Source organism: Lepidochelys kempii, chromosome 9 (genome assembly GCF_965140265.1).
Source record: "Lepidochelys kempii isolate rLepKem1 chromosome 9, rLepKem1.hap2, whole genome shotgun sequence".
NCBI classification, from domain to species: Eukaryota; Metazoa; Chordata; order Testudines; family Cheloniidae; genus Lepidochelys; species Lepidochelys kempii.
Window position 1 is genome coordinate 63,305,893 of NC_133264.1, and position 144,179 is coordinate 63,450,071.

A 144,179-nucleotide genomic window follows, 5' to 3' on the forward strand; every position below is an offset into this window, starting at 1 on the left:
CGCTGAGACATGACACCACAGAAGTGGTAGTGGCAATATCAGCAGATTGCTGAACTTCTACCCTCTCCCCAGGGAAAAGACTCCAGCGTCCACGTAGCAACCACCTGAGAACTCAGAGCGTTAACAAACAGGGAAGCAATCAGCCCAACTCCCCTGATGAGAAGCGCATCTCTTTGCATCAGCTGTGGCCTGTAGATGAAAAAACAGGCATTTGAATTGGAGTCAGTATTTACTGAGGTACAGGCAGTGAGAATTCATGATGGGATGTGTGTGTGTTTCCAGGTGAGGATCATAGTGCTACACCATTGGATCTACACCAATTTATGTCTGCTCTGGATCTGCCCCATTGTTAACATGGTTTGGGGTGGCTGAAAAGCACACGAATACACTAGTTTGTTATGCAGGTCATCCTAAAACAGGGCCAGTGAATGCTTTGCTCCGACCATCATGTGTTCTGTTCACCCTTATTGGGATCCAGGAAATGGGTGGGTTTTGCCCGCCCACTGCTAAAGGATCCCCCCCCAGCCTAAGGGGGGGTGTCCACAGGACCTGGAAAGCCAAATAATTACGGGAGACAACTAATGAACAACAGGGATGGACGTGCAGTCAAAGGGTCAAACGAAGGGTACCGGACAGGGACACCGAGCAGAGAACCCTGGATAGCGCCCACTGCTCCTCAAAGGCGTCAAGGGAGTCAGTGGATGCCACCCAGAGGAACTCTGCCAGGAGGCGTGAACGGACAGAGGATCGGAAATAGGCCCCACAGTCACAGGAGACTCCATCGGCCAACCTCCTCACCCTGGTTTTGTAGATGGCCACTTTAGCCAGGCCCAGGAGGAGGTTGACCAGGAGGTCCCACGACTTCGTGGGGCCATGGACAGGGAGTGCATAGATAAGGAGGTGAGGGGAAAAGTGCAAAAAAATCTTAACAAAATATTCGCGAGGAGCCAGAATAGGGGCTGCAGCCTGGCGCACTCCAGGTAGATGTGTGCCATGGTTTCCCTCATGCTGCAAAAGGGGCAGGTGTCCGGGATTGGGGTGAACCGCACCAAGTACATGCCTGTGCTCACGGCCCCGTGAAGGAGCTGCCAACTGATATCCCTGGCGGGCCTCTGGACCAAGGTGGAATATAGGCCGGCCCATCGGGGCTCCTCACCCTCTAGAGGTGGCAGGAGGTCCCGCCACTATGTGTCAGGGTGGGACGCGAGGGTGAGGATGTGAAGGGTGTGGAGCATGAGCATCTTTAGATGTTTCCTTGGCCCGGTCTGAAAACGGACTGGCTGCAGCTCGTGTAGCTGGCTCACGGTGAAGGGGCGGAGGGGTCGGTTGGGTCCACGGGGCAGGGGCCCAATGAAAAGGTCCAGAGGGCCTGGGGTGGAGGGTGGGTGGGGCACGCCCTCCCTTAAGACCCAGTCGAGGTAGACCTGAGCAGCGGGCGGCAAAGCGGCCCTCACCTCCTGAAGTACACGCAGGAGACTATGAGGTCTGGAGAGCCCCATGTGCTGAGCGAGTGTCAGGGGATCCAGCCAGTCTCCCCGGTCGTAGTCCAGGAGGTCTCTGACTTTGGTGACTTCTGCCAGGACCAACCTCTGGCGCACCGAGGGGGACTCTGCCACCTGCACATGGAGCTGGGGGTTGTGTAGCAGGGGCTCCACAAGGAGATCTTCTCCCACGGAGGCCGCCACGGACCTGGTCGCTGTGAACAGTTTCCAGGTCCAGAGGAGGTCCTGGTAGAAGACCGGCAGCCCTGAGAGGTCTCGCGGAAGACCTCTCGGATGGAGGTAAAGGAGCTGCCGGTCATATCGGAGCCCTCGGAAGCGGCGCAGGAAGGCATGCGCCAGTGCGCTCCACGCTGGACTACCTGCACCATAAAGGAGCCTCTGCAGGGCCTGGAGGTGGAAGACATGGATCTGAGTGCGGAGACACTTCAGGCCCTGCCCTCCCTCCTCCAGGGGTGAATGGAGAACCCCTGCAGAGACCCAGTGCAGTCCTGACCAGAAGAACTCCAGAATCAACATCTGGAGGTTGGCCAGGAAATCCGGGGCTGGGACCAGGGTGTTGAGCCGGTACCAGAGCATGGACAGGACTAGTTGATTAAGCACCAGTGCCCTCCTCGAAGGGAGAGACACTGGAGTAGTCCTGTCCATCTCTGGAGACGCTCTACCACCCTGCCCTCTAAACTGTGCCAGTTCTCCGGCGGAGACAGATGCGTGGCAGAAAGGTAAACGCCTAGGTAGAGCAGTGGACCCACGCTCCACCGGATGGCCTGAAGCGCAGGTGGGAGGGAGCTTGCCTGCCGCCAGTCCCCTACCACCAAGCCAGAGCTCTTGACCCAGTTGACCCGGGCGGAGGAGGCTGCCGAGTAAACGGCCTGGCAAGCCTCCACCCACTCCAAGTCGCCCGGGTCCTGAACCACGAGGAGCACATCGAGACAGAGGAAGGGCTCGATCGCCAGAGCATACAGCTGGCCCGAGACAGAGCACCCCTGCCGTACTCCTCACCCGAAGCTGACCAGTTTGGTCAGGGTCCAGTTGAGCCTGACAAGACACTTTGTGGAGACGTATAGCACCTGGAGAAAACCCACAAACTGGGGTCTGAAGCCAAACGCTCACAGAGTGCTCAGGAGATACCCGTGATTCACCCTGTCGAACGCCTTCTCCTGATCCAGGAACAGGAGGGCGAATGACAGACCGTCCCTACACCCGAATGTGTTCTGTTCACACTGGGCTTCTAAACTCTTTTGGGCAGGGATCATTTTTCCCAAGTAGTTGTACAGCACTGAGCACACTGACACCTCACCCTGCCTTGGGCCTTTGAGCACTACTGCCCTGTAAATTATAACAATTTTATACTTAAACATTAGTTTTAATGGCCAGAGGGCAGCAGGAGAGTGGTTTTTTTTTTTGAAGCAGAAAAGTGCCACGCCCAGTGTCACCAATTATTCCTCTCCTGAGAGTGCCCGACAAGATGGGCACGGCTGCGGGGTGGCGGTTTAGGGGTGGGGGTGGGGACGTACACCCATGTGTGATAGGGCCCCTCCTAGGTGACAGTGATGATGGTATCCACAGCAGCAACGGCTGGGGCTGGGGTCTCTCGCTCTTCCCCTCAATCAAAGGGTCAGATGGAGGGGGTCACCGAGCAGAGAACCTCGGACAGCGCCCACCACTCCTTGAAGGCGTCAAGGGAGTCGGTAGATGCTGCCCAGAGGAACTCCGCCCGGATACGTGAATGTACTGAGGATCGGAAAACAGCCCTACAATCGCAGGATGCTTCAATAGTCAACCTCCCCTCTCTGGTTTTATAAATGGCTGTTTTAGCTAGGGCTAGGAGGAGGTTAACCAGGAGATCTTGCGATTTTGTGGGGCCACGGATGGGGAGTGTGTAGATAAAAAGGTGAGGGGAAAAGTGTAGCCAAAAGCGTAATAAAATATTCGTGAGGAGCTGAAAAAGGGGCTGCAGCCTGGCACACTCTAACTATATGTGCGCCAGGGTTTCCCTCACGTTGCAAAAAGGGCAAGTATCCGGGATGGGGGTGAACCGTGTCAAAAACACGCCCGTGCTCACAGCTCCGTGAAGGAGTCACCAACTAATGTCCCCGACGGGCCTCAGAACCAAGGTGGAATACAGGCTGGAGGTCCAGCCACTTTGTATCGGGGTGGGACACCAGGGTGTGGGAGTGAAGGGTGTGAAGCATGAGTGTGTATAGATATTTCCGTGGTGCGATTTGCAAGCTGACCAGCTGCAGTTCATGCAGCCAGCTCGCAGTGAAAGAGTGAGGGGTTTGTTGGGATCTACGGGGTAGGGGCCCAATGGAAAGGTCTGGCGGGCCTGGGGTAGAGGGTGGGCGGGGTGTGCCCTCGCGCAAGGCTCGGTTGAGATAAGCCCGAGCAGTGGGCGTCAAGGCGGCCTTCACCTCCTGAAGTACGCGCCGGGGGTAAGAGGTCTGGAAAGCCCCATGCACCGAGCGAGCATCAGGGGATCCAGCCAGTCTCCCCAGTCGTAGTCCAGGAGGTCTCCCACTCTTGTGACTTCCGCCAGGACCAAACTCTGGCGCACCGAGCAGGACTCTGCCGCCTGCACATGCAGCTGGGGGTCGTGTAGCAGGGGCTCCGCGAGGAGATCTGCTCCCATGGTGACCGCCATGGACCTGGTTGTTGAAAACAGTTTCCAGGTCTGGAGGAGGTCCTGGTAGAAGACCGGCAGCCCGGAGAAGTCTTGCAGAAATCCTCTCGGACAGAGATAAAAGAGCTGCCGGTCGTATCGGAGCCCTTGGAAGCGGCGCAGGAAGGCGTGCACCAGTATGCTCCACGTCAAACTACCTGTGCTATAAAGGAGCCTCTGCAGGGCCTGGAGGCGGAAGACACGGACCTGAGTGTGCAGACACTTCAGGCTCTGCCCTCCTTCCTTCAGGGGTAGATGAAGAAACGCAACAGGGGCCCAGTGCATTCCTGACCAAAAGAACTCTAGAATCGATGTCCGGAGGTTGGTCAGGAAACCCGGGGCCGGGACCAGGGTGTTGAGCCAGGACCAGAGCATGGACAGGACTAGTTGATTAAGCACCAGTGCTCTCCCTCAGAGGGAGAGACATCGGAGTAGCCTCGTCCATTTCCGGAGCTGCTCTATCACCCCGCCTTCTAAATTTTGCCAGTTCTCCAGTGGAGAAGGGTGCGTGGCAGAAAGGTAAACGCCTAGGTAGAGCAGTGGACCCACGCTCCACCAGATGGTCTGAAGCGCGGGTGGGAGGGACCTCACCTGCTGCCAGTCCCCCACCGCCAAGCCAGAGCTCTTGACCCAGTTGACTCGGGCGGAGGAGGCTGCCGAATAGATGGCCTGGCAAGCCTCCACCCACACCAAGTCCCGCGGGTCCTGGACCACGAGGAGCACATCATCGGCATATGCCAACAGGACCAGTCGCAGCTCCGGCTCCCGCAGCACCAACCCTGTCAACCTCCTCCTGCGGAGGAGACAGAGGAAGGGCTCAATTGCCAGAGCTTACAGCTGGCCCGAGAGGGAGCACCCCTGCCGTACTCCTCGCCCGAAGCTGACCGGTTCAGTCAGGGTCCAGTTGAGCCTGACAAGACACTCTGCGGAGGCGTACAGCACCTGGAGAAAACCCACAAACTGGGGTCTGAAGCCAAACACTCGCAGAGTGCTCAAGAGATACCCGTGATCCACCCTGTCGAACGCCTTCTCCTGATCCAGGGACAGGAGGGCGAACGACAGACGGTCCCTACACCCAAATGTGTTCTGTTCACACCGGGCTTCTAAACTCTTATGGGCAGGGATCATTTTTCCCAAGTAGTTGTACAGCACTGAGCACAGTGACACCTCACCCTGCTTGGGGCCTTTGAGCACTACTGCCCTGTAAATTATAACAGTTTTATACTTAAACATTAGTTTTGGAGTGTGTGATACAGCATGGCCAGAGGGCAGCAGGAGAGTGTTAGAAGGGAGCCTTATTCCCTGTAGAGGGAAGAAGGTTATAGCTATAGATTAATTAAAGCACCTGAAGCCAATTAAAGCACCTGAAGCCAATTACAGCACCCAAAGCCAGTTACCTGATAAAAACCCCCTGCTTCAATCAGACAAGGGAGGGAGTTGAAACAGAGTGGATTGGTGTTGGAGCAGAGAGCAGTTTGGAGGGAAGCAGAGGAGAGTTTGGAGAAGTGCTGCAGTGGGCTAAGAAGACCAAGACCCTAGGTAAAGGGACACCTGGTTTGTGCAGAGGGAGGGCAGGAAGCTGAAGCTTCCTCAAGCTGAAGGGCAGGAGAGGGAAGTAGCCCAGGGGAAGGAACGGCTAGTTCAAGTGGTTTACCGCTAGCCCTAGGGCCCCTGGGGTGGGACGTAGAGTATAGGGCGGGTCCGGGTCCCTCCCTCTCCACTCCCCTCCTCTTGGACACTAGTGGGGCAGTTAATACCCCAGTTCAGGGGTGAGAAATGGTGCCCTGAACCCTCCCCAAGAAGAGAAAGCGTGAGACCTATCAAAGAAGTGCTGGCAATTTGCCACAAGTGTTTAGATGTTATTGGTTTTGTTATTGGTATTTAGTTTCACAAAGCTCCGGATGGACTTCCAAATGAGAGGACAAGAAAACAAGGCAAGAAAAGTTTTGGACCAAGCTATAAACCAGAATGGACTGATTGGTTTCACTGAGCTGGTTGTGTCTGTAAATTCCCGGTGGAGGTGTCCAGGCACAAGGAACTTGGTCTTCAGTCCACGCTAATTCATGCAATCGGTGGTTAATAAAGTGTTAGCCCTCCAATCTGATCAGGAATATATGTATTTCTGAAACCTGCTGGGTGACACTGATGAACCAGTCTGGCCTCTGTTGGCTTCAGCCAGGCATTCAGTACAGTATAAAACAAAGGGGTACTAGCAGGTGTGTGTGAGAGTATGCATAATAATTCTAAATAAATAATTTGGGGGGAGGGATAGCTCAGTGGTTTGAGCATTGGCCTGCTAAACCCGGGGTTGTGAGTTCAATCCTTGAGGAGGCCATTGATGGATCTGGGGCAAAAATTGGGGATTGGTCCTGCTTTGAGCAGGGGGTTGGATTAGATGACCTCCTGAGGTCCCTTCCAACCCGAATATTCTATGATTCTATTATTGATTCTATGTGAATCCATCCTCAAATGTAGGAGGTTGCCCCCCACCCCAAAACTAGACTGAATTCAGCATGTCCGTCATTTATCAGAGTCTAAGGATGGAGTTAGGATGAGACTAGTGTTAGCATGCCGATTGCACCACTGCACTGCAGAATCCCTGCATGATCTAGGTGGGGCACTGAATGCACCAAGGCAGACAGTGCGTGGTGACTTTAATATCTACACCGATTACAATTCTTCTGAGACAGTGCTGGGTATCAAGGCCATCATGATGGCTGTGGTTTATCCTAGGTGGTTGCTGGTGAACTTCATACAGATCTATTGTGTGGGTTGGGATTGGTGTTGGGGCTACTGGAAATTTTCCCCATGGATGGTCTTTTGCGGTGTTTGATAGAGACTGGGCCTGGCTAACAGCTAGCTGGCTGAAACTCAGTCTGGAGAACATTGAGATGATGCAGTGGACATGACCAGAAGACAAGGCAGCCGTTTAACTGAGGGTGTTGTTCCACCAATTGAGTTTGCAGCCAGGGAGTAGTGTTCGATCCGCAGCTGCAGTTAGAGGATCATAAAGCAGCAGTGGCAAGGAAGGCTTTTTGTCTCTGTCTGGTTCGGAGACTGCAACCGTTTCTTTTGGATGTGGGCTTTGCAGCCATGATTCATGCCTTTGTCACTGTAATGTGCTTAACGTGGAGCTACACCTTAAATCAAACCAGAAACCAAAGCTGGCGCAGAAGATGGGAGCCTGCTCGGTGAGCGGTAAATGTTTCTGAGAATATGTGACCCCGTTATTCTGGGATCTGCACTGGGGCCTAGATCCTCAAAGGTATTTTGGTGTTTGACTCCTATTGATTTCAAGAGTAGGTGCCTAAATACCTTTGAAGATCTCGGCTTGGTTGCCTATTAGTCGAGTTATGAAGCTGTAAAGAGCCTGGCATCTGGCTATTTAGGAGATGCCTCTGTCTTGTGCCTACTTCTGCAGAAGTGGTCAGCAGAGATACCTGAGTTGAAGCTTTGTGGTATAAAAAACAATCAACCATCATAGGCGTTTTTGTCGATGGGTCCTCGACTGGAATTCATTCTTCTCTTTGCCTGAAATAGCCCAGACATGCTGGCTTTCAGGGCATACTGCCTGGTATGATTTCAGGGAAGGAGGGGCGAGATAAGGACCGGCATTGTGTGTGTTGGGGCGGGGGGAGGGGTTGTCTTTGGGCTATTGTTGATTGAATGGCTCTGCTTGGGAGTAGAAGACCAGGCATGAGACTGGAAGTTGATTCCCTGGTCTGATAGTGCTAATCCCACAGGCTGGTCACAGCACATGAATGTTCAATATTTAAACTGCTGTTTGTTGTTGACACAGTGGCCGATTTAGACAGCTGCCTCACGTTCACCCTCTTTCAGACAGCTGCAGAGTCTGAGGTGGCTGAGTGATCCTAAATATCCAGCATGAAATATCGAGGTTCCCTCAAACCACAAGCTTGGAGCCCCCCTGTAACCTTCCCAGAGAGAGAAACTGAGACTCAAGCACCTTTCTGCATGAGAGTCTATTGGATGAGACTTTCAAATTAAGCTGCTGTCTGCTCTGTGTGAATCTCATTACTCTTTACTTTCAGTTGGGGACAGATCATGTGGCCACAGTCAAAATTTTCCCTTCTGGTGCAGTGTGCAGGGCTCTGCATGGCTGCTACCCTTCACCCTGGAGGTGGCTGAATTTCAGTGGTGCTTCACACATACAGAGCAGTTTGGGCTAGAAGGTGCTATAGTAATATAATACACTTTTAGTGCTAGTCATCCTGGAGGGATGTGTTTGTACCATAGCAATGACATGTCATATACAAATAATTCTATACGTGGTGATGGTATTTTACACATATAGGGCAAATTTTGAAAAAGTCTGTGTGATTAGGAACCTAAGTCCATAGCAAGTCAGTGGAATTTAGACACTTGAATCACATAGGTGCTTTTGAAAATTTTATCCATTAGCTAATCCTTGTTGGGGACTTCAGGTGCTACCATAATATAAATACTTCCTAATACCCCCACTACCACTAAACTACTGCTAATCATCATGATAATCCTCACAGCACGCTGTAAGGTAAGTGGACAGGTTAATCTGTACTGAAGGGGCCTTGTGGTTGCTGCTAATGGTAATGTAGACCAATCTAGCCAGCTTTCAAGAGGGTTTTGGTATATAGTAGTGCCAATTACAAAGTAAGCATAATGCATACAGCTGGTAAATATGGTACAGAGAGTGAAATTCTAAACTGGGCAAAACTCTTAATAATTGGTAACAGAGAGCAGTGAGAAATTGGAACAGATCCAGTAAGCAGGACATGATGACTGGGAGTGATACAGGTATTGATGTTGGACCTGCTTTGCTCTCACGATCCACTAGTGGCCTGGAAGATGGAATATACTTGCAGTTGTGCAGATAAGTAGATGGCATGACAAGAGGTATATCTAATGTGTCTATCTATCTTCACATCATTGTAGTATCTAAGTGTCACATATAAAGTTAAGGGTCGTGTTCGGCAGTCCAATAATTGATCTAAATCTCTTCCCCATTTCAAGATGCCTTCTGAAGTGGGATCATTTGTGGTGGTTGTTCTTCCAGGAGAAAATGTGGATGGTCTGTAGCGCTAGTCAATTACTAGGGAAAGTCCTGCTCAAACAGAGGAGTCTTGCAATGAGTAAAAAAAGTTTGGCTTTTAAATGGACACACTGCAAAAGGCAGCAGTGAATAGGGAAGCAAATAAGATGATGATATGAAGTCTAGACCACCATGCAGAAGAGTTTGATAAGCAACCATACACAATCTAGCAAGATCACATTTAGAATACTGTGTAGAATTTGAGACACCAAGGATGTGAAGGAACTGGAAGCAGGACAGAAGAAGGAGACTAATTGGAGAAAGAGTCTCACTTATAGCCATGAGAAGAGGCTAGATTTATGTTCACCAGTAGACAGGGGAGCAAGAGGGGACATGGCTGTGGTGTGTACAGTTCTCAGGGATCTTAAAAGACCAATGTTACAAAATAGTGTGAGAAGGTAACAGGCTTGGAAACACATGAGCATGGTGTGAAGCTAAGGAAGTAGCTTGGGGGGGCTTCTTTATGGAGAGGGTGATTGTTGTACAGAACAGTCTTCCAAGGGAAGTGATAAGCTTGTGCATCATCATCATCATCATGGCAAATCCCAGAGGGACCTCCTTGCAGATCAAGAGCCACCCAGACAAAAAATCCATGCCTCAGCACCACTATTAATGGATTTTATGAAGTGTTAGACACTTAATAAAAAGAAACATATCTAGGAATTAACATCAGCCAGGTTCCTTCCCATCCAGAATGTAGGTTCTTCAGCTTAGCCAATAAAGTAAGATTTATCCCAGACGCTTTCCAAGAAGTGTGGGTCATAAACTTCTTTACTTGTGTGCCAACTTCTCCACTTCAGTGCTGCTCTTCCAACCACCATTCGGGGAATGAGAAGGGTGACAGTTTGCAGGACTTTGCCTGTTGCAGCCACAAAGAAGGAAGAGAAAGAAGTAGCAGCCTGAATTGTCCACGCCAATCCCTCATGCTTGCATGCAAATTGACTTGTGTGTGCACAAATCAGGCAATAGCTTGTCTCTCTGTGTGTAAATGCAGGATGTAGATGCACAATTTAGGCAGCAACTTCTAAAAAATTGAAGTTGTCTGTGCAATTCTTTTGTTCCTCCTTGAAGAACAAAGGGATGCTGTGAGAATGAGGTGTTGATTGATGGCGAAATCTTTGTGTGGGTCTGGCATAATCTATCATGCTTTGCCTGATAAGCTCCCACTGACTCACCACCTACTGAGGGAGAGCCAGCGGCTAGCCTTCCCTCCTGGTGAAGAACTAAGTCAAATAAATAATAATAACATAGATAGTGAAGGGTCCCAAAGCACTTTACAAATGAAAAATAGATATAGATATAGAGGAGCATGTGAAAGGCTGCAAAGGGTAGTAATGTGCCTGGTTCCCAGTGAAAATCAGTGGACATCAGGTGCCGAAGTCTGATTTCTACCTTTGAAAATCTCCCCTGTAAAGTATACATAGAAGAGTCATTTCATCTGCCACTGAAATGCACTAACATCTGGGAGGGGAATGAAATAGCTGTTAACGCAATGTACAGCAAGTTTATGCTACAGTTTAAGACCAAAAATGAAGACAAATCCTATATCCACGAGAATGTGAAAGGTGATGAGAGGTTAGCACTAGAGCTGGTCAAAGATTTTTAGGTAGAACAGTTTTCCACTGGAAAATGCAGTTATATCAAAATCAAAATGTTTCACAGGAAGGTGTCAATTTCATTAACGTTTTCAACTGGGAAGTATTGAAACGAATCATTTTGACTTTCTCATTTCATTTCAGTAATGTCAAAATGCTTTGTTTTGATGAGGTAAAACCATTTTGTTTCAACTTCACCATTTCCATTAATTGCATTTCAACTTTTTATCATATTAAAATATTAATTATATTTAATATTACATATCTTATTTGTAACATTTTATATGATGTTTTGACATTATCAAAATAAAACCATTTGACATTATCAGCATGAAATATTTTGATGTTTCTGAATGTAATTTAATTTATTTATTTATTATTTCAATTCTGTGATACATTTTGAAATTTTGTCTTTTTCATTCTGATTCAGAATGAGAAAAAATTCTGAAACATCAGAAGTTCCCACAGGATGAAATTTCCGTTTTACAACCACTTCTAGACTAGTTAGCAGGTTTAGCTGCAACAGGCCCAGAACACTGGAGCTAATCCCTCTACTCTTCCAAAAAGTGTCATTAATGATTGTAGTTTATTGGAACACTGGTTTTATATTCCATCCAAAACCTTAACCATCCTCTTCCCTTTTAAATTGAAATGAAGATTCGTTCCTTTCCTCTCTCCCCCTCCTCATTTTTCTCATCTCTCTAATCCATTGGTCCCAAACTTTTCCACATCATGACCTCATGTTATACCAGAGAAATCCTATGGGAGCCCCCTCGCCTTTGTCATAAGTAAGGGGATGATGATGGTAACCCCTTGAAATCTATTTGAAGCCCCTTCAGTGTCAACCTCTCAAGCTGAGAAGCCATGGATCAAAATCTGTCTAATCTATACATCTATCTAATATTCATTACAATTACATCAAAGGCTCCAATCCTTCAATGAGCTCTGCACTTTTGTGGAGTTCCAATGAAGTCTCCCATGTGGAGCTCATTACAAGACCAGGGCCTACACGGTCCATGAAATGTGACCATCAGACTTGGGTGTTGGTGTGAATTTTCAACCATTTGGCATCCAGAATTGACCCAGCACCAGTAGATAATGAACTTTGAGGTGTCGGAGGTTGCCAAAGGGCTACAGAGACCATGGTGTTTCCTTTGAAAAACTGTCAGTCGGAGCTAGGTCACCATTGACTTCCCTGTGTAGATACTCCACACCTCCCAGTCTCCCCCTGCTACTGATCGTCCCGAGTTTGAGGGCAACCCAGTGATATGTGATGAGTACATCACACAGCAAGTGGGAAAGAATGAATTTGAATACTGAGCAGTGGAGAGAGTTGAAGGAAGAGGGAGGTCTGTTAGCAGTTAAATTCACACCAATTTGTCCCTCTAAAATCATCTGAATGCAGGAGGAGAAACTAGAAGAGGGGTGGCCAACCTGAGCCTGAGAAGGAGCCAGAATTTACCAATGTACATTGCCAAAGAGCCACTCCCCCACCCTGCTCCCAGTGCCTACCACCCACCGACAGCCCCGCCATCAGCACCTCCTCCTCCCTCCCGACAGCTCCTGATCACCTGTTTGGTGGGGGGGAGGGGGAGGAGCGAGGGCACGTCAGGCTCAGGCGAGGGGGTGGGAAGGGGTGGAGTGGGGGCAGGGCTTGTGGCAGAGCCAGGGGTTGAGCAGTGAGCACCTCCCAGCACATTGGAAAGTTGGCACCTGTAGCTCCAGCCCTGGAGTCGGTGCCTCTACAAGGAGCCGCATATTAAGTTCTGAAGAGCCGCATGTGGCTCCGGAGCCACAGGTTGGCCACACCTGAACTAGAGCATCACCAAAGCATCCCAGGGGCTCTAACAAGTGACTGTTTAGCAGGAATCATAGCTGAAAGTCAAAGCAACAAGGGACTTTATGGCTGCAGTTTTCCTCTCCTTGTTCTCCTCCACTGCAAGAAATGAAACCATCTTTCACATCATGCTTCTGGCAGATACTATGCAGTTGCCATATTTTAAGGCAACCAAATATTGCCTTATTTTTCTGATCCTCCACAGGTTGCAAATATCTCTTTAGCTTGAATCATCCTTCTAGGGCATGCACCAGATGGTCTTGTGGGGATGAGATTTTCAATGCTGCCTAAAATGTTTGGAGGACAATTTCCCAGTAAATTTAATGGGAATTGGACATCTAAGCCCCCTGGATGGCTTTGAAAAATCTCAACCTTACGCAATAAGATTATGGGAGTGTCAGGGTGTTTGCGTGTGCAAGAGGCAGAGAAAAAGAGAGAGGGAGGCACATAAAGAGACAGACAGACAGACAGAAGGAAAGCACATGCATGGCCACTTTGTCAGACAGATCTCAGCATAGTAGCTGGTGTTCCCTTTCAGCCCCAAATTATTCTCCCAATAAAGAGCAGGATTTTGATGCCTTTAAATATGCGGATTTTCTAGCAGCTCATGAAGAAATGCAAAAGTTTAATTGTCACATTTGAAAAAAATAAGGTAATGACTATATTACAGAATTTGTACTCAGTGAAAAATCCAACCAAAGGGTGGGGGGAACAAACCCCAAAACCTTCCCCAAAAGAATTATACACACCATTTGCTGAATGAAAAAGCATTTCCAAGTATTAGTCAGTGCTTAATAGAAGAGCAAGAACTGTATTTTACATTGTGTGTTTTGAATGTAACTTCTAGTGTGATTCTTTCCCAGCTTTTTATCTGTGCTGATAACTGGGCCCGGTCAGAGCATGACTGAGGGCAGGATCCCCACCCACCTGGTGTCTCCCTGAATCAGAAGCGTGCTGTGTATAGTAAACACTTCTGCTCTGCCAGTCTAGCCTGTAATATGTGGCCTTGCAATCTCCTAAACTCTCAAGAAGCAAGGACTGTATCTCCAGCTAGAGGAGAACTTTAATCACCCAAGTGCACTGTCAGCCTCTTTCCAGACCTCTAGTCACTGGTGAGACCTGCTTTCCTGATTGCGCTGTTTCTGGTGCTTTATAATTGTCACTCAAGGCTGACGTTATGATTTGTAGTGCCCCAAGCTGCCGATAGGGCAGAGGAAGAAATCAGACTGTAAGAGCCAGACCCATGGCTACCAGAAGTGAGGGATTTGAGGGGCAATCCTGGTAGTCCGAGTCACTTAGAACCTCTAGAGAAATTGGACCCTGAATACCTAAGATTTCACCACTGATCCCAAAGGCCCAGGTGTAGTCACTTGTCTTAGTAGTGTGGTTGGCCATGAATCACATCTTGCAGGCAACTTACAGAGAGAAGCAACCCTCTCTGTCTCCCCATCACTGTTCTCTAAGTTATGCTGCAATACCATTTCCTCCCCCACCACAGCTGTTCTCTCTGCAGCTACCTCTCTTTGCTATACTGGGGCCTGAGGGTAAAATTTTCAAAAAACTCCTAAGTGACTTAGGAACCATCAGCCCCATTGACTTTCAGTGGGAATTAGCCACCTGAATACCTTTGAAAATCTGGGCCTTAGTGTCAGTCACTTTTGAAAATAGGATTTAGGCGCTTTTGAAAATTGTATCGCTAACAGCCTGCCCCAAAAGTCAATGCTACTTACTCGCAACCTCTAGAAGAATTGGGCCCCAGATTTTACTTTAAACACATCTCTCCTCCATGCTAGGGCAATTTAGAAATATTATGTTTTCCCAATCCCCAGTTTCCAGTTCTGGACTCTGGCTCCATTTCAGCAAGGCAGTTAATCATGTGTATAACTTTAAGAATGTGTTTAAGTCCCAGGGAGTCAGTAGGACTTAAACACCTGTTTAAAGTTGAGTTAATGGGACGTGCTTAAAGTTAAGCATGTGCTTAAGAGCTTTGCTGAATAGAGGTGGTTTGCTGAATTGAGGCTTCTATTGCAAATCTGGCCTAAAGACAAAGCCTGCAAAGTGAAACCTGCATTCAAACCAAAAATGGAACATTTCTCCTTTCAAGGCTATATTTTAAAAGTGTTATTTCTGGTCTGGGTAAGAAAAAAAGAACCCAAGAAAGATTCCTAACCAATTAATAATTAACAACTTTCAAGTACAGTTATGTCCACATACATTGTCATTTGTTAAAAAAAGAATATTTTTTTTAGTGTTTTAACACTTTTTTTCAAAAAAAGAGAAGAAATTAATGTACACATTACATAATTTTGGCACTGTCATCATTTTTAAAAACATTTTTGTTAATATTTATTATGGTTTGTACAAAACTGTAAACTATTTTCAAGTTTGTTTTTTTTAACTTTTGCTCATGGTCGTCTTTCAAAAACTGTCACTTTAGAAAAAAAAAACTAGAACAAAGCAAAAACCAAACACAACCCATCCACCCTGGGGAAAAAAAACGGAGACAGTTTTTGAAAGGACGCACAGGAAGTGATTGGTGAGCATGCCCTTCCTGACAAAGTCGTTTCATTCTGCAGAACATGGATTTTCAATGGCAGTCCAACACAGGAAATGCCTGCCTGAAGACAGGGAGTGCCCGCCCACCAATCGTGCTGTCACACCTGTAGAGTAGACAAAGATGGCTCTTTAGGTCATTTTATTTTATTTCTTTGTTCTTGTTGTTTCCCTTTTTTTCCTCCTTTTTTCCCCTTTTTTTACAAAAATTTCTACATCTAAATCACTTTCCTAGAAACATTATTTTCCTTTTTCCCTTTTGTTACATTTGTTAAAGCAGAATTCACTTTTGTGAAAAAAAGACAAGGATCAAGGTCTCATTTCATGCAGAAAATGCAAATTAAAGATAAAAATGGGTGTTGAGTTTCCTTTTTAGTTGTTTTGTTAGGGGTTTTTTGTTTTTTTTTGGTTTTTTAGTATTTTTAATTTTTTTTAGGTTTTTTTTCAACACTGTACAGGATGCAACGCAGCCACGCAGAGTAGGTATCGATGGTCCATAGCAGTCCCTGCGGTAATATATACTGATATGTCATGACTACACCATTGGTCTCCCTGTCTTTTTGTTGGTGGTGGTGTTAGGTTGTTTGCCTGAATTTCTGACCACACAGGATGTCCCCCAGTTACACATAATGTTGCCTCTTCTCTAGCTTTGAGAGGAAGATGGATGGGTGGAGTCTGAGAGGTTGACACATTGGCATGTGAGGCCTATAGATTCTTTCGAAGGATGTCCCGGCCTCATACAGTCCGAAGAACAACTGGTGCCACCACTGTGGCAAACCTTTCCGTATTCTGTTTGTACATCCTGGAGGAAGGTATCTCCACATAGCGAGCACAGCCCCGACTGGACATTTGTCCTTGTTTAGAAGCGGAGGGCAGCATGGGCCAGTGGGAGTGGTGACCCATTTTAACTTCTGCAAAATGGTGTGATTTTACACAATGATACAATATCATGACATGCCAGGCAATGGAAAGTTGTTACCATGAAGTGTGCAATGGCCTCCAATATCCACACCAGGAGAGTCACACATACTTGCCAACTGGTCTGATTTTCCTGGCATACTCCTGAACCTACCCTTTGTCCTGAGTCACTCAGACAGCAGGGCTTAATGTATTTGATTACATTTTTTTCTTCCGGCATATCTCTTGGTCTATCTGTGCATTTACACTGCACCCAACACCGTCACATCCGCTGAACCCCTGTAGGGGGCGTTGTTGTGATGGCTTCTGGGGTTGCTCATAATTGCCTCTCTTGGGGCTTGAACTGCAATATGCTGAGAATTCCGGCTCCAATCCAGCAAACGCTTTAGCCCATGCTTAATTTTAAGCGTGCGAGTAGCCCAGTCGAAAACAGTGGCACTGCCCCTGTGCTTGAAGCTAAGCATGCGCTTACGTGGTTTGCCAGATCAGGGACTGAGTGCTCTGCACCTTGCAGGGTGCAGTGCTTATTGCTTTCAGGCTCCCCCATCAGCTCCCCGTGCTGAGTGCTTTCCTGCTGCAGTATGGGGCAGGGATCAGCCTGAGGAGGGAGGGAAGCTGGGGAAGCTGGGAGGAAGAAGAGACAACCACCATCACACCAGCCACCTCATTGTCCCTCATCCCCCACCATCCCTCACCATCATCAATGGTGGCAGATTTCCCTGGAAGGTGCGGGTGGGGGGGGAGAGAGAGAGAGAGAGAGTGTAAGGAAGCATCTAGGGAAATAGGGGGAAGGAAAGGAAGGGGAAATGCCACAGAGTGGGGGTAGCATTGGGAGGAGATGTCGCACATCCTGTGGGGCAGAAGAAGCAGAGACACCCCAGCGGGGAGGGAGGGAGAAGGTGTGGTGAAAAATGGCGGAAAGGGTAGAAGGAAGGTCCCACGCAGGGACTGAGGGGAGGAAGGGGGAAGAGGGAGAAGTGACTCATGAAGTTATTGGGGTGGGGTCTAAGCCTGCAATCTGCCCTGCGAGGATGCCAACAGGAGGGAGCAGTGTCCTGGACATTCCCCAACACACCCAACAGGGCTGGTTTGCCATTAGGGCTTGACCCAGTACAACAGGGACAGGCAGGGAGAAGCCTGCTGGAGAAGGTCCCAGGACCTGCTGTGAGACTCTCGGTTCAGAGAATCACTCAGGATGAAATCCCAACCCCATTCACGTCAATGTTAAAACTGGGTTTCACCCTTAGACTCATCCTAAATCTGAAGCCCAAGGTCTCTCCCTCTGCTGGTTGTCCACCTACTCCTGCTACCCTGGCAGTGGCGCTGCTTGTGGCTTGGCAGCATCGTGCTGGGGTGAATATATATCACTGTGCTAATGCAATGATGTAACAGCTGACAGGGGTTGAAGTAGGTTGAAAGAGAAAAGGGGAGAGGTCCCTCTTCTTCTGGCAGAAGAGGGGCAGCTAGAGTGTCTCCTCACTTCTTACTTCAACCCCTGTATTCAGGGCATCCCTGCCATGGGGATTCTTGATGGCTTAGGAGATGCTGTCTGTTTTCAGGCCCTGATGAGGAAGATATTCCTGTAAAAAATAACTAGGATCCATACAAGTATCCTGTGGAGGGTGACCCAAGGCTCTCCAGAACTCCAGCTCTTCCAGACTGTTGTCCCAGAAAAAATGCTCTAAATGTTGGCAACTGTGTCAGAGCCTCAGCTCTTGACCAGGTGCATCTCATTACAACAGCCACGCAGCTCCTGCGTGATGTCATGATATGGCGTGAGGCTCTCAGTGAGGCGGTCAGAAGTTAACATGTCACTAGGGCTGGTCATTGTTACAACAAGGGGCTTTTCATTTGCACCCCACCCTCAGCGCATTAGCACTGGAGATTACCCTCCTTAGGAACAGCCATTCTCTCAGCAACATTCAGCTCTTCACATGCAAGGACTTCACAGCTCTGCTGACAGCAAGAGGAGGACAAGGATGGCAAATAGACACTTGACAAAATCCACGGCTCCCCAATGGTCCATTCACGCCTAGGGCATTGCAACATGGGGCGTGCTGGCAGGGCCTTGCAAGGTGGGCACAGAGAGTGGCAGCAGTGAAATAAAAAGGACCATATCTGGATGTGAGAAGGACAGAGCCAGCCCTTCTCAGTGTGGGGCAGAGGAGACCCTAGAGATCAAAGAGAGGAACGTCTCTTCTAATGGAAGAAGGAGTTAGTGAATTCCTCTAGCAAAAACCCCTGAGAATGGATGAGTCCCCCTCTCAAATGCCCAAGCAATGTCTGCACGTTAGCAAGTGAAGCCATGTTTTCTTTTCGCCTTTATTAATAGCTGCCCAGGCTCCAGTGCCAAGCACAAGCTATGTTTACTCTGCTTCTCACACCCTTTTGGTCTCCCAAGAGCCCAAAAGGAGAGCCAGCTCTTGGCTCGTTCTCTGCCTAACCACAGCCAACGCTAGCAAAACACACCTGAGCACAACAGCCAACTCGATGGAGCAGCCAGCTGACCTGGTCCAGCTAACGATGGATCTTGCCAGGGCACTTGGGACAGGGAAGCCCCACCAGTCCTACCTCTTGGGTGGGCTGTCCCCTGGACAGGGCCACCAAATAGAATCTGGAAACAGAATGTGACTGAGTATAGTATTTAGTCCTTGGCCTGCCGCACATCATCCAGCTGGCCGGCTGGAATGGCCTAGCTAAGAGAGAGGAGCCTCAGTAGAGGGTAACTGCTGAAGCTGCAGCAAAATGAGGGCAATAAGGGTATTGTGAAGAGAACACCCATAACATATATTGATATTGGAGGGCGGAAACAATTGCCCTCCTGGTTACACAGTGATAATCAGAAGGCAACATCACACTGTCAGGAACTTTTTCAATAACACTTTCCAGGACTGTGGCTTGCCCAGTATAAACTCCATCTCCCATGCAGGCTTTGAAATATGAATGTATTCAATGGGTGTGTCTACCCAGTGATGAGCTGCCAAAATCTTAACAACGGGTTCCCTCCTCACCCCACGAGGGGGTCGTTGCCCACCCTGCCCTCCGGGACTCCTGCCCCATCCAACCCCCCCCGCTTTCCTTGGCGCCCCCCCCAGGACCCCTACCCCATCCACCGCCCTCCCCTGTCTCCTGACTGCCCCCAGAACTGGGCAGGAGGGTCTCATGGGAAAACCGTAGTGGGAGCCCCACCCCTAAGAGCCAGAGGCACCTGCCGGGGGGCGACGTCGGGAGCCCCGGCAGTGCTTACCTGGGGCAGCTCCCAGGAAGCATCCGGCAGGTCCCTCTGGCTCCTAGGGATGGGGGAGCATAGCTAGGGGGGAGCAGGGGGAGCAGCAGCTCCCCCCACTGATCACATCAAAAGTGGCACCTTAGGCGCCGACTCCCTGGGTGCTCCGGGGCTGGAGCACCCATGGGGAAAATTGGTGGGTGCAGAGCACCCACCGGCAGCTCCCCAACCCGTGCCCGGTCCCAGCTCACCTCCGCTCCGCCTCCGCCTCCTCCCCTGAACGCACCGCCCGCTCTGCTTCTCTGTGACCCCCACCACCGCCGGCTTCCTGCGAATCAGCTGTTCAGGGGGAAGCTGGGGAGGGCTGAGAAGCAGGCTGCAGCTTCCCGCTCAGGCCGAGGGTGGCGGAGGTAAGCTGGGGCGGGGAGCGGAGCCCTCCTCACACCCCCCCACACCCGCCCGAGCTCATCTCCGCCTCCCTCTCAGCCTGCCCCGGCTTCCCGTGTGAACAGCTGATTCGTGGGAAGCCTGGGGGGGCGGAGAAGCAGAGCAGGGCAGCGCATTCAGGGGAGGAGGCGGAGGCGGAGCGGAGGTGAGGTGAGCTGGGGCTGGGGAGAAGCACGGGGGGCGGCGCGTTCAGGGGAGGAGGCGGAGGTGAGCTGGGGCTGGGGGTGGGGCGGGGAGCTGCCAGTGGGTGCTCTGCACCCACCAAATTTTCCCCTTGGGTGCTCCAGGGCTGGAGCACCCGTGGAGTTGGCGCCTAAGGCCCCACTTTTGACCAGTTAAATTTAGAAGCTCTTTTAGAACCGGTTGTCCCTTGCGGAACAACCGGTTCTAAAAGGGCTTCTAAATTTAACAACCGGTTCTAGCGAACCGGTGCGAACTGGCTCCAGCTCACCCCTGTGTCTACCATATATTTCTCTCTGTCTCCCTGTACACACACTCAATATCACACGAGAAGCACCTTCTACTCAAGCACCTTTTATACAAGGTTATGCAACCAGCTTGCCCATATCTTACAGAGGGCAGGCAGCCAATCACTCTCCTGCTACAAGAGTGGGAGGGGGAAGTATGCAAATTTGACACACTTGGGTTGGGACTTCCAAAAGTACCTAGCTGGTTTAGATTGTAATATCTTTGGAGCACAGCCTGTCTTTTGGGTCTGGGATGGTTACAGCACCTAGCACAATGAAGCTCTAGTCCAGGACTAGGGCTTGTAGGTTCTGTCACAATACAAATAGTTAATACTAACCACAACAATGCAGGTGCAAAGGTCTTGTTGACTTTCAATAGAATGTGTGCTCCTAAATCACCTAGATGCTTTTGAAAATACTACCAACAGGTTCTGATGTGGGACAGGCAGCAGCATCTACAGATGGGTGGACGTAAACTTCTCTTAAGCCGTGCTGCTAATGCACCTCCCTGCTATTCAGAACAACTCCTCCTAGTTCAGTTTTGCAAATGACTGGTAACGGACCATCCTTTCCTCTCTGCTATTCAATTTTGGGACTCTCATGAGCAGAGTCCAACACCTGTTTCATATAGTTTGAGGGCCGTGTGATATGGGCAAATATGGGTACACCCTAGGCTGAGTAGATGCCATTGTCACTGCAGTGGAGAGAGATTTTGCTGTTTAAGAATGACCGTTCCTAAGAGCCTAGGATCAAGATCCCGCCCCCTTTTCAAATTTTTCATACACACATAATACAACATTCACTGACCAACTGTTGAGCCCACCTTTCCACAGGTTCTCTGCCAGCTCTCCATGCCCAGCTACACTGCCCACTACTAACCGAAAGCAATTTAAAGATGAGATAGACAAGCAATACCTTAGCAATGCCAGGACTTTGCAGTTTTCACCCACCAAATCTCCCACACACAAAGAAAGATGTGACTGTCACTTGATGGGTGGTTGCATTTATCCCTACATCGGCCATTCTCCTCCCACTTGATGCAGAAAAATACCAAGGTTCTTATGCCCTCTTCCACCACCCTAGTCCACAACCCATCATCTCTGCCTTCAACAGCGCTGAGCCAGGATAGAAGCCAGCACAGAAATTAGGTCCCCATCTGTCTGAATGCTGACAATTCCCTGCACTTGAACCCATTTGCCCACACTACTGACCTAGACAGCCCCTGAAAACCAAGGATGCAGCTTTGCATGAGGTTTTACAAGCAGTTCGGCAATGCTAACAGCCACTAAAAGAGGCAACTAACTCTAGTGTTAGGTACCTGCTCTTTCCCCCATCCCCATAAGAAACAAACCTACAGATGAAGGTGAATTAAATTGGAGAGGGTCTTAAAATGTCTTTTCAGCTCGAAGGTTTTCTCAATAATTCTGCTGAGTGCCTGGGCATCTCCTAGACCTCATCACTTCCTGCATCCTCAAAACACTATGAGGAAGAGCTCAGCAGCAGCAGCTGCTTCCCTTCAGAGAGGGCTCAGACTGACACTGCTTTCATATCATCTGAATCATTGCTCAAGGTTTCTGCAGGTGGTTCCTCCCTTATGATGCTCCTTGCCCCTCAATCCTACATCCTAAGATATGGTAAGGCAGACTTTCCGCCAGTGGAATCAATGATGGTGGAATCCTGCTTTGAAAAGCCACCCATGCACCATCATCTCACTTCTCTTCCTCCCACCTCTAATTTACTCTGGCTCAGAGGAATCAGCCAGTGCCAGCCACTCAGCTCATCACCACAGGCAGCTGTGTCTCTGCACGCACACCCGGCTCCCCCCCTTGGAAAGGTTTTGGGAAAGGGTGTCAGAAGGCTGAGCCATAGAACATTTATCACATTTGTCACCTTTCAGTTGTTTCACTTCTCTTCTGAATGTACGGAACCACTTTTATTTGGTTTACAACAAGACATTATAAATCAAACAATTTTTTTTAAAAAACCCACTATGTACAACCCATCTCCCCACCCCTCCCCACCCACACAGTCTCTGCAATAGGACCTGTTTTCAACACATCTGCTGGAATTCTCTCCTTCTGCCCACACCCCATCTTTCCAGACTCCTAAATGCTCCCACCCCTTGATAGCCCCCACCCCCATCTTCACAGAAGCATTTGGCAACTATGTGTTTGGCTTTGACATCTGGAACTAGGGTTGAGCTCATCCTTTGATCTTGGCTTTGGGTGACCTCCCCTCCAGTCACTTATCCAAACCCAGCTCCTGCAAATTGTCAGGATGCAAATGATTGTCCCAGTCTAAAGGAACTGAGCTAGCACAGGGGCCAGATCACCTCTGAGGCTCCGTCTACATTTGAGCTGGGAAGCGTGATTCCCAGCTCCCACAGACATACCCATTTTAGCTGTGCTGCAGCTAACATGCTAAAAGTAGCTGTGTGGCTGGGGTAACAGGGGCAGCGGCTCAGGATAATGGCTGGAACCCTCCCCCAGGGAATCTGGATGGGTATGCACTCAGGCAGCTAGCCCAAGCTGCCATCCATGCCACCCTGGCTACCCAGCTAGAGTGCATATGTCTACGTGAGCTGAGAATCACACCTCCCAGCTCTAATGTATAGATAGGGGAGGGAATGGACTAAGGCTATCTCCTGACCCCATTGTCTTCCAGAGACGGTGGTCTCTGCAGGTTAGGGTTAAGAGTCATGAGGCCAGGTTCATTTATGGCTGCCTGCAGCTGTACCCAGTCTGTTTGGATCAACAGAGGTCTTCAGTGTCCAGCGCCCCCAATCCCTTCAAGCCCATTAAAATTGCACATCTTCCTCATGCCATAACCATCTCTAGCTCATCACTAACTTTTCAGCAGCCGCCTTCCCTCTGACTAGTGACCTTTGGCCTGCAGCTCCAGAGGTTTCTACTGTTTTGCCTGATAATGACTATACGAGACAAAATCTCTTTTCTCCCCACTCCACAACCCCAAGGCCTCTGGAGGAAACCTAGCTGAATAGACCAGCTTGATCAGTGACCCAGATGATTCTGTTTCTGGGAAGTATATGGCACTGTCCCTTGGTAGAGGACATGACAAGCTTTGGCAGGTTCCCCACTTATTTGCAAGACATAAGCTGCTGGTGCGGTGTCAGATGTGCATGCGTTAGCAAGAAAGCTGGATGCCACTTAAGACCTACAGTCCTGTTTGTTTCATGCACTGTGAACTTATCCTATATACACTACGGGTAGGGTTATGGTTGAAAACATGAATACAAAGGCATATATTTTCCTGTTTTCTTAGTAATCAAGGCTTCAGTCTCCCATGGAATAGCAGGGCCTTGCTACATGGACTCTCATTTTTCCTCTCTGTCTCCCAACCCTCAATTCTTATGTCTCTAGGTTGAAGGAAAGGGATGGGAAGGGGACAGGTAGGATATAGTCCCAAGGTCCGAGTTCCTAAAGGTCCCTGAGTGACAGCCCTACACTAGTGTCAGAAAATGAAACAATTGGGGTAAATTGGCCATGTTTATCCTGAGAGAATTTCCAATTCTATTTCTCTTCCTTTTCCTCCTCCTCTTTCCCCTTCTTGGACTTTCTGGGAAAGAACAAGCACTTGTCTCCCCCACCCCCATTTTGATGACCACATGCAACATGGGGCTTCTCTCCTGGATGTGAAGGAAATCACTACCAGGTAATTAATGCAACGGACAGTAATCCTGTCCCAATCTGAGATTAAAGCACCCCATACAGGGGCCTGGATCACCTTCACCACTGAAGCAAAGAGGCAACCTCAGAGATAAAACCAGAAGCTTTGATAAAGAGGTGTAAGGTCCATTCCTTTCTTTCCCACTGCCATAGCTTCACAAAAACAAAATGGATGGTTGGAGCTGTGACCAATATTTCTACCCCAAGTAGTACCTTTGGGGTACACTGTTTTAAATTAAAGGTTTATGTATGGTTGTGTTCTACACAGTGCGGGAGGGCTACCACAGCTCCTCCAGGAACTAAAAAGAGTGGGTGGTGATAGTAAGGCAAATCAGCCAAGCTGAACCCCTGACCGAGAGAGATACCACCTGTGGGGGAGGCTTACATCTACTAGTTCAGACTGGATTCTCCAGAGGCCAACAGACAAAGAAAGGACTTTTGAATAAATAGCCTGAGTTTAAACTGACTCAGGGCTTTTGTTGTGGATCTAACACTGATGAATTTGTAACCAAATAGAAAACCCAGTTGTGGGTTCTGAAGGACCAAGATCCACCAGAGCCCTAGGTCAGAGTTTGGATGAAGATTTTTAGCATATGTGCAGGTTCTTTTATTGTTTCTAATGTGTTCTCTCTGTAATGCTTTCACCATAAGAATAACTATGCTTGCTTAAAAGGAGCTGGGTGGTAACTTGTGCCTGTGAGCCATGTCCTGCACATAGCCCTTGGAGAGAAGGCAAAATGCAGGTGCTGGCAGATAGTCTGGTTTACCAGAAATATCACTGTGTAAATTAAGAAGCTGTGCAGCCTTAAAACCCCCAGTGAGGGAGTGAGACTCTGCCCAGAAGAGATGAAGACTGGGAGCCTGAAGCCTAAAGTGGGTGCTCTTGGTGCACCAAGGAGGGGAATACAGGTGCAGTCACCCTGAAACTGTGACATGGGTGGGGGCAGCGTGTGTGGGATCTATGCCAGTGTGAATTGCCATAAGGGCCAACAGCACTGAAAGCAAGCACTAGAGAGGGGAAACGCTCACTATCTTTTTGGGAAAAGAATAGCAAAAAGAGAGATGGGGGAAATGAGATATGAGCTGCTGAAGAAACAGTAGCTGTTGAATGTGTATGAGCAGTGAGATTTGTCTGCTGATCTGAAGACAGCGGAGGCAAGATTGGGACAGCAGCTATGAAAAGTGAGTGTTGCTTTCCCCCCATACCTCCAATGGAACTTGCCTTGAATTTACTTTTCTATAGGCACATGTCACCCTTTTTCTGCACTCTTATGGGAGCGTCAAACCTGTGCGTTGTAAGAGCATTGTTTGCAGATTTAAGGTCCTTTCCCCTATCTGCAGCCTCCTTCAAAAGATCTTTCTGGAATCACTGGTCCCCCATAGTAACACTGTGATTCATCTCCTTTGCTAAACAGCTGTGGAGTGGAAAGAGTCCAGCTTTTGCCCTGGAGGGAGGTGTTTTGAGGGTCCTCCTGCATTTATCCCCTCTCCCCCATACAATAAAATAAGAGATTGATTTACAGGGCTCTTTTGTTCCCCAGCAGTCTATCCTGTCACCAGAAATTAGAAGGCTGTCCCTGGCTGGTGTGAAAAGTCCTGACCACACACACTTTAGCAAGATGATAGTGTAGAACCAAGTAATCAGGATGTCTGGAAATACTGAGACTGATTCTATCAAGCAAACCTGACCTAGTAATGACAGGTCAGAAACATTCAAAGAAAGAAAGTAGGACAACTCCTGAAAAGAAAGAGAACCCAGCTGACAGAGAACCAAGACAATAACAAAGGAGGCTGAATCAAACTCCCAGATGGCTGCATCACCAGTGGACCATGGCTTAATCCCTGACTGCTGGAGCCTCTGAATGGAACTATGGCACTCTGGGCTCAATCCCTGATTGAAGCCTTAAATAGAAAGTACAGGACTTTGCATTCACTCTCCAGCTGCAAAAGGCTCTGGAGAGTAATTATGGGGCCTGGGTTCAGTCAGTGGCTGGTAGAGGCCCCGGTGCTCAGATGGCAAATAACTTTGATGATAGTTCCATCCTCCAAGTATCTCTATCACTGCCAGGCATCAGTACTGGCTGAAATTCAAAACATTTAGTCCCTGAGGCCTGGGCTCTCCCAGCCAATAAGGATTAGCCAGGGTTTCCCCATCCTTGCAAAGCTAATGACTGTAGCTCCTGAACAATATTCCACAGCATCATCTCCTCTATAACTTGGCCCTTTGCTTTTGTTTCTTATCTACCATTTGAAGGCGTCATGTGCTATAGCTGCCTTTTATTTATTTTGGCTACACTTCATAGTAAAGATCCATTTAGATGGAATTAATAAACAGCAATTGGCTGTTTTAATAAACAGCCAATTAATTGTTATTGACACTTATGAAAATCCAGCATGTCAATAGGTAGCATATAACCATGGCTTATAACCACTAACAACATTTTCTGATGTGTTTATAATTTTCTATAACACATGCCACTCGTGTCTGGAACATGCTATTCTTCTACTAAATGTTTGTAACCCTTTTTAAACCATTGATAAATGGAAACTTAGTATAAAGTGCAATTTACTTTCTTGCCTGCCACATTAGTGTGACCCCGTAGTGTACCATATGGGCATGGTTCACCAGTGCAGTTCTAATGCTATGCTCATGCTGCACTCAAACTTCTCTCATGCTCTGCCATATGGGAAAGTGGTTACACTAAAATCCCATCTGCACCACAAGTGCAACAGCGTTGGGGAAACCCGCTTACTACAGCATTGTCCTCTGATATGAATAAAACATGAATCTTGTTTTGCAGCGTAGTTGGAAACATGAGCACGATTTAAGAATTGCGGAGGCAGGGTGGGTATGTGTCCATGTGCAAGTATATTAGTGCAAGAGAAATACATAGGTGATGGCTGAGATGGATGTATCCTCTATTTGTGTGTCTAGGGTCCTATTAGTAGAAAATGTATAAGACACATTGCTCATATGAAAATAACAATACTTATTACTCATATAGGACCAGATCCTGCACCCACCCATGTCAATGGTAAAAATTCTCCTTGCCTTCAGCAGTGCCAGATCAAGTCTACCGTGCTTTACATTTTCAAAGCACCATACAGACACAAATTAATGAATAAATCAATATACAATAGGTGCATGTGTCACTGGGGATATGGAGCATCCACTGGTGTCAGAAGCTCTGAGCTTTCTTAGCCAATGGGGACCAATGATGGAGCGGGAGAAAGGAAGAGAATGCTAGAGAGCAATAAAAGGGACATTTACACTAACAGCAATATGTGCCTATTGCACTTATAACCTTGAATGTACACAGGCAAGGTTCTCCATGACTGCTCCATGTCTGGAAGGCATAATGGAGAATGATCCTAGGGTTAAAGTTTTGCACTTGTGAATTTATTTTTTTCATGGCTTTTATTGGCATACAATTGTATGGGAAATATTCTAAGCCAACATTTTCTGAATTGGCCTGTGATTTTGGGGGCCAACAATGGAGGAACCTGAAATCACTGGCTGATTTGGAAAATGTTGGCTTTAACATCCCAGGACAAGTTACTTTTGTGTACCATTAACAAGTGCTAATGGTTGGAGGCCACCAAGAACCTAGGGCTTCCACAAGCACCAAAGGGATCAGTGTTTCCATTTCAACCTCCTGCCTACTCAGCCTTTGGAGATCATAGCCTTTCAGAATGATGTTTCTCTAGCTCAGTGGAACTCTGACATATAGTTAATACACCTTCTGCAAGAAGGGAAGTGGTGTGTTCCCTTCTACACTCTAGCTGCATTAATGGATCTGCAACAAGGCCTGGCTTAAGAAGTATGCGTCAGAGTGCCCCAGCCTGCCCCTTGCTTCTACTGCTTTTATGAAAGCCCAATTGCCACTCACAGATTTCTCTACCCAGAAGTCTAGAAAGACAAAAACCACACTGGAGTGGTCAGAAGTCATCTAGTGGTTTGGAGTCCAGAAAGTTGTACACAGAGAGCAGGTGGAGGAGGAAAAGGGTTAGGTTTTAGACTCCTGTGACTGGTTCTCTCCCAAAACTCAGCATGCTGGGATGGAAGGTGGGAAATGTTTGGAACACTGATCTCTGTCCCTCTCATTACTGGGCTGACTCAAGGTTAGTCAACAAGAGATCAAATGCCGACTCCGGACAGTGGCACACGTTTCCTGGCCAATCTTAGACCTCCCCTCTCCTTAATATTTGTGTACCTCACCGTGTGACCATTCCAAGCTGGGACCCCCTCCCCAACGTTTCCTGCAGTTGTAATACGCACACAAAACCCTGCTATTCCCCTGGAAACACCAACGGTTAAACGTGACCTGTGTCCTCCTTCTACAAAAAAAATTACAAAACCCCCCTCCCCACCCCAGAAAACATGCACGCGCGCACACACGCACACACGCTCGCATGCTCACACTGGAAAAACAGCTTGCAAACTCCTGAAGGTGGAAAAAGGCAACTTGCAAATGTGCCTTTGTTTTTGATATGCACCCTCCCACCCCACCCCGCCTCCTTACATCTCCCCTTCCCAAGTAATTCCCAATGCCCTCCCCCAGCTGTTCCAAAATAAATATTCTTTTTGTTTGTTTAAAAGATTCTTTTACACCTGTAAGCAAGAGAAAGAGATAGAAAGAAAAGAAAGACCATGCAGTGTGAGAATGGATGTCCCCGATCTCAGTGACTCCAGGTGGGAATAAATGAGAAGGGGCTAAGAGTGAAAATGGGTGAAAGATTAAAAAACTAATAATATCAAGAAGAACAAAGAGATGAGACTTCAGTGGTAAAATGGAGGTGTGGGCAGCGCATCAGTGAGCACATTTAAAGATAGCTTATTCCTCCATCCCTGTTTTCGACTCAGTTTCATTAAAATTTTCTTCTTCTTTTTTTTTTAAACTTTTCTGTGTTTTTGATTTTGGGTTTTTTTTTTTACAATGGTGAAGTTCTTCGGCACAAAACCGAAATCAAGACGAGGCCAACCCTCCTGAAACCTGAGACCCCGACCCGACCCCCCTGTCCCACCTCCCCATGCTCCGTGTTTCTAATGTGCTGAAAAGAGAAAGTAAGCTTAGAATAAACCTACCAACCAAAGGAGGAAATGATAATAAGAGAAAAGAGTAAACCCAAACCCAAAAGACCACAGCGCTCCTGTGTTGTCATTGTCTGAGTGTCTGTCCCTATCGCTCCTGGAGGCCGCAGGCATCAATTTACATAGTACAACCAGTAAATGAGGTTGAAGAATCCAAAGGTGATTGGAAATATGATCCGTGACCACTTGTCAATGGTGCTGACATCTGCCAGGTCCGGGATTTTGAGCTTCAGCTTAGAGGATCGCCGGCGGAGGCGGCAGTTGGCACGGTTGCGGACAGCAGCATGGTGGGTCAGTGGGACATGGCGGTCTAAGGTCGGGTGGTGGCCAAAGCCATCCCGAGAGGCCAGCTGCTTGCGGAACTGGATTCCTGAGCCTTCAAAGGACAGGACAGAGTTTCGAGAGTCGCCGACGCTGCTCATCATGTCCGTGGCCAGCAGCTCGTTGTTCATCTCCAGGGTGCTGAGGAGGATGTTGCCATAAGGGTCAACCTGAAATGGGGAAGAGAGAGAAACTGCAGTGATAGTCTGAGCAGAGCATACTCAGGGCCAGATTTATCTCTTGCATCATTCCACTGGCCTCAGGGATGGTTTTGGACTATTGTCTGGGTAACAACAATGCCCCAGGCTGGGTCATCTATAGACTGAACAATGGCCTTCTGATCTAAAAGCAAGGGATGCTATCGCTGTAGCTGAAGAACATGCTCCATCATCTTAAAGGAGGGGGTTGACTCTTTAAAGGGCTGTACGTGATTCCACCAGGAGAGGGGGACAAAGTCCCACTCTGTTAGCGCTCAATACACCTGTATCACATCCTCGTCCTCGCAGAAGAGGATGGCCCTAATGGAGCAGGGTGAAGGGTGAGGACTCTAACCTCAGGAGTATTTGGTCCTCGTGGGCATCCATTTGTGGAGGGTGTATGCTTTAGCCTAGTGTATAGTGAACACAGGGACTGTCACAAAGGGGGGAACAGCCCCTCCAGGGCGCCCCTGGACTGAACGAAGGTGATGTATCTGAATTCTCCTGCTAGAAGGTAGAAAGGGGACAAACCTGCTCCCTCATCCTCTTCTCCTCGTATCGTTGACGCTCATTGTTGGCCTTGCTGAGCCGCTCACTCTGCTTCTTCTGCTGGCGAGGGCCCCGCCCAAAGAAAATGTAATTGACAAAGGCATATTCCAGGAGCGCCAGGAACACAAAGACGAAGCAGCCCATGAGATAGACGTCGATGGCCTTGACGTATGGGATCTTTGGGAGGGTCTCCCGCAGGTGGGTGTTGATAGTGGTCATTGTGAGCACCGTGGTGACCCCTGCAATGAGAGTGCGCATGCTCCGTTACCGAGACAAGGCGATGCCACAGCACGGCACTCACTCATTCTCCCCTCTGTCTGAGCAATGCAAGGAAGGGGATAGATCAGTGTAGGGAATGAAAGGAGGCCAGGGCTCTTAGACACGCCCAGCCCCATTCTCTCCCAGCAGTTGTGGCTGCAGAGAGGGATAAGCAGGATGCTGAGAGAGACAATACCTGTTCTGATCCCCACCTCCCAACAGGAGTCACTGTAGGGAATAGCCAGGAGGCATAGTGCAAGAGGAGGGTATAAACTGTGCTTTAGCAAGATGATCTGTATCAACCCCCTCTGGCTCTGCTCCACCTCTTCGTCCCCTTCCTCCTCTACTCAGGATGATAGAGAACACCCAGCTCTGCTCTCTTCTCCTCCCCCTCCCTCTCTTCTCTGACTCCAACGTCTCCCTTCTCATCTCTGTCCTTCTTCCATCTGACTCCATTCCTTCCTCTCTGCTTGACTCGCTAATTCCCTCCCTTTCCTTTCCCACTCACTCTCTCCCCAGTTCATTTCCCTCCCCATCCAGCCCACTCGTGTTCCACCCATCTGGAAGTAAACGTCCTCAGACCTTGTCTTCCTCACCCACTCTTTCCCCGGAATCCTGAAGTGTCTTGTTCATTCTCGTGGCTTTGATTACCTCTCCTCCAGCTCCTTCCACCGCCTCTGCCACTTTGTCTTCCCCACGCTCCAGTCTCTTGGCACTGCCTTGCACAAGGTTGCTGACAGCCTTCTCACAGCTATAAGGCTCTCCTTGACCACTCTGCTGCCTTTGAGGCAGGGAAGCACTCTGCCCCCCTTAGCTTTCACAGCTCAGCTCTTCATGTACCTTGTTGATCACCCTGTCAGTGTCTCTTCTAATGATCCTCAACCTCCTCTCCTGGCTGTTGGCAATCCCCACGATTCTGTCCTCTGCTCTCTCATTCTCCTTTTCTCTGTGACCTTAACTGTGCCTGTGGTTTCAACTACAATCTCTACAACAATGGCTCTCAGTCCCAAGCCCCTCTCTCTATCTATGATGCTCTGTACCTCAGGGGAACACCCTATATCCCTATGTTCATCTTTATAAAATAATTGTGTGGTATCCAATGCCAAGTTTGTCATGTTGGGTGTCTTCGGAAGGCTCATGATGCACTGAGCATGGTTGTTATAGTGATCTTATAGTAATTGTTACAGTAATGCTATAGTGAGATTATAGGTTATAATTTCATGTATTTAGTTATGAGGCTGAAAATGTATCCTCCAAGAACAGAGAGGCAGTTTACACCTCATCAGGGCAGGTATGGGACAAACCCAGCCCAGCCTCACAGCAGCAGAAGAATCTGTTAGACTCTCGATGGAGTCACCCTCTTCCTTTGGTCACTTTGGAACTGTAATGAGGTAATGCTCACCTGACTTTGAAGGCAGAGGTGGGGCAAAGCCAAGAGGGAAGAAAGGACATGATAAAAGGGAGAGGCATTTTGCCATGCTTTTTCTCTCTCTTCCACTTACATCTACAGACACCACACCAAGCAACTGAAGCACTGATCAAAGGGGAGAGCTTGGCTGAAGGGCAACCAGCCAGCCTGCGGTGAGAAACATCTAAGTTTGTAAGGGCATTGAAAGTGTTAAGATCAGCTTAGAATTCATTTTGCTTTTATTTCATTTGACCAAATCTCACTTGTTATGTTTTGACTTATAATCACTTAAAATCTATCTTTATAGTTAATAAATTTGTTTATTCTACCTGAAGCAGTGCATTTAGTTTGCAGTGTGTCAGAGCCTCCCCTTGGGATAACAAGCCTGGTGCATATCAATTTCTTTATTAAATTGATGAACTCATATAAGCTTGCAGTGTCCAGTGGGTATAACTGGACACTGCAAGATGGGGGTTCCTAGGATTGTCTCTGGGACCAGCGGAATTGGCTAGTGTCATTCAGTTGCACAGTCCAAGGAGCAGCTTACATGCCAGAGGCTGTGCGTGAACAGTGGGGGTTCTCACAGCAGAGCAGAGTAAGGCTGGCTCCCAGAGTCAAGGATTAGAGTGACCTAGCAGATCACCGGTCCAGACAACACCAGAGGGGAACGTCACACTATCCCTGACCTCTGACCCTCTCTCTGATCTCAGATCTTTATCCCCTCTCTGATGTTTCCTCCTGGGTGTCCAGCTGCCACCCCAACCTCAATATTTCTATAAATGAATCCTTTCTCTAACACCACTCCATTGTCCTTCCTCTCACTGACCCGGTCACCCTGGACACTTTTCTCTCCTTCTCCTCCAATATCCAGTCTCTCACTTTACCCTGTATAACATCCACATCCACCCTTTCCTTGCTGCTAAAGCTCCTGTCTGTGCACTGGTTACCTCTTACTTTTATTACAGCAACCTTCTTCCTTCTGGCCTCCCAACTCCACCCCCAAAGTCTGCCTGAATCACCACTGCTGAAGTCATCTTCCTCTCCAATTGCTCTGTCTGCACCATCCCTCTTTTGAATCTCCCTATTGGCTCCCTGTCTTCTACTGTAGCAAATTCAAGCACTTTGTTATCATCCAGCCTACATCTCAGCTCTGCTAAACCTCTAGCCCTCCTCTTACTCCCTACACTGATCTCAGTTCCCTCACCTTACTGTCCCTTCTGTATCCTTCCCTCCATTGAACCGTCTATCAGGCTGCACACGCCTGTTCTGGTGTTCCAGTCACCCTCCCCTCCTTCAACTCCTTCTTCCAAACCCACCTTTTCAATCAGCTCCACCTCCTGTCTCCTGATTAAGGTTCCCTCACCCAGGCTCTGATTCAGGAACACATCCTGATTCGGGACAGCCCTTCAGCCTGTGCTTAAGTGCTTTCCTAAACTGAAGGGCCTAAATTTATTCTCCTGGATTTGTCTTGTATTTACTTAAGAGTCTGAGCTCTTCAGGGCAGGAAATGTGTCTTTACTAGAGTTTGTAAAGTACCATGGAAATTTGTAACACTGCAAACATTCCCCTTGTGCCCATAGTCATTCATTCATCATCTGTCTGTCCATCCATCCATCCACCCACAGTGCCTATCTATCCACCTAACCTGTTTGTTTTATCTGCCTCCCAGTCAATCAACAGACAGACAGACAGACACATACACACACCAGCGCGAGCGTGCGCACATACACACACTCAGTGAAAGAAATGCCATCTAAGTGATAACATGGTTATGTCAGAGGAGGCATGTTCATTTAACCCCCCATTTTAGAGTCTCATTTTGATGCTGCTGAAGTTCATGGCAAAGCTCATGATGTGGGATCAGACTCTTAAGACATAGACCTATCTGAGGGGACAAATGCCTCTTTGAGCTGAAAACTCTCTAGCTTGTTCTTAGAAAAACTGTGAGTTTATCTTGCAAAGTCTGCCAGAGTCTGTTTGTGTTGTTTTGTGTGTTACCTGAGTAGAGAACAGGTGGTTTTCACACATTAAAAGATATCCAGGTGCTTTTATATACTGGGGTAACTCCTCAAGAGCTGAATCCTGAAACTAAGTCGCCATGAACTTAGTCCTCTGGCAACAAATCTCTGACAGATCTGAAAAAATGACTTCAATGGATGAGCAGGATACAGGTGTTTTGCAAACGGCATAATGAACATGTGCACTGCTCATGCTTCCGATAACGGCTCCCTAAAAGTCCTCCTTCCTTCCCTGCACAGGTTACCTGCACTGCTCAACCATACAAAGGAGGGGAGCAGCTGCAACTGGGCAGACAGGCAGGGACTGGGCATGCTGGGGTGGGGAGTGGATGAAGATTTGGCTCTATCCTCCATAATGTTCTGATCAGCACAGCTGAGCCTGCCTGACAGGGGAAATAAGCTGCACCAGGGAAAGTGCTGGCAGAGTTTACTTCTGCCCCGCAGTGAGAGAGTAGTAGGCCCTGATTTATGATTCAGAGACTCACTATTTTCAAAACACCTACAACCTCTGCTTTTGGGACAGCATAGCGAAGCACTGCCCCTGACTAGGGGTGGCTGAAGGTGCCACTTCACCCTTAGTATGTTTCAAAGCAGAACACCTGTATGCTTGAATGTGGAGCCTCGTGGAAATACAAGCCGGTGCATTGATTCCAGCGATTAGATGTGTCACCTGTGCATTTGTTTGCATGTCTGTTTGATTGCTACATCGCACACAGCTGATAACTACAATAACTGCACAGAGGTCTGTATACCTGGATCTCTGCATATTTGAACTGCATCTCACTAGATGTGTTGTGATATCTTCAAGTTTGACCCTCTTGGGAGATAACAAAAGGTGCAATGTGTATTTACTTTGCCATGGGATCTCTATCACTCTTTTAACCACTGTGTTCCCCTTTTCTTTTTCAAACAATCTCAGCCCACTCCCCTCCCCAAAGGAAGCCCTTATGGAGTGTAAAGTGAAAAAGGACCTACCCAATGCCACCCGGGCAGCAGAAGCATCATAATTGATCCAGAAGGAGACCCAGGACAGGATGGTGATGAGGATGGAAGGCATGTAAGTCTGGAGGATGAAGTAACCAATGTTCCTCTTGATCCGGAAACTCAGGGATAAGCGGAGATAAGAGCCTGTCAATCAGATACCAAAAGGAGCTGTCATTTGCGGAAGGGCCAGGGTTGCAGGTATGATAAGGGGGCAGGAACAGGAATGGGAATCACCTGGGAATCACTCATATCTCTCCCTTTTTAGAAGTAACGCTGGGGAAGGTCAGGGGAGGTAATCCCGCTATTCTGCGTTTCCATTGATGGCATAAATTTATCACCTTCAGGAAGAGCCTCTTTGGAGCCTGGTCAATTGGGCCCACTGCCTTGAATCTTTAACCACCTTGAGTGGTTAGGAGCCCAGGCTTTCTGAACATTAAATGGGAACAGATTCTCCCATAAGCAGTTGCAGTTGGAGAAGACAGAGGATCTCTTCTGCTAGATACCATGTGCTCACTCACAAAAATAAGAAGAAAATTTACTTCTAAATAGCTGAAGGCAGTGTGTTAGGCAGCTGCTGAGAAAACTCGGGACTGTCCCAACCACAAGGTTCCTGTTCAGCCTCACTGCTCAGATGAAACTTCCAGTTTCATGCACAATCTCTTCCGTAAAATGCATGTGCCACTGTGAATCTTATTTTCCCCATGCAGGTACCATAAAGGTGTGTGCAAACTGGGCAAATGCAAATAGTTTAACTGTGCAAGTCTGTAGAGGACTCCGGTAAGAACTCACCCTTCTGTAACTCTCCCCTTTGCTATGAAGCTGAAAATACAAGAGGTCACCCTGTTTCAACTGCTATCTTAACAGCTGAGGAAGGGGATCATAGAATATCAGGGCTGGAAAGGACCTCAGGAGGTCATCTAGTCCAACCCCCTGCTCAAAGCAGGACCAATCCACAACTAAATCATCCCAGCCAGGGCTTTGTCAAGCCTGACCTTGAAAACCTCTAAGGAAGGAGATTCCACCACTTCCCTAAGTAACCCATCCCAGTGCTTCACCACCCTCCTAGTGAAAAAGTTTTCCTAATATCCAACCTAAACCTCCCCCACTGCAACTTGAGATCATTACTCCTTGTTCTGTCATCTGCTACCCCTGAGAACAGTCTAGATCCATCTTCTTTGGAACCCCTTTCAGGTAGTTGAAAGCAGCTATCAAATCCCCCCTCATTCTTCTCTTCTGCAGACTAAATAATCCCAGTTCCCTTAGCCTCTCCTCATAAGTCATGTGTTCCAGTCCCCTAATCATTTTTGTTGCCCTCCACTGGACTCTTTCCAATTTTTCCACATCTTTCTTGTAGTGAGGGATGATGTGTTATGACAAAGGGACCCTCAAGGCTGGCAACCAGCTTAACTGGGCAGGCAGTCTAGTTTAATGGTTAGGGCACTAGACTAGGAAGAAAGAGACCTAGGGTCTGCTCTCAGCAATCGTCTTTTGTCTCCTTGGACAAGTCACTTCACCTCTCAGTACCTTTGTTCCCCTCCCACTTTTTGTCTGTCTGATATTGTAGGCTCTTGGGGGCAGAGACTGTCTTTCACTATGTGATTGCCCAGTTCCCAAGCCAATGGGGCACCCAGCTTGGTTAGAGCCTCCAGGCAATACTGTAATAACAACTGATGATCTTGGCAGTGGTCTCATGTAATTTAGAAGGTCTTAAGAGCCAATGTTTGTGGTTTGTTTTTCGGCAGTGCACATATTCTAGATAAAATGAAGTCTGTCACCAATCACAGCAAATTTTCCAGCTGGCAACAAATAAACCATCAGATGTCCAGTCTTACCAGCTCCTTTCCCCATGACACACAGGCAGGTTTGCTTCTCGTTCATAGGTTGCACACTTGTTTTTATGGAAATGTTTTTCTTCGTATTGTTATTTTTATTGGAGCTTCAAGAGCCACTTGGAAATCACATGGAAAGAGTGGTAAAGGTGGGAACCTACCAATGAAGCCCTGTTTGAGGGAAGTCAGCATTTTGGCCTGGCAATCTTGAGGGTATCTGCAAAAAATTGCACCATTAACCTCTTGCTGTCTGAGGGCATGGATCTGAAAAAGCAGGGTTGGTAGGATTGGAAGAGAGACCAATTTTCCAAAGTGGCACTGCAAGATTAGAACCCAGGTCCTCAAACATCCTAGACAAGTGCTTCCGCATCTAAGTTAGAGAAGCAGCTTCACTGACTTGCAAAGAGAATCCTTTATATGTTCCCCAAACCCCTTTGCATGGAGCCCCACCTGTGGTGAAGACCACTTCTCTGGTGACCAGTCTCTGCTCAATGATGGTGAACTGGGGCAGCTCCAGCATCTCCATCCCCGTGACGGCCGAGTTATTTCCTTGCCAGAAAAACACAATGTCATCGACTGTGTAGCCATCTGTGAGGTGAGGAAGCACAGTACACTCAGAGTTAACAAGTCCTGGAAATCAGCACCTCCATCTCCATGAAGACTTTTCCCATGGGACTCAAATGGTGTCCATTTATCAGGGCATAGCAGCCATTCCCCACCTCTTGATGAACCTTCACTCCTTAGCCCAATTTGATAGAACAGCTACCTGGAGAAAGAAACAAATGGCCAAGACTCCTTATGAAGACTATGAAGTGGAAGGTGAAGGTGGGAGCTGACCCCTAAGACAGCCACACAATTCTTGGTTTGCTTAGACGGGATTTGTACACCAGAAGCCTCTCTCACAAGCAATATGCACATCTTTTCCTTGGTGAACTATTTCTGCATGCCAGCAGGGGGAGATCACACAATGCTTTTTTGATGTGGCCCATGAAAATGGTGCCTATCTGTTTACAAAATACAAGAGCAACAAGGTGGTGGATTATGAACAGCAGCACTAACAAAAAAACCTCCAAAAAACATTTGGTCCTTTCCCCTCCAGACTCTCAACAATTTCACCTAGGTCAAAATGTGAGCCTCTTTGATAGGCAAATGCCTTCATTAAGCAGCCATTTAGAAGAGCTTTAGTGGGAGAGAGGGCTGGATGGCTCTGGAAGATAATAATGAGCTATCAAGTCTTTCATTTCAGCATAACTGGTTGAAATGCAAGCCTGGTCCATCATTACCTAATGCAAATCCCCCTTTGGGTTTGGTCCTGCACTGTACGCATGTGGGAAACTGCACGTATCATCACAAGGTAACAAATGCTGGGCAGGACTGGGTGTGCAGGGGAGCCCAATTAATGGGAGCACTGCTGAGCAACTGCCAAACTACTCCTGTCCAGTAGCAGGAGTGAGGCCAACAAAGGACGCATGCAGCTAAGTGTCTCACTGGCATAATGATCACACACCCATTCCCTGGCCTGTTTTTACCTCACACCCTGAGAGTAAGTGTGCAAGGGGTTTATTATTTCTCATTGCAGAAGACTCCTCCCAGTGGTTCAACCTAACTTGCATCTGAGAATAGCCTCTGTTCATGACCATCACACTGCAGCACAACAGCCCTGCAGAGCATGCAGGTACTTGCAGCATCAAGGCATTTTGCTAGTTAGTGTGGAAGGGACTGGCCGTTCTTAGTGGGAAGGTGTCCACAACATATAGCCAAAATCACAGCTGGTACCAATTGTCAGTAATGTCCACAGAGAGGCCAAGAATTAAATGGACTATAGAGACCTATAGGGCCCTAGAGGTGTATAGTCCTTCCAGAACAGAGTTGAGGCAAAGTATGGTGGCAAAGCTTGCACTGTCTCCGTACCTGCCCTGTAGATAAACAGTGAGACACTTAACCTTAGACATCATTGCATTTATTCAAAGCTGCTTTAAAAAACATCCACAAATATTGGACCAGATCCACAGCTGGTTAAAACAGCATAGCTCCATTGACTTCAATAGAGCAAACCTAAGTTCCATCAGCTGAGGATCTAGCCCATGAAAGCTCACTGCTTCTGTGCATTGGGTTGGAGGCTCCAGCTGAGCCCATTCTTCCCTCTTTTGGGAGGAGAAGATCTGCACGACACTTGACTACAGTCACTGGTAAAACTGCCATCGGCTAAAGGACAGAGACAAGTCATAAGTCCACACAGACTCATAGTGTTTAAGGCCAAAAGGGACCATTAGATCATCTGGTCCAAGCTCCTGTATATCACAGGCCATTAAATTCCATCCTTTGACCCCTGTATTGAGCCCAGGACCTTGTGTTTGTTTGGCTAAAGCATCTCTGTCAGAAAGGTAGCCAGTCTTGATTTGAAGGCATCAAGAAATGGAGAATCCACTACTTCCCTTGGGAGTTTCTTCCAATGGTGAATCCCCCTTGATATTAAAAAATTGGGCTTAATTTCTAAATTGAATTTGTCTGGCTTCACCTTCCAGCCATTGGCTCTTGTCCTGCATTTCTCCATTAGGTTAAAGAGGCCAGTATTTTCTCCTCACCAAGATACTTATATACCGTAATCAAGTCAGCTCTTAATCTTCTTTTTGATAAGCCAAACAGATCAAGCTCTTTAAGTCTCTCTCTGTAAGGCATTTTCTCCAACTCTTGAATCATTTCTGTGACTCTTTTCTGCGTCCACTCCACTTTAACTGTGGACACCAGACCCGGATACAGCATTGTAATATCAGTGTCACCAACACCGTGTATAGGTAAAAATCCCTTCCCTATTCACTCGCTATCCCCGTGTTCAGACATCCCAAGATCACATTAGCCCTTTTTGCCTCAGCATTGCACTGGGAGCTGGTGTTCAGTTGCTTTCCCACTATGACCCTTCAAACCTTTTCAGAGTCACTGCTCTCCAGGGTACAGTCCCCCATTCTGTAGGTCTGGCCTACATTTCTTGTTCCTAGATGCATATCTATGCATTTGGCGGGATTAATACACGTGTTGTTTGTAGGGGCACAGTTTACCAAGTGATCTGCATTGCTTTGTCCTTATCATTATTTACCATCCTGACACTCTTTGTGTCACCCACAAATTTTATCAGCAGCGATTTTATATTTCCTCGAAGATCATTGAATCGTTGAATACTGTTGGGCCTAGTGCTAATCCCTGAGGAACTCTACTAGAAATCCCCTCATTCAGTGATGATTACCCATCGACAATGACTTTTTGAGATCTGTCAGTTAGCCAGTTTTTATCTATTTAACGTGTGCTCTGTGGATACCGTATAGTGCTATTTCTTTTTAATCAGAATGTCAAGTGGTACTGAGTCAAATGCCTTACAAAAGTCTAAGCATATTACATCTAACCACCAAACTTGTAATCTGTCAAAGAATGAAATCAGGTTGGTTTGACTATTTTCCATGAAACCACGTTAACTGTATTAGTTATATTCCTATTCTTTATTGGTTGAATCCCAGATCAGCTTTTCCATTACTTTGCCCAGGATTGATGCCAGGCTAACTGGCTAATAGTTACAAATGTCATCCCTCTTGCCCTTCTTGAATATTGGCACAGCAGTCAGGAGGGGCACGTGAAGAAGAAGCTACCTTTCAGGATGCAAGCACTCAGCTCACAAGGTTATGAAAATGTAGCCTCACCTCTTTATGACAAACTCTACTGTGAGTCTTATATGACATCCCTCCCCTCATCCAGCTTGATCTTCCCACACCATTTGGGTACTAATCATCTAGGTATACCTCACTCGGGGCTTGCCTAGACATGCAGCAAGCTGGGGGAAAATCTACCATGCACTAATTGTCTGTGTGGTCCCTGGTGCCGTGCTCTGAAAGTTCCATAGTGGATTTTGATCTACTCCCATTTCAAAGGGGGATAGGTCAGTGCGTATTAGGGAACTTCTAGTGCACGGCATCAGGATCCCCATGGACAGTTAGCACATTGTAGGCTACTGCAGGGTAGATTTCCATCCCAGCCTGCCGCAGACTAACTATTCATCTAGACAAGCCCTTACTCAATTCCCTGCCATTGCAGAGGCCTCAGGCATTGGTGCACCTCGGTCCCTCCCTTCTCTGCCTGTGGTACACAACACTTTAGTCCCCTCAGGGCTGTAATGCTTTGGCCTAATTCTGGTTGTTATTTGGCGTGGAGATGGTTGGTGGTGTTCAGTGGTCTGTGATATGCCAGAGGTCAGACTACATGATCTAGGGTTCTCTTCTGGCTTTAAACCTCATGACTCTGCAACCAGCCTATACTATCATAGCCCTCGTTGTTTGGAGCAGAAGAGAGGAGCTAAGGGGGCTACAGTTGCTGATGGGATTCAGGGCAGAACTATCGATCTGGCCCCCATGCCCAATAGAATCATCAGAGCAATACACTGCAGAGATGTCCCCTCACACCGCTGCTCCATGCAATTAGTCCAAGCCTCCTTAATCCCTTGTATCCGAGAACTGGCTCACTGTTGGATTCACACAAACATCATCACACTATTCGTGTCCCAAATTTGATCTATCTTGCAATTGCCATAAGCTGATGTGCCGGAGAAGAACGTCTTCTGGATTCTAACTGTCCACTGCTGGCAACGCTGGCGCACAAATGAGAAAGGAAACAAAATGGAGCTGTGCTAGTTTCCGACGCGGCAAATACGTAAAAGACAAAAGAATTAAAGAAATAAATCCTCGTCTGCATTGGTCTTTTACATACTGCAAGGAAACATAACTCTGATGCTAACAAATTAGCTTGAGCGTATCCCACTAAAACCACAATCACAAGATGGGGAACTGTGGGCAATTCTCTGCCTTCTGTTTCCTTGGTTCTACTTTAAACTATGCTCAATATACTAAGAGACACCAGCTACGACATGTCATTACTGCCTCCATCAGGACTTAATTTACATTCCATTATGCACCATGCTAAGGACTGCAATTTGCAGTTTGCCCTAACCAAATCAAAACTATTGCTGGAACTTAGGCTGCCCGGCGCAGGAAGCATTATGATGGCAACATGGACATTGCAGACTGTGGACATAGTGGGGACATTCCTTATGAAAAAGGAAAAACTCCAGACACTTCATCTTCACTCTTGTGAGATCTGTGGCTTTGGGCCGGTCCTGTAGGATACTGCATTTTCATCTTTCCCCTCCTGCAAATATTCAGTAGGCTAGAAAATGCTGCTGGTGCTAATGGCAGCTTCTAAAACCCTTGCCACAGTGAGTAAGATTTTCAATCTCACCCCGATGCTGGTGCCCTGGTATCCTCTTTCCTGACTCTCCATTGCTGGAGGTTCACCTGAGTGGCTCCCACCCTTCTAAAGGGAGACCGAGAGGCCAGGCCAGACTCCTCCATATGCCCCAACCAAGCCAGAATAGAGACAAATGAGTGTGGAAGTCACAGCACTCAGTCAGGGGGAGAGGGCATGCACTGCACCAGTGGGGAGAGAGCGAGAAGAAGGCAGATCCCCAGCAGCAATCAGTGGAAAACAATACAGACTGGAAGGGGAAATAACATGCAGGGACCCCCTGCTTTCCCTCCTCTTATGACATGTGCAATGCTAGTCCTAGGGGAGGCAGGGGAAGGCACGAGGCATACGCACAGCTCTCAATTTCTAGCGTGCAGTTCTGCTGGTCCAGAGGGTATCTCCTCAGATCCATCATGCAAGCAGCTGTGGTGGTGATTCTGAAAAGGAAAAAAAATATTAAAGGAAGACATGAAAGTCAGGCAGCATGAGGAGCCGCTGTTTCTATGGTAACCAGGGAGCGCCATGGTGGGGAGGGAAGTATGTGGGGAGGGGGAACTGAATGAAGCTCACCCTCAACTGCATGGCTTAAGTCTTTCGTGACTCACGTCATCCAGGCTGCCTCTTTATTAAAGAAGGGGGAGGCGCGGGGGGGCTGTGTTCCCTCTATATATACATGAGAGAGAGACAGACACTGAGAGGGGCAGGGATTTTGAAATGAGGGAGGAAGAGAGACATTTCTGTCTGTGAAAGAGAGAGAGCGAGGACAACCATGCCTATAAAAGAGAAAACGTGTGTTGATTAAATTGCTCTGCATTGGGGCATAAGGAAGAATAATTTATCTGATTATCTGTCTATTCAGCCAGCCAGCCAGCCAGCCTCTCCCAGTCACCATGACATTTGTCTATCACCACCCGTACCCTTCCATCTAATCTTTCTATCACTGAATCTGATTATCCAAATCCCACTTCTTTGAACCTCCCTTTCTAATGAATTGTATGTCCCCTTGTCTATCAACTCTCAATGATGTTAACGTATGGGGCATAGCACAAACGGGTTGCGTTGCGAAAGATATGCATGTGTGTGTTCGCACACAGTATCTCACACAGCTCCGATGTGGGGGTGTGAGAGTGTGTGGATGGGGCTGTGCACGTTTGTACGCGATGTGCTGTGTGCGTCGGGGAGGGTGAATGTGAAGATATGTGCCTTTATGTTTGTGGGGAGTCGGACTGCGTGTGTCACATGTGTGAGAGGGGGAGCAGCAGGTGAAAGAAAGATGGGGGGAGGTGTTCTCTCTGCTGCACTCTTTTTGCATGTGGCCTTCATGCACTTCGGATGGCAGGGGGGCAGCTGAGGGGGGACAGAGCAAATCAGTGTCTAGTTAACCAGCCTGGCAACATAGCACTGTCCTCAGAGTGCGCTGCCCCTCAGACATGCCGGCTTTGCTCCCCCTCACCTGACTGCCCAATCTCCTTTGAATGCAATCTCCTTTCTGTGCAGTGTGTGTGTGTGTGTGTAGCTGGAGGTGAGGGGGAAGGGTTGGTCCCCCAGCACCCCTTTCAATTAACCATCTGGAAGGCATTAATCAAGCAACACATATTTTAGGATGCAGGCATAACCAGTGAACTGTTAACAGGGAAGCTTTGTTATCTTCTGAGCCCTGTGGCCTGGGAGGTGGAGAGAGGAAGGGAGAGAAAAAAAGGGTGATAAAGAATGAGGAGATAGAGAGCCAGAGAGAATGAGACTCAGATCAAGCAAAAGAATCAATAAGGAAGGAAGAGATAGAAAGCCAGGGTGTGGGTGGGGGGGTATATAGAGATAAAGGCGGGGGGACAGAAAAAAGAAATGGAGAGCACTCAGCTGAGCCAGAGATGCACTCAGCGAGAGAGCGCATCACTGAGCAGCTGTCTCTTTAAGAAATCTTGCGTGCTAAATTTATCTCTCTGCTGTCTGTGAAGACTGTTTGTAGGAGATGAAGCCTTGAGGAGAGCCTTTGCCACTGCCTGCCATGCTATAAATAGATCTGGAGAGACTGAGGGAATTTATATATATCCTCACGGGGTCTAGATACAACATTGCAACTGCCCTTTGTCAGAGGAAAGGGCCAGGGTGGGAAGGGAAAATTAACCTGTTAATCTGAATGCTGGACACAGCAGAGGGGGAAAATGAGCTGCCTAAAACTGATCACAAATGACTGTGTATTTCATTTATTGCTTTAGCAGCTGTCAAACTTTGCACCTCCAACTGGAAAGCTGGAAAGGCAGTGCCTGTCCCGTCTCTTCTCAGCAGTCTCGCTGTGGTCAGGAAACATCTCAGAGGGGCAGAGATGAGGTTTCCATGGGGCATCCATCCCTACTCGAGACAGACCTCGGAGTCGGCACAGCAGCAAATGCAGGCGTGCGCCAGGACCGATGAGTTGCAAATGTGCATGACTCATCCACTATACCGCACACGGCATATACTGTATATATTATGCCACACCTGTGGGAAATAGCATCTACAAATGCATTCTCTGATTTTCCCTAAAGTGCAAGATGCAAAAATGTATTAAATGAACATTTTCCACCCCATTTGTGGGACCCTGTGGGCTAAAACCTTCCCAGAGCCTCTGTCCTAACTATGCCGAACCAAGGACAATTAGGGGAGGGCTGCCCTGATTTTCAAGTGACCCTCTGGCCTCCCAGCAGGACTCTGCCATCACCTGCAGTGCTGGCTTCAGATCCAGAGCACGACATGGCATGCTATGGATACAACACTCCAAAGGCCAATTCCATTCTAGGTGTAAATCTGGCTTTCAGTGGGTTTACTACAATTTACAGTGGCGTAACTAAGAGCAGGATATGGCTCCATGCATTTTGGAGCAAATACAGCCACCAGTTAGGGATGATCATTCTTGTGCAATAAACAGGATTGAGATTATATTGGCCCCAAAGAATCAGATAAATTGCCCCCTTCCCCTCCAAATTAAACTACAGCCCACTGGCTGGCCAGCAGCATGTGCCATGCATGCCTGATTACATGCCCTCCTCCCTTTGCATGTTGTGATGTTACCCACGGGATCGAACAGGGGCATGGAGGGATGAACCTGCCCCAGAAGTTGGTGGTGAGCCTGCTGCTTTTTCAACATTCATGTGCTGGGATCCCCTCTATCTGTATCACCTGGACTCCAAGAATTCTGCCTTACTCCTCTCCTGGATTAAAGTCAGTAATGGCACGGAGAAAGGTAAGCGTCTGCACCAGCTGCCTTCATGCCTCAGATATGGCACGGATAAGACTGGCCATATGCCCTCTGCTGCCCAAAGACAATGCAGGCATGTGGTTGAACTCCACCCCTGGAAGTGTGTTTATGCTGTTAGGGCCTGATCCAAGGCTTTGGCAGCCCATGGTCTCTGCCTAGGTGGTTACATAGGTAGCCCATTTGGCTAAACCTTCCATTTTGCCTGCTCTATTGTGTGGCACATTCAAGGAACTGTAGGTCTGACATGGCTCATTTGGCAGTGACTGAAAGCCATGACTATCAACCAGCTTGTCGGTGGCCTACGCGACAGGAGCTGGTAGGACTCAGTCTCACTGGTGCCTACATCACAAAAACCAGAGCTGCCAAGATGGTCCAGAGCAATGCTGGGGCACGTCAGTGAAGGGTTTGCTCTGCCACTGACCATGCTGTACCTGCTCTGTGCATAAAGCCTATTAGTCTCCAGCATCTATCACATGCACTATGGTGACTATTAAAATGATATATCCACTGGGCACATGTAACAAATCCACATGGGAGGATAGATAGATCTGTTCATTATATAATATGGACTGTTGGACAATGGGAAGAGGGGCAGGAGAGATGAGAGAGCGAGGAATGACAGGGGAGGATGGAGGAGAGGTGAGATAACAGAGCAGGTGGTAAAGCACAGGAGGCAAATGGGGGAGAGAAGACAGAAACCGATGGGGATCCAGAGAGATAGTGAGGGGAAGGAGACAGGAAAGGGATGGCAGGAGAAGAATGAGAGGTTAAAAGACAGAAAGCAGAGGAGGAGTGGAGTCTCCCCCTGTGAGAAGGGAGGTGAAGAGACAGAGAACAAACTATGCCATGGTAAACAGTTACCGACAGAGCGCACTGCCTCCAGGGGGAAAGACAAAAGAGAAAGGGAGAGAATGGCGGGCGGCGGGGACAAAAGGGAAGGATGTCACATTCTCTTTGACATTAGAATTAGACATTGGAATACCGCCAGATTATATAATTTATTTATTTTTTAATTCAAAATTTGTGTGGTGTGAAATTTTGCCTGCTTTGATGGGAATTCGTAGAGATGGTACCCATCCGAGGGATAGACTCACCAGCCTCTTGCATGCAGTATTCAGTGCAATGGCCTGATTTCATGGCCTGCCACTGACCACAAATGCTGGCTAGCCTTCTGCGGCTTAGACACAATCACCCCTACTACTCTAGCCCCACCCCCACTTTCCTTGAAATCACAATCTCCTCCCCCCACATCCGTCCCCAAGAGGATTCTGCCCTTCCATGTGACTCATTTCTGCTCAGCTCGGACAGGCAAAAGAAGTCACACAGAGATGCTATTTCTCTGCATTGCTGGTGAACAAGACAGCTTTCATTTGGTGGGAGATGGAGGCTAGGACAACTCTGGAAATCTTTTTAAAGGAGGAATCTAGCCCAGGGATACACAAAGCACGTTGGATAAAAATCTGTGGCTGATGCATGTGTCCCCACTGCCCTCTAGGGGACGGAAACAGAGCTGACTGTGTGTCATAGACACCATAATGCTAGCAGCTAATGGAGATTCTCCTTCAGCACAAGTAGTAGTGGCATGTGCCTTGGCAGTTGCCACCATGAAGCTCTGAGTAGTTGTGAAATGCCAGGATGAAACAGCTGCAAAGTTCTAAGTTGGCTCTCGATTTGTTACAAGATGAATGGATCCCAAGCTGCAACTGGAGCGTGAACCAAACCTTACAGGAATACCCACTTAACATAATCTTCTCATTGTCACGTCTGGGCAGCAGCAGCAGGAGGCTGTTCTCTCTCTATGAGCTGCCAGGCACCCTGATCTCCCACTGAATTCAGAGAAACTTGTCAAACTATTCCTGGCAATGGTAAAGGGGACACTGTTCTCATGAGATGTGCAGCCTGATCAGAGGTCTGGACACAGTTGTGAGAAGCATCTTAACTACTGGGACACATCAGATGGAACCGTTGGGGTTTTCCCATCGCTGATGTAGGCAGAGAGTTATTAGGCTGTGTGTATGTGAAGGGGTGTGAAGAGTCAATTTAACCTCCTAATACTTCCGCTTATCATCATGAGTTGAGAGGGATCAGGGGGCTTTATCCTGCCTCATCTCACCGTAGCTCTGGCAGCACTCCTGAATCTTAACATGTCTCATGCTAGGGGCTCCCCTCTCCAAGAGAATCTGTCTTTTCCCCCTGCCTAAGTGTTCCAGCTCAGACAGACACAATACCAGCCATTTTGTTTCCTTCTCTGATCCTCCTCATTGCTGTTTGTTTATTAATGGCTTCTTCTGTCTTATGTAGAGTGATTACATCAGATCGCAGACAAGGAGGGAAAGAGCTCAGAGCTGCTATTAAAAACCTGCCATATTCAAGTCTCTGCCCATGCTGCGAAGCCTGTAGATCAGTTCCAGCATTCTTGAGCACCTGGTCCTGACAATGGCCCTGGCTGGACCTGCTTTTGGATTTGGATTTCCCTTCACCCTGCTTTTTCCCAGTTGTCTGTCTCACTTGTTATCCCTGTGCCTTGTGCTCCTCCCTTGATGAAAGCAGCTCCCTCTGTCAAACTTCTCCATTCAGTTCATTCAAGCCCTTTTTGGCCTCTCACCATCCATTTGCCCTCAGTCCCTTCATCAAAGGGGGCAGGGGAAGAACAACTCATCAGCTGGCACAGTAAAGCAGCAAGCACTTCATCAAAACTTCCATTGCCTTCAAAAGAAGCAGGAGCAGATTCTTAATGTGGTGTGTGTGTGTGTTTGCACATGCATGAGCATAGGAGGGAATTTTCTTCCTTTGAGGTCTTCCCAAGTAGAAGAGGTACCTCTCCTCCTCAGTGTTCCTCATCACTGCAAAGCCTGACACTGTGACACTATGAACTCTGCCTTATCTTCAGAAAGTCCGTCCATGGTTGTGAATGAGAGAGAGGAACACAGCACACAATTGCCAGTTCCTGCAAGTGAGTGGAGATGGAGCCAGCTCTTGGTTTGCTCATTTATTTCAGTGTATGAAGTAGGTAAGTACTGGTACAAACCCTAAAACACACACAGTTGATATCAAGAAAAAAAAATCATGTTTTGTCTCGTTACCTCTTGACAGCAACTTCTCAGCTGCTGCCTGAGCCACAATGTCCACACTGCTGTTTTTAGCACACTAGCCCGAGTCCCGCTAGCATGACTCTGTCTGTCCAGGCTGGCAAACTCACTTCCTGTTGCAGTGAAGACATGCCCATTTGGACTCCTACTGACTTTAATGGGACTTATAGAGGCAAAATTATTAATTGCTCAATGAGAAAAATCTCAAACCTTTAACCTTTCAAACTCTCTCAGAAAAATATGCTGGCAAATGTTGCTTTTTGCCTGGCAGTGAACACAACTTCTGAAGCCCCTGAGTGGTTTACAAATCCCTGGTGAATCCCTATTCTTCCCTTACTATGGTGGTGCAGCAAGTTAACACAAGCTGCTATTCATGGCTGGAATGCACAGCCTCAAACGTCTCCAGCCACAAAGCTGAAAGAGTTTGTTTTCTACTCAGCCTCTTTGTTCCATTACAAAGTCGCCACATGATTGGCAACCACTTCTCAGGATTGAGGGACATTGCCCAGGTCTGGAAATGGAATAGCAAGGGGGTGGTGCAGATCAGGATTGAGGTGAGTTGCAAAATTGTGGGGGAGAAGGCAAGTTTTAAATCCTGGGGGTGCAACAGATCTAGACTGAAGTACACTGACAGCACTGTGCGGTACCTGGGACTGGGACTGGAATAGCCCAAGGTCAAATGTAGGGACTAAGGAGCATTGTGAGAGCTACTGTGTATGGTGGAAAGTAGCTTATATAGTACTGGCCTTCACAATGCCCAGCAAGAAGATGCAGTTGCTTATTCAGCACTTTTGGCTTGATTAAACTTCTGTTTTGCTTATGATATCTTCCTGGCATCTCTCCCTTTTTCATTGGGAGAACCAAAGTTTACCCAATGGCTCTTGAACCCCAAGAGCAAGGACCTTTTTCACAGTAGCTCATAAAGGGTCTGACATTTGCAGAACATTTGCCCCAGGTTCCAGCCAAGCTATTTTGGCTTTTTCCTTTTTCATGGGACCATGGGCATTAGAGATGTCACCCCCATGTCTCTTCCCACACCACAACTTCCCAGACTCCTCGCCCCGGAGCTTTGGGTTACCTTCCCTACATATTTGCATTTTTTCCTCTAAATTGAATCAGGTCTGGTTATTTCCTGCCCTGGTGTATGACTCCTCCGGGATTCCTGGCATTACAGATTAGAGGTCCCATTTGTTTATGGCCCTCCAACTAGCTCTCAGTCCAAGCCAATACGAATTAGTTGTGGAATAAGCTTTCATCAGACGTTGCGTATCCAACACATCCCCAAGACAAAGCAATATTACATCTGCTGCATTCCTTTCGTCCACTTATCTGCTAATTCTATCAGAAACAAGCATATGTGCTTCTCCCCAGCAGAGGGACTGTCACAATAGAGCAAAGGGGAAGAAGAAAAAGGCCTCATTTGTCCATGAAAACAAATTATTCAGAGTTCGATCTTGTTCTCATTGACGTTAACAGCAAAGCTCCCATTGACTTCAGTGGGGCCTAACTGGACCCTGGGGGCTCTATCCTGCAAGATGCTGAGCTTCTGGCCCTGGTACAGCAAAGCACTTAAGTGTGTGCTTAAAGCCCTTGGTTGGTAACTTTCTGAATGCCTCTGCATTTCCGACATCACAGTCTGTTGCAAAGAAAATGACTGAGATGCCACAGCAAGAGGGAATAACTTCACTGCAAGATCAACTTGAAGGAAAGGCTGGGACTGGAAGGAAGGTGGCACGTGAAGAAACAAACATAGCTACGGTACCTAGTAAAAAAGGGCAAGAAAACTATGAAAAACACAAGACAGAAACAAAATCACCTTGGTTAGCACTGTGTGTCAATTTTCTGCACTCTGGAAGCTCTGTTTGAAAGACTGCCCTTTCAGCAAAACCCCCACATGCCACAGAACCCAACAGATCTGGCACCAAAATACAGAAAGGACCTGATGTTCAGAAGAACCCTGAGATTTTGCTCCCATGTTTTTGCAGATGCATATAACTGAGGGTGCAGTTTTGTGGATCTAAATAACTGCAAGCATAACACTTCAGTATTCACAAAAAGAAAAGGAGTACTTGTGGCACCTTAGAGACTAACAAATTTATTTGAGCATAAGCTTTCGTGAGCTACAGCTCACTTCATCGGATGCAGCTTCAGTATTTAGCTACCCAATTGCACCTGGCGGTCAGGTATCTACATGCTACTGAATGTGCTAGAAATTATTTGTGGCTGCAAAATTGCACCTTGCCGCTATTGGTGTCAGCAAAAATGCAGGTGCAAAATGAAAGGCCCCCGAAGAAAAAGTTGCCTCAAACCTCTATGCACATGATGGATGGACTTTTTACAGTGTCCCTCAGAAGACTGCAGTTGCATCACATTAAGAGGTGCTACTCCATGCAAGACTTCTGACCTGCGATGAACATCGGGAACTCCCACTGAACGCAACAGGACTTGAGGACTCTGAACCTCTCATGATTTTTGTGGTGGGTTTCATTGTGCTCTGCCATATCAAGGGAGCAGCCTCCAGGCAACCAAACAGCCAGTGTTTTATTTAAACACAGATCTTAACGGGAGCCTGTAGGTAACAGGGGCAAATACCTCAGTCATCCTCTTCCTCCTTAGCCCAAATACCAGGCCCCTTGTCTCACCCCTGAAGATGGCCTGTCCAGGTTAATTCTGAGCACTTTCTAGCTGCAGCCCCAGCAGTTAAGTAGGAAGGAATCATTACAGGATGTACGAGATGGAAATTCCCCCAAAACATGCAGCATCAAAGGGGCTGGTGCTGTGTATGGTCAAGACCGGTGCAGTCCATTCCAAATGGAGATGTCTCCTTCCCCTTTGCTGGGCTGGGAAGTAAGCACAGTGTGGCTCTCTTATTTATCTGTGACTGTTGGAGGCAGGTCTAAGAGCTTGGTGTAAACTTGGGCACTATTTCCCTGCTAAATATCAAACTTTCTATCCCCAACCACTCTGGCACCAGTGCCAGACAGAAAAGAAAAAGCTGCAAGAAATTATTTATTTTATACTGTGGAAAGTACATATTTATACTGTCTCATATTAAGAAACAGCTGATCTGATTTGCCTCAAACTTTCCACAAAATTTTCACCCTTGGGCAGAGAGCAGACCTGGAAAATTTCATCTCTATTACCCAAACTTGCAGAAAGTTATCGTTAATGTATTATTAAAGCATTAAGCTGTTAGATCATACTTTTTATCAGTAGAGCTCAAAGAACTTTGCAGAGGAGGTGGGTATCATTATCCCCATTTGACAGATGGGGAAACTGAGGCACGGGGCAGGGAAATGACTTGCCCCTGGTCACCCATCAGGCCAACGGCAGAGCTGGGAATAGGACCCTGCTCTCCTGAGTCCCATCCCACTGGTCTATCTTCTAGGCCACACTAGGCACTTTTGAAAGGGGCATTTGAAATGGAAACATGCAACTTGAACTATAGCAACCTGAAACAGTATGCAACCTCAATTACTCCTCTGCCCCAATACTAGTCTACCCCAGTTCAGGGATCATTTTGCCCACCACTGAAATGCAACCACTTCTGGGGGTGGAATGCGATATTAGACCACTTAGAAGTGAGCAACTTTTGAGCAAATCTTTCTTGGCCTGGCTGTGCTTTCTTTAAAGATGGATTTTGAGGGCTGCTCTGTGTATGGCCAGAGAGTTGGATGATGGGACAGCAATGTCATTCATGAACATACAAGCAATGAAAACTCCTCCCACACTTACCTCAAGCCATACAGCACGGTCCCATCTGGATGGAGCCGAATCATGCGATTCTTCACTGTCACCCCATGCAGGAAGGACTTCTTGTCATTCAGGAAATAGGTGTCAGGAAGCCACAACTGGTCAGCCACCCGGTTGTCCAGGGTCAGGTTAAGAGGAAGGTCACTGTACGCTAGGCGTTTGTCCCGCCAACTCTGCTGGAAATACATTGTGATGGTGTAGTCCTGGGAAAGAAAACACACAACCGTCAGGCTGTCCCATGGGAGACATCCTGGACCCTTGTCTTACTTCTGCTGCCACTGAGATGCCTGACATGTCTCCAAAGCTTTTTCACCCAGGGTATTCATTCCCCACATGGTGTGTTATAGGAACTGTGACTTTTTTTGGAAGGGTAAAGCTACAGGGCACTGGACTGAGCTTTCTAAGGGGAGGAATTGGCTTGACTTGTCACTGATTCAACACTCAAAGGAGAGAACTTTTTGCAGTTCAGCCACCTCTTCCCTGCTCCGCATTCTGCCCACTGCTCCTTAATGCCAGAGTCACAGTGTGGTGGCGTGCGTCTGAGATCAGGGAGACAACAGTATACATGCAAAGTTGGCTAAATTTTTTTGAATGGCAGTGGCCCCATCAGTCGAACTGGCTGGTAGGGTCCCATGGGAGGAAAATCTAAGTGATAAAGGAGTTCAGGAAAACTGGCAGTTTCTCAAAGAGACAAGATTAAAGGCACAACTGCAAACTATTCTGATGAGAAGGAAAGATAGGAAGAATACTAAGAGGCCAATATGGCTCCATCAGGAGCTCTTTAATGACCTGAACATCCAAAAGGAATTCTACGAAAAGTAGAAACATGGAAGAATTGCTGAGGAGGAGATCAAAAGAACAGCACAAGCATATAGGGACAAAATCAGAAAGGCTCAGGCATAAAATGAGTTACACCTGGCAATGGACACAAAAGGCAATAAGAAGAGATTCTTTAAATATATTAGAAGCAAGAGAAAGATGAAGGTAAGTGTAGTGGGAAAGGAGAGATAATAATTGATGACATCAAGAAGAATGAGGTATTTAATGCCTGTTTTGATTCAGCCTTCACTGAAAAGGTTAATAGTGACCAGATACTCAACATAACTGATATTAACAGCAAGGGGGAAGGAATGCAAGCCAAAATAGGGAAAGAATCAGTTAAAGAATATTTAGATAAATTAGATATATTCAAGTCAGCAGGGCTTGTTGAAATTCAGCCTAGGGCAGTGGTTCTCAAACTGGGGTCCACGAGGGTATTCCGGAGGGTCTGCAAGTCATGTCCAGGGCTGCCGGCCCCACTGATCAACTCCTCCCTCCCAGTGCCTCCTACACGCCGCGGAACAGCTGTTCAGCAGTGTGCAGGAGGCACTGGGAGGGCGGGGGAGGAGCGGGGATAGGGTTACTGGAGTAGTGAATGGGAGGAAAGCAGTAGATGTGATATGTCTTGATTTTAGTAAGGCTTTTCAGACAGTCCCACATGACAGTCTCATAAACAAACTATGGAAATGTGGTCCAGATGAAATTACTATAAGGTGATGCACTTGTTGAAAGTCCATACTCAAAGAGTGGTTATGAATGGTTCGTTGTCAAACTGGAAGGATGTATCAAGCGGGATCTGACTGGGGTCAGTCCTGGGTCTGGCATTATTCAATATTTTCGTTAATGACTTTTATAATGGAGTGGAGAGTATGCTTGTGAAATTTGCAGATGATACCAAGATGGGAGGGGTTGCAAACACTTTGGAGTACAGGATTAGAATCCAAAACAATCTTGATAAATTAGAGAATTGGTCTGAAACCAAACAGATGAAATTCAATACAGACAAGAGCAAAGTACTTCACTTAAGAAGGAAAACTCAAATGCACAACTATAAAATGGGGAATAACTGGCAAGGTGGTAGTACTGCTGAAAAGGATCTGGCGGTTCGAGTAGATCACAAACTCAATGAGTCAGCAAGTGACAGCAGTTGAGAAAAAGGCTAATATCAGTCTGGGGTATATTAACAGGAGTGTTGTAGGACATGGAAGGTAATTGTCCTGTTCTATTCAGCATTCATGAGGCCTCAGCTGGAGTACTGTGTCCAGTTGTGGGCGCTACACATTGGGAAAGAGGTGGACAACTTGGAGAGAGTCCAGAGGACAGCAACAGAAATTATCATAGTTTTAGAAAACCTGACCTATGGGGATAAGTTTAAACAAAATTGGGCATATTTAGTCTTGAAAAAAGAAGACTGAGGGGAGACCTGGCAACAGTCTTCAAATAAGTTAAGGGCTGTTATAAAGAGGATGGTGATTAATTGTTGTCCATGTCCACTGAAGGTAGGACAAGAAGTAATGGGCTTAATTGGCAGCTAGGGAGATTTACGTTAGATATTAGGAAAACTTTCTAATTATAAGGTTAGTTAAGTTCTGAAATAGGCTTCCAAAGTGAGGTTGTGGAATCTCTGTCATTGGAGATTTTTAAGAACAGGTTGGACAAACACCTGTCAGGGCTGGTCTAGATTTATTTTGTCCAGGCTCAGCACAGGGGGATGGACTTGATGACTTCCCGAGGTCCCTTCCAGGCCTGCATTTCTGTAATTCTATGAAGACCCCAAAACTGTTGGGGGATCAGGCTGGGGTTTGTGTTTATCCCAGATTCATTCATCAGTCATATTAATGGTCATGTCTATGGCTCTCATCACCACAGTGTTGATGGAGTGCTGGCACATCAAGCTTCACTCACCACCTCTAGCAGCTGGACCTGTAGAAGGGAATCTGTTCCAGGCACACTTATTATTACATGTCTTGCATGTATTACGTATTACGTAATAATAAGGGCCCCAACCATGATCAGGGACCCATTGTGCTGGATGCTGCACAAACAAGTAGTAAAAGACAGTCCTTGCAGAGCTTACAATCGAAATAGACAAGATACACATCGGGTAGAAAGGGAAACAGAGGCATAGATAGAAGTGACTTCCCCAAGCTCACCTGGTGGCTCAGTGGCAGAGCTAGGAATAGATGACAGGTCTCCTGACTCTCCCTGCCTACTGGATCATAATTCTCTCTCTTATACAGCACTGCCTTTTAGCCACCAAAAAGAGGAAATTATATATATCGATATATACATAAATATGAAGAAAATATATCCCAGGAATCTGTGAGGGCATGAGGCAGGGAGGGGATTTCTGACTGGCTCAGCCAATGTTTGTTGCAAAGAGGCAGGCAGTGGCAGCCACTTTCCCTTCATTTATTCTTTTAAAAAGCAGAGGGAAGATGACAACTTTCACCTCTAGGCCAGGGGTTCAAAGTCAGGCTAGCTCAGCAATGACCGAAAGCCATTACCTCTAGATTCACTATATGAAGTGAATTGGGGGCCTTCATTGAAGTTCTAAGTAGGCAAGGAAGCATGTCTTGAAAACCACAGTCAGAAGGGGACATTAATAGTCCTATGGCTTAGCAGAGAGGCTGACTATGTAATGAGGCAGGGAGGCTGAGATCTTGTTTCCCATGGAGCTGACCTGTCTATGTCAGGGTTGGGGCACGTTGACAGGATGGCAGGGAGCAGTTTGCACTGCCATCGCCCATGCTGCACTTGTTCTGGGGATTAGCAGAGGACTTCGCTCTCTAGGGCTGTCAGTCTAGCACTAAATCCAGCTAAAAGCCCAAAATAATAAACGATCCTGCATGTGTAGCAAGCCCTCCCTGAGTGTCTGAAAATAGGCCAAACCTCAGCCAAGTGAATGGAGCTTGAATTTCCATGAGAAAACATTAAGACAAGGCAAATGGGTGGGGGAGGGGGGCTTGATTACTGTGCAAATAATTGCTGCTAAATCCCTCAGCCCATTCCACCATGACTCTGTCACCTTATAAGAATAGTCCTAGATGGTAGGCATAGTAACTACACAATGCCTATACAGAGCGGCTGCTTGCCATTCCCAACTATCCTGCTTCAGCTTCAGAGCAGCCTGGAATGAGCGTTGTGATCTCGTGACCCTGTGTGTGAGCAACCTCCTCTCATCGTCTTGTGACACGCTGATGGGGCTGGAGGAGGCAGGGTTTGGCTCATTCCATCTTGTTCTCAATTCCGGATTTTTTGCATCCTGCAATTCAGCTGCCCTTATCAGGATACAAGATGGGTTTGTGAAAATTGGTTCTTTCTCCTGAAGCTTATATGCATGGTCAATTTACGTGCAATGGTGCCATATTTAGGAAGCAAGGAGATTATGGTAGCCCAAGTTACCGTAACACTGATGATGGAGTCCTGGCACACCATTGCTTTCTGTTTACATGGAGAATACAAATAGTCTTGATTCCTAATCTAGTGTACTGCTAATCCCAAGACCATTTTCCTCTCTCCAAATAATTGCTCTAATTATTTTTCTCTCCTTCATCTGCTTACCCTGGATACCTGGGGTAACTTCTTCCCCCTCTCTCCCCCCCACAAACCTATCTACACTGCCTTTAAAGTCAAGTACCACATTAGAGGGCAAATGATCAGTACAGACCACAATGAGAGAATATAAATCTCATGGCTTTTGTGATCTGATCCAGGCTGGAATGGAAGGATCTGGGGGTTAAAACCTAAGGTATTAACCTTCTGAATCAGCATGCTATTTCCCTACTTGTTTTATAAACCAGCCATCTAGCTGGCAGCACTGGTGAGCTACGGAGAGCTTTCTGGGAAGTGGAAGAGCAAATATTCCTTTGCCTCTGGGTCCAGTTCTTTCCCAGGTTCCCTGGCTGCTCCTGTGTGCTTCCTTTCCCTCCAACTCAAAGCCGGACATTTCTGTGCCATGCCATGAATCTGCATTTCCAGATAACCCCCTTATCTTTTACAAAGCACTACAGTCCACCTAGTGTTTAGTGCTTCTCATGGATTCTCCCCCTTTCTGGCTCTCTTTCCCTCTCACTCCTCCTCTTTCTCTTTCTGTTCCCCCCGCCCCATCTCCTCCTTTACTTTCTCCATTTTGATTTTTCTCTCCTCCTCCTCTTTCCCATACATCTTTCTCACTCCATTTCTCAGTATCTTCCCTTCCTCTCCTAGCCCAGTGCCAATCTCTGCTGAGTGATGTGCATGATTGCTGGACAGACGTGAAAGAGCCAGGCAGACATCCAATATTCAGAGGTCAGAGTTCTCTTCAGGAGAAGAGGTGACACTGATGTATTAATGGGCTGCAGCTCCAAAGCACAGGGAGGGGAGACTTCGAGAACGGAGCGTGCTCTCTAGGAGCCACTAGCAGAGTGCAACACACATAACAAGTACCTTATCACATCTGAAGGAGAGTGCACCATCCCAGAGTCCATGCCACAGGGGATGGCACTGATAAGTTACCCTACAGCATGCAAGAGAAACTGTATCACAGAGGAAACAGGCCCCGCATGCCAATCATGTACTATGTTTGATAGATGCTGTATCCCATGGAGGAAACAGGGACCCCATGAGCTCTATCCACACGCTTTTCCAGCTCACCTGTATCTTCCTAATATTAAACTGATGATAGACAGATGAAAAAATACCCAGAGAAGGATGGATGGCTAGATCTAGAGCTATTGATCTGTTCGATGAGGGTCGCAAGGCTACAAACCAATTAGAAAATATTACAGCGGAAGCCTCCCCTTCAGACATAGATAACATCATAACTGAGGGTGACACCATCCTTTCAGAGCAGACTAACCAGACTGATGCAACGTGTGCAGTAATCCACAGTAATCCACCCTCTCTATGCTGCAGCTACCCCTTTGGGTAGCACTGGTGGAAATATGTCTGGGCAAAACTGCTTACACATTTCCTAGTCCAGACGAGGTGGGTAGAGCTCTCAGTTCAGCACCTTTTCAGCAGCTTGCATTCACTCAGGGCCAGGAGAGCCCACTGGGTTCTTACAGGAATATGCAGTGGGAGGGGAGGGTGCATGGCCCAAACAATGGCCAGGCAGAATTCCGTTCTCTGCACTAATGAGGGGGCAGACGCTGATCCCTCCCCACTTCCCTGGGGGCGCACAGCACCCCAAAGGGGACTGGAGGGGGTGGAATTGAAGTTCATGCCCACAAGCCCCACAATGCCTTAGCCAAGAGAGACGACTGGCTGCAAGGTGGCAGAGTATGCTGTGTCCCACAAGGGGAACAGGGGAGTGCATGCTGGGGAGTGAGCAGGTAAGTGCATGCTGGAGAGTCCTAAGTGGCTTGCTGGTGCTTGCTGGGGGCTGGAGGTGGCTATGAATCCCCCCTTGCTAGAGGCTTGGTGCAAGCTGCACAATGGAGTCCTGGGAAAAGAATTAAAAAGCAAACCTGACTAGGTTCAATTCCAAATAAATAACCATTGACCACAACCAAACTGGCATGATGGAGAAAATCTTCCGGCAGGGGTGGATCTGAGTGACATCAATATGCCCTGAAGAGGTACACTAACCAGGAGCCTAATTACATGTCTGGGTCCCCTGAACTATATCTTAGCACCTAGTTTCCATGAACAGTTACTCGACCTGCATGCCCAAATACTGGGATTCTGCAGGCGCAGTGGCTGGGTGTTTTTGTGAGTACTGCCACTGCATTTCTGCTTTGCCCTTTAAAACTTTGCCATCAGGGCCAAATCCAGGTCCCCCTGAAGCCGATGCCAGCTGGTAGTGGGACAGGGTGTGGGATTGCCACATGGCTTGTATTGTCTAGGATTACCCTCCTCTGGGGGCGACCCCACACCGGGCTCGTTTAACTCCCTGGGACACCGTGCTCTTGCAAAGACACACACAGTTCCATGGGCCGCCGCAGCCTAGCTCCAGCTGAACATGGCTGCTGTGGCTAGACTTGCTGTGACTCACTTGCACGGTGCTGCACGGTGCCCCAACCTCACCACGGGGAGCTGAAGTACTCCGTGGGCAACAAGCAGCTGAGGGAACAGCTCCTTCTGGCCCAAGTAGGAGCAGCTGGGTTAAGTCTTGCTCAGCCGGAAGACATTTGCACATCTATCACAATAATGGGAGGAAAAGCATGTGTCCTGGGCTCTCTCTAGATGCGGGGCTTCCCCTATCCAAATCCCCTGCCAGGTTCCTTCACATCGTTGCTGTGGGAGAGATGTGGAAAGGCCACGTTGGCTGGCTGGTCTCTGGCTCTCCAGCTACTGCTCTAGGGTTTTTTTTATTTATTGTCCCATTTTTTCATCAAACAGGCAGCCCTGGGAGCCCAGCTGCATGACAGGCCCCGCTCAGCGTTGTGCCTCCCATTCACCCCCTCCTGGAGCAGTCACGGCACCTGAGCCTGCTGGAAGGCTTTCCGAGCATCACCGTCATTTCAGGATCCCTTTGGGATCCCCCTTCGTTACTGCCATTCCCTCCGCATCACTAAGCCACTGGCTCTTTCCGAGCTGTCAGCTCCAGTTCCCCTCTCCTCCCCCACCCCCAGTCTCCGTTTTGGTGAAGGGTTTTTTTTTCCCCTCTCCCCTCCCTTCCTCCTAGCACACAAAGAAGAAAGGTAAGAACACCCCAGGGGTCAGACAGCCATTCAGATTCCAGAGCTGCCCCTCTCTGCTGAGGAATGCTTACTTAGAGGCTAGCAACAGCCTGCTGTGGCACTGAAATCAGGAGCCTGCTTGCAGGCCGCTTGTGCCTTCTCCCAGTGCTGAAGGCAGTATTAGCCTCCTCCTGCATTAGGCAGCCATATCTGGGGGAGTCTGACAGTTGGGACCCCATTAATTATCTCAGTGTCTGGTGCATCTCAGCAGGGATCCCTTTTCACACCATCTAAGGGCCCCTAAGGAAGTGATCCAGGGAGCATGGTGAAGCATTCCAGTATTAGGCTAGGATTGCACCAAGGGGAATGTGGCCCTGCAGAATGCAAGAGGGAATGGGCTTAGGTGGACAATGGATAGACTAGGATGCTCTTCAAGGTACTGGGAACCTCCAATGTCCCAGGGGGCAGGCTGGTTAAAGCTGAGGGAATAGCAGGAAAAAAAATTAATTAATTGTTGGCATGTATTAATTTGAATTTCAGAGCAAATTTTCATTGGATCATGTTCATGACACCACTTGTGTTTGCTTTCCTCAGCTGTCAGAGCCCTCAAGCTTCCCTATCCATGCACACTTGTGAGAAACAAATTCTAAGCTCGAATATCCATCAGGAGCAAACTTCAGCTTGTACATTATAAATCACAATATGTTGCTGTGTTGGTTGGTTACATAAGCCATCCAATCAGGGAAGAGAAACAATGCCACACAACTCGTGTAAGTAACCCACACAATGCAATGGGTGAACACTCAGAATGTGCTGTGGATGGAGAACTGTTCACTGAGGACATTGGTGTGTATCCCTACAGAATGAGAACCAGCTGGGTTGTGGGCAGACAGAAAGGAATTCACCAATGAAACACAAACAGTCAGGTGAGCTCTAGTGTTGGGACATGTGCATCCAGGATGCACCAAGGAGCATGCTGGAATGAAGCTAAAAGACTCCTCAGAGTGCCAGACAGAATCACAGGGCAGCCCTGGAGGTGACCTGTGGATACTCTGCAGAGCACAAGATTCTCACTGAGGCACTTGGAAAGCCAGGAGGTACCAGGACCTACAGATGAGCCAGCGAACACTTGGGGGCACTGCAGGCTGTTTACATGCCACAGAGCATGTTGAAACTCATCTAGGGGCTCCAGACCCATGGACGGGCCAAGAAGCACGGCAAGATACTCCGCAGGGAGAACTGATGCAGCAGAGTGACATGCTGAGATGTTCCTGGACCCACCAATGGACAAGGGAACAAAGCACATAGCGCTTAGGGGAAGGGAAATGTAAGATGCAAAAATGAAGATGTTTGTACCCCAGTGCGAGGAGCCTCGGTAACAAAATGGAGGAACTCGAGCTACTGGTGCAGGAAGTGAAACCAGGTATTCTAGGGAGAACAGAACCATGGTGGAGTAGTCGTCATGACTGGAGTTCAGGTGTGGAAGGGGATGTGCTGTTTAGGAAAGACAGAAATGAAGGCAAAGGTGGCGGAGTAGCACTGTATATCAATGATGAGGTAGACTGTAAAGAAATAAGAGGCGATGGAATGGATAAGACCGAGTCTATCTGGGCAAAAATCACATTGGGGAAGAAAACTACTAGAGCCTCCCCTGGGATAGTGCTTGGGGTGAGCTGTAGACCACCGGGATCTGATTTGGGTATGGATAGAGCCCTCTTTAATGTGTTTAATGAAATAAATACTAATGGGAATTGTGTGATTATGGGAGACTTTAACTTCCCAGATATAAACTGGAGGACAAGTGCTAGTAATAATAATAGGGCTCAGATTTTCCTGGATGCGATAGCTGATGGATTCCTTCACCAAGTAGTTGCTGAACTGACAAGAGTGGATGCCATTTTAGATTTGGTTTTGATGAGTAGTGAGGACCTCATAGAAGAAATGGTTGTCGGGGACAACCTTGGTTCGAGCGATCATGAGCTAATTCAGTTCAAACTAAATGGAAGGATAAACAAAAATAGATCTGTGACAAGGGTTTTTGATTTCAAAAGGGCTAACTTAAAAAAAATTAAGGAAATTAGTTAGGGAAGTGGATTGCACTGAAGAACTTGTGCATCTAAAGGCGGAGGAGGCCTGGAATTACTTCAAGTCAAAGTTGCAGAAACTATCAGAAGCCTGCATCCCTAGAAAGGGGAAAAAATTCATAGGTAGGAGCTGTAGACCAAGCTGGATGAGCAAGCATCTCAGAGAGGTGATTAAGAAAAAGCAGAAAGCCTACAAGGAGAGGAAGATGGGAGGGATTATCAAGGAAAGCTACCTTGTTGAGGTCAGAACATGTAGGGATAAAATGAGAAAGGCCAAAAGCCATGTAGAGTTGGACCTTGCAAAGGGAATTAAAACCAATAGTAAAAGGTTCTGTAGCCATATAAATAAGAAGAAAACTAAGAAAGAAGAAGTGGGACCACTAAACACTCAGGATGGAGTGGAGGTTAAGGATAATCTAGACATGGCCCAAAATCTAAACAAATAGTTTGCCTTAGTCTTTAATGAGGCTAATGAGGAGCTTAGGGATAATGGTAGCATGACAAATGGGAATGAGGATATGGAGGTAGATATTACCCCATCTGAGGTAGAAGCCAAACTTGAACAGCTTAATGGGACTAAATCGGGGGGCCCAGATAATCTTCATCCAAGAATATTAAAGGAACTGGCACATGAAATTGAAAGCCCATTAGCAAAAATTTTTAATGAATCTGTAAAGTCAGGGACTGTACCATATAACTGGAGAATTGTTAATATAGTCCCCATTTTTAAGAAAGGGAAAAAATGTGATCTGGGTAACTACAGCCCTGTTAGTTTGACATCTGTAGTATGCAAGGTCTTCAAAAAAAATGTGAAGGAGAAAGTAGTTAAGGACATTGAGGTCAATTGTAATTGGGACAAAATACAATACGGTTCTGCAAAAGGTAGATTGTGTCAAACCACCCTGATCTCCTTCTTTGAGAAGATAACAGATTTTTTAGACAAAGGAAATGGAGTGGATCTAATTTACCTCGATTTCAGTAAGGAATTTGATACGGTTCCACATGGGGAATTATTAGCTAAATTGGAAAAGATGAGGATCAATAATTGAAAATTGAAAGGTGGATAAGGAACTGGTTAAAGGGGAGACTCCAATAGGTCACACTGAAAGGTGAACTGTCAGGCTGGAAGGAGGTTACCAGTGGAGTTCCTCAGGGACTGGTTTTGGGACCAATCTTATTTAATCTTTTTATTACTGACTTTGGCACAAAAAACAGGAATGTGCTAATAAAGTTTGCGGATGACACAAAGCTGGGAGGTATTGCCAATACAGAGAAGGACCAGGATATCATACAGGAAGATCTGGATGACCTTGTAAACTGGAGTAATAGCAATAGGATGAAATTTAATAGTGAAAAGTGCAAGGTCATGCATTTAGGGATTAATAACAAGACTGGGGACACATCACTTGGAAGTAACAGAGGAGGAGATGGGCCTTGGAGTACTGGTTGATCACAGGATGACTATGAGCTGCCAATGTGATATCGCCGTGAAAAAAGCTAATGCGGTCTTGGGATGCGTCAGGCGAGGTATTTCCAGTAGACATAAGGAGGTGTTAGTACCGTTATACAAGGCACTGGTGAGACCTCATCTGGAATATTGTATGCAGTCTGGTCTCCCATGTTTAAGAAAAATGAATTCAAACTGGAATGGGTACAGAGAAGGGCTACTAGGATGATCCGAGGAATGGAAAGCCTGTCTTATGAAAGGAGACTCAAAGAGCTTGGCTTGTTTAGCCTAGCCAAAAGAAGGCTGAGAGGAGATATGATTTTTCTCTATAAATATATCATTGGGATAAATATCACGGAGGGAGAAGAATTATTTAAGCTCAGTACCAATGTGGACACAAGAACAAATGGATATAAACTGGCCATCAGGAAGTTTAGACTTAAATTAGACGAAGGTTTCTAACCATCAGAGGACTGAAGTTCTGGAACAGCCTTTCAAGGGAAGGAGTGGGGGCAAAAGACATATCTGGCTTCAAGAATAAGCTTGATAAGTTTATGGAAGGGATGATATGATGGAATAGCCTAATTTTGGCAATTAATTGATCTTTGACTATTAGCTGTAGATATGCCCAATGGCCTGGGATGGGATGTTAGATGGGGTGGGATCTGAGTTACTACAGAGAATTCTTTCCTGGATGTCTGGCTGGTGAGTCTTGCCCACATATTCAGGGTTTAGCTGATTGCCATATCTGGGGTCGGGAAGGAATTTTCCTCCAGGGTAGATTGGCAAAGGCCCTGTGGGGTTTTCGCCTTCCTCTGCAGCATGGGGCACGGATCACTTGCTGGAGGATTCTCTGCACTTTGAAGTCTTTAAACCACGATTTGAGGACTTCGGTAGCTTAGACATAGGTTAGGGGTTTGTTACAGGAGTGGGTGGGTGAGATTCTGTGGCCTGCGTTGTGCAGGAGGTCAGACTAGATGATCATAATGGTCCCTTCTGACCTTAAAGTCTATAAGTCCATAATACCGGCTGATTCTTTACCATGATGCCACAGCTGTCAGATCCCCATCCCATGCACATGAGACTAGGCTCTTAGGTGCAGCTGGTAGAAGGGGAAGGGCAGTGGAATCAGAAACACCACCGCCACCAATATACATATCAATGGATAAATATTTTCATTGTCCCAGGGAGCCTTCCCCAACACACGGGGGGAGAACACGCAGGTCCCAGTCCCTGTGCTGTAAGAACTCCTCCGCCACTCCCTCCCACCGCCGTAATCCCAGACGCCAGCAACAAGAGATTGGGCTCCATGTCCTTGTAAATTAAAGGTTGAATTAGCAATTAAATGAGCCAAATGCACAGGGCTGGGCTCCTATCTATCCACTGGGTTCTTGGTCCTTTGCTTGCTGACATGGAGCAAGTTGCGGGGGAGAGGAGAAGAAACATCTTGAACTCTAGCATGGAGCAGGCAGCTGTCCTCTGTCCCAGGAATGGGCATGGAGTAATGGGGGCAGTAAGAACAGCTTGGGATAGGGAGGGGAGAGGAGGTGGGGGAGAAAAGGGTTGTGAAGGGGCTAGTGGAAGGGAGAAGTTCAGCAAATGCTCAGAGTTCAGCCAAAACACATGGCAACTGGAGCAGGAGCTGTTAACATACCAGAGGTCAGTTTCTTCCTTACTCCTCTGAAACAGAAGCTCCCTCCTGCCACAATCCCACCTACCCAAAAGCACAACACAGCCGAAGAAGTCACTCAGTGCTGATGACTCAGGGACCCTTGGCTCCAGGTTTAGGGTCATATGCTACAGGCCTGATCCATAGCCCATTGATGGCAATGCAGCCCAGATCCTCAAAGGTATTTTGGCACCTAACTCCCATTGCTTTGTGGGAGCTGGGCATCTAAATACCTTTGAGGATCTGGGCCTGGGAGTCCATTGACTCCAATGAGCTTTGGATCAGTCCCAAAGCTCTCTAGCCTGCGGGGTTGGGAGGAGAGCTCTGGGCCTCTGCCATAGACTCACACACAGAGCTCTCTCTTACCCACCCAGGCTGCATCCTCCTAGGACCTCTAAGTAAATTCCCTGCACTTCTGTGTCATTGCCCCTGTGACATTTCCATGTGGCTCAGTTACCACCAACTGTCCCACCCCCGAGTACAATGTATTTGTTTGCACTGCAATAGAGCCCCAAGGTCGCAACTGGGATCAGGGCCCCTCTGTGTTGGGTATGGCTTCAACATAATCCCTGCCCTTAGGAGCGCATAGGCCAGGATGCTACCTTGTGTCTGTGGCAATTTCTGTGTATGTGACATGTTGCTACCCTGTACAGGATTAGGATGGCCAGGGATACATTCCCATGATAAAAGAACACCACATCCATTTCTGCTCACTGTGAACAAATGGGGAGAGCCCCTCCAGTCTGTGTGTGCTTCTCCCACTTTTTCTTGCTGCCCATCTCAACCCCCCTGAAATCTCACTTTGCCCTCATGTCTGACACACCCAAAACAGCTCATTCCCCACCTGCATGTCGCATCCAAAATACATCATGTGCCCAAGGGAGGAGAGCTGTTGCATGGGGTGAGTTTGCTTAAATACAGAGTCCAGGTTAATTCTAGTGACTGCAGTTTCCCATCTGCTCTTTTCAGAGGGTCGTCACTGGGGAACTGATTCAAACCAGATGAATGGCAATACTTTTTCACTCAGTGTCCAATGAGCCTGTGGAACTCACTGCCACAAGATGTCATTGAGACCAATAGCTTATCAGGACTGAAAAAGAACTGGGCATTTACATGGAGAATAAGAACATTCAGAGTTAGAATAGGTAATATTAAAACAGTAAATAAGAATTTCAGGAGCGATATAAACCCTCCTGCTTCAGGGCACAAGTCCCAATCTTTAACTAAGGGGTTTAGGAGGAAACATTCCTTCTGGGCAGGCTATTCCAGACGTGCCTACTGCAGGCTTCCTTGTACCTTCCCCTGAATTAACAGGTACTGGCTATTGTGCATGACAGGATATTGGACGAGATGGACTATTGGTCTGATACAGTCTGCCAATTCCTGTTTCCTATCATTACGTGACCTCCAGCACAATGCTTAACCATTGAGCTAAAGGAGTATCTGTATTAGCAGGGACCTGTAGTAGGCTCTTATCTTCTGAGGACCAGCCACAGGAGGGGGATAAGTAGCACATGTTGAATCAGTGGATCAGATCTCCACTCAGAATATATTTCTGGTGATGTGGATCTCTACTGAGTCCATTTTTATCCTCAAAATGACTCAGAGATCATTGCTTCTTCTCGTTCCCTCTGGAGAGACAGTTATTCTCGGCCCCCTGTAGATGTTATATTTCACAGAGCACGTGGAAGCTACTGGGAGTGATAACTTTTTGGCAGGGAGAGAGAGAGAAAGAGAGAGAGAGAGAGAGAGCGAGAGAGAGCGCTCTTGCTGCTGCACTGCTTGCGACATAAGGACAAAGGACATTTTACAGCTTACCTGCCACACCAGCTGTTCCACCTGATTCTATAGACTTTGCTAAAGCACCTCTCTTTTGAGAGGAAAGGGACTGAATAAAAATCCCATCCCATGTAAGCAAAGAACATTGCAGTGCTTTGAACCTGTGGTCATAAAGAACATCAAGGAAACTGCTACTTTGGAAGACGTGAGAGAGAATGGAACGTCTCCTAGCTGGTGGGAATTCAGCTGCCAATGAATGAGACTAATGAATGGCTTGTTGGCTTCAATAATGAGACACCAGCTTTTATTCCTGTCATTTCTGAGAGAGAACCTAAAGGACAAAATATTCCTCAGTTGGATGTAGTGTTAATTCTTGTTTTTAAGGGAAGAGATGGGTTATGTCTACAGCCAGCTGACTAGAGCAGGAACGAGTGATATTTATGAGAGGACACGGGGGACAGAGGGAAAGTAAGACGGTGGCAGTTTTTATGTGAGTTTGCTAAACAAGGAATCCAGTTTAGCCCCCCTGAGGGGTTATTTGCTTCATTCTGGATACAATGAAGAAGAGGTTCTGGACTAGCCAAGTGCTTTATGCCAGTGCTTACAGTGGTCTGAAAAAGGTGGGCCTGGGAGTTGGGGGGAGCTGTCATGATCTGGGAGCAGCATCTTTGCTAGGACAGTAATCTAAGTGCACCCCACAGTTACCTGGCTCAATTTTTATTTCTTTTCGCCGAGCCTGTGGCCTTCCTGGCCCACTTTAAGCACTTCTTTGTTCTGAAATCCAGGAACAGCATTGGTTACTCTGACATAGCAGAGGCAGGACGGGGTTTTTTTCAGCTCTCCATGGCCTACAGAATTACTCATCAGCTTCAGTTAGGGCAGAAGGAGGCAGTACTTCTCAGAGAGATTTTCTCACATCTGTGTAGACTGCACTGACTTCTAATTTTTTTCCTGGTGCAAGTCTGGGAGTTGATTATGACCTATAAAGTCCTGCATGGTTCAGGCACTGCTACTTTAGAGACTGCTCCTCGCCCTCAGCTTAGCCCAACAGCTGAGATGAGCTTGGCCACTCTGTCTCTCGCTCATTTTGAATGCTGGGGTGAGGGCCAGTCTCGGTGCAAGCCCCTTGGACTCTGGAATCCATTTCCAACATTGTTCCAAGGGGATGGGAATTGACCAATCTCCAGGCCATGCCGTGAGGCCTCTCTGTGCAGCAGGGCTTTGCTTTGAGGGGCTTGAGTTTCTCAGGTCGCCTGGGGAGTAGTTTTCCTGGAGAACTTCCCTCATTGATTTGTCGTCAGTCTAGGTTCATTTTAATCTGCAGGTTTGTAATTGCTGTACATGTGTCCAGTGCATGGGACAGATAAATCAGCCATATCCCGCACTGGGGCTTTGAGTATAAAAATTCATTGTGTCTCACCCTCCTCCCCACTACTACCCCAGCACCCAGGGGTGCTATACCAACAGGACTGGCATGAACCAAGAGAAGGTGCCCTAATGGAACTAACTTTCTATCCCCTGCCCTCTCTTGGCTCAGCTCTTGGAGGATACATCTGACCAGAAGGCAGCACCGTGGGCTCCTGCTTTAGCCCCCTGTCAAACTAGAAACTCACAAGGCGAAAGGAGAAGCAGCCAGCACTGGGGTGGGAATGGGAGAGGAACAGCCTATGTAATGCAAATCTGTACGTAATGGTAGCCTCGCCCACAGAGCGTGCTTCCCAGAACCATCACTTGTGGTACATGATCTACCTGAAGCCCAACCACGCAAACCTGTTTCTGTGTGATTCCCCTCAGCACTGGCTCACAGAGCTGGCTGAATGCAAAGAGCAGGGTATGCTGAGCCACCTGACGGGATGGTTCAATGTGATCCTAACCCACCACCTGCAAGGCTGAAGGCACAGTCCTTCCCAGCGCTGCTGCTGGGGCAGCGTAGCTCTGAACTGCCTCCACAGTCAGGGCCATAAAAAAGCCCTGGGTGACTCACCAGTAGGCCGCGCGGTGAGAGAGTTCTCCCACCCTATCAGTGTGGGGATCTTATTTCCACAGATCTCCCAGGAGGCTTTGAGTGCATCTTATGCTTGTAAAGGGCCTTACCCAACTCTTTAGACCCAACAGACCAACCCCTACCATGTTTGCATGGGAGAACCTTGATTAAACCATTTCATTTCTCTCCCCCCACCTCTGTCTTAGTTTCCCCTAACAGAGCCATACCAAGCCGATATCCAATGCAGCTGCTGACCTAGCCTATGGTATCTCTGTCCACTATACACTTGCTGCCATGGATATGAACACATCTTGGTGTTTACACCCCAGCCCATTCTCCAGAGCTTTCCTCTCCAGGTTTACAGCACACCAGAACCCCTCTATTTTTCTCTAATTCGCAGTTGCCAATGGCCTGCTGTATACGTAACAGACACGTCTCTTATTACACAGCTGTTAAACCTCAAAAAATATGTTTTTAATAATCACTTTGTATTTAATTAACATGCAACAACTCTCCTGTTAAATCTCAATTAACTCTGAATATGAGACACTTAAAGTGTGACCGGCACAGCTACGGGTTCTCTACAGCCTCTCTTATGATGATGGGGGAGGAGAGAACGCGGGATCCTACCAGGGCACAGGATAACTTTGGGGTTTTCCTACATGGCCCCATCCAAAGAGCAAACATCAGTGCCTCTTGTGAGGCATGCAGTCATCAATGGAATTTTGCCTCGCAGTCACTTTCTTGAAATGAGCCAGCAGCAGCAGTAGCAGCAAGCAAGAAGCAAATGTCCTGATTTTATAGCAGGAGGATTCTGAACAAGGCTACCTCCTCCTGGCCCATCACTGTGCTGCTGTGCCCAGCAATATGGCAGGGAAGGAAAATGTCTTTTCTGAATGGACATTCCTGGTGCATTTTTCCCCCTAGCATGTTTGCTATAGGGTATAAAGCTCCCCCTAGAGATCTTTTCAAGGATCTTAAATACATAAATCCAGTCGCACCACGCCATTGCAGAGGAAATGTTGTGGAGTTGTCTCTGTATGCATGGCCCAATGGAAAGAACACGGAACTAAAACCCAAGAGTTTTGGAGTAAAATATTCAGAAGCATGATACTTATGACATAGGACCCAGATCCTCATAGGTATTAAGGCGCCTACCTTCCACTGAAATCAATGGGCATTAGGCACCTAACTTCCTTTGGGGATCTGGGCCTCGGCTTAAGTCACACAGGGTAAGTCGACACTGCAACAAGTCCCAGAGCCCAAGTCTACAGCCTCGGGCTCGCAGGGCTCATGCTAGAGTGCTAAAAATAGCCCTGCAGACATGCCGGCTTGGGCTCGGAGATCCATGCCCCTCCCCAGGCTATAGTGTGAGCCTGAGTCTGTAAGAGTCACTGCGAAGGGGTTTCTTTGTTTTGCAGTGTAGACATACTCTGAGATGTTTTTGAAAAGTTTATCCCTGAAATTTATTCCAAGCTCATCCACTGCTAACTCGCTGGGTGTCCTGGGGCACCTTACATATGCCTCATTGCCTCCCGCCCCTGCTCTATAACATGGAGATAAAGATATCAACTCACCTTCATAAAGCACTTTGATGCCCTTGGATCTATAGGCAAGTGGTAAGAGTATATAATACACATTGGAGGCTATTTTTTTACTCCTTGGCAGAAAATTAAATAGAGCTTGTAATTCACTGTGGCAGTCCAAAAGGACGATGCAGTTTGGGGCTGCATAGGTAGTGGTATCATGACACACATCAGGGCGGTGATAGTACTTCTCTGCTTGGGGTGTAGAGTGGAATCCTGCACATACAGTTCTGCACACCAAAACCATTAGAATTTCTACAGCAATAGGAATGTTCCTGGTGCTCTACAGATAATGTCCCTCTCGTGTGTTTTCAGGAGAGATTTAAAGGAGGGGAGAGGAACAGGATGATGAGACAATTCAGGAAGATACGAGAAGGACATTAATAAACAGGAGGGTCCAAGGGAAAAAACAACGAAACTGATTAATGGGGTGAAGGGACTGGTGTACAGTACACAGGATAATTAAAATAACTAGCTATGCACAGCATAGTTTTACTAAATGAATACCAAGGAAGGTTGTAAGAGTGTGTAAGGATCTGTTGGGTTTGAACATAGAGAGGGACTATTTAGGATGGCTTGGGATGCAAGGGTATAATGGGATAAAATTAAGGACAGGAAAACATTGGGTGAATAGCAGGACATACTCCCAATGGTAACATCCATTGGAACATGGAAGAGTCTCCCAAGAGAAGTGATGGAAACCCTGTTGCTTGAGAAATTTAGGGCCTGGTTTTCTTCGGCAAGCCTAAGCAATTGTGTGTGCCCAGTTTGCACTTACAAATATAATGAGCTGCATGTGCAAACAACTCCAGTTATGCATCTAACTGGCCCCCTGTACGTACAAACACCTTGCATACCCACAAAGTCAGCAAACTCAGTAGTATATGCTTATTTTTGAGAATCAAGCCTCTTAAAGCTAGACTGGACTCTGCACTGCAGAATATATTCTAGAGAACATTCTGCATTGTCAGAAGGATTGGTAAGATAGTGGCATGACGTCATAGGTATAGTTTATCTCAGGTTCTAATTGTGGACCAGATTCTGCTCTCAGTTGCACCAGAGTCAACCCTGAGAATCTCTATTAAAGCCAATGGAGCCACTCCAGATTTACCTGAGCATAAATGAGTGCAAAATATGACCTGTGGTACCCTCCTCCCAGCTGAGCAATTCAAGTTTCAGCTTCATAGGTAACAATGAGCCCGGTGTCACCTTAAAGACTAACAGATTTATTTGGGCATAAGCTTTTGTGGGTAAAAAAACTCTTCTTCAGATGCACCATAAGCTTCATAAGTATCACTGACAGGTGTAAGGTGAATGACTGACAATAGCACTTAGGTTAGATCCATATGAGGGTCTCCCTGATTCTCCTGGCTTAGTACATTATGTATGCAAAAAAATGGAGATTTCAGCAAGCCCAGAAAGTCCACAGGCAGGTGTCAAATGCTTTGAATTTATGGGCAACTGAATGCAACTCCAAGCTGAAGGAAGAGATACCGATCTGCAGTGCCCGTCCGTGGTGAGCAAGTGCTATCTGCAGTGCTCAGGACCAACAATCCCAGAGCCAGGGAATTATATTTGCAGTGTTGGCTGAAAGTTATTGGCAAAGAGCCCATGTGAGCTCGGTAAATAAAGTATCCAGATAATAAAAATACCCAAAGGCGCTGTGTAATTTTTTCAAGGTCTTTGATACAACTGACAATACTGAGAGGGGACAAAAGCCTGTGGAGGGATAGGAGCAGGAGCTGCCAATGGGCACAGTGCTGCAATTAAAGGAGGGGTTGTCACAGAAGCATGCTATGCCCCGTTGCTCCCAGATTGGCCCACTTCACGCAGGTCCACCATTGTGATCATGCAGACAGACGGACAAGAGGGAGAATGGCCTTTGTGGTTAAAGTATGGGCCTGGGACTGAGAAGATCTGGGTTTAATTCCCTGTTCTGACACAGTGCAAACCTCTATACCTCAGTTCTCCATCTGTAAAATAGTAAAAAGGATCATTCTCTACCTCCAGAAGGTACGGTGAGGGTAAAACATCAATGTGTGTGCACTGAAGGAGGCCAAATATGTTCCTAGACAGGCTCTAAACAAGAGTAGGAGTAGGGGAAACCAGGACACAACACATGTCCCCTTCCAGTCCTGCTACAGGGAGCCCAAGGTGGTGGCAAATTGTTTTCTCCCCTGCAGCTAGAAGAGGAGACGGGGTCAAGCCTGCGAATTGCTGAGCCTGCATGAGCCATGTGTTCCGACTCCTATGCAACTGGGACCCATAATGGCTGCTCTGAGTGGGGCAGTTTCTGGACACTGGCTCAAATGCAACATATCCCTGATGGGGGGAGAATACAAGAGGGGAACTCTCTTGCCCAGCTGTCCCCCAATGCCAGTGATAAGCAGTACAGGGCAGCCCTACCCCTGTTAAAGATTCTCCTCTTTTGCTGCCTCAAGGGGACTTGGGAGGGACTGAGAATCTGGCCTGTTAGCCGAGGGTCTCCCCTTTAATCTGTGGGAGTTTCCTGGGATCACTGCTCAGAGCAGAGCAGCAGGGTTTGCCTAATCCCTGTTCGGCACACAGACACACAGGCATGCTATCCCGCAACCCATTTTGTCACGACCCCTTTTATCTGACCGGAGGGCCTGTCTGGACCTCCAACATCTCATTAGTCCTCTCCCTTTCCTACCATTCTTCTGACTTGAACAGTCATTCTTCTCTGTTGCCTAGCAAGACGGCACAGACACAGAATATTAACTATGCCCCCTCCTCCAGAGGCCTGCAAATGTGATAACAGAAGGGAGGGGGTCCAGGAATCGTGGGAATATACAGGGAGCCTTGTTCCAGCCTTCGGAAGAAGCAAGGTTTTTATCTGCCATCATCGCTTAGCATGTACATAATGTATAGAGCTATATATATCCTTATTTATTTACATATTCAAATTGCAACCCCCCCTCCCCCCCGCCCCACACAGACATTTGGATTCAGATCTGGTTTCTATATTGAGAAGCTCGTGCACATACCCACACCCACACTCCATAGCTGCATGCTTTCAATGTATATATCCTGGGATGTCTATAGGCCAGAGCCTGGAAATCTCAATCAATTTTCAGACAGTCCATATCCAGATGAAGCTTTCACCAAAGTCACGAAAATATTTGAGCATTCTACAGTATTCCTCCAATACACTGCAGCACTGTTGTTGAAAGAGGTAGAGATGTGGAGCACTGCTTTAGAATATAGGAGTTTTTTCAATAAAAAGGCATTCAGAGTTTTGCCTGTCTAAGGACTGAGAACAAACTGAGAAGCTACTATAAGCTTTTGACCCAGGTACGTACAGTACTCTGCAACGTTTCCAAATACTGTAGGAATATGCTATTGTGAACTGCAGTAGTTTGTACTGTTACTATAAAATACTGCTGTATGTGCTGATCTAAAGATAAGCCATTTTGTACCGAAGCAGATAGAGAATTGTAATATTTTATATAGCAACATTCATCCCAAAGCATTTATCTCTACACTATAGCACTCCCAAAATGCAGCTGGCTTCAGCACATAGTGTGGGGAAGGAAAATCTTGGCTAAGGAATCCTAGGTAAACTCTCACTCTGAGGATCAGGGGATAGTTTAATGTGAACTCAGGATGCTCTCACTTGGGAGGCCACCATACTAGGAAGATGCATGGAACTCCTGGTTATCAGCACTGGAATGAACAAGGGCTGAGTCATTCCTACCAGGGGTTGGACTTGTGGTTCCAGGCGACCTGGGGGTTTTCAAAGCTAGTGCTTAATGCTAAGAGCTCCAGGCAAAGAGATGGACGGAGGACGCCAGTTGAAGTGAGCAACATTTTAGTGGGCCTACACAACTTGGGAACGGTGCTACAAGTTCTTGAGGACCTTCTCCATTAACTATTTACATATATACAGACAGAGCTTTCTTGTAACATGAGCATTAAGACATTAAGACACCCCGTTGGGGCTAGAGAATCTTTGGCCACATTCACTCCCAGGGCTGTGGGCGGATGGAAACAGCTTCACAGGAGGGTGTGAGCCCCCACCCCAGGGGAAGGCATTGGTGGGACTTCTGTAACTCTCCTCTGGTGGGAGGTCAGCCAGGTCTCCTAGTGCCTGGCGGGAGGTGTCTGCCTGGTAGGGGTGCTGAAACAGTGCCCCTTTCCCAGACCAATCCTACCCATTTTGGTACTGTACCAGCTGTCTTTGGGATTCCATGTCTCTTGTACAGCTGCAGCCCTACTCCAGGCAGACATGCCTGAGTCTTGGTGGCCCAGGTGGTGAAGCTGGCATTGTTGCTATAGGAATTTCAGTTCTATGCGATGGAATGAAATCATCTGATATGCTCCATAGCTAACTAAGTCCTGTACCAGGCTTCTCCTCTACCAGGTATCCAGGGGTTGGTAGGTATCCCTGGCTATTTCTGGGTGTTAGAACTAGGAGCAGGGCACAGAGGCTACATTCTCATACCAGAGTTATCGGTGTTTCCAATGTGGAGGTGGTGGTAGGCAGATGTTTACTCTGAGTCTAATACAAAACTGTTCCTTGCTCAGCCCTATAGAGGCACGTGGAGCTCACCCACAGGAAAGGGGGCAAGGAGCCAGATTTGTGCATCTTCCATAGGGGTCTCCCCTTTGATTAAACTTGGATCAAAGGAGGCACAGCTAGTCAAAGAGCAATGGAAACCCTGATTTAAAGCTCCGGATACTCGGCTGCTCGCAGAGAGAAGCTGCATGGTTTTCTATTGGGAATAAGGCAATACCACCCCTAACTTGGTGTGCTCAGTCTCTCGAGGACCCTTTGAAATCCAGCTGCTACTGTAAAAGTACTGATCCTTTCCTCCAGTTCTCAGATCACCCTCCAAGGGGGGATGCTGCAGAAAGTCAGGATGGTAGTGGCTGACGATGCATTTTTTGTCCCTTCCTCACCAACAGCCCTTGGTCACCATGTCCCACTCTTGGCTTAGTGCATCCATTCAAGCAGCTTCTTATACTTAGACCAGTACCTGACTTCTTGTCTCCCTCTCCTCTTCCAAGCCCAGTTCTTCTTCCAGGCATATTTCCTATTTCCTACCACGGTCTCTTTACCATTGATTCATACTCTCATTCACTCAAATTGTTGTACTGTGCTTTCTCTGGTTTATATTTTAAGATTGTTGGGCCATATCCTTCTCTGTGTTCATGCACATGTATAACTCTATAATCATATACTAATCCCAATACCAATCTTTGCTTTTTGCAATAAATTCCTGCAGGAAGTGGAGAAGCAAAAGGTGTGATGAATTTCCAATTCAGAGAAATATAAAGGGCCACATGTTTTTTTCTTTGAAATGTCTCCTGTGATCCACTAAGGACTGAACATGGGGAGATGTCTCATTTGTGACTCATGATATAGAGGATATAAGTCATTTTGAGTAAAATATGATTCTCCCCTGAAGTCTTGTCCAGAATCTGAACCAACTTATTAAGGACTTCAGAAAAGTTCCGGTAACTTTCAGCCCTGTTGCTTTACATTTTCCCATACGTTTGCTTTTCCTGGTTCTAGCTGGGATCACATGCATAAGGAACAAAATATTGCACTGCCCATGACAGAATTCCAGTGTAAGAGCCTGACCATGAGATCATGAGAAATATGGACCACCTGCAACTCCCGATGACATTAAAGCCAAACCCTTAATTTTGCATACCCACGATGTTCAGATAAAGCATCCAAACTTTGTGGGTGCTTCCTTTAGCCAAACCAAAATGTTCGACATTTGGAGTAATCTGAAGAGACACAGGAGGACAATATCTGAGCAGTATTACATAGGTACTATGGTGATGGGTATTGTGTAAGAACCTGGGGATTAGACAGACAAGTAGATGAACAATAATTAAAGAAATGAAAGAGAAGAAAACAGAAATACAGAAGGAAAAAGACTCTTGGCATGGGTCTGGAAATTGAGTTGATTTACTCTGAAAATCTGTTACAGATAACAAACTCTTTTTCTGCCTTTTTCAAATGGTCAGGAATATGGAAATGCCAACTTGGTCTCTCTAATCATTCAGTAACACTGACCTTTTTCCAATTTCTAAACCAGGGGCGTCTCTATGTAATCAACATTTGTGTGTGATAATCAATTTCAGACCAGTGAATTAGGAGCACTACAGAATGCCGCACAACTGTTTGCTTTATTAATAATGAGAGGACTATCACCCTGCTCCATCCACACAAGACTCTAACTCTAGTACAGAAGGATCACCCGTCCCAGAGTGGAGAAGGCAATTTAGTCACCATGCTTGTTCAAACCTGAGCTTCCTCCACATTGCTCCAACAATGGACTTACGTTGCATTCATTGGGCCAGATTCTTTACTCACATTGTGTAGTACCTTACTCCATGAGAAGGCCCATTGAAATCATTGTTAGTAGAGTAAGGCACTATTCAATGCAGGGGTGCTGGAACAATTTGTATAGTGGGGATGCTGAGAGCCACTGAACCAAACTGTAAACCCTGTATATGATGGAATCCACTTCAAACCAGGGAGTGCGGCAGCTACCCCCTCCCCACACCCCTAGTTCCAGCACCTATGATTGGATGTGATTAAAGATTTCAGCATCTAGCCCTTAGCTTTTAAGACTGCACTCATGCTGAAGAAAGATGCTCTGATCCCTGGCAGACTGCACTAAGATGCTCTGTCTAGAAATCAGTTGAATGTTTTCCCCACCTACTATTTCTCCAACCTTCCTTTTGGTTTGGGGAAAAACATATAGATCCCATTTCTCCTAGTAGTCAGGTGGCCCTGTTGATGTTATCCACCAGGCACCGGCTGCTCCCTACTGCTGGGGAAGATAAAATGTTTAATTAGTCATCATAGTACAGAAGAAGTAAAATAAACTGAGATGCGAGAATGATGGCAGGAGTGTAAGCATGCTGGGCTCGTGATGGTGTAGCATGCAGGATTGACAACTGTGTAAGGAAGCAAGCTTTGTTCAGAATCAGCCTTTTCATTCTCTGTCAGCCCCCTCTTTTGGGAGAGGTATGGCTACATGTATGCAAAATAGCCGCTGTTTGGCTTCACAAGTAAACATCCACAAGCAAACAGTAAATTACAGCACTGCACCCAAGAACTTGAACCAGTGAAAATAACTACGTGACCTAAGCTGTACTACAGTGAGCTCTTTGGCAGTAGAAAGCAAAGAGAAATACCAGCTGTGATGCATTATATTATAGCACAGTGTCAGGAAACCCCCAGCACTGAGATATGTCTGCAATATCCCATTAAATCTCAGCATCAGGGAACCCCCAGAACTGAGACAGGACTGCACTACTTCTGCTGTAGCACAGCACAGCACCTGGGAATTCCCCAGAGACATATCCGCATCACCTCTGTTATGTCACAAGCCAGCTACCTTGAACCCCTCCCCAGCACCAAGACAGGGCAGCATATTGCATCTGCTATATTGGAACACTACCATATTCAGGAACCTGCAGCAGTGTGACATGACTGCATCACCTGCAGTATATTACAGCTCATAACTTCTAGCATATGACTGCATTATACTACAGCAGAATGCTTAATATTCTGGGCAAGAAATTCCCAGATGCTGTGCTGTAATATATTGCAGGTAATGCAGTCGTGTCACAGTGCTAGAAATTCCTGAATGCTATGAGAACACTTGTATCCTGGAATAAGATAGTAGACCACTAAGAAATTCCATCACCAAGACATAAATGCTTCATCTCCTCTATGTTCTAAAACCTTTGGGCATCAAGAAGCAGTGAACAGAGAGACTAACCCACATTACTTCTAGTAAATTATTGCATGTAATTTCCCTAGTTGGGCTTTTCTGGAGGAAAACCTATTTTAAGAGTTAAAGATAACTATATCTTTGAAAAGGACAGAGGGAACAGTAGACTCTCAATCTTCGTTAGGTCATCACTACCTTTGGTGAATCCTTGTAGCAATGACGGTGTTTTCCGTCACTGGTAACTTTAAATATAGAAGATGAAATCCTGGCTCCAGTGAGGTGAAAGTCAAAACTCTCGTAGGGACCAAGATTTAATCCAGAAAGTTTGCCTACTAAGAAGACAGGTTTGTGAAGGAATTGAAGTTGGGGGATCATATATATACACTGAGGTGCCCACTCTGCTTTCCTTCTCATACAGATTCATTCTTCCTTCCTCCCTCCCTCCCTCAATCCTGCAAGGAGCTCTGCATGGCCACAGGACTGAGCCCATGCAATTGGCTTTTTGTGCATGGATCAAATACCTCTCAGCTATGGAGTCTAATAGCTCCACTCCTTATAGCGTCCACATCTCCCCAGGCTCATCCGCCACATCAGCAGTAACCCACACACAAAGGTTAAAGTGAAAATAATAATAAATAATAATAATAAAAAAACAAAGAGCAAGTGTATATGCACATTCCAGTGAGAATACAAAATACTGCCAAGCTTAATGTGGGCAGATGCTACCACAAAGAAAGGCATATTTGAAATAGAGATAGACAGATAACTCAAACTAAAGATATAGAATTATCCCTGTTTGTGAAGGATCAAGAAACTGTAGGCCTGGACCTTCAAGGTCCTGAGAACCCTCATGTTCCGTGTGCACCCTCATCTCCCACGTTAAAATAAGGCTCAGTATTGTGCACTCAGCTAGCTCAAAAGCAGCTCTGTTTATAACTTGCACTGGGCACACGCTGCATACCGCCTGCATAGAGACTGTTGCCTTTGCCTCGTAGGAAGAAATTTGGCTTTCAAATAAGTTTCTACAGGTTGGAAAATAGCAGGCACAATACGTTAACTTCCTTAATTCAGACCGACATAGCGCAGTGTGCCTTCCGCGATGCAGTCGCTCTCACGAACATGCACACAGATAGTGGAGTGTAGCATTGAGCAGTTATAAGAGAAGGCGGCCAGACCATATTCCCAGCCTTCAGGTTCAGTCCTGCATGGCACCTTGCCCCCTCCTACATTCTAACTGATTTTACTGCACACCTTCATCAAGCAGATGTACTACAAATATCCTATACATCGCACCATCTTCATGCACATCACTGGGAAATTTTTCCACAGGGAAGCTCCATCCTGACCCTTTCCCCTGCAACAATAACCCTCCCATAACTTTTCAACTTGTCACCTGCACCAAGGTTTATAAAATTTTAAAGCTAATGATATTACAAAAACTCAAACAATGATTTTGCAGATGTAGGAGTGCATCCTGGGATGAATAAATTATGGGAGCCACAAGAAGTTGCAATACAGGGAGAGCAGCTGAATACGTAAACGGTGCTGTCCATGGTGCTTATATATTGCTTTTTGGGTTTGTTATATTATTAAGCTTCACATTTTTGTATACTTCAGAGCAGGAGATCCAGTAGAAAAGTCACAGAGGGTAACAGTATTTTCTTTTTTCAAGCACAGATAGCTGGTTTGGGGTTCCCATCCTTACTGACTCCCATGCTCAGATAACATATGAATGGCTAAAGGGATTTTTATTAACTTCCTGATTATCTGAACTGCAGCATGAGAACAAGTCGGAGGAATTTCATCTCCAAAAGTAACCTTCAGAGAAAGAGTTAGCGCCAGCCTCTAACTGATGGGAGTTAGGAGAGAAATTCTACCATAGATAGATTATTCCATAACTGTTGACTCAGAGTTTTTCCAACTCCCTCTGAAGCAACTGGTACTGGCCACTGTCAGATGATAGCAAAGTAAATGGACTCATGGGCTGATCCAGTCTGGCAATTTCTAGGTTTCCTAATGCCATATTACACTTCTGCCATACTCTACAAAATGACTCCACAGAAATGGCATTATGGAGCTCCACGTTCATCGTCTCCTAGTCACAGCTGGTTGGATAACATTTGGCAGAGAATTTATACAGCAAATTTCCTTTACCAATATTCACAGGCACTGGGTTTCCATTATTTGCCCAGCTCTGTTTTCAATGATTTCTAGATCAAGTGTGGTAATTTTATACGATTTTATTTTTCAGCCTTGCAAATCCATCTGGAGATCTGAGAGGGGTCAAACTAGACTCTTTCCTTTGCATTGTCACCTGTAATGAAGGCTGCATTTGGCTGGCAGAACCTTAATCAATACCTGCCTGGTTCAGCACATGGAATCCAGGACCGGTGTTCACATCAGTGTAAATGGTTGGAACTTAGCAAACAATCCTGTTAAACAAAGAAGAAGGCAGAATAAGCTCCTGCTCAGTCTTAGCAGAGTTGGCTCTGCAAGGCTAGGGGGAGTATGTAAGAATAAAACATTACTTTGGTGAGTAAAGTCAGAGGATAGGAGTCTGAATACATGCAGGGAGCAGCTCTGGTGAGCAGGAAGGGGTTATTTTTTCCACAGCCATTTTTCAGAGAAGTGCACTTTAATTATAATGTCACTGAGAAGATATTACAATTCCAGCAGTACAGCCAAGCATCTCTTGCACTAAGGCATGACTCCATCACTTCTGCTATAATATAGCACAGCATCTGGGAACCTCCAGCACCAACACACAACTTCATCTGCTCTAGCAAATCGACACCTGGGAGCCTCCAACCCTGAGACACAACTGCATTGCCTCTGCAACATTAGATAGCACAGCATCTGGGAACCTCCAGCACTAACTAACACACAACTGAATCTGCTCTACCAAATCGGCACCGGGAAGCCTCCAATCCTGAGACACAACTGCATTGCCTCTGCTACATTAGAGCACATAGGAAACTCCACCCCCCGCCCTCCACCCCCATTCTGAGATATTACTGCATCATCTCCTCTGTATTACAACACTCAGAAAACTACTGTATCGCTGTAGGACAGACCTGCATTACCTTGCAGCATTGTATCTGGCTGGAATCTCAATGAAAACTAACTTCTTGTGTAATACAGCACAGCATCCAGTAACCTCCAGTATTTACCACCATTCTCTCTGTGCCCGGTCTGCTGCAACCTGCAGCCCCAAGAGAGGGTAAACACAGCAAAGGGACCTGGCAGGTGAGGGGGCACTCTGATCACAGCAGCAGCACCCATTGTGCCAGAAGGGGATATTTGGGGATTAATTAATTATCCTACAAGGGGCAGTAATGAACAGCGCTCGTTGTGTAACAATAGAAGCTATCTGGTTTCCATGGCAACCGAGTCCCGCTTGTGCACTTTTAATTTATTCCTTGAACGGTTATTTCCTGATCTCAATGTCCTGAGAAATGCCTTGTTTTTCTTGCAGATATCCTTGTGCCCGGACCCAGGGCGAGACACTGATCTTTCCCCAGGGGGATTTGCTACCCAGCGCGGAGAACAAGAAGTCAAAACCTGCTCAGTGCAGAAACTCACATCACACAGGGAATAAAACTACCCCTGGCTCCCTTAATGTCTTCTTGTTAAGATGGCTCCAGTCTTCAACCCCTTTCAGAGCTGCCTCTCCTCTTCTCATTCTTTAAGTTACAGTGGCACTTCAAGGTCCTCATGTCAATTAGGATCCCATCATGCCAGACCCTTTACAGATATGTATCTAAGAGGTGCTGCTCACCCCACTTATAGTCCGAATTGACAAGCCGAAGTGTGGGAGGGGAAAACAGCAGCTCAGGAAAGTGACTTGACTGAGGTTTCCCTGCCGGTGAGTGGCAGAGACAGGCGTAACACCCAGGACTTCTGGTGCCCTGCCCACTGGACCAGACCATCTCCTTACTGGGTATACTTAGTGTGTCCATCAAGGGTACCACACTAAACCCAGTAAGAACCTGAGCCCCCAGCATAGCCAGGGAGAAAGCTCCCACATTAAGAACGTGACATAATAGTCACAGCTTGGAAGAACGTCAGTCCAGTGAGTCTCGTAGAGCCAGCACAGGGGGGAAGAAATCTCTGCCAATGAGCTTCCCCAGCAGAACCAGGCATCCCCAGCATGGGCAGACACAACACTTCTCAGCAAAGGTTCCCCTCCTCCATACACACATGTGGAGAAATCACAGGAGAAAGCCACACTCTCAGAGCGAGAGTCTGAGTGGTTCATCAGGCACAGGTAGGAGACTAGTCCTGCAGAATATCATGTACAGGCAGGCAGGACACACTCCTAGGAGACAGCACATGAGGTTCGCGGAATAGGCAGGAGCCAAATCTTGTCATACCCTGCATGGGAGAGAGAAATGCCCCTCCAGTGAGGACACGACAGACCCAACAAGGCAGGTAGGACAGTTCTCCTAAGAAGGGCTCATTGTACCCAAGGTGGGAAGCAGAGAGCCCCCATCTATCCTGGTATGGACCGGCCATAGCCAGCGTAGATAGGTGGAGAACCCTCTCATGTAGACTCAGCACAGATGCGATCAGCACCAGTCTGCCAGTGGAGACGCTACAGACATGGCACAGAGGTGGAAGGCCTGCTCTCCAGGAGCGGGCTGAGCTGACTGCATTTGGCAGGATGACTGCATCAGGTTGAGGGGTGGTGTTAGCACAGTGGGAGGAAGAATGGTCCAGTGATCCAGATGCAGAAGGCCTAGATTCAATTTCCTGCCATGGATGTAGGGCAAATCATGCAGGCTCAGATTCTCAAAGGCACTTTGGCACCTAACTTTCAGTGCCTCCATTCCCCACCTAACAGGGGGTGATAGCACCATCCTATCTCACAAGAGAGTTGTGAGGAGACATACATTAAAGATTGTGAGGTGTACAGTATTGGGGGTCAGAAACCTATACTGGAATGTGAGTTTGTCCCACAAGACAAGCTGTTAGAAGTGCAATGAAAAGTGTATGTGCCACTTGGAAGGCTGAGGGTTGAACTGCAGGGAAATCTAACCTGTCCTGGACAGATCCATGGCAAACCCAGGCCTCAATGCAGCACTCCAAGGCTTTACTGTGCAAGAACTTGCAATGCAAATGGTTTCATCTGAGAACATGGACACACCATGAGCTAAATTCAGCCCTGATGCAGATGAGTGCAATTCCCACTCAACTCAACAGAGCTGAATTTGGCCCAAGCTGTTCCAAGCGTAGAGAAGATTTGAAACAGCAGTGTCCCCCCTCTACTCCTAAACATCCCACTTCCCACACACAAACCAAGAGCAGGAGCACTGGTGGGCACTGAAATCAGACAGGGGTGTCCGACACAGAGAAACAGGGCAGGAGCATTGGGACACAAAGGTTTTAATTCTCTTCACTGGCCAGGGAGCTCTAGGTAAGGCTGGGGTTCTTCTACATAGTTCAGAACCGAGAGAACAAAAGAACAACCTCCAGTGAATGTCTCCTTCACCCTTCCACCAAACACAGCCTTTCAAAAGCAGCAGGTCCAGAAGAAAAGCTTCCTGGGGGTGACCTCAGGGCAGATAGAGGGGCCTTTTTCCTCATAACTCAGCAATTAGTTGTCCTTTGTTGAATGCCCACAGGGCTGGATGCTCAGCGATCCCATTGCTAAACAGTCACCAGGCCCAACTTCCAGCATGTGGGGAAGAAAACATGGGGGAGATACACGCCTCCCACACTCAGTCCATTGACCCCCCTGGATCAGCTCATCTGGGGTCAGGAATCTCTTTCCTGACCAGGGAGAGACGCACCAACCCATTAGTCTGACGTTAAACCCACCCAGCCCATCTCAGCACAGGCATCTCCATCTCTGGCAGCATATTCTTGTTTCCAGACAGTCTCTGAAACACCATAAGGCAAGTTTCAGAGTAGCAGCCGTGTTAGTTTGTATCTGCAAAAAGAAAAGGAGGACTTGTGGCATTTGTTAGTCTCTAAGGTGCCACAAGTACTCCTTTTTTTTTTTTTTTTTTTTTTTTTTTACTGTAAGGCAAGTGTTCGAAGCAGCAGTCATTGGACACATGCTGACTTGTAATGCCACCGCTGGCCCTGTGATGCTGGAAAAGAGCAGCAAACAAACACATCTGCTCTTTGGAGGTCTAACCACTAAAGGCTAGCAGAAATGTCTATGATGCCCAGGAAAGGTCCCCCGCCATGCTCTTGATGGAGCATTTGATACAGTTAAACCAGCAGCCATTCTCTTAGAGATGCTCATCTAAGAGCCCTAAAAGACAGTAGCAAAGAACTCACAGCGTTTTAGCAAGTCTACACTATAAAATTAAGTCAACCTAAGTTATGCCAATGCACAGTCATCAAAATAATGGAATCGGTTTTGCACGTCCACACTACGCTCCTTGTGTCAGCGGTGCCTGGCTTCACCAGGAGCGCCTGCATCAATTTATCTGCCAGCGTGGGGACACTGTGGCACGGCTTCTGAAAGGCAGCAACAGCTGATGTCAAAACGCAGTGTCTATACTGACACTGCACTGACCTAACTACATCAACCCATGCACTATGCCTCTTGGTCGGTGTAGTGGGCAAGTTACATCGGTGGGAGCTACATTTTAGTGTAGAAGTTTGCAGCTTATGTTGACCTAACTCTGCTTTATATCGATCTAACTCTGTAGCGTAATCAGGGCTCAGTGCTGCACAGATATCCAGCCAGAATAGAGGTGCTCATATAGGTAGTAGATCTTTAGCAGAAACCTAGCAGCTTTACCTGCATTCACCCAATGATCTGAGACACTACAGAGGCAAAATCTACTATCAAGAATGGGGTGTACATACATGCCAGAGATCCCTCACATGCTGGAATATAGGGTTTATTTCAGCATCATCTTGCAATCTGGCTGAAGCTGGACAGCAAATGTCATGTACATTCTCAGTGGCGCAGGTCTGCTGGAATCATGAATCATGGGGAACGAGGAGTGAGGCACACAGAACCAAACCATTACATGTGTCATACTGAGAGAGGAACACGTTCCTTTGGAGAGTAGGAAGGGATGTTAGATATCCTTACCCTTGCCTGCCCCCCTCCCACTCCACCCCCCATTCTTTGTTTTGGTCCTGCTACATATACAGCAATGGCACATGAACACTTTACATTTTATCCAGGAAGAACCTTAATCACTTTACTCTGCATATCCCACACCTGCCACAGAAATGCAACTACCTCTGGAGTGGAACATGAAAGACATTCTGCACCACCAATAATGCAACACCATTTTGGGAGGAGAAATGAAGAATAACTGCAGAAGGAATGCAGGGAAGCCAAACTTAATTACACACACTGGAATTTAGCCACCCTTCCTATGTTAGCCCCCAAAGTCTTGCAAAAAAATAAAATTACTCCTGTCGCTCTAATGACTCTGAGTAGTCACGGCTTTCGATTTCTCTCTCACCAAAAGATAGGTAAAGTTTGTGGGCTTTTTGCTTCTTTTTGGACTTACCATGTTGACTTCTGAAATCTGGTCAATGCTGGAGATATGGATGCTCATTCCCACTGTAACAGGGTTACCTGAAACACAAAGGGCCCGGGTTAGAACAGTACAGAGCTCCAGTCGCACTACCCCTACGCCGCAGTGCAGCTTACTGGGCAATGAAGTTACCAATGGAAAGTGAACGTACACGCTCCACTGGGTTGAAAGGCTTTCCACATCAACAATACCCAATTTACTAGAGAAAAGGTGGATTTTTCTAACTGCCTCCCCCCTGCCAACTCACCCTGGGAACTGAGAGAGAAGCTGGATTCTTTCCTTCATCACTACTAATTCACTTCTACAGACCAAATGATGCCCTCACTGACACCTGTGTAGCCCCACTGCCTTCCAGTGCTGCCCCCAGTGATACCTGTAGGATCCCACACCCAGCCACGGACTTGCATAGGTGTAACTGATTGGCCATGTAACTGGAATGTAGCAAACAAGCCGGCCGCTGCGGCACCAGAGGGACTAGACTCTAGCTCATTCCCTCTTCACGGAGTCGGCTCCGCAATGCTAACCATTTTTAAACCGTATGTTAGTGCAGATAGCAGACAGGCCTCTGGACACACAGGGAGCAGATCTGTGGAGGAAGCTGATGCCGTTTTTCACAGTCACATCTCCGGGCAGAACTGCCCTTCAGTTCATCGTCAAACTTAATCTGCTTGACAACAAGGTACCGTCTTGCTCTGCCCCCATGGCCAATGAGCTGTGTGGACACCTTCTGGTGTGTTTTTGCTGACTAAGTGGTTAATTGGGATATCCCCTTCCCCAGGAGGCTTCAGTGGCCAAGCCACCCTCACCTGTGGATAAAGAGCCAAAGCCTGACTGGAAAGTATGGAATGGGGGTGTGACAAAGAGCCTAACTTTCCCAGGGTTGCAGAAATGTCCCTTCCCCTGGCACATAACCCCTTGTTACCATATACAAAATAAAAGTCCTACTATATTCTACACTGCTAACCCCATATGGCAGGATTTCAAACTGCAGTGCTTTAACCCAATTCCTTAGTGCTCTCTGTAAGGACAATGCTTCTAACACTGGATTTGTGCCTATAATCTGATGAGGTTCAATAAGGATAAGTGCAGGGTCCTGCACTTAGGATGGAAGAATCCAATGCACCGCTACAGACTAGGGACCGAATGGCTAGGCAGCAGTTCTGAGGAAAAGGACCTAGGGGTGACAGTGGACGAGAAGCTGGATATGAGTCAGCAGTGTGCCCTTGTTGCCAAGAAGGCCAATGGCATTTTGGGATGTATAAGTAGGGGCATAGCGAGCAGATCGAGGGACGTGATCGTTCCCTTCTATTCGACATTGGTGAGGCCTCATCTGGAGTACTGTGTCCAGTTTTGGGCCCCACACTACAAGAAGGATGTGGATAAATTGGAGAGAGTCCAGCGAAGGGCAACAAAAATGATTAGGGGTCTAGAACACATGACTTATGAGGAGAGGCTGAGGGAGCTGGGATTGTTTAGCCTGCAGAAAAGAAGAATGAGGGGGGATTTGATAGCTGCTTTCAACTACCTGAAAGGGGGTTCCAAAGAGGATGGCTCTAGACTGTTCTCAATGGTAGCAGATGACAGAACGAGGAGTAATGGTCTCAAGTTGCAGTGGGGGAGGTTTAGATTGGATATTAGGAAAAACTTTTTCACTAGGAGGGTGGTGAAACACTGGAATGTGTTACCTAGGGAGGTGGTAGAATCTCCTTCCTTAGAGGTTTTTAAGGCCAGGCTTGACAAAGCCCTGGCTGGGATGATTTAACTGGGAATTGGTCCTGCTTCGAGCAGGGGGTTGGACTAGATGACCTTCAGGGGTCCCTTCCAACCCTGATATTCTATGATTCTATGATGATTCTATAGGTGAGTAAATGTGATGTTGCTGGCTATCAGCTAGGCCCACAGAGAGAAAAAAGAACCTGCTACTCTAACTGTGGCCAGCTAGAGGAGACCCTCTGTCTGTTAGGTGATCAAAGTCTTAGTGGGTTCTAGTCTCCACCTCCATCCAAACCCTCTGAGTGGGCACCATCCCCAAGAAATCAATCCCCTCTTCTTGTGTGTGTTTTACTGAGTGATTTGTTGCACGATTCCAGAAGAGGAGGGGAAGGAAATTTTGCCACACACCATGTTGACTTTTCCTTCAAGTCATTAGCAGCTCCAAGTGCTGAAATATTTACAGATAATCACAAAATGACTAAAAAAATAATTAGCAAATGGGGGGGGCCCATCTAAACTGGAAATGAAAAGATGTATTAATTGTGTGTTACCAGAAATAGGAAAGTAGTGTCATTAAGGCTTCCTTGTGATTGGGTGTACTGTTACTGAGACCCTATGCCTGTAAATTAGACATTATCCTTTAATGGGATATGAATAACACTTAAAACATCAGAATCAATAACTACTGTAGTTAGGACCTCCTATGCAAATCTCCTTAAAGAGACAGCGCAGTATTTTTTTCCTCACTGACTCAGAGAGCTTGTTGGACATTCTGCAGCAGGGAGCAGCCATTCACGCTGCAGTGCTGGACTTTAAAATATACAGACAGCAGACTGATGGCCGTTTGTCTGAAATGAGTGGGTGGGTTCTCAGTCTGATGTCTTCCCAACTCAGAAAACCAACACCACAGGGGGGCACTAACTGGCCAGCCCGTGGTTGGCAAGCACAGAGCTGACCTGCCAGCCTCACCTTTCAAGCTGAGTGAAGTGTGAAAGGTGTAGCCGGCCTCAGCAGAGACAAGCCATGTGAATTTTTAAAACCCTTTCAGTCTTAATCACACAGGTGCTATTAGGAGCACAAGGAAAGGCTTTATAAGAAAAAAAATCATTCTCTTATCAGTTTCCTGATACTATTTTTTATTATGAGAGCACCAGTTAAAATCAGGGCCTTACTGTCCAAGTGGTTATATATTTGCATAGCAAGACATAGTCCCTGCCCCTAGAGCTTACCATATAAATAGACAAAGGGTGGGAGAGAACCCAGAGAGTAGCCCAAGGTCACACAGCAGGTGTGTGACAAAGCCAGGAATAGAAGGCCAGGTTTTCTGAGTCCCTAGTCTTATGTGCCATCCAATGGATTATGCTGCTTAAATCTAGCAGAGAAAGGTCTAACACAATCCAAAGGCTGGAAGATAAAGCTAGACAAATTCAGATTGGAAATAAGGTGTAAATTTTTAACGATGAGAGTAATTAACCACTGGAACAATTTACCAAGGGTCGTGGTGGATTCTCCATCAGTGGTAATTTTTAAATCAAGCTTGGATGTTTTTCTAAAAGATCTGCTCTGGGAATTATTGTGGGCAGCTCTCTGGCCTGTGTTATACAGGAGGTCAGACTAGATGATCGCAATGGTCCCTTCTGGCCATGGAATCTATGAGTCTATGCTTCTTCTCCCTCCAAAGGTCCTACCACTGCCACCAAGAACCCCGTCTTCCTTCCCCTTCCCCTCCTGCCCCCACATACACACTGACAATTTTTGTGGTTTTACAACCAAGTTTTTGCCATCTAAATATATATATGTTTCTCTCTCATGTTGCCACATGAAAGACCCACAGAAACAACAAAGGAAATTGACTGACTATAAGGGGAAACTGACAATGACGCTACACAAAGAGCTGTCAAACGCACAAAGTCTATCTAATCTAATCTAGCTGTCTAGGCATTTATGCCACGCTCATCACCATGGTATCTGAGAGCCTGAGGTCACGCAGTGACTCAGTGTCAAAGCCATGAATAGAATCCAGGATTCCTGACTCCCAAATCCCTGCTCTAAGAAAGACAAGTGATGGATTTAAGATCCACAAAGCGCCACTTCCAACTGAGCTGAGCTTAGCACAGCTTCTATTTGCTCAGTCAGAGAGAGATCTCCGGCTCACACCGGTGTGAGTGGCTGCAGAGACCATCCGGCCTGGTCACTGGAATGCCAAGTGGGAGATGTCACTAATTGCTTGAGGCCACCAGCTTGCAGACCCAACAGTTTAAGAAGCCTGCGTCCTCCTTTGAAAATACAAGATGAAGGTTTATGGGGTCTGTCTCCTAGGGGGTTTGGGAAGCAAGTGTGAAGTCTATGCACAGAGAGTATGCCTGAGTCATATCAGAGCGGGCAAGGGATGGAGGGGAGCTGCCAGAAGCAGGGGGTTACAAAGTGGCTAAAGATCTGATCCTGATACCCTTGCTTTGGTTCAGTAGTACTTTAACCCACATGACAAGCCATTGGCTATTCGTACACCAAGATATTATTCAACATCAGAATTTGCCCCTATGGGCTTACTCAGGTGTTTATTGTGAAGTGGATGACACACCCAGGCAGGGGAATGAGAATCCTTCTCACATCCCTGAACGAGCTACCTGCACCTTAAGGCTAGCACACAGCGCTAAGCGCCCACTCACTCCAGCCCCTCATGAGGGAGTGGCAGGGGTGGGGTGGGGAATGAATGCAGCCTTGCCTTGCCCCCCTCCCAGTGCACCATCCAGCACAACTGAGCTCGTATGGGGGTAATGGGCTATTGGTAAAGTCTGGCAACAAATTACTCCCCTCAACACTAGGGCATGGAAGAAGCCAGGAGAGGCTGGTGTGTCAGTGACGTAGCAAAGGACGGTGAGGTCCAGTCGGCAGGGCAGCGGTCTGTTACTCAGGAGAGCTGTGGTCAATCCCTGGTGTGGCCATGGTGAAGTCATTTCACTTTCTCTGTTCCTGGGGTTCCTGTCCTGGCCTTTGCAGGACTTACCTATTTAGGTTTCAATTTTGTCAGGGCAGGTACTATTTCTCACTATATATTTGTGCTGCACCAAGCACAATGGGGACCGGTCTCTGCTAGGGCCACTAGATGTGACTGTAAATTGGCTCATTTCATCTTCTATCTACCATCAATGCCCAAGCTTTGAGTGAAGTGTAAATAAACAAAAATAAACAAAGGACATCCATTGTGGACAATAAATACAGCTCCGCCAATGTTCATAATCTCAGGTGTGATTAATACAAAGGTAAAGGATTTTAAAAAAACATTATCTGTGTCACTTTTTGGCTAATAGGGAGGTCCCTGGGCTACTTTATTTGAGTTTGGGTGGTGGAAGCAGACCCAATATTCATGGCGTTTGTGGATGTTATGATGCTCTCTGACCTGTGCCATCTTTAATAAGGGGAAATGTTTCTACGTGAAAAAGGATTCCATCCACGTGGTAGAAATTGAGGTGATGCCACTTTCACCAGTGAGTAGCATCTTTTCCATGATGAAGGATAATTGCAAATTTCCCCACAATTGCTCCCAGGGGAAAAATTCCCCACTTCCCATCATCAGTGGAGAAATTTCAGCTGTTTTGCAGCAAAAGCAGCTTATTGCCTGTGACAACTATATTGGGGGGAAGGGAGAAAAAGACTCTGAAAAACTAAAATTCAAGGCAAAACCAGAACAAATGAAACCGGCAAAAAAGGGATTTTATAGTGACAGAATATTGTTACTCTATGACAGCTGTCCAGTGACTTATGTGATAGCAAATTAGTAGCATTGCCAAAACTCACAGTTATAGTGTGACTCTCACAATATTTTGTTTTTTTAAAGCCTCAGCTCCTGGAGTCTTATATGATTATATGAGAATCTGATATTTCGTTAAAAAAAAAGCTTCTAGACCTTACTGTTGTGGAGAAAAGCTTGAACATGTGTCCCTGAAAGATTCAGGAACGAGAAGGCAAATGAAAAAGAACTCATTTGTTGGATTATTTATTGAAATCTCATGATTTTTTAAAGTCAATTTTGTGATTTTGGGGGGCCTGGCTCAGGCTTTACAAACATGTGCGGTTGGCAATACTGCGTTTAGTTGGTTTCTACATTTCCTAGAGGATGTGTGTCTCCCTCACAAAACCCACACTGAGGGATGCACAGCGAAGAACCTCATGGGACTGATCACCCCCTGGCTCCTCAAGCTTCTCCCTTCAGTCAGGAAGTAGCACATGTTGATAGGGCAGCACAGGCCTTCTAGTGCTGTAACTGGCCTGCAGATGAATGAAGGATTTTGCCCTCTGGGCTGTCTTGCACAGCATTAGAGCCATGCACAGAAAAGAAAGGAGACAATGTGATTTTGTGCTTCTTTACCTGGTGTTTAGGATTTTTCAGCACAGTTCTAAACTGAACCAAGACATTTTCTGCTCAGGGATCCTGCCTATGGAACATCCTCCATGCACAAGTCTGGCAGAGTCCCTCAGTAGCTGCATCAAAGGCTAGCTTTCTAATCAGACCAGTTTGGCTTTGACCATGATGGGCTCCCACTCTCATGGGTAGGTTTACCTCTCTTTGCCATCCCCTCCTTTTCTCAGGCAGAGTGTTCAGCCTGTCTGGGGCCACTGGACCTATATATAGGAGAAGACTGTGCCTAGCCCTGAAGGGACATAGGCACAAGTAGTTTCTCCCCAGGTTCCTCAGGGTAACTATCCAGAATAACAATCTTTGTTCCAAGTGCTCAGGATTCAAGGAGCCTGACACAGGGCTCCAGAAACAGGCTGGGGCCAGATCAGGATCATGTTCCACTCCCAAATGGCTGGCAGAGCTGTACCAGTGGAATGCAGGCTGCACCTTGTGAAAGGTCATACCAGTTGGTGCTACTCTTTGCATTTCTCTTCTGGCCCCAAACACCTTGTGTTGCATGCAGCTATGATACTGAGATGCCCTTTTTCTTTGCACTTGCACCTTTACATTTATAAGGACCCTGCCTCTGTTCAGAGACAGCTGCTATTTTGGTCTTGGAGTTTCTGCAGCCTGTTGCAGAGGAGATGCACACACTGCGCTCTCTCTCGCTCTCTCTCTCTCTCTCATGGAGGCTTTACTTTGGTTCTTTCTCGTCATTGTTTTCCATAATCGTACATAACTGTTATGTTAGATGGATGGTGTATGCTTTGCTCTTTATGTGTGGAAATAGAAAAATTTCGCTGAGCCATTCTGACTGTGTGCGGACAGGTATCAGTATATTAGAGACAATATCCCACAGGTAATCATAGATTACAGAGCATGGCTCACATTCCGCACTATATTATGAATGAATGAAGTGTCACTAGTGCTGATCTCCATTAGGGTCCAATGACCATAACACTCACCACTATTACACAACCTGGCTGAAAAGGTCATGGGCTGAGCGCACCTTATAACAAAGGAATGCTATACTACCAGCCTAATAATGGGCACCCTGGAGTGTCTTTTTGCTTTTATAATATGGGATGGCTGTAATAAAGGGGATTGTTAATTAATGCCATTTATCTGTATCATGGTGGTGCCTAGCGGCCCCAATCCAGATCGGGGCTCCCTCATGCTAGGTGCAGGACAAACATTTATTAAAAGACAGGTCCCTGCCCCACAGACAAACCAGCAGTAACAGACAGACAACATAGAGTTAGTTCAGAAATGCTTGACATGCCCCCAAAATAGTTTTATGGCTTAGCATTTGGGGCAGAGGTGCCTGAGCATCAGAAGGGGTTATTATTGGTTGTGGAGCAGGATAGCTGACCATGTGCCAGGAAAACAGAAGCAAAGTGTTTTGGGAACTGATTTCATCCGGTGTCTTTCTGATTTGTGGTGACGTTTAGAAGCAATGAGTTCAGCTGGGTCACTTAAGCACCTGCTTAAACCTTGCCAACACAATCAAACTTTAAATACACATTAAACATCCCCAACCCCTTTTCACCTGTTTTTATTCCCTCTGCATTTGTGTGACTCACAGCCGACCTCGCCACCATCCCCCCAGCCTATCGCAAAGCACACAGTTAGCTTGTCGTACCAGCGCAACAGCCAGAAACATCAAACATCTACAGAGGTTGATATCAAAGCACTCCCTCCAGCATTCCTGTCAGAGTCTGCCCCTGTTCCTAGCAGGCCAGGCCTTACCCCACACTACACTGGTCTGGGCACGGGGCAAAAAATACCTGTGAATCAGCACATGAGGGCTAGATTGCAGGTTTAGATTGCACATTGCCAGGTGGGGGATGAGAAGGCCCAGAGCAGGGAGATGGGGTGGGCGGGAAAGGAAGATTGCCCCATTCTTGTCTTGCTGTGATGTCCTGGCTTTGTGTGTGTAGGAGTGAATGTAGTGTTGCCTTCAAGTGGCTGGGGGCAGAGACAGGATAAGGGACTTACTATTGCAACTACCTAAGAAAATTCTCTTTTAGCTCAAGTGCTAAAAACATGCTTTTTTGGAGCTGAAAGAGTATCCTGGCCCACATGAAGAGTTTGCCATGGTCATATTTCCATGCCGAAGTCAATACCAGAGGTCAGATCTTGGGTCGGGGTTCTAAGCAAAGGGTCAGAATCCAAGTCAGAGCCACAGTCTTTGTGGTCATGTGCCAAACAACAGAACTCCAGTGTTGACAGTGGGGTAGAAACCCCACGGATTTGGGGAAGGGCAGGGTAATGAATCCACATGTTGCAGAAAAGCCCATCCAATTACTATCTAAAATCACACCTCTTCCTGGGGAGCCAGGGCCAGGTGCCTGTTCCTTCAGCTCCAAAAACACAGGGTTATAGCTACTGCAGTGTGGCAGTATCTACTGCCTGATGGCTCTGCTGACCTGCGTTTGAGTCCTGCTGATCCTTATTGGGATGGGGGACGGAATGTCTCCTTGCACCCACTCCCATCTAGTCACACCTCTGTCAGACTAAGCACAGTATAGCCCTGAGTGATGAGGCTAATGATGAGTTCCAACTGGTGCTGTTCTACTCTCTTAACAGCATGGCTTTTGGCCAGTAGCCAATCAGATTGCTCAATTTGCACAACTCATTTAATAAGGAGGAATATTAGAGATGTCCCATGGGAAATGGAAAGTTAGAGTGCGCCGTTTCCAAGATACAGTGGAGTATTGCATGGGGTTTGAGGGAGTAATTAGGAATCACATAACAAAACGGCATCTTCTGTATATAATCGTGCCATGTTTTAGCTGCAGTCCTCTCAGGTCTCACAAGCTAAGAGAGGCTTGGGCTAGCTGGGTACTCATACAGAAGAAGATTTCTCTGGAAAACCTGAGTGTACATGCATTGAACCAATTGCTCAGCATGGAGATAGGAGGCACTGCATGGCTGGCTGTGCCACCTTTGAGCTGAGACATAAAACTGACCACTCATACTCATTAATATCCCCTTGCATTCTTTCCAAGTGGACAAGTGTTAACCTTGTTGTGATGGCCAAATTCCAACAAGCTGTTGACCTAAATTTCCCCTGCAGATTTGAATGGATACACTATTTTTCATTTCCTGTCCTCAAGTGTTGCTGTGCACTGTTGAACAGCTGATATGTTTCACCCCAGAGAGGGTAGCATTGCAGTTGTGGGTGAAGTGAACCCTATATTAGTTTGCAAGGCTCTGCTGTGGGATCCTTCTGAAGGCGAGGTGCCATGCTGGTATAAATCTAACAATCATTATTTTGTTAATGTTCCAGGGAAAGCCGGAAACTAGAGAATGCCATCCGTGAGGCGCAGTGGATTACAGAGGCTATCCCATGGGCATTTTTAATGGATTAGTGGGGATTAAAGTGGGATATTGTGACTATCCCATGGAAATTTGGAAGTTAGAAAGAACAATCAATTGGCTGCAATAGACTACAAAAGCCATCCCGTGGGTATTGACGGATTATAGAGGAAGCTAGATCAAGGTTGATTTTAAAAGATGGTGTTAGGCAAATACCTGAGCTGAATAAAAACAAGATATCAATTGTGCAGGCTTAAAACAGAGAATGAAAAGCAGCAGAAAGCAAATTAACTCTGGGGAATTCCTTTGCAAGCCCCCAGGTCATCCAGGCACTCATTCAGCAAGGTACCTAAGCACATGCCTCATTGCAACATGCCATCCCATTGATTTCACTGGGCCTATTAACATGCTTAAAGTTAGACATGTGCCTAAGTACCTTGGGCCAGGTGTTCAAAGGTGTTTGGACACCTAAAGATGTGGCGAGGCACCTAGCAGGATTTTCAAAAGGGCGTAAGCAGTTTACACACCTACCTCCCATTGAAGGTCATGCTGTGTATACTGAGAAAGGTTGTTGTCCCTCAGATTTTCAATAAGGTCCCAGGGCTTCACCCTCCGTGCAGATAAAATACAGGCAAATATACCACTGTTCTAGCACATTTCCTAGGGCTCGATTAAATTATAAGCATTATGGGAGTATGTCATTCCAGCATCCAGAGGACTGGAGAAGTTTTCCTTTGGATCACAGGGTGCTGTTGATCAATTGGATCACTATCGTCCGTCTGTTACGTAATGCACCCTTTGCTGTGCTCTTTGGGTGCCACTGGCTGAGCCAAGAGGCATTGGGCGTCAGATTTCCAGCACAGCTCAGCTCTCATTTCAGCACCTAAATAAGGGCCAGATTTTCCAAAGAGCTCAGCCCATTGGGCACAAGTAGGTAGGTGCCTATATGGGAGCCAATCTCTTCTATCAATCTGGCCCCAGCTGCAGGTGCTGAGCTGAGTTCCTTTGGAAACCTGGCCCTCGTTTCCTATGGGAGGCTCTGCCACACTCCCAAGGAGGGGCAGAACAGTAAACATTTCACAAGGGCAGCTATCCCGCCATGCTGTTCCCTCCTCCTTTATGTCACTCATCCATCACAATACAGGGGACCGTGTGACTCCTTCGACAGATGAAGATCGCGGATGCTGGCACAACAATTCAAACCCAGATGATGGGATAAGGGAAAGAAGACGACGACAGGGAACTGTGTTACCCCACCTACCCCATCTCCACCTCAGGTCAGCAGGGGGAAGACAGCAATGGGAGCAGCCTTGAACCTGGGTCTCCATCATGGATTTGCAAGTCATCTCACAGTTGAAAGCTGGGTTTATTTTCAGGCTCTTGTGTCCCTTATTATAATTATTTATACAACTGCAGTGCCTAGCTATCCAGAAGGAGAGAATGTCACCAATTGGCAAGATGGCAGCTGCATTCACCAGCTGAAACAAGGTTTAGATTTAGAAAATCTTCAATTTAAAGACCAAACAATGAATGTTCCACTCCAATGTTATTTCCGTCTTCCCATGTGGGTGTGAAAACTGGAAAGCCAGCCAAGGGACAGACGGACGTCTAAATGTCTTCGAAAGCAAATGCCTCAGAAAAATACTCGGTATTAGATAGAATCTAACAAACACTAAAAGCCATCAACAACCCCATTCTCTCCAAAGTTATTCAGAAAAAAAGGTGGAAATGTCTGGGACGCATGTTAAGAATGAAGCCAGAGCATGTGCCATAACAGGCGTGCCACTGGGCAGCTGGAGGGACACACAAAAGTGGCTGACCAAAAGAATCTCTGTTGAACAGTGCCCAGATAGGGAAAACTTAAGGAACTTAACATAGAGGACATGCAAACAGCAGCCCAGGACAGACAGGATGGCAGGGCTTTGCTTGTGCCCTAAGTGACATCTGACCACACAGGAAGGATGCAGAGTGCTTAGATCAAAGCCTTATTGTGCTAGGTGCTGTACAAACATATGAGGCAGTCCCTGACCTCAAGAATTTACAGTTTAAATAGACAAGAAAGATAATGGGTGAGAGGAAGGCAGGGTGGCTGTCCCCACATTACACACAGGGTACACAGGCATAAGGAGATTCACGCCCTGATCCAACCTTTTGAAATCAGTCAGGCCCTCTGTGACTTGCCCACAGTCACACAAGAAGTCTGGGGCAGCAGCAGCAGAAAGTGAAACCCACAAGACCATTCTTGCTCCATCTGGCTCCTGTGCGAGCAGGGCTCTTGTGGATTTCACTACCCTGCTGGCTCACAAGAATGAAATTGCAGATGAGGGAAATGTGTCTGATGAAAAGCACATGTACTCATGTGACATGCATGTCCAAGTCTGCAAAGCAAACCAAGGCCGATGGGTCTACTTATCAGCCCTGACTAAGTCCTCACATATTTTCATGCAAGCATGTAGAATCATTCCTTGACGTTTAATCCAACATAAAAAGTATTTATTTTTTAAAAAATTCACAGAGAAACTTTATTTTAAGATAATTTAGTGCTGGATGAAGAGCCCTAGAGACTGAATTCATCTATTTAGCCACAGAATGGACAGCAGCTGTGAAATCTGCCCCCATATTGCCCCGTCAACATGCCTTAGTCTTATGATTACCTTTAAAGGTCATAGGGGAAGTTGGTCTATGTGATTGATTCATTCCTTAACTTATTTCCTTCAGATTGTCAACACAGGAGCCAATCGATACCAAACATGAGCCAATTGATACCTGATATCAACCAGCAACTATTAATCAATTAACCATTGTCATTCACTGTTAGATCAGGACTGGATTTGAACCCAAGACCTATTGGTGGGAAAACATTTGTGCATATTACCAAGCCCTGAGCCATCCAATCCCTTAATGCAAAGTGAGCTGAACCAAATTAATTGAAATAGGTTAATGCAAACACTTTGGTTGATATCAAATCCATTACCCCATTATGAAACACTGCAAATATTTGTAACAAGAAAATCTGTTGACTTGTCATATTTATCAAAGGGGCAATGGGAAGGTATTTTTTCCTTTTTTAAATTTTTAATGAAGAAATCACACTTCCTATTCATTGTTCACTCACTCTTCTCTTTTACAGGATACCACTAGCTCCAGCTCCTACATTTATTCCAATCCAGCACACGCAGAATGGAACAGTAGCACAACTTGACGGCTGAGAACCTGCCAGTTTTCTACAAATACAGACATGTGGGCCTGGGTTCTCAGGAATTGGTTGGTGATTTGGGGGGCTTCAACTGCGGTGTTTGCCAAACTGAGATACCGTCAAGAGGGCTGATTTTCAGAAAGTGTTAAACCCCAACTCCTGAAAGTCAGTGTAAGCCAATGAGCCAACTCACTGTCAGATAAAGCTCCCAAGAGTGGCAGAATTTCAGTCCCTTTCTTCAGGGTTGTCATTATTTAACATTATGAACTCAGCTAAATCATCCACGGATTCTATAGCTCCTTCCTGAAACCCAGCACCTGCTCCTGGCCTTTCCCCATTACACCTGCTCTCTACAGGTATCTCCTACCAGACCGTCTACCTGTCTGAGACAGGGAACCCTTTGTAGGTCCTTCCGCTAACCCCGCATTTTCCTTTCTAACTGAGCAGGCTCCCACTTATAGGGTGCACTGCCTCTGAGCTATCACATGATCATTGGTCACTTGACTCACCAGTTGGCCAGAGACCTGAAATAGGGCGCTGGATCGTGTGTGTGTCTGCACCTCAGAACTGTCAGGCCCCTGTACGATGCAGCATTGCCAACCCCGAACATTCAAAAATCATGAGCCAGGCCTGAAAAAATCATGAAACTGGTTTAAAAATCATGAGATTATCTTAGAAATCATCAGATTTTTTAAAAAGAATAATAAATTTGGAATTATTTTTCTTCGCCTTCTGATGTCTGAACCTTTAGGGTACACTCAGCTCATATTTTCCACCTTTTCTCTACAATCTATAAACTTTTTATTTTAATGAAAGTGGCAGTTCACCCCTAATCACTTGACTCCAGGACCTGGGGCATTAAGAAAAACACCAAAGATTATGTGACTTGTGCTAAAATCACAAGAGTAAGTAACAGTGAAGGGGATTCAAGATGGACACCCAGAATCTCTAGTCGCTTTTGAAAGCATCCACCCCCAGGGTGCTGGTATTAGGGTCGTTTCAGCAGAGATTTGCCTTACATAAATGTCCTGAAAATTGAACAGCCTTTTCACAAAATCCACTTGCCCAGCCTTTGCCACCACAACTGAGGATAACAAAAGCAACTAACAGTATGTCACTTGCCCATCAAAAGAATTACTTGCCTGGGGTGCATGGGTGATTAGGGTTTTGTAAGGCAGATATATGTAGCCATCTTCTACAGTTCATCAAAGTGATTAGCACACACTATTAATCCAGGTGCCTTTCAAATTCTGCTCCAACTTCAAAAAATGGCACTGAGTTAACAGTGTGCAAAAACCAGAAACACATATGTAAAACTCCTGTTTTACGTCCTACTTCTGTCATCAAATCTCCCCCAATCCCCAAAACTTCCTTCCCAGGCTGAGACAATTCTGCCGAGCTCCTCTCATTTCTGGTAAACACCAAAGGAGCTGTTCACTTCAGTGATTAATTGTATTCCCCTTTTAATATTTCTGCTGACATCAGACTCTGGAATTAAAGGAACTCCGGCTCAGATTCTGGATGGCAACAGGCAGTATTAGTCCTCCCCTTCCCCCCTTTGTTCTCGCCAAAGATTCAGAGCTCACTGTAGTCAACAGGAGACTTTCCATTTACTTCTATGGGCTTCTAGTCTCCAGCTAACTGGAAGTGCCTATTGTGTGCCTTTCTCCAAACCACTATCAACACTTTTCTAGCACAAGGAACACAGGTAATATGAGACCCTGTTCTGCCAAGCCTTGGGCAAGCAGGTCTTATTCACATGAGCGGAGCCACTGGTGTCAATGAGTGTGGGCTACTCATGTGTGTGAGGCTTTGCAGGACTGATCCCATATAGGGTGAGGTCATTCAAAGCATTACGCATTGGCCTAACTCTGCTGCCACTGAAGCCAATGGGAATTTTACCCTTGACTCCAATGGGATCAGAGTTAAGTTAATGTTGAATGCTTTTGAAAATCCCTTCTGGAGCCATCTCCAGTCTGGGGTCTACAGGTGATGTGACTCACTCTCTGGGCACCACAAGGGGGACCACTCTCCCCAGTAGGAAGAGGGGAATTCAGTCTCCATGTTCATTCAGTCCTGAGCCTCACTGAGCACTGCCTCATCATGGACTCCCAGCCATAACCGTGAGGGCTCACCCGCTTCTGGGGAATTCAAAGCTCAAATGGACACCCAGAACTGTAATGAACTTGCAGGACTGAGACTGCAATCTCCATGTTTCATTTATTGCTGAGGATCCCCTCACACTATCTTACCAGTGAACTCCCTGACATGGTCTGGTGCAAGAGGGGAATCCATTCTCCTTTGAGTCCTGGCCTTCCCCCTTGCACTGCCTCATTAATGGACCCCTCAGTATGACCTGGAGCAATCACCTTTCCCTGGATTTAGTGAGGAATCAGCCTAACCAACACCCAGCAAACCTCGTTGAAGAAGGAGATTTAAAGGATTTTCTCACTGGAGCAAATTTATAAACAAAGACACCATTTAAACAACAGCAATGAATGGGCCAGTAATTCTCTTTGCTATTACTGGAGAGATGTGCATTTCCTTCACAGACCTGCTCTGACCTGGGCCCATGGCATAGCTGCAGTTGTGACATCATAGTCTGCTCCAATGGAAATTAAAATGACAATTCAGCATGATCATTTCTCAGCTGGGTAAGACAGACTGGCCATGACAGGAAACCTTCCTTTAAATCCAAGTGCTTTTGATAATAATGTATCATGGAAAGAACATGTCACATACTAGCTAAATGTCATTTCTCCCTCTAGTGGCTGCTCCACATAGTGGATAAAAGTCTAATACTGCTACTGGCTGTTGAAGTTACTCTGTTAGCTCAAGTAGTAGAGGCCTGTGCTTTGGTGCTGAAGGACCTAAAGTCAGTAGTTACTGACAGCTTATGGTGGGATTTGTTATAGAAAGTTATGAAATGTAAAGGTCAAAGTTGGTGGAGAATTACATCCTGCTCATTTTTCTTACTACATTATTTACATATATAGTTTTTCATTATTCAATCAGCTCTGGGATAGTCAAATAATATTTGTGAATTAAATTATTAGCAATTCCCCTCTCCCCCCCCCATCAATCAAAAAATAAATTATCAGTGAATAAACTGTGTACTTTAAAGCTATGTCAGAAAGGCTCCTATCTGCTCCCCTTGCTGAGTTCACTGACTAACCCTAACTAGAGAAGGAGTATGGTTTAGTGGCCTGGAAACCTGGGCACTCCTGCATTCTACTCTTACAGTTAAGGGAGGCAGAACTTCTTGGGTCTAATCCTGGCTCTGCCACTGGCCTATTGCCTGATCTTGAACAAATCTCTTAATCTCTGTGCACCCCAGCTTCCCGAAGTGTAAAATAGGGTTGGGAATACTCCCGCACCTCATAGGGCAGTTGAGAGGATCCATTAGTCAATGTTTGCACAGCATACCATCTTTACTCCTCTCTGTCACACAGAGCCAATAATGCTACAGAAGAGCAAATTACATTCACACAATCAAAAGATCATATCCAGTTAAGCCCTGATTCCAGAATCTTTTTGCTTGGTGATGATGTCCAAAGCAGAGAGAACACAGCTTGATTTCCAGATCCCAGGCTGAGCTTGCTGCGCTGGCAGGTAGAAATATCTTGTTTTGACTGGTAAACTGAGCAAATTTGACATGGAAGTCGCTGAGGGAGAATAAATATGGAACAAGAATATGCCTTTTTTCAGAGGCTCTTTTCCAACCATAACCACACTTCAAGCCATCCCAGACTTGAACTAAGGGGTCCTGAGGTCTGAAACCAAAGCCACACAAGGTCCTCTGCGTCTTGCCCCTGCCACAAGCACAGATATCTGTGATTGCACAATCAGTTAACAGGAATATTCTAGTGTCAGTGGAAGGGGAAAGGGACAGAGTATGAAAAAAAAGGTGAAAGAAAGAGATTTCTCATCTCCTACACACAAGGGAAGGGAAAAATGCTGAACACAGAAGAATAACCCTTTTGTATCTGAATAACACTGTAGTGACATCTGAACCACCATGAAATGTATAGCCTGCTTACAGCAAACTCTGATTCTCTTGCAGACCTGTAAAGAGGACTGCCTTGAAGAGTTCTGCTGTCTTATGTGCAATGGGAACAGGAACAGTGGGTTTGAGCTATGGAATACCAATTCACAGAACAGCTCTATGCTGGCTACTGGGCTCTGCTTTCTAATGTATTTCAACTTTTACGCACATGGAGTTAATTCCTTTAATGGGTTTTATGCCATTGTCGAGTGCAGCATTTGTTTAAAAGCACTCAGCCGTTTTCATATACAGTTTTTGACAGGTGCATGCAAATATACAAGTTTTCATATGAACTGTCTATATGTGTGTACATAGCTAATTACACCCCCTCTCGTGGGTTATCAGCAAAGATTGAACCTCTGACTTCCTGCATCAAGCTTTAGCCCTTGACCTAAAGGAACTACATTACATTACATTAGTAGTCTCTGATTCACTATGTGAACCAGCCTCTAGAAAGAGAAATGACCTACTTAGCCAATGTGTTACATATATAAATAAAGCCTCTGTACCTCAGTTTCCCCAGCAGCAGAATGGAGGTAAAAATATTGATTTACCTCATAGGTGGATTGTGAGGTTTTAGTAGCTTAAGGATTGCAAAGTGCTTTGAGAAACTCGGATAAAGAGGCGGGTGAATATTTTTCGTTAACACTTTTCAATTTTTAAATGAATTCTCTTTAGCTGGTTTTTTGCACTCCTTCTGCATTAGCTTTCTGGGAATATTCTGGTAGGTGAGCTTGCTGGCAGGAATGTGCATGGAAACAGTGATTTTAAAGCAGATATTAGAGAATATTCGTGGAAAGTGAATTTAAAATTCGTAATTGGTAGCATTCAAACCAGAAATCTGAGTCTAAGAATGTCACTCACCCCGTCAGGGAACAGAACAAAACCATCTGACCCATGAGGCCACTCAAAACAGCTCATATTTTGCATACTGAATAATCACAACAAATTGCTTATGACCAATCTACAGACCAAGAATCTTTCAGCCAAAAACCTTTAGTAATGAATAAATGTTATTAAATCACAAATTGTTCATAAATAGCTTGTGAACAGAAAAAAAAAGGCAAAATTCATGGAAGAAATGCTATGTTAAAAATTATTCACCTCCCTCTGAACGGAACTATATATTCAGTATAGACAAAGGCTTATGTTTCAAATTTTTGAGTCAGGTGATACTAATAATAGTAATTATCATAATGTCTTTCCCATTTATAGACAGCCATCTAGCCAAAAGGATCCCAAGGCACTTTATAAACTACAGCACAGGTAAACAAGAATCAATTAAACCACCACTGAAATGCAGCCACCCAGGATTGGATGAAGTAGCAATAGAACAGAATAAAGCCATGGTACCCAACTGTTTCAGTCAGGAAGTGAAGAGGAAAGCATCAGGCAAGTTTAGGGAGGTGGAATGCAATTACTCAAAATAGAATTTGGCCAGAGCTAGAAAACAAACATCCTTTCCTACTGCCGTAAAAAGGGTATTGGGCTAATTGTTCCACAAGCATCCAGGACCTCAGTGTTATGTCTAATCCAGAAGATGGCACCTCTCACATGCCCCCTAGCTACATAGTAGGGAAGTGCCACCTATTGAATCATCAACCCAACTTCCTCAATCACCAGGGTTTTCCTTGCACATAACTCACCGTGTTCCCCACAATGGCTTGGCATGTGAGACTCCAGCATAGGCCTGGCTGCAGCCCACAAGGGTGTAATAGCACATACATGTGAGACCTGAAAACACCATTCCCCTGGCCAAGGCCTAGTAGTACAAGAGCTAGGCTGGGAGGCAGAAGAGCAGGGCTCTGCCTGGGTGTAAGCCACCTAAAATTCCTTTAACCTTTCGATGCCCAAGCTTCTCCCCTGTGAAATGGAGATAACAATATTTGCCTTCTAAGGGGACTGAATCCATGAACACCTACACCATGCTAGAGAAGTCCCAAGCATTATCCCAGGATGGACAAAGGGAGCGGTCTCAGGTACCTTGGCATTAACGTATAACAATATGCCTAACTCCTTACACTACAACACCACTACAGTGAAACATTTTCCAGCAGTCAAACTCTGGGCAGTGAGGGCTAGATCTGCTGTCTCCTCCCTGCTCCTGCTCCTGCTGCGTTCCCTTCAGCCAACATGGTGGCTCAGCCTTCCAGCACAGTCACTTCAGGAGTCCTGGACTACTGATGATGCTTCACTGCAACACTTTGTGCATCAGCAATAATTTATGTTTATTATTTGGGATTGCAGGTGTCGATGTTGCACAGTTGCTAATTCCACTGAACTCCATCCTTCCCGCTCATCACCTGAGGAGAAAGTATGAGCATGTGTGTGTTACACAGAGGGGAGTTTGGGGTTGTAATAAGGGGCAGGTGAGAGGGAGGATGGAGTGGCGGTGAGGGACATGGTTGCAGGGGCCCACTGGCAGGTGAGAAGGAGCAGCAAGGGGTAGATATATGAAATGGAGGAGAATGAGTATCTGTACTGAGCGGCAGGAGAGAAGAAGAATAGAGAAGTGCGTGTGTGAGGGAGGGGAATTTGTGTCTGTACTGGGAGTGGGTGAGGACAAGTGTAGGAGGCTGTAAGGGGGAGGGAGGGGAATTTGGGTTTGTAATGAGACGGGGAGGCTAGGTGTGCGTGTGTTTGATCGTGCATGTCTGTGAAGGGAATCTGGATCTGTGAGGAGAGGGGTGGAGACAGTTGAGCCTATCTGAGGAAGGGGAAGAAGGATCTGTGAGCAGAGAGGTGGAGACAGGCATGTAAAACTGAGACATGGGAATGGGGGATCTATAAGCAGAGAATTGAAGACAGGTGTGTGAGGGAGGGGAACGGGGGTTTTGTGATGAGAAGGGATAGGACAGGTGTGTGTATCTGAAGGAGGGAATGGGGGATCTGTGATGAGAGAGGTGAGAACAGGTGTGGGTATCTGAGGTAGGGGAGCAGGGTTCTGTGATGAGAGGGGTGATGACAGGTGTGTATCATGGAATGTGGGAGAGGACAGGTGTGTGTATCTGAGGGAAGGGAGCAGGGATCTGTGATGAGACGAAAGGGGACAGGTGTGTGCATCTGATGGGGGAGCAACGGGATCTGTGATGAGAGGGTTGAAAACAGCTGTGTCTGTGTGAGGAAGGGGATCTGTGATGAGAGAGGTGAGGACAGGTGTGTGTGTCTGAGGGAGGAGAGCAGGGACCTGTGATGAAAGGGGTGAGGACAGGTGTGTGTGTCTCAGGGAGGGGCAACGGGACACGTGATGAGAGGCTTGAAAACAGGTGTGTCTGTGTGAGGAAGAGCAATGGGGGCATGTGATGAGAGATGTGAGGACAGATGTGTGTATCTGAGGGAGGGAAGTGGGGATCTGTGATGAGAGGGGAGGGGACAGGTGTGTGTGTATGAGGGAAGGAGAATGGGGATCTCTGATGAGACGGGTGAGGACAGGTGTGCATATATGAGGGAGGGGGAATGGGGATCTGTGATGAGAGGAGCGAGAACAAGTATGTGCATTGGAGGGAAGGGAGTGGGGATCTGTGATAAGAGGAAAGGGGACAGGTGTGTGTATCTGAGGGAGGTGAGCGGGGGATCTGTGATTAGAGGGGAGAGGACAGGTGTGTATATCTGAGGGAGGGGCAAAGGGAATCTGTGATGAGAGGGGTGAGTGTATATGAGGGAAGAGAGCGGGGATCTCTGCTGAGAAGGGTGAGGACAGGTGTATGCATTGGAGGGAAGGGAATAGGGATCTGTGATGAGAGGAAAGGGGACAGGTGTGTGTCTGTGAAGGAGGGGCAACGGGATCTGTGATGAGAGGGTTGAAAACAGGTTTGTCTGTGTGAGGAAAGGGAAGGGGGAATTGGGATGAGAGGCATGAGGACAGGTGTGGGTATCTCAGGGAGGGGATTATGGATCTCTGATGAGAGGGTGAGGACACGTGTGTGTATCTGAGGGAAGGGAGTGAGGATCTGTGAGGAGAGGAAAGTGGATGGGGGTGTGTATCTGAGGAAGGGACAATGGGATCTGTGATGAGAGGGTTGAAAACAGGTGTGTCTGTGTGAGGAAGGGGAGCAGGGATCTGTGATGAGGGGCAAGAATAGGTGTGTATATCTGAGGGAGGGGCAATGGGAATCGGTAATGAGAGGGATGAGGACAGGTGTGTGTATTTGAGGAGGGGAGCAGGGAACCTCTGATGAGAGGAAAGGGACAGGTGTGTGTATCTGAGGGAGGGGAATGGGGATCTGTAATGAGAGGGGCGAGGACAGGTGTGTGTATCTGAGGGAGTGGGGAACAAGCATCTCTGATGAGAGGGGTGAGGACAGGTGTGTGTAAGTGTGTGCTGGGGGGCAGTTTGCGTTTGTAATGAGGGGAATGTGAAAGGGAGCATAGATGGGCATTCTGACATCTTTGAAAACCAGGACCCCATAAACTGTAACTAATTCTCCCTAAGGAAGTGTGAAGACAGATCAGAGCAGGAGAGGCTGCTGGATCTCCATGCTTTGCAGTGTAGGAATTTGTATTTGTTCCTTAAGGAAACCCAGTCATTCCCTCTTCACCTGATATTTCCAAACACAGTACATAAATTCCCTGGAGTGGAAAACCCAAGAGCCCCTGGCTTTGTGGGTGGAAGGGGGACATGGTAAAGATCTTGCTGCCCCTGGCTTCCGCTAGCAAAATGTAGCTGGTGCTGGGAAAGCCAAGGAGGGCTCCCCCTTCCTCTGTTCTCTGGAAGCAGGGCCATCTCCTTGAAACTCTTGTGAAGTTTTGGGCATCGATGCACCAACTGAGAGCAGCTGAGTCACTGCGCTTAACAGGGTTCCTCGCACCATTTCCTGCATCTCCTTCTCTGACCTGGGGCAATACCTTCTTAATTTGCTTTCTTTTGCTTTGTAGTTAATGCTTCCAAAAGTGAGAGGCTAAGAGCACTAACTAGAGCCAGGCACTGTGCAGGATGCTGCTGTGAAAGCTTCCTGCCCTCCCTTCCCCCCACCACCCTGTCACACCTTCTCTTCTAAGAAACAAGGCCTGTGCACCGCTCTATCAGTGTGCCCCAGACATAGCCTGCTGGATCCCACAAAACTGAATTCCTGATGCACGCTTCCCCTGCTGGTCCAGTGCTGGGAACTTGCCCTCCCCCTCAGCTCAGCCAAAGCACCCTACTCCTGCCCTCTCCCCTACCCTGTTCTTGCTATTTCAGTACTGAGATCTCCCCTCCCCACAGACTGACGTCTCTGCCAATATATCTTACTTCTCCCCTGTAGCACCCCCTTCTATTCCAGTGTGGGGACTCCCCCAGTTATGACAAGGCCTCTCAGGCTGCTCTGCAACAGTGCCTTGCTATTCTAGTCGTAGGCCATCTCCTAGTGCTGTCAAGCCATCTTGGACACCCCAAGCTATCCCAGCTATTCCCACAAGGATTCCCCCCCCCCCCGAGCTCAATGCCCCTTTGCTATCCCAGACTACCCCCTGAGCAGATATGCTAGCACCCATTCCCAGAAGAAGCCAGGTGCCAGCTAAGAACTAGACAGCGACCATCCAACTCAATGAATCTGTCACTCAAGCTAGTGAGATTTAGCACCTGAGCTCCTAAGATGTGATGCCACTGATGAATCCACTGAGTCACCCTCCACACTCCCCCACCACCCAAGCTCCATCTCCACAGCTAGCAACCTCTGGACAGCATGATCCGAGTCTGGCTGTGTGGCTGGGTAAGATGGGCCAAGATTTGCCAGGAGCCCCTCTCCACCCCATTCACGGTTCAGCTTAACTGATGAACATGACACTCCCTCTGCCACAGTGCCACCCCTGAGAGCCAACCTGCTCATCGGTCAAATGGGCTTCAAAGGGGGGAGTGAGTGGCTGATGCTTCTCAGCCACTCAGCTCGGCCTGGAGCTAACGAGGCATCTCGAAATTAAAAAGTGAACTGCAATCCCCAGCAGGCTTGTCCTCCTTTTGGCATTAGTTGGAGTTCTCTTTCTATCTCAGGGAGCTGGGGAGCAGTGAACGGCATTCAGATTTGTTGCGGCACTGTGTCCTGGGTAGTGCACAGGGATACTGGGATAGGGAGGACCTGTGTCTTAGGAAAGGTGTGTGTGTGGGGGGGTCCTTTCAGTGAAGTCAGGGCCCCAGGAGAGATTCCCTTTGGAGAGTGTTTTCACTTGTGGGGGCGCAGAAGGGAACTATCACTGACTGGCTGGTTTCTAACCTCTCTGGCCACCCATTTACCTTACATCAATAGAGCAGCGTGGAGGGGATGCAGAGAAGATAAAACATGGGATGCAGAGAGAGAGAGAGATTGTGTGTGTGTGTGTGAGGGAGAGAAAGAGGGAGGGAGATTTGGGGCTTTTAGTGAGAGAGGGTGAGCAAGTGTGTGTGGGAGGGAGGGAGAGGAATTTGGGTCTGTAACTTGGGGCTCGTGAGGGCAGAGGATGTGAACAGGAGCAGCTCTATCATCCCTGAGATGGATAGGGATACAGAGATCTGTTGAGAGGAATTTGGGTCTGTGACTTGGGGCTCGTGAGGGCAGAGGGTGTGAACAGGAGCAGCTCTATCATCCCTGAGATGGATAGGGATACAGAGATCTGTTTGGAGTACTATGCCATGGAAAGTGAGATAAAATTGTGCGTATGAGAAAGAGAGGGAGCAGGAGCTGGGAGAACTGGACTGTAATAAGGGGAGGGCAGGATGCTACTGGGCCAGAGAAAAGCACCGGGACTGTTTGGAAAGTCTGAGGGGTGCTCTGGCAGCTCCCTATTGCCAGGTCAAAGTGAAGCAATGGTGCATGGGAGCATAGTGGGGGTGGACACACACTAACAGATAATACCGCAGGGATGACAAACTGGTATCACTGACAACTCTTGAGTGCGGCTTGGCCAGCCACAGCAGCTCTGTGCATGAGACCTGCCAGGAGAGCCCTGGTTGTGAGGAGGAACTGTACTTAGGCCCGGATCCTCTAAGGTATTTAGACACCTAGTTCAGTGGTTGTGAGGTACCTAAATATTGCTGAGGTTCTAGGCCTTTGTGCCTCCCTGATCTTTGGCGTGAGGGTGCGGCATGGAGTCAGAGCAAGCACAGATGCCCGTAGGTCCCTGCTGGGAGCCAGCCTAACCCTCTGGTTGCTTGTGGGCCTGAGTTCTGAGGTACTTTCCTGGCTCCTACATATCCCTGGGAGAAGGGAGCCTTGCTCCCAGAAAGCTTCCTGGGTCTTACCCAAGATTTTCTAGCTTCATCGACTATTTACGGGATAGGGTGGAAACCTCAACCCCTCCATGGCAGGGATATGAATGAGGTAGTCAACACAGTGAGCCACATTCATCCCCTGGTGTGACAGCACTGGCCTCAGTAGAATTGCCTCAGGGACAGATTTGGCTCAATGTCTCGGGGACCCAGAAAACTGTGGTGACTGATACTGTTACTTGTAGACTTTCACCTCCAGCTCACTAGGTTAACGATGACCGAGATGTGTCGCCATCTCCTGACTGTTGGGGGACCCTTACATGGTCCTGGGGCTCAGTCCAATTCCTACCGCTACAATCAGTTCTCTTATTTCAGGCTGTGCAGGGACAGAGGCAGAGGATCGAACCATCCAGAGAGGCTGAACGCCCCTTTCAATCCGAGAGTGTCAATGGCACCACATGGGAGAAGCTTGCACTGCCTGCTCAGACTCAGAGCCCTGTGGGGCTAGTAGTCTCTTGTGCTATTGATCCCTTCAAAATAGGGGAAAGAAAGGAACTGAGCCTTTTTTAATAAAGTTGGGAAAGCAACAATTAAACACGGGGGTCGGGGGCTCTCTCTCTGCTTTTATTATGGAGATCCAATGAGCACTTTGCAAATGTAGGTGGAAAATCAGAGATCTTCTCATAGGTTTTAAGGTCAGAAGGGGCTGTTATGAGCTATTGTTCTGACCACCTTCATTGCACTAGTCACAGAACGTCATCCAGAAATTCCTGCATCAACCCCAGGTCTATTCTTTCAAACCAGCTAAAGAGGGACAGTGTGCTTCATGGGGCTGCTCTGCTGGATGGGCACCCAAGTGGGATAAAGCACTTTCAACTGATCATGCATGACTCCCTGCCCACTCTGGACTCCTGAGCCATGATCCATGGGGAGACAGGATAGCCAATCCCCCACAATCACCACTGCCCTCACCCTCCGTCAGTTCATGTTGCCCCTGCACAGAGCTGGATCACCTACTGTGTTTTACTGTATCCTAATAATCCCAAAGGCTTACTAGGCGGTTTTCTTGCCATTTTTATGGCATCTCTGAAGTTCTCCACCCATAAAATGTAACTGCACCAACTTCTGTGACTGGGGCCAGCCAGCTTTGTGTTTCCCTAATAAACCCTTTTCATCAAGCCTTCCTGTATTCCAGATTCAAAGAGGTTCCATTACCTCCTGCTCACTTGCTGAGCACTGCTACCCTCCCGAAGCTGTGTCCATTGAAGCGAATTCCAGGATGTACCACTTTGCACCATGGAGGAGTCATTTTACATGGGAGAGTCTCTCCCCACCTCAAGCCCTCCTTAGAGTCTGCATTTCAGCAGCTGATTATATTGCTCCTGCCCTTCTGAAAATCCCATTCCACCAGCAGTGATGGGAGACAAACATGAGAGTGGGGTGGAAAGAGGGTGGGGAAAGAGCCTTCACCGTGGGTGAATATAGGCAGGTTTGTGTGCAGTGGAGGGAAGTCTGAGATGATGGATAAATAGAGAGATCATAGCTAGTTCATGGAGCAGAGAGAAACTGGGATGCTTAAGGACTGATTCAAAGCTCCTGGAACCCAGTGGGAATCTTCCCATCAACTTCAGTGGGCTTTGGATCAGGCCTGTAATGGGAGACCTCTGTCCCACACCATCGTTGGCACATTTTCCCCTTGAAACCAAGGACATCAATCTGCTTTTCAGCAGTTGTCTCCAGAAGGGCCACTCAGTCCTCTGCAACTCCCAGAACTTCTGAGATAAACTCCTACCTACAGACAAAGGGAAAGCACCACGCAACTAAGGCCAAAAATACCAAATCAAGGTAAGCCCAAGCAAAAGTGCCCCGACACTCACATCATAGTCTAGTTCCTACTATTAAGTGGGTGCCAATAAATACCCACCAATGGGGCTTCACGGCCCGGTAATTATTTCCCCACCCCACCCAAAAAAGAAAAGAAGCTCCCTTTCTCTCTTCTTTTTCTTTGATGCCTGGGGGGGCTATAAAGCCCTGCCCGTGGGGATCAGCAGACAGGAATGTCCCCTTCCAAATAGCAGTGAGATTGCCATCTCTAGAAGGAATATTTCATTCTGCATCTGTAGCAGGAGGCACGGAGCATTCCAGAGAGACCACACTAACTTCCTGGTACTTCTCGTACCACCTCATCAGCTAGTATCCTGACAGACAAACCATCAGCCTGGCCAGCGGACGGTCTGACCAACTGGGGGACAAACTGCAAAACTCTCTGTACCCAGGGGGGAGGATAGCTACAGCACTGTACCGTGTGGCGAAGGGGGGCAGAGGGAGATATCCGGTGAGCCAATGTCACAGTGAAGCATCTACAGAAATGCCATGGGATACAGACTGTAGGGTTGTTGGGGTTTTTCTTAAGCTTTTGGCAGCCCATGAGTGAGGTTAAACTCAGAGCAACACAATTTATCCAATGGCCAGACGGCCTGTTACAGGGGTCAGCAGCCAGCAAACAATCCCAGAATGCCAAAACCCTGGGACACACATACTGGTAGAGAAAGAGCAAGGGAGAGAGCAGATGAGAGACAGGGGCAGGGGGAGCAGGGATCTGAGAGAGAAAGGAAATGGGGAGGCGGCCAGGGAGAGCACAAGGAAGGATCAAAAGAGAATGACAGACAGAGAAAGAAAACTGCATGAGAGAGGGCAAAGGAAGCACAAGGAGAGAGAGCGTCGGAAGGGGGGAGGGCAGAGAAACAGCAGAGGAAGAGAGAGAGGGAGCACGGAGAAGGGAAAATCTCACAGGTTGATGCATGTTGCTAGCAGCGGAACAGGTAGCACTGACATATGGAGCAGTTGGCCTCTAGTGCCTCTGCTGCATTTCCTCAAATTGCAAACTACCCCAGCGCAAGAGAGAGTGTGGATCACTGTACCTCCGAAGTCGGGTCTGAGGCGGACGTCATACCCCTTCAGCAATTTGTCCACAATCTCTTTCACCACAGAAATATTCCCAGTGGATTGGCTGAAACAGAGAAGAAGAAGAAGAAGTCCTTATCATCGTCCCCACACAGGAGAGCCATGTGGAGGGCCTAGGCAAAGGGCAGACACGTTCCCTGGCTTGCAGGCTGAACCCTGGTGTGCATGCACAGACGCACACACGCTCCCTGCCTCACACACGAGCTTTTCCTCTCACAAACACCCCCTCCCTGTCTCTCTCCCAGTCGTAGCCCTCCTCTCACACACACACACACATTCACTGTCTTGCACGCACACAGCTATCCTCGCACTCTTCACACTGCACATGCCCTGTCAAATACAAGCCCAGCTGGAGGCTGCTGGGGATCCCATACTTTCGGGACATCCACGCAGTCTAAAAAGCCTATGAACCAATCCCTGGAGGGGGTAGCACACAGGGGCTCTTAAATGAGCACTGTAGATACTCATTCTCTATCTACCACTGCACATTTACTGTCCCTGTCACATACACCCACACTACACTATACATACACAGCCTCCATCTTCGTCACACCCCACAGCCTTTCAACTTCCTTCTCACTCACACTCCCCTTGTGTTCTCTCATTCTGTACACGCACTCACTCTCACACACCGTACACAAATCTGCATCCTCTACCATACACACACACAGGGCTTCCACACTCTAGTCACACACACTCACTGTATCTCTGTCAAACACACAGAGCGTACACAAATTTGCCCTCTCTGTTACATACACACCTCCATGCGCTGCCTTCCTCTCACCCTGCACACACACTTCATCTACAACACAGTCGGCACTTTCTGTCTCTCACACATACTATATACAAACCCAGACTTCTCACACCTAATACACATTGAACTCTGCATGATATTCACCCCCTGCCCAAACACATTCATCTATACAATCTCCCTTTCACATTCTGTGCACCCAGGTACTCTCTTGGGTTAGCCACACTCCCTCCTACACACATAGATTTATGATCTTTGGCCTCTGAGAATAAATATTACACAGCAGCTTCTAATATCTTCTTAGCAACAAAGACCTGGAGAGAAAGAGAGAGAGGAAAAGTCCATCTTTGGCTCAGTATGCCTAGATAATGATATTTTCCCTACCAACCCCTGTGTTTTCCATTTGGAGGTTTGGTAGCCTCCATTGCTACTGGAGTTCCAATTCCTTCCAGCCATATGAACGAGAGGGATCTCCTGATATAAACAGTCCTAAAGGCAAGGAAAGTGCTGGTGGAACATTAGGAAGGGAGGAAGAAGCTACAAGAATGAAGCTCCAAAATATAGGTAAGTGCAGATTGTTTCCACTTGAGTGACCCCCAAACCCAACCATAGTCCCAGCTCTGTCCAAGGAATAAGACTTGTTTTCCCCAGAGCTTGTGTACACATGCCATCATCAAACAACATTCTTTGCAATCCTAGTTTAAATTCCAAATCCTATGAAAAAGACACATCTTTCAGGCCATCTTTCCTTCCCCAGCAGATCCATCTAGGATGTAAACCTGCAACACAATATTACCCCTTCCAGCCAACCTTGGTGTCAGCCTGAAGCTGGGGGATTGTGTTGACATGTCCACACGCCCCCCGGGTGGGTGCATGCACATGTCTTTGTACACATCTGGCTGTGATTTATGCTTATGGATTTACTGTATGTGAACATGGATCTACATACACATAAGTGCTCGAGTCAGTGTGTGTGATGTATGTGCAGAGATCTTTATACACAGGTGTGTGTACGGACCTGGATCCTCATGCAACTCGATATGAGTGCATGGATCAGCATATGGATGGCTGAGTCTGGGTAAAAATATAGATCTATGTATGCATGCTGTAAATCTGGGTGCCCAGATACGTACACGTGTATTACATATATATATAAATATGTGTATAGGTGCATGAATCTGTGAGTACAGGTGTATGGATACTGGCGTATGAGTGTGGGTCTAGGAACATGGGTAAATTCACCGGTGTGTGCATGTGTTATTGATCTGGATGCGTGAGCCTCTGTGTGTGCCTGGATTTTCAATACATACACCTTCAATCAGAATGTGTATGGGTGAACATAAACCAACATATTTATGTGGGCAATATCTAGGCACACGGATAAACTGTTCAGTGAATATGCTGATGGCCGTGCATATATGGTCTGGGTTTCCTGTACATGTGCCCCATTTGTTTAGGTATGTCTTTACACAAGTGTACAGGAAAATGCAGACATGTGTACATTCTCATACACAAGTCTGTGCATACATAGGTTATGGACATTTGCGTAGAGAAGTATGTACCACGTGCACATGTGGATTTATGTGTTTCTATGCATGTATTTGTGCGTGTATGTCTATATGTATTTCAGGAATCTGTGTAAGTGCGAATATGTGCACACTCTGGATACATGCACAGTTAGCTGTACATGTGTGCGTGTGCACAACTAGGTGCATGGGTTTTCATAGAGGTATATGATAATCAAAATGTTTCAGGCTTACAGAATGCTTTCCTCAATGGAATTTACAAACATTTATTTATCCCCCCAACAAGCCGTGAGGTTAGAAAGTATCATTACCTCCATTTTACAGACAGGGAAACTAAGGCAGGGACAGAGTACTCAATATACCCAAAGTCACACAGGAAGTCTGTGGCAGAATTGGGACTAGAACACTGCTGTCCCATTCTTTCCCACAAACTACAAGTATCTCCCACTAAAGTCAATGGGAGTTACTTTTATCCTAGGAAAGCAAATATAGGACCAAGGTTTCCTGCCTCTCAATCCTGTGCCTGCACTGTAAGGCCATCCATCTTCCTCTGAACAAACGATCTGTGTAGTTACACAGGATTTGTGTGTGTCTCTGTAGCTAAGTGTAAAATCTTTATGAACATGGGTCAGTATCCATGTAGGATACATATACATTCAATATGTGAATTGTATCTTTGGATATTGCACACCTGACGCTGAGCGGGTGTGCACGTGCACTGTACATCTATGCACACACCCAAATGTATGGGTCCTGTATGTGTGTGCAAGGTGCTTATGAACATGGATGTGTGTGTGTACCTTACATGTATGAATTTAGTTTCATGTGTGTGTGATGGGTATGTGTATACAGTATGTGAACCTGAGTCTATGCTTATGCAGGTGTAAACAAACACGTGCATGGGCATATATGAGTGGGCAGGATCCACATGCGCATGTGCATTTGCATGAGTGTGTATATTTTTCAGTGTACAGTGTATGTGTCATGCATTAAACAGTAGGAGGGAAGGGATGTGTGTGGGGGCATGGATCTGCACATGTGCATATGTGTATGCATCTGTGTCTTTGTGTAAATAGAGAACATAGATCTCTGTATTTTCACAGATGTATATCTGTGCCTGGACCTGTAGATGTTTTAATGTAATGCAATATTATATATGCAAGGATGTATGCGTATATATCTAATACATAATTACCCTGTCTATTAATGCACTGATGAGTGCATTCTGTGTAAATGCATATATGTGTGAACTGAAAATGAGTGTGTATACACTGTATGTGTGTGTTCAGTGGATAAATATTTATGCATACATGCATAGATGCCCTCCACATACATTGTCCACTATGGATGTGTGTACATGTGTGAATGCATGGATCTCTTGTGTCCATATATATAGTCATATATCTGTATGTATGTATGTAATACATTACTAAGTAGGCATCTCTAGACACATGCATTGCATATCTAGTATACTGTCCACTGTATATGTGATATGATGTACTGCATGAATATACACGTGTGAGTATATATGGATGCATACATGCATAGATGTGTGTGTATGCATTGCACATAAATAAATATGACTATATTTACATGTGTGCATGCAATGAATAAATATGTATGCATGATGGATGTATGCATTGCATCTGTAATGCACACTGTATAGCTGTGTGAAGGCACACATGCATGGACGTGTGTGTGTGGATGCATGTGCATTCTGTGTGTACAGACACAGGCATGGCTATGTCCGGGTGTATGTTTGTTTTTGCAGGTATCACGTATATATACAGACCGGTGCTTGTGTTTAGTTCCATCTCTGCTCGCCGGACATAATGTTCCCCAGCGCAAGGCTTCATTTTGTCAATTCCCCCAAATTCGCGTCAGTTTCGCTTACTGTAGGAGACTCTGATGCAAACGAGCTGCGAGGTGAGCTCCGTCTGCAGAGAGCTTGCTCTAGATCCCATGCATGAGCACCCCTCCTCCCCCTAAAATGCAATTGACTAGGAAGTAAGAAACAGCAGGCACTAGGAAAGCAATTTGGGTGAAAGACCCCCACCACCACTACCACCAAAGAAACCCAGCCCACTCCTCCAAGCCCCCCCATCTGCCCCTGCACCCTGGAAATCAAATCCTTACCTTTGCGCACAGTAGGCGAGACAAAGCGCTGCTAAAGCAGAGACAAATGCACTCAATCTGTCTGCCTGAAATCTCCACATTTCCACAAACACGATGGAGGGAAAAAAATGTTTGGAGGGGAGGGGAAGATCTTCTGAAATCCCCCTCCAAAAAAAAAAAAAAGAAGAAGAAGAAGAAGAAGAAGAAGAAGAAGAAGACAACAAATTATTTCCTTTATTAAAAAAAAAAAAGCACAAGACAGTAAAAAAAAATATGGGGGAAATATATATTCCCCCCTCCCTTCAGTGCCAGTCAAAGAATTCGCCTCTTCTTCCTTTCAGCATCCTCTCAACAAGAGACATCCTCTGGCAATGGAGAAAATCCCAAGAGAGAGAAAAATGAAATGTCCCCAAAATGGACTCAGCAAAATGTAGAATCAAATCTCATAGGTAAAAAAAGAAAAAAGAACCCGATCTCCCCTGAACTCTCCACTTTGATTATTTCCCCCTCCTATTTTGCCATCCAGTTCTGCAGATGTTGCATGGCTCCTGTTATCCACCTTCAGAGAAGAGGAGGAGGAGAAAGTGTGTGTGTGTGTGGTGGGGGGGAGGGTGAGAGTTATCTAGCAATGCAATTTTATTCTGGATTTCACCTACCCTTTACTCATCTGTTTGCCCTCCTCCCTCTTTTTTATTTTATTTTATTTTATTTTATTTTATTTTATTTTATTTTATTTTTAGGAGGGGGGCTTTCAAGCCCCAGGGTATGATTTTATTTTATTTTACTTGCACCCTGATGCTGGTGACTTGGATGGATTTTGTGAAAGGGTTAAAAAACAAACACAAAGCAAAAAAAAAAATCCTTGTATGCAGAAAGAATTGTTCTCAAAAGCAGAGCTGCACGTCTCCTTAATGCTGTTGCTGCAGCTCCTGTAGAGTTTTGCTGCTCATTGCAAAGTCACAAGAGGAGGGGAGGAGAGAGGGACTTTTGTAGATTGGGGAAGGAAGAAAAAATATCTATGGGCAAATTATGATCCTGACGTCATGGCTGACAACATTAACCCTTGCTGGTATGGAGAGGGGATTTTTTTTGGCCGGGGGGTGTGTGTGTAAATGTTGTTTTGGGGAGAGAGGATAAGTCTGGAGGAGAGATGGTTCAGTCGATGGAGCAGATCACTGCCGTGGCCATTTGAAATAGCCTGGCGAGCTCACAAAACCAAACCTTTTCCTTCAATGAGAGAGCACGGAGGAGAAGGCAAAGCACATGAGAGCGTCTCTCTAGCCCATGGGGCTAAGAGGCCTGACAGCATTCCTGGGAAGCCTTTGGGGAGAATTCCTAATGGTTTCTGGCAGATGACGGAGAGGATCCGGGAGTTCCCCTAGGAAGGAGAGACAGTGACCCAGAAAAAGGATCTTTCTTTCTTTTGGAATTAGGCAGGAGCGGAGCTATTGGCCCAACAAAGCACAAGTTTGGGGGGTTGAAATCTGGAAGTGCTGCCAAGTGTCGGCTAATTATGTTGTGGATTTTCCCACTGAAATAGTAATGACACAAAGCAAACAGTCATCCTCATGATACTTTCCTTATCAGCTATGGATCTTTTTCTAATAAAACCCTATAAAATAAAACAATAACCCAGCCCTGCTGGCTAAAATATGCAGCTACAGACTTTCCTGGAGGGATTTTTTTCCTGGGAACAGGGTATGAATTCTGTCAAGCCCTTGAATCCAGAGCCAGGTGGGTGGCCTGTTTAAGAGCATAGGAACTGCCAGGTTGGATCAGACCATGGGGCCAGCTAATCCAGTATCTTGTCCCTCACCATGGCCTGTACCAGCTGCCTCAGAGGACAGTAGACAAAACACAGGATGTAGTAACTTTCTTCCTAAGTTCCTCAGGTAGAGGCTGGTTTATGCCCTGAAGCATGCAGGTTTATACCCTGTCCAAACTCACGTTGGCCAAAAGGGAAATGCATTTGTCAAAATGGCTGAACTGGCCAACGCTTAGTGCTCCTCAAGCTTCTTTCCTGGGGACAGGCACATGGGAGCTGAAGATTGAACATACAAATGCACTTTCTTCCGTCGGGCAAAACATTGCTGCAGAGGTGCTCCCTGCTCATAGCTGGAAAGAGTTTCTCCCTCTTCCTTCCCCCAGGTCAGAGAATCCCCTGCCTTCCCCACCTCATAGCAGAGAAGATTAATCCAATCTCCTGTTTTTCAAGCGACTCCTTTCCCTCTTGCTTTACATTTCCCAGAACAGAGATCCAACACTGTCAGCCCACACTATGTTCTGTCCAACCCACACTCCAGACAGACAACATCCAGTGATCAGGGAGTATAACTGATGGGACCTCAGCAGGAGCCAGGCGGAACGAGGAAGAAACCTTGATGGTGAGGTGGTATCCAAAACCAGGCAGGGCTGGTTTGGGGGACTGGCTGGGTTCGTAGTTGAATAGCCAGTAACACAGCCTCTGTTAGGTCACTGGTTCATATCCAGCCCAGGTCAGCAGTGACTGCAAGCTGCTGCCCTGACAGTGGGCTCACTGATCTGTGTGAAATGAGCTAGTGATCTCTGTTTGCTAAGAAAGACAGCCACTTACAAACCTGTGGTCAGTATCAGCAGGCTTGCTGGCAGCCTCAAGCCAGAACACACCATGGAAATGAAAGTCCCCCAATAGGCTACTCCTCCAGGCCCAGGGCCAGGGTGAAGCATGCCCAGGGGGTCGTGTGGAGATGAGTCAGCAGGGCCACCCTCTGGACTCTACCTGGCCTGCAGAGAGAGGGTCCCGCTTTCTGGGTCATTGGGGAAGGGTCAAATGGAGGACCCTGAAGACTTGCTCAGAGCCTCCCTGCTAGAACCGGTAGTGGGACAAGAACGGCAGCCTCTCAGGGTTCTGTGTGCTTTGTGCATCACCCAAGGCACATTGGGAAGGTGAGTGGAAATTCTGTATGGTCAACCCCTATCCAAAACTCCTCCTATTCTCCTACTCCTCTGCCATAGACACAGAGATGGGTCAAACCTAGATCATTGCACCTGACTGCTAGTAATGAAAATATATAGCAGCATTTTACCCCTAACCTGCCTTTGCCTAGCTACATGGGACACATGCCAAGCGGATTGTTAGCACCAGGGATGTATGCACCCGGAACTTGCATTCTGTTTAATAGGAGATGAGCCCCAAAGTCAGCCAGCCAGCCACATTTCTTCAACAGATGACATAATGACAACGCCTATATATTTAGGCTTGGCACAATTCAATTTTTTTTATAACTTTGGCAGATAATAATGATGTTTATTTTTAAGCATGTTTTCCTATTTTTATCGTTTTAAATTTTCTCAGAATTATGGGGCTTTAGCATTTTTTTCCAATTTTTATTGGTTTAAACTTTCAAACTTGTGGGAAATTACAGGGGATCAGTCAACAATTATTTTATGACAGTAGATGATGAGATTATAAGAGGTAAAGCTTCATAACCGGTATGTTAAAAGACAAACTGCCAACATCATGTGTCAAAATGGACAAAGTAAATATCCTGAAATCACAGTCCAATGAAAAGCTCTCAAGTAGCATTTTATTTACTTGGCCTGTCTGTAAATTTTGATTATCATCAATGGAAATATTTTTTGTTGGTTTGTGTGTCCTCGGTGAAATCGACGTTTACTGATACAAGTGTAATCCTTCCAAGCCCACCTGTAATAAGGCACGTGGTGTAACATGGCTAAGGAAGTACACTGGCACTGCTTATCTACCACAGTAGGGACTCAGGAACTGGCAGAGTGGATCAGCATTATGCTCCCTTTAGATCAGTGTCCTGTCTCCTACAGGGGCCAATACCAGATGGGGCGGTGACCTGGGGGGCTTGTGCAAGGGGGACTAGTGCCCCTGCAAAGGAAATATTGTTGGGGCTCTGCCCTCGCATACACCTACATACCCAGTGGGAGAATCCGGAGGTGCTGTAGAGGCCACTATGGCACTTGGGAGCAGGGAGCGGGATCTGGAGGGGCTGGAATGGGAATCCACCTTTCCAGCTGGGAGCTGCCTTCCTTCCCCCTGCCTGCTGAGCCTGAGTTCCTCCCCTCACTCCTCCTCGTTTCCTTCCCTCTACATACACAGGGAACTTCCCGCCGCCGCAGATGCCTCAGAGGAAGCACTTTCCACCATCTTCATGTGTTGGTATTTCATTTAGGCAATAGTGCTGACATTCAGTGGCTGAATCCGGACGTATTCCCTATAGTCAAAAACGGACACCTCTAGACTGGAATGAGCTTTCTAAGAGCATCCACCATGTCCTATGTGCAGATATTTTGTATCCATGGGCAGATATTTTCATTAACCCCTTCATTGCTGTTGCACACTGGCCTAGTGGCAAGTGCAGTTCACAATCTGGACATAACAGAGATTAGAAGTTCACTTGCCAAAGATCACAGCCCAGCAAGCTAGCAGCCCACTGGAAACCCTGACACACTGTGTGACAATGATTAGCCCTTATGGAGCATCTGTCCTCTAAAGTTCTCAGTGCACGTCACAAAAAAATGATAGATGGGGAAACTGACAAAGAAGTGGCCTCAGAAATAGGCAGCTCCCTGGCCATTTATATCTTAGTAGATCAAAACTAGGGCCCTCGATTAATCATGGTTAACTCACGCAATTAACTCAAAAAAATTAATCACGATTAATCGCAGCTTTAATCGCACTGTTAAGCAATAAAATATCAATTGAAATTTATTAAATATTTTGGATGTTTTTCTGCATTTTCAAAAATATTGATTTCAATCACAACATAGAATACAAAGTGTAGGGTACTCACTTTATATTATTTTTATTACAAATATCTGCACTGTAAAAATGATAAACAAAAGAAACAGTATTTTTCAGTTCACCTCATACAAGTACTGTATTGCAATCTCTTTATTGTGAAAGGGCAATTTACAAATGTAGATTTTTTTTGTTACATAAAACTTCACTCAAAACCAAAAACAATGTAAAACTTTAAAGCCTACAAGTCCACTCAGTTCTGCTTCTTGTTCAGCCAGTCACTAAGAGAAACAAGTTTGTTTACAATTACAGGAGATAATGCTGCCCGATTCTTGTTTATAATGTCACCTGAAAGTGAGAACAGACGGTCTCATGGCACTTTTGTAGCTGGCATTGCAAGGTATTTACATGCCAGACATGCTAAACATTTATATGCCCTTTCATGCTTCGGCCACCATTCCAGAGGACATGCTTCCATGCTGATGACGCTTGTTAAAAAAATAATGTGTTAATTAAATTTGTGACTGAACTTCTTAGGGGAGAATTATATGTCTCCTGCTTTATGTTTTACCCGCATTCGGCCCTATATTTCATGTTATAGCAATCTCAGATGATGACCCAGCATATTGTTTGTTTTAAGAACACTTTCACTGCAGATTTGACAAAACACAAAGAAGGTACCAATGTACTCGACCCAAGGTTTAAGAATCTGAAGTGCCTTCCAACATCTGATTGGGATGTTTTCAGAAGTCTTAAAAGAGTAACACTCCGATGCAGAAACTACAGAACCTGAACCACCATAAAAGAAAATCAACCTTCTGCTGGTGGCATCTGACTCAGATGATGAAAATAAACACGTGTTGGTCTGCACTGCTTTGGATTGTTATTGAGTGGAACCCATCATCAGCTGGGATGCATGTCCCCTGGAATGGTGGTTGAAGCATGAAGGGACATATGAAACTTTAGCACATCTGGCACACAAATATCTTGCAACGCCGGTACAACAGTGCCATGCGAATGCCTATTCGCACTTTCAGGTGACACTGTAAATGAGAATTGGGCAGCATTATCTCCTGCAAATGTAAAGAAATCCTGTTTGTCTGAGCGATTGGCTGAACAAGGAGTAGGACTGAGTGGACTTGTAGGCTCTAAAGTATTACATTGTTTTGTTTTTGAATGCAGTTATTTTTTGTACATAATTCTACATTTGTAAGTTCAATTTTCATGCTAAAGAGATTGCACTACAGTACTTGTATTAAGTGAATTGAGAAATACGATTTCTTTTATTTTTACAGTGCAAATATTTATAATAAAAATAAATATAAAGTGAGCACTGTATACTTTATATTCTGTGTTGTAATTGAAATCCCTGAAAAATTTTCCTAATATCTTACCTAAATCTCCCTTGCTGCAGATTAAGCCCATTACTTCTTGTCCTGCCTTCAGTGGACATGGAGAACTGTGATCACAGTCCTCTTTATAACAGCCCTTAACATATTTGGAGACACCTCATCAGGTCCCCACTCAGTCTTCTTTTCTCAAGACTATCCCTGACAGGTGTTTATCCTATTTTTAAAACCCCCCAATGACTAGGATTGCACATCCTCCTTTGGTAGCCTATTACAGTGCTTAGCTATCCTTATAGTTGGAAAAATTTTCCTAATATCTTACCTAAATCTCCCTTGCTGCAGATTAAGCCCATTACTTCTTGTCCTGCCTTCAGTGGACATGGAGAACTGTGATCACAGTCCTCTTTATAACAGCCCTTAACATATTTGGAGACACCTCATCAGGTCCCCACTCAGTCTTCTTTTCTCAAGACTAAACATGCACAATTCTTTTAACCTTTCCTTATGGGTCAGCTTTTCTAAAATTTTTATCATTTTTATTTCTCTTCTTTGGACTCTCCAATTTGTCCACATCTTTCGTAAACTGTGGCCCCCAGAACTGGACACAGTACTCCAGCTGAGGCCTCACCAGTGCCGAGTAGAGCAGGATAATACCTCCTGTTCAGAATGATATTAGCCTTTTTTGCAACTGTATCACATTGTTGACTCCTATTCAATTTGTGATCCATTATAACCCCCAGCTCCTCTTCTGCGGTACTGTTGTGTAGCCAGTTATTCCCCATTTTGTAGCTCTGCATTTGATTTTTCTGTCTGAAGTGAAGTAATTTGCACTTGTCTGTATTGAATTTCACCTTGTTGATTTTAGAGCAGTTCTCTTTTTACAGTAGCGAAGCCCACATCCAAAAGACACACTCGCCATCTTGCTGACTTGATGCAAGTAAAAAATAAAATGACTGTGCTGTTCATTGTTGCTACATGATCATCTAACAGCAGCTAGGGATGCAACTGAGCCTTCCCCACGTGGTGAGCATGAGTGACAAAGAGTGATCATACCCCCTTAAAGTAAGGGGCAGATACATTCCATGCCAAATCCTCCAGGACATGCCACCATGCTAGCAAACACCACTTCCAACCTGTCTGGATTCAGCCTCAGCCAGCAGACCCTCATCCTTGCCCCATACTCTGAGACATTCAACAGCAGTGCTTAGTATTTATGGGCACAGTCCAACACTTAGAGACTTCCTTAATGCCTGCCATTTTGCAGACTCAGAAAGAGGGTTGTGTGAAGGCTGTTCTCCTAGCCAGGCCTTTAGAGCACACTACAGACAGAGTTTTATGACTGGGTGATAAGATCATCAGTAGAACTCAGTGTCAGTAGAAAGCAGGTTATCCATGGAGAAAGGACAACATAGATTTGGCCTTAATGAGAAGAGAGCAAGAAGCCTGTGAAAGCAATTAGCTCCTAAATCAAAGAATGCCCTCAGCACAGAAAGTGCCAGCTCCCAGTAGTAGGGGGTTCCGGCCTCAAAGGTTAGATCAGTTTCCTCTTCTATTGCTTTGTAACGTAGCCCAGTTCTTAAGTGGTGAAAGGACTAGGTCTGCCTCTTTGTCTCACGTGCTGCAGTTGACTGCATTACACATCTACTGCTGAATGGAGTCCAAGCAGTGCTGGGGATGTGGTGCCCCCTGCGGCGGCCGTGGAGGGAGGCCAGGGGCGGCCACAATGCCCCCAGGTGCTCTGAAGAGAGCTGCTCACCTGTGGCCTCAGTTAAATCATTGGACATGACATAGTAACTTGCCCACCCTTAAGGATCTGGTTATGGGAGGGGCAGGGCCATGGCCTTCATTCAGCCCACCCAGACATGCCCCCTCTGGGCCTTTTAGGACTAGTGCTTCCCCCCTGCGTCCCAGCCCTGTACTCAGGGAATGCAGACAGATACTTTATAGCTGCCCCTGCTGGAAGGAGATCCTTGTGCCCTGCCCCCACCAGTGCACCGGCACTGGGACAGGCCCACAATTGTGTCCTACTTCCTACCCCTCCGCTGTGGGCATTCTATTCCCTGCTCCTACAACCACTGGTTTCTCTGGCTTCGTCCGCCCAACTGCTCCTCTACCCCTTGCAGTAAGGTATGCGCACACTCCTGGCCCTCTGCTGAATATTCAACCCTCTGGCCCCTTAAGGCTTTTATTAACTACCTCTTTTGTTTTTATCAGTTGCTGTCTATTGCACCTCAGTACTTCACCCTGGAGGGTTTCAATTACACGCCAGGTAGGTGCTTTGAGCTTCACAGGAGCTGGTTTCCATTTGCTATCCAAATGATTTGGTACAGAAGCAGAGTCACCTACACTTAAATTAGGAAGCACGTGGGCAGATCTATTATAGGCACTTTAGGTTTTGCCTGCTCTGATACAGGATGGTATTTCACAGATTTCAAACACTGGGAGAACAAATCAAAAAGATCCCCATTGCTGGGAATATTGTTTTTTTTTAAATGAACTAGCCCCACTAACCTTTACCCCACTTTCATATTTCTCTTTTCTGCAAACATGCAAGCGATTGAATTTGATTGGCCAAAAGGTTTGTGACGAGTGAATTTCAAAGTCACAGGTGGAGAGCAAAGTTTAAATTCACATGTGGCATTGTTTGTGCTCGTGAGCTCATCCAATCAGGGAACAAAAACAGCGTTACATGACTTACTTGACCACTCACAACTAGTGACTTGAAGAAGAGCTCTGTGTAAGTTCGAAAGCTTGTCTCTCTCACCAGCAGAAGTTGGTCCAACAAAAGATATGACATCACTCTCCTCCTCTCTAATATCCTGGGACCAACATGGCCACAACAACACTGTATGCAATCACAACTAAGAAACACAGCTCAAATGTCTAATACGTACAATCCAGCCATAGGCTAAATAACATCTGTAGTTGTGGAATAACAAATACATACAAAGAAACTGTAATCTGCTGTTGGGCAAGAGGCCACATTCACTGAACAAATTATTTGCTCTGAATTATCCACCCATATCCACTGACTCTCATTAGGGAATGCATCCGATGAAGTGAGCTGTAGCTCACGAAAGCTTATGCTCAAAATTTGTTAGTCTCTAAGGTGCCACAAGTCCTCCTTTTTTTTCAATAGGGTCAGATGCACTTTTGCCATTAAATACTGTTTTGAACAATATAGTGTGATTTTTTTTTCCTTTGGAAGAGAAAGAATCCCCTGAAGCCCCCTCAAAGCCCAGGGTCTGCTCCCAATTCTCCTTTCTTAGTTCTCTCCACAGCATTGGGGGGTGATTGTCTTTTGGCTGAGAACAAGATGGACTGGGACGTTCTGGAGCTCAGTCTAGTTCCCGAGCTCATCTTGAGGATTTTGTTAGACAGTATTTGTCAGAACACTGAAGAGACAGACTCGGGAGAGGGAAAGGGGGTTTTCTATAGCCTGTTGCTCTGAGAGCTGCCCAGAAACCATGACCTCTGCTGTCAGATCATTCACTTGTGCTCCCTCCTCACTGTTCTGCCTTGTTACCCTGCCAGAGACCCCACACTTACTGCTGCTGCTCATGACCTGTACTTTGTTCTGTGCTGAAGCCTGAAGAGCCCTGGCATAATGCACATTGTGCTCAGTACTGTGGACCGGAGACCATGACCTATCTGAGTCACTTTGGCACAGAAGTCATATAAACATTTCTTAGTGGATTGTCTCACTTTTCCCTTTCCTCTGTGTTTCTGCATGAGTTCCCGCCATGTTTCAGAGTCATTGCAGGGAGGAAAGGAATCAGTTGCAGGGACTGGTGTGGAAAGCTAAACCAACACTTTCCTGGAGCTTTGCATGGACAGCAAGGCGGTATAGTGAATTCCTGTAGACTAAGGATGGAGACAGTTAGGTTTGCTGATAATAATCCAACGTTTTCTCACCAAGCAGACAGACAGTTAAATGATTCTGGGTAGGGTATTCTTGTTGCAGTTTAAATACAAGACAGGACAAGGCTTTAAGCAAGCAAGCAGGTTGGTCTGCCGACGGGCTGCCGCCTGTCAGCTTTCCACCCTTTTTTTTATTTATTTATTTTTTTGTGCATTACATACTTCAACCGCAAAAGGAAACAACAAAGAAAAATAATATGACTTTGATTAATATTCTTATTTAACAGCCTCTATTTACTACAGTCCTTGCTCTCAGGCATTGAGCCCAGTCCAAGGAAGCTTCCCACGGTTCATGTCCTCTGGGCGACTTCCCACGGTCCATGTCCTTGGAAGGAGCAGTGTGTGCACGGCTCCTACACAACACTCAGGGTGTGCCCTGAATATTTTCAGGTGCATGAACCCTGCATGAACCCTTCATACTCTAATAGGAAATGTCCTGCATTAGGAAGTAATATAATTGGAGCTATCACTAGAGGGCATCTGAAACACAACATACACCAGTGCTCCTTAGCTGTAAGGAGTTACCTTTGGCCATGAGAATCTCACAGTGGTAAAGAAGAAGTAGCTGTTTAACTTGCCAGCATAATTAACATTTAAATGCCACTTTTCTTTCAATGCCTGTACTCAAGCTTGGTAAAGATCCCCCCCACCCCATCCTCCACTCATGGGGAGGAGAAGAGGGCCTGCTAATTTTGTAGAGCTGAAATCTTCCAGAAGCAATGGTTTCTGCATCCAAGAACAAAGACAAGTGAAAAAGAAATGAAGAGTGCAAACATAAATAAGAGCCAGTATTACATAAGCGCTTAGATGCCGCAGTGATGGGTACAACAGGAAACGCTGAGAAAGTGGGTTTGTTTTTGTTCGGAAGATGGCAAATGTCACAACCAGCAGACTAGAATAAATAAGGGACTTTTCACCAGGCCAGAGAACATTTCCAGACCCTTAACTCTCAGATCACCTACTTGTCTGCTTTGCCCACAGGTATCTCTTCACTTGCTATTCCTTATATACTGGCATAACCCCTCCATCAAAATCTGTAAAGCCACCTGATATCCTGTCCTCAATCTATCCTAAAATCCTACATCTGCTGTGATGAAGATGGGCCTGAGGTTCAGATTCAGCAGCAGATGTGAATCTGACCTTTCAGAGCTGTAAATAGAGACTTCTGGCTTTGGCCTCTCCCTCATTTTAAGTTAGCAGGACATGGTCAAGTGATAGACTAATAGACTTTAAGGCCATAAGGGACCAGGAGGTCATCTCGACCACTGGTTCTCAACCAGAGGTACATGTCTTCTAGAGGGTCCATCAACTCATCTAGATATTTGCCTAGTTTTACAGCAGGCTACATAAAAAGCACTAGCGAAGTCAGTACACACTAAAGTTTCACACGGACAATGAGTTGTTTATACTGCTCTATATACTATACACTGAAATGTAAGTACAATATTTATATTCCAGTTGATTTATTTTATAATTATGTGGTAAAAATGAGAAAGTAAATCATTTTTCAGTACTAGTGTGCTGTGACACTTTTGTATTTTTATGTGTGATTTTGTAAGCAAGTAGTTTTTAAGTGAGGTGAAACTCGAGGTTACGCAAGATAAAGTAGATTCCTGAAAGGGATAGAGTAGTTTAGAAAGGCTGAGAGCCACCACTCTAGACCACCAGGAATGGTTATTTCCAATAACGTACTGTCCATTCATCCGATGAAGTGAGCTGTAGCTCACAAAAGCTTATGCTCAAATAAATTGGTTAGTCTCTAAGGTGCCACAAGTACTCCTTTTCTTTTTGCGAATACAGACTAACACGGCTGTTACTCTGAAACCTGTCCATTCAGGGCCACTCTTGATTTAGTCCTAAGTGGCCCACAGGATCTGGTCCAAAAGGTGAATACAACTGAACCGTGTGGTAATAGCGACCATAATGTAATAAATTTAACATTCTTGTAGGAGCAAAAATACCAAAGAAATCTATGATTGTAGCATTTATCTTTAAAAAGGGGAACTACGCAAAAAATTAGGAAATCTAGTTAAATGGAAATTAAAAGGAAGAGTCACAACAGTGAAATGCCTGCAAAGTACATGGAAACTATTTTAAAGCACCACAATAGAGGCTCAAACTAAATTTATACCCCAAATAAATAAAATAAAAAGTAAGAAGACCAAAAAAATGCCACTATGGCTAAACAACAGAGCAAAAGAGGCAGGTAGAGGCAAAAAGACACCCTTTAAAAATTGGAAGTTCAAATCCTACTGAGGAAAATAGAAAGGAGCATAAAGTCTGGCAAGTACAACAGTATAATTAGACAGGCCAAAAAAGAACTAGCAAAAGACAGAAACTAACAGCAAAAATGTTTGGAGTACATCAGAAGCAGGAACCCTCCCAATCAATCAGTGGGGCCACTGGATGATCAAGGTGCTAGAGGAGTGCACAAGGTCATCGTGGAGAAGCTAACTTAATTCTTTGCATCAGAAGATGTGAGGGAGGTTCCCACACCTGAGCCATTCTTTTTAGAAGACAAATCTAAGGAACTGTCCCAGATTGAGGTATCAAAAGAAGAGGCTTTGGAACAAATTGATAAATTAAACAGTACTAAGTTACCAAGACCAGGTGGTATTCACCCAAGAGTTCTGAAGAAACTTAGATATGAAATTGCAAAACTACTAACTGTGGTACATAACCTATCACTTAAATCAGCCTGTATATTCAGATGACTAGAGGGTAACTAGCGTAACACCAAGTTTTAAAAGTCTCCAGAGGCAATCCTGGTAATTACAGGCTGATAAGGCTAGCTTGAGCACAAGGCAAATTGGTTGAAATGATAGTAAAGAACAAAATTATAAGACACATAGATGAACACATTATGTTGAGGAAGAGACAGCAGAGCATTTGTAAAGGGAAATCTTGCCTCACCAATCTAATAGAATTCTTTGAAGGTGTCAACAAGCATGTGAACAAGAGCGATCAAGTTGATATAGTGTACTTGGACTTTCAGAAAGCCTTTGACAAGGTCCCACACCAAAGGCTCTTAAGTAAAGTAGGCAGTCATGGGATAAGAGGGAAGGTCCTCTCATGGATCAGTAACTAGTTAAAAGACAGGAAACAAAAGGTGGAAATAAATAGTCAGTTCTCACAGCGGAGAGAGGTAAATAGCAGGATCCCCCAGAGGTCTGTATTAGGACCAGTACTGTTCAACATATTCAGAAATGATCTGGAAAAGGGGGTGAACAGTGAGGTGGCAAAGTTTGCAGAAGATACAAAATTACTCAAGATAGTAACTGACTGCAAAAAGTTACAAAGGGATCTCACAGAACTGGGTGACTGGGCAACAAATGGCAGATGAAATTCAATGATGATAAATGCAAAGTAATGCACATTAGAAAACATAATCCCAACTATGCACACAAAATGATGAGGTCTAAGCTAGCTGTTATCACTCAAGAAATATATTTCAGAGTCACTTTGTACAGTTCTCTGAAAACATCTGCTCAATGTGCAGCAGCAGTTAAAAAAAAAAGATAACATAATGTTAGGAACAATTAGGAAAGAGATAGATAATAAGACAGAAAATATCATAATGACACTATATAAGTCAATGGTACACCCAGACCTTGAACACTATGTGCAGTTCTGGTCATCCCATCTCAAAAGAGATATATTAGAATTGGAAAAGGTACAAGAGAAGGGCAACAAAAGCAATTCACAAAAAGAAAAGGAGTACTTGTGGCACCTTAGAGACTAACCAATTTATTAGAGCATAAGCTTTCGTGAGCTACAGCTCACTTCCTCAGATGCATATCGTGGAAACTGCAGCAGGCTTTATATATACACAGAGAATATGAAACAATACCTCCTCCCACCCCACTGTCCTGCTGGTAATAGCTTATCTAAAGTGATCATCAGGTGGGCCATTTCCAGCACAAATCCAGGTTTTCTCACCCTCCACCCCTCCACACAAATTCACTCTCCTGCTGGTGATAGCCCATCCAAAGTGACAACTCTTTACACAATGTGCATGACAATCAAGTTGAGCTATTTCCTGCACAAATCCAGGTTTTCTCACATCCCCCCCACCCCCATACACACACAAACTCACTCTCCTGCTGATAATAGCTCATCCAAACTGACCACTCTTCAAGTTTAAATCCAAGTTAAACCAGAACATCTGGGGGAGGGGGTAGGAAAAAACAAGAGGAAACAGGCTACCTTGCATAATGACTTAGCCACTCCCAGTCTCTATTTAAGCCTAAATTAATAGTATCCAATTTGCAAATGAATTCCAATTCAGCAGTTTCTCGATAGAGTCTGGATTTGAAGTTTTTTTGTTTTAAGATAGCGACCTTCATGTCTGTGATTGCGTGACCAGAGAGATTGAAGTGTTCTCCGACTGGTTTATGAATGTTATAATTCTTGACATCTGATTTGTGTCCATTTATTCTTTTACGTAGAGACTGTCCAGTTTGACCAATGTACATGGCAGAGGGGCATTGCTGGCACATGATGGCATATATCACATTGGTGGATGTGCAGGTGAACGAGCCTCTGATAGTGTGGCTGATGTTATTAGGCCCTGTGATGGTGTCCCCTGAATAGATATGTGGGCACAGTTGGCAACGGGCTTTGTTGCAAGGATAAGTTCCTGGGTTAGTGGTTCTGTTGTGTGGTATGTGGTTGTTGGTGAGTATTTGCTTCAGGTTGTGGGGCTGTCTGTAGGCAAGGACTGGCCTGTCTCCCAAGATTTGTGAGAGTGTTGGGTCATCCTTTAGGATAGGTTGTAGATCCTTAATAATGCGTTGGAGGGGTTTTAGTTGGGGGCTGAAGGTGACGGCTAGTGGCGTTCTGTTATTTTCTTTGTTAGGCCTGTCCTGCAGTAGGTAACTTCTGGGAACTCTTCTGGCTCTATCAATCTGTTTCTTTACTTCTGCAGGTGGGTATTGTAGTTGTAAGAAAGCTTGACAGAGATCTTGTAGGTGTTTGTCTCTGTCTGAGGGGTTGGAGCAAATGCGGTTGTATCGCAGAGCTTGGCTGTAGACGATGGATCGTGTGGTGTGGTCAGGGTGAAAGCTGGAGGCAAGCAGGTAGGAATAGCGGTCAGTAGGTTTCCGGTATAGGGTGGTGTTTATGTGACCATTGTTTATTAGCACTGTAGTGTCCAGGAAGTGGATCTCTTGTGTGGACTGGACCAGGCTGAGGTTGGTGGTGGGATGGAAATTGTTGAAATCATGGTGGAATTCCTCAAGGGCTTCTTTTCCATGGGTCCAGATGATGAAGATGTCATCAATATAGCGCAAGTAGAGTAGGGGCTTTAGGGGACAAGAGCTGAGGAAGCGTTGTTCTAAATCAGCCATAAAAATGTTGGCATACTGTGGGGCCATGCGGGTACCCATAGCAGTGCCGCTGATCTGAAGGTATACATTGTCCCCAAATGTGAAGTAGTTATGGGTAAGGACAAAGTCACAAAGTTCAGCTACCAGGTTAGCCGTGACATTATCGGGGATAGTGTTCTTGACGGCTTGTAGTCCATCTTTGTGTGGAATGTTGGTGTAGAGGGCTTCTACATCCATAGTGGCCAGGATGGTGTTATCAGGAAGATCACCGATGGATTGAAGTTTCCTCAGGAAGTCAGTGGTGTCTCGAAGGTAGCTGGGAGTGCTGGTAGCGTAGGGCCTGAGGAGGGAGTCTACATAGCCAGACAATCCTGCTGTCAGGGTGCCAATGCCTGAGATGATGGGGCGCCCAGGATTTCCAGGTTTATGGATCTTGGGTAGTAGATAGAATATCCCAGGGTATGAAACAGCTTCCGTATGAGGAGAAATTAAAAAGGCTGGAACTGCTCAGTTTAGAAGAAAGATGACTGAGGAAGGATACAATAGAGGTCTGTAAAATCATGATTGGTGCAGAGAAAGTATTATTTACCCCTTCACATAACACAAGAACCCAGGGTAACCCAATGTTTTAAACTTGATGCCTATTAATATCAAACATAAGGAAGTGCTTCTTCACACAATGCACAGTCAATCTGTGGAACTCGTTGCCAGGGGATGTTGTGAAGACCAAAAGTATAACTAGGTTCAAAAAAGAATTAGATAAATTCATGGAAGATAGGTCCATGAAATGTTTCACTATTTCCTCCTGCTAACCCTGCATTATAGCCCCAAGAATGAGCTCAAGTCCAGTCCTTCTTGCACACCATGATCAGCAAAATGGCTAAACAGTTCCCAGTGCATCAATTTTACCACCTGAGCCAGGAAAAGCCCAGCTTGACTCTCAGATCCCAGGATAAATTTGCTGGGCAAAAGGCTTGTTTTTGCTTGAACATTGAGCACATTTGTGCTGGAGAGGGAGGAAACAGGGAATCCCCAAATGTCATAAATGCCATCACTCTTCATTGTAGAACTGCAATTAAATCATAGAAATGTAGGGCTGGAAGGGACCTTGACAGGTCATCTAGTCCAGCCCCCTGCACTGACGAAAAGTATACCTAGACTTTATCTGATAAATGTTTTGTCCAATCTGTTCTTAAATATTTTAGGATTCCACATCACCTTTTTGAAGCCTATTCTAGTACTTAACTATCCTGATAGTTGGAACGCTTTTCCTACTATTTAATCTCCCTGAGTGGAGCTTAAGCTAATTGTTTCTTGTTCTACCTTCAGTGGACATGGAGAACAATTGATCACCATCCTCTTTATAACAGCTGTAATAAATGAAGGGGGGGGAGTAGCTTCCTTTTATGGACACCCAGCCAGCCAGTTAGCTATAAAGTCTCTCTTGGTGGCTGTTCTCTGCTTGCTTTACTTGTAAAGGGTTAAAAAAATCTCCCTGCCTAGGTAAAAGAAAGACAATGGGCACCTGACCAAAAGAACCAAGGGGATGGCTAGAACTTTTTAAAACTGGAAAAAACTTCCCCTTTGTGTGCTGGAAAGAGGGGAACAGGGAGCAGTTATGCCGTGAGAAGCTGAAGGCCAGATATGAAAATCATCAGATCATATCTAGAACTACTTATTTAACAACCCATATATGTAAGGTTTCAGAGTAACAGCCGTGTTAGTCTGTATTCGCAAAAAGAAAAGGAGTACTTGTGGCACCTTAGAGACTAACCAATTTATTTGAGCATGAGCTTTCGTGAGCTACAGCTCACTTCATCGGATGCATACCGTGGAAACTGCAGCAGACTTTATATACACACAGAGAATATGAAACAATACCTCCTCCCACCCCACTGTCCTGCTGGTAATAGCTTATCTAAAGTGATCATCAGGTTGGGCCATTTCCAGCACAAATCCAGGTTTTCTCACCCTCCACCCCTCCACACAAATTCACTCTCCTGCTGCTGATAGCCCATCCAAAGTGACAACTCTTTACACAATGTGCATGATAATCAAGTTGGGCCATTTCCTGCACAAATCCAGGTTCTCTCACCCCCTCACCCCCCTCCCAAAAACCACACACACAAACTCACTATCCTGCTGGTAAGTTTGTGTGATTAGGTTTATTTCTGTTTATTTCTTATTGGCTTGTGGACTCCTCTGTGCTAACCACAAATGTTTTTTTGTTTTCCTTGTAACCTTTAAGCTGGACCTCAAGAAGGTTATTCTTGATGTTTAATTTTTGTAAGTGGGTTTTTTAAATCTAGCAAAAGCCTAAGTTCCAGATGTATTTTCATTCTTTTTGTTTTTAATAAAATATACCTTTTTTTAAGAACAGGATTGGATTTTTGGTTTCCTAGGGGGTGTGTGCATATGTTGTTTAATTAGCTGGGGGGCCACAGCTAATTTCCTTTGTTTTCCTTCTCAGCTCTTCCCGGGAGGGGGTGTGTGAAAGGGCTTGAGGGTACCACACAGAAAGGAATTTTCAAGTGTGCCTTCCTTCCAAGGGTTCCAAGTTCCCCCGGTTCCTTCCAGGTTCCAAGGGGTTTTGCATTTGGGTGGTGGAAGCATCTACACATCCAAGATCAGAGAGAAGCTGTAACCTTGGGAGTTTAATACAAGCCTGGAGTAGTCAGTATTAATTTTTAGAATCCTTGCAGGCCCCCACCTTCTGCACTTGAAGTGCCAGAGTGGGGAATCAGCCTTGACAACAGCCCTGAGCATATCAGAAGACTGTTATCAGTCTCCCCTCAGCATTCTTTTCTCAAGACTAAATGGGCCAAGTTGTTTTAAACCTCTTTTCCTAGGTCAGGTTTTCTAAACCTTTGATAATTTTTGTTGCTCTCATCTGGACTCTCTCCAAGTTGTCCACCTCTTTCTCAATGTGTAGTACCCAGAACTGGACACAGTACTCCAGCTGAGGTCTCACCAATGCTGAATAGAGCAGGACAGTTACCTCTTGTGTCTTACATACCACACTTCCATCAATACACCCAAAATGATATTAGCCCTTTTCTCAATTGTCTCACATTGTTGACTCATTCACTTTGTGAGTCATTATAACCCCTAGATCCTTTTCAGCAGTACTATCCTAACCAGTTATTTCCATTTTGTAGTTGTGCATTTGATTTTTCCTTCTTAAGTGAAGTACTTTGCACTTGTCTTTATTGAATTTCATCTTGTTGATTTCAGAATAATTCTCCAATTTGTCAGGGTCATTTTGAATTCTAATCCTACCCTGCAAAGTGCTTGTGACCTCTCCCAGCTTGGTGTCATTCACAAATTTTATAAGCATATTCTCAACTCCATTATCCAAGACATTTATAAAAATATTGAATAGTACCAGACACAGGACTGACTCCTTCAAGATCCCACTAGTTTAACAATCAGCCATTCATTACTGTCCTTTGAGTGTGGTCTTCTAACCAGTTGTGCATCCACCTTATAGTAATTTCATTGAAACCACATTTCCCTAGTTTGCTTATGAGAATATTATGTGGAACTGGGTCAAAAGCCTTGCTAACATGAAACCATATCACATCTACACCTTCCCTTTATCCATTAGGTCAGTAACCCTCTCAAGGATGGAAATTAGTTTAGCATTATTTGGTCTTGACAAATCCATATTGGTTATTACTCTATTATCCTCTAGGTGCTTACAAACTGATTGTTTAATAATTTGTTCCAGTATCTTTCCAGGTATTGAAATTAGCCTCATTGGTGTATAAATCCCCAGGTCCTCTTTGTTCCCCTTTTTAAAAATAGGTATTATATTTGCCCTTCTCCAATCCTTTAGGGCCTCCCCACTCCTCCATGAGTTCTCGAAGATAATTGCTAATAGTTCCAAGATTTCTTCAGCTAATTCCTTAAGTACACTCGTGTAAATTTTCTCAGGCCCTGCAGTTTTGATTACATCTCATTTATCTAAATTCAGTGGCAAAAAACTTTGTTAATGCCAAGTTAAGGTTGCTTGGTGGCATGTCATCCTCTTCCAGAACTCTGAGTTGTGCAAAACTTCAAGTTCTGAAAGCCAGGAAATGCAAAGTTAAGATTTCCCATGTAGCCTTAATTCCGTCCTCTTTCATCAATGCCTCAATATACTCTGTTATACTTTACTCTGCCAGTCCCAAAGTTGCTGAAATGTTCAAGCTCTTCTCCTTCTTTTACAACTCAGTCTCTTTTCCCCACAGGATTCCATCTAGCACTATTAAAGGACAAATAGGGAAAGGTTGCCCTCTGGTCCCCTGGAGCTGGCAGTAGCCACTGGGAATGATTTGCATGAGCAACCTTAACTGTGCATTTCCTGGTTTTTAGAAGCTTGAGTTTTGATCAACTCAGACTTCTCAAATTCCATTCATAATTTGGGTCCCCTAAACCCATGCATTACTTTGGGTAAAAAATTACCCACATTTTGACCTGTATCACAGTCATAGTTTGATCTCTAGCTCTGCACACTCAAAAAACCCCTAGAAACTTTCTGAAAAATGGTTGTTTTTGGGGGGCTTATTCTGCAGTTTCATAAGGCATAGCACATTTCCTTGAAAATCCGTAGAAGTATGCAGATTTTAGAGCATTTAGAAATGTCCTTTTAACAGGAAAGATAGACGGGGATGGAGGGCAAAGGGCTCCTCTCCACACCCATCTGCAGCATAGGAGACTCTGAATGGTGTGAAGTGGCTCATCCACCACAGTTGGGGGTTTTCAGCTGAATGAGACCATCCCATGGAATAGAACCTGAAACAATAGCTCTGAAACATGTGAACCACTCCATTCACCTTAGTGGGATGTTCCCATCCCACTCCTGAGTGTGTGAGAGCCTGTGATAGCATGAAATATACCCCTTCTGTGCACCCCACCCAAAGGGGCAGGACTTTGCCACATCTTGACTCATATGAGGGGCAGGGAGGGGACCTGAGACCCTCCCAAAAGGGCAGTCCCCCAAACCTGGCTCACATTAGGGAGTAAAGTGGGGGTCCAGCTCCTGTAGATGGGCACAGGCCCCCCAGATCCTGGCACACACATGGGGGAAAGTGAGAGGGCCTCATATGCCCCCAGAGGGGCAAGGCCCCCCATATCTCAGCTCATATATGTGGGCTCAGATGCCCCAAGGAGGGCAAGAGTGGGGCACCCATGGGAAGGGAGAATGTGTGGCTGACAGGTGCCTCTGGCCCTATTTTTTCTCAAGTCCCCTTGCCACTCATTTCCACATCCCCCCTTCGCACTGTCCCACCCCTTGATTCCCCTAACTCCACACCTGAGCCCCCAGGCTCTCTCCCCTCCCATACCAGCCATCCCCATAACTCTCCTCCCCTCACCTCAGCCCCACACCCCTTTCCCCTCTATTCCCCCACTTCTCCACTCCCTAATTACCCCTCCCCTCCCAGGAATCATTAACATGCCTAAGCCCCCCCCTTCACCACGCCCAAAGACTTTGAATACATTTCCTCTGAAATAAAATTGCTGCTCCTGACTCATAAACTGTACCCACCTCAAGTCACTCAGTCCAAAACTCATTTTGTCTTAGGTGGCAGCTTGTGATTAACTTATCTGTACTTATGTTAATTGAAGGGTGAGTTCACAGCCATCAATTCCAACCAGGTCAGTCATTAGTACCTTTCAGGTTAACAATACAAGGCAGCAGAAGAAAACCAGGTTTTTTGAGGACTCTGTAACTCGGGAACTCCCTCAGTCAAATTATCCAAAATTTGGATCACTAACACTGCCCTGCACCTCCTGGAATGTGGCACACCAAATTTCCAGGCAATCTTTGCAACAATTCAGATTCAAAGAACGGCTTTAAAGTATATTCAGTGTTGGGAATGGAAACCCTGTAGCCATTTTTCTGTATTGGCACATACACACTAAAAAGGTACATGTTCTTAAATATCATTCTCAGCTGAGGTCTCCCAAAGATTTAGTGGGTGCCATGCACTACATTGGGTAAAACTCGAAAGACTGATACTATTTTGACCTGCATCACACCGATAGTTTGATCTTAATTCTGAGCAGAAAAACCCTAGAAATGTTTTGAAAAATAGCTTTTTGCATGTGTGTGTGTGTGGGGGGGAGGCTTATATCTCCACAACACTTAGCTCAATTGACCCCAAATATGTGTCACTCGCCCTGCCCTGAACTTTCCCAAGGCATACCACATTTCAAAAGAATCCGACTAAGTATGTCAATTTTAAAGGGCTTAGAATGGTCAACCATTAAACCAAGTTGTGATGTGACTTTAACTACAATGATGCTACTGCACCACTATGATATTCTTTAACCTGTTCTTTTCTTATTCTGGCTTGTGTTCCTTCCTACTTGTTGTTAATATCAATTGTGCTTTTAATATTGACTCCTTGAGAAACTGCCGACTCTCCTGAACTCCTTTTTCCCTTCGATTTTCCTCCCATGGGACCTTACCTACAAGTTTCCAGTCCTTGTTAACGTCTGCTTGACTGAAGTCTGTTAGCTCTATTTCGCTGCTCCCACTCCTTCCTTCCCTTAAGATCATGAAATAAATCATTTGGCATCCATGTGGGACCAGGGAGATGGTACAGAAGAGAGCAGTAGCAGGGGAGCGATGTCCCAGGGCCTGAGGGAACGGGAAGGTTCTAGAAGGGTGGGGTGGCGGTAGCCAGTGAAAGAGGGGCAAGCATGCAGTCACCAGACTTAAGGGAAGGATGCTGGTGCTAGAAGCTTTCAGGTCGCCACAGGTCTGTTTAGATATAAGTTACTGCTGTGTAGTTTGCTGCTCCTGTAAGTGTCCTGCTGCTACCCCTCATTCCCTTAACCATAAACGAGATAATAGAAAACAATTCGACTTCACTTTTAATGCTTAGTTCTTTCAGGGGTTTGGTTCAAAATCATACTATGAAATAATGTTAGTGTCGCACACTGGCAAGTATAGTACACATCCCACTCTGTAGAAGACATGAGCGGTTACAGCCCCTGGCTACGGAGCCTTGGCTCTTTAGCTCAAACAGCTCACACTTTCAGCGCCCTATGTCCCTGGTTCAATCCCCAGTGCATCAGCCAAGATGGCGGCTGTCACATTAGCATTTCTACAGAGCTTTTCATCCATAGAAATCAGGGCATTTCAATAGGCTGTGTAAGCAGCAGTATCCCAGTTTTGAAATGGGGCCACAGAGAGAATAAATAACTTGCCCAAGATCACACAGTGAGTTAATGGCAGCACCAAGACTAGAACCCAGGGGTAGAGGTTCCTAATGCAGAGCTCCAGTCACTAGACCACACAACCACCCTGTAGGCATAATTTAAGTTTTGAAGAATGTGCCCAGTAAGTGACAGGTATTTACAACACACAAAGTAAGGCAGGAGATGTTTAATTGTTCCAAAGCTGGAAATGAAGTGTGCACCTACTCAAGGGTCTCTACACAAAATGGAAGGAGCATGGGAACAAACAAACATTGGTTGAATGGGGTGACCTTCAGTCGTGGGGATTCACCATGCTGGTCTCTTACTTCAGTAAACAAGGGATTGTTCTGCTTCATCCCAGCAATTAAAATATATTACACAGTTTTCTTTGCTGAGTGTTAGAACCCAAGTTTGGAAAGGATGCCCCCGGGGCACTGAGAAGAGAGAACCTGGGGACATACAAAGGGTGGGGCAAAAGTGGCTAGAGAAGAGCCTTAAAGAAGAGGGATAGAGAGAAGTAAAGACAGGGGTGGTAGGCAAGTAGGAGCCACCATCTTCTAAAACCTGGCAAAGGGATTTGGCTGCAACCAGACAAGAAAGGGCCAGAGCCTCAGTTTCAGCCAAGAGACACTTGGTTCAGCCAGAAAGGGAGGGATACAAAGATGGCTTCCACCACCTTAGCATTTGCCTGCCTTGGGGCCACTCTGCATTATTGTGGACCAGTCCCCAGCCTGAAGTTCTAATTTACGCCACTTGCCAACAGCCCCCTTGTGATGTTACATGGAGACTGTAACCTCTTTGGGGCAGGGACCCCCATTTGTTGTGTTTGTAAAATGGAGTTCTGGTCCATGACAATGCCAATCATAGTAGCTGGGAGGGAGTGTCATCCTTCAGGACCCCGCCCCCACCCAGCCATGCCCCCTGTACCAGTTGAGGAGGTGCTGGGATGGCAGCTTTGCACCAGCTGGGGACCTCCCTGATCTGGAGAGGCAGAAGTAAGCTGGCTTTAGGGCACCTTTGTGCTTGCAGAGTATAGAAAACTGCCCTCATGCAGCCCAAGATCCAACCCAGGGAGGAGGCTATGTGTGCGATTTTTCAGCTGGCCAGACCACAGCCCCACCTTTGAACCAGCTTCTGAAACAAAGGTTAACTGGCCCCAAAAATGTGTTATTCGGAACTACATGCTGAATACTTTCTGGAACCAGTCTTGGCCTGTGCATTGTTTACAGGCGGTTTCTTGTGAGTATCAAGCCTCCGCACTTTGAGCTCTGATGTTTGGTTTTGATTGACACATAAATTACATGGTATGTTTCCATTTCCCTGATTGGATGAGTGTAACTCACCGAGTCAGGTTTCCAGTATAGAAACAACCCATTTGAAATTTGCTTTCTGCAGTCATCGTTTACGGTTTGTGTAAAATCCGCAGCCTCTGGGAGCAGTCCTGCCAGTAACTAATGTGCCAGGATATTTGAAGAGGGTGAACACACAAGGGGTGAGTATGGTCTAAGCAAATTCAATCTCTTATTTGAGTGATGATTCACTTATACTCTTCTGAGGCATTTGCCCAGTTCTAATGATTGCAACTGGCTTTGGCTGATAGCCACTGAGCAGGAGGTCAAAGGCTGAGTGACATGTGGGAGGGGTGATAATTGTACTGTATTTCACTTTCGATTGCTCTCCCAAAATGGAATTTATGCATGACAACAGGATAGCAGGAATGAAGACAGTGACTCTTCTGTCTTTGCCGAGTGCTCTTCAAATGGGTACAACCCCATTGACAACCAGTCAGCAAACCAGCTCTGGTCACACCTGGATTCTGATAGTCATGTCAGCGTTTACTTTGAAGGCCTCGGAGCCTGATAATCTCATGCCATGTGCATCCAACTATCCCGTGTAAATCAGTAGGGGTTATGGATAAGCAAGGTCTGTAGGATTGGGCCCCTACACTAACCAGTCCTTAGCCCCTATACCTGTCAGTCTGTTCAATGAATTACTGGGTTGAGGACTGGAACTCAAGACCCAGGATTGGCTGCCCACTCTTCCTGAGCCTTTGGTGAGGGAGGGATGGGGGAGCTTCTGGCACTGGCTTTAGCAGTGATCTATTTAGCAGATGGCTTCTAAAGGGATCTAAATCCAGGTCTCCTTGTCCTTCACCAGAACAATTATAGAATGTGAAGCTTTGGGAGTAAAAGGGGGGAAATGGTCTGGGTGACTCATGGGGGTTCATATGAAAACCCCTGTTCCATGAAAACTAACCACCACAGACATCTACATTACTGGGCAAGTCCAGCTCCCTGTTATACTGGTGTAAATCTGGAGTAGCTCCATGGGTTTCAGCAGAAATATTCCAGATTTACACCAGTATACCATAGCAGAATATGGTCCTTTGGCTTTAGAATACTTGGCTATTGGACTAGGGTCTCCATTACAATCCAGCTGCTTTGCAACACTCCAGGTATAAACCTGGCAGGTCCAGGTGCTTCAGGATTCCCCCTTTTGTGAGTGGAATCCCTGGGGGAGTGGGATTTGGGGTCAGTACAATGGCCCTATTACACCCCCATCCAGGCCTGCAGTATAGATGGGAGACAAGGGCCACATGTCACCCTTCTTATCCCTAGCAGCTGGAATGTCTCCTGGGGCTTGGAGGCAGAGAAGCGTAAATTAGATTCGCTATAAACTGAGCCTTGGCCAGCCCCTAGCCCACCCCAGGATTGGGGGCAGGGGCATAAATGTGGCTTCAATCTGCCTTTACTTTCCCCACAACAGTACAGAGCCAGGTGCAACTCAGCCAAACCATAAAATAAATAAAACATCAAGCCACTGGTATCTTAGCTCTAGTCCCTGCCCCTCTGTTTTCCAGTGGCCAGTTGAAACAGCCCATGGTGGTGACTGTTGTGGAGAACTGTGCCTTTAAGAGGCTCTGGCACAAGCCATTTGGAACTCCCTTCAGTGGGAGCTCCTTGCATCCTGCAGTACCTGCATTCCCAAGTGCCAAATGTTCCCCTCACCTTAGAGGTGATTGGCCAGGCTTTGGTGGTCGTGGGAGCTGTTGTTTTGTAAGAGAGAATGAGGGCAGTGTATTTAATGGAGAGCCAATGCATTCTGCTCCCTGTGGTGTTCTGGGCCAAGGCCAGTTCCAAAGGCAGAGGCAGGAGAGCTCTCCGTCGCTCAGACCTGGCACGTCCTGAATGTAGGAGAAGGTGTGGGAGCATCCTCTCTGTAGGAGACATGGGGAAATATACTATTATATATGTAGTGCGGGTGGGGGGAACGACTCTATTTGATGCTGTGTTACCTAGCAACAGACTGGGAGTGCTGATGCAGTGCAGGGCAGCTCTCTTCCAAGTCTGTGAGCCGAAAGAATCATTTCAAGATGTAATGTCTGTGTGCGTGTGTAACAGAGAGGGAGAATGCGAGCGGGAATTCAGATAATGTAGTAGCAGAGAGGGAAGCACCTAAACAGACACATACACAGAAACGGAGGCACAAAAAGGATGGGAAGAGAGAGGGGGCAGAGAAGAAGAGGATGGTCATGGAGAAGGGTATGAGGAGAGAGAGCATAAAGAGAGGTAACAGCAAGAGAAAGAAAGGAGTGGAAAGGTATGGTATTGTACCTATGCACTCATATCAGTCACACATCAGTTGCAATCACCTCATAGTTAAAGCTGCAATCTCTCTTCAGATGCATCCAAGCTATAGTAAAGCTTTATCTGCAGGTCCCTGGATTTTTGTTACATGCATCCAGCCCCCATGAACTGCCCCTGTTATAGATGCACATGTAAATGCTTTTACACTGATCTACTCACACCCATATACCCCTCCCCTAAGAAGTTCACACCCAAGAGAGACTTTCAAGGAATGGCTTGAGTACCCATCAAGACTTGCGCTCTCCAAAAGCACATTTTATATTTGTTACCTGGACTCTCCTTCCCTACCTTCTCCCCTCACCTGATGTGAAGAAAGGATTACTACAATTCAAACTTCAGGAGAGCTACACCAGCATCTCCAATGAGCTGCATGGGGTCCTGTTCACGGGAACATCTAGAGATGATGCAAGAGGCCATTTCCCAGAATTCAAGGGGGATGCATTCTCCCCGCACTTGAGAAGGTCCCAGAAGGAGCACTGACCACCAGAACTCAAATCGATCCAATCCAAGTGACTCAAATAGGCGCAGAGGGAACCCATTCCTCAGCATTCAAATAAGTGCTGAGAGAAATGTTAGCTTAACTAAATCCTGGGTACACTCAGTCGCCAGAGCTCAACTCAAGAGAACTGCAGCTGCCACTAAGTAGGATGGCCCTTATGAGAGCCTGCTCCCCAAAACTCGGAGCTGGAATGAGGCCCACTTCCTGGAAGTCAAAGGAGGCGGAAGACACCGGTTTTTCAAAACCTGGATGGACACATCACTAGAACACCGGTAGGCTGAGGGGGAACCTGCCTCCCAGAACTCAATCCTCTAGAGTAGCCTCAATTACTAGGACTCATTGGGTATGTCTGCACTGCAGTTAAACACCCACTGTCTTGCTTGCATCAGCTGACTCGGACTTGTGGGACATGAGCTGTCAGACATGTAGACGTCTAGGCTTGGGCTGGAGCCCAGCTTGGCATTGCATGCCCATCCTCTGATCTCAGTCATTGCTCCCAACTTTGTCACCTGCTTACTAGCTTCTTGCACAATGACCTCCATGCTTTCTTCCACACAGCCCCTACCCTACACATCTCCCTGAACTGATCCGTAAAGCCCTTACCCTCCCCATGTTTAAGTTCCTCTTAAATTCCTATTTGAATGGTTCAATCTATGGTGAAATGAGCTGACTTTTATATAAATTATCTATGGTTGTTTCTCTTCCCCTAACCCTATCTAGGTGTTTGCCCTGTCCTTAGACTGGGAGCTCTTCAAAGCAGAAGCATCTTTCTTCAGTGTTTGGAAAGGGCCTAGCACATAGCAGGGCTTTCATAGATAATGAATGGGGATGCAGAATGTGGTTTTCCAGAAGAACCACTCCTCACAGCCTTCTATATCTATGCCCACCTGGAATGGGCATCAGGAAAAACTTCAGGAGAAAATCCAAACCTGGATTTCTGCAGCCACCTGGAATGGATCATGGGTCAGACCGGTCAGCTCGCATCAGCCTCCAAAGAAGAGCAACAGCTCAGCAGGCTGCCTTCTTGATCTTAAGAAAGCATTCACAACATGCGCCAAGTGTAAATGGTGCTGCAATTTCTGCGTCTAAAGACAGCCAGA

At 46.4% G+C, this 144,179-nt stretch overlaps 1 protein-coding gene across 1 annotated transcript; it reads right to left on the reverse strand.

Moving 5' to 3' along the window:
* Nucleotides 1-28,565: 28,565 nt before the first annotated feature.
* LOC140916937 (gamma-aminobutyric acid receptor subunit beta-4) lies at nt 28,566-116,536 on the reverse strand. The gene is made up of 9 exons (XM_073358834.1): nt 116,417-116,536; nt 111,961-112,049; nt 85,180-85,247; nt 51,978-52,198; nt 42,273-42,355; nt 37,086-37,223; nt 34,798-34,950; nt 30,121-30,377; nt 28,566-29,562 (listed from the first exon to the last, which is right to left on the reverse strand). Exons 1-9 carry the CDS (start codon nt 116,494-116,496, stop codon nt 29,185-29,187), a joined length of 1,467 nt encoding a protein of 488 aa, XP_073214935.1. The 5' UTR covers nt 116,497-116,536; the 3' UTR covers nt 28,566-29,184.
* Between the last annotated feature and the right edge of the window lie 27,643 nt (nt 116,537-144,179).

Coding starts and splice junctions, on each gene's coding strand:
- LOC140916937 (XM_073358834.1), bottom strand. CDS start 116,496: ATGTGGAGATTTCAGGCAGACAGATTGAGTGCATTTGTCTCTGCTTTA. Junction 42,356..51,977: donor ACCGTGCTGTATGGCTTGAG/GTAAGTGTGGGA, acceptor TTTCCTTTTCAG/AATCACCACCACAGCTGCTT. Junction 29,563..30,120: donor AGAAGAGGATGAGGGAGCAG/GTTTGTCCCCTT, acceptor TCCCCATTTCAG/GTTGACCCTTATGGCAACAT.